We start from the raw sequence: 142,701 nt of genomic DNA on the forward strand, positions 1-142,701 counted from the left end.
TACTGTTTCCTCTGATTCATCTGTCTACTGTCCTACTCTCTAGATGTAATCCTTCCCCCAATATTCCTTAAAGAGGTCCGGCCTACCCTGGGCCCTCCATTATCAATCTCTCTCTCACCTCTGGCTGTGTTCCTGGTTTTAAGAATGCAAGCGTCCATCCTATTTTTAAAAATCCTGCCCTTGATCCAACCCAAACAAATAACTACAGACCTATTTCAAAATTACCATTCATTTAAAAAAATCTTCAAAAATCGTTGCACAGCAACTCCTTGAGGTCATTGAAGAACACAATATTTTCATCAAATTCCAATCCGGCTTTCACCACCGACATAGTACAGAAACAGCACTACTAACTAACACAAACACTACTAATGACATCCTCTTGCAGGCCGACAGTGGCAAACACTTTATCCTGGTTCTGCTTGACGTAAGTGCTGCTTTCAATACTATTGATCACTGCATCCTGGTTGAACGTCTAAATAAGTGGGTAGGTATCTCGGGCTCTGCTCTCAACTGGCTTTTGTCCTATTTGGCAAACAGGAAGTTTCAGGTCGTCATAGGCAACTTTGTGTCTGCCCTTATACTCTGTGGAGTTCCTCAGGGTTCAATACTCGGTCCCATCCTTTTATCACACTACATTTGCATCTCCCACTAATGCTATGTTGACGCATGCAGCTGTATTTTTCAGTTAAGCCACACGATCTGGGTAATATTGGTACCCTTCATGACTGCCTGGCTGCTATTAAGGAATGGATGTCACTCAACTTCCTTCAGCTAAATCCAGACAAAACCGAGGTTCTCCTTATCAGTCCTAACAAGTTTGTCTCTGATATAAAGCCCTGTATCGGCCCTCTGGCCACCGATGTTAAACCCTCCTCAAGAAACCTGGGTGTAATCTTTGACCAAAACCTGAACTTTGATCCTCACTTAAACAAGCTTGTGCAAACCTGCTTCTTCCAACTCCGGAACACTGCAAAAATTAAATCAATGCTGATCTAGAATTACTAATCCATACCCTAATTTTTTCACGTTTTCACTACTTTCCTGTCCCGTCTGGAACTTGTGCAAAATGCTGCAGCCAGGCTGCTCAACTGAGTCTATATTGCTATATACTGTATGTATGTTGTTTATTTTTTCTGTATCTATATACGGTGCTGCACTTTGTAACTTATAAAATGCTATATAAATGAAATTTTACTTACTTACTTACTATTACTAAATACTGATGTTTCTTGTTAAAAGAAATTGTCATTATAATGACATAACAGCATATCTCATTAAAGGACTAAGTGGAGTTTTTTTTTTTACATGTATTAATCGCTTTTTATTGCCAATGTGCGAACGGATTGGAACGTAACTTAAAAAATGAAACCTTCCCCTTCTTGGTTGCCCATGGAAAGCCTGTGGACTGATTTCTATGTAAAGGACTCTGGACGGTTTTTCTGCCTTTCCTCTACTCAGCACCAACAGTGTGCAACAATAGCTTAGAAATGGAGTCCGTTAATGTCAACAAATGACCGGTACCCACCCATGACAGCTACAGTAGCTTGGAAAATAGCGATGCAGGGCACTGAATTTGATGAATTTTCTGTTTATCAGACCACAAATGGCACAATGTGGAGGTGGGTATGGTTAGCTTTAAGCTGCAGAGGGAGAGGTGGGGGAGTTGCTCAGGTGAGCAGCATCAAGGAGAGATAATTGGCGCAGCTGAACCCAGTGAACTAATTATTCTCTCCTTAAAAACAGTAGCATGCTGGACTGTTCGTGGGTTCGTGGGTTCGATCCCCGGACCGGACCAACATCACACGATCTCTCTGGGTGGAGTCTGCATGTCCTCCCCGTGTTACCGTGGGTTTTCTCCGGGTTCTCCGGCTTCCTCCCACCGTCCAAAGACATGCATGTGTAGGTTAATTGATAACTCTAAATTGCCCGTATTGAATGAATGTGAGAGTGAATGGTTGTCTGTCCTTGTCTGTGTCTGTGTTAGCCCTGCGACGAGTTGGCCACTGTCCAGGGTGTACCCTGCCTAAGGCCCAAAGTCACTGGGATAGGCTCCAGTCACCCGCGACCCCTAACGGGACTAAGCGGTAGAAAATGGATGGATGGATGCTGGACTGTGGGGAGAGGCGGTTGGAGAGCGGATGGAAGAAGAACCAGAAAAGAAAGCAAAAACGACCAAAAATAAAGAACATACACTGCAACACTGGTGTCAGCGTGGTATCTCAGGGCCAAGACGAACTCTCGGTAGCACGATTACGCTACAATTTCACCCAGCATCTGGGCCAGCATCGCCACCGGCTGCATTTGCTGCGGATCCGTCATAGTACTCTCAGAGCCAAGTTACGTTGGGCGCCAATTGTAGCGTAATCGTGCTACCGAGAGTTCGTCTTGGCCCTGAGATACCACGCTGACACCAGTGTTGCAGTGTATGTTCTTTATTTTTGGTCGTTTTTGCTTTCTTTTCTGGCTCTTCTTCCATCCGCTCTCCAACCGCCTCTCCCCACAGTCCAGCATGCTACTGTTTTTAAGGAGAGAATAATTAGTTCACTGGGTTCAGCTGCGCCAATTATCTCTCCTTGATGCTGCTCACCTGAGCAACTCCCCCACCTCTCCCTCTGCAGCTTAAAGCTAACCATACCCACCTCCACACACAAGTATTAGGTTGGCAAAACAATAGAGGAGCGGAGTGTCTCAGGGGGCCTGGGTCTCACTGCTTACTGTAAACCCCCCCCAAACTTTATAATTTTATTGAAACTGGATCACATTTTACGGAAAAAAATATTGTCTGGTTTTCCCTCTGATGTCCTCCAGCTGCTCTGCCTCAACTCTCGATGATTTATGGAGTTTCCTGATGGACAGATAGCTTTACTTGTTGCTAAAGTAACCGCTAACTGCTGCTAACTCCATTAGCTAGTTAGCTCAGTTAGCCGTGCAGCTAGCGGTCCAATTAGCTGACTCTGCCCTGACTAGGAGCTCGGAACAGTGGGGGAGTGTTGGTGTTGTTTACACCGCTAGCACATGAGCTTTGGACAGCCGCAAGGAGGAGGTTTTCAGGCTCGGGGCCAGGGGGACCTAGTGAGGAAGTGCTGGCCGGAATGGGCACCAGAACTGGGGCCAGGCGTGCGGGCAATGGAACCGGGCTCAGCAGCCTCCCAGTGAACATGGCTGGACCGGGACCGAACACAGCCGAGACTGACGGAGTAACAGGATGCAAATTCCACATAGTACCTTTAAATAAGAGATGTTTGTCCTGATGACAAACCAACATACCATTAAGACAAGAAACGTTTCTTGTTTAATTACATTATCTTATTTCAAGAAACCCTCTCATTATTACACAATACCAACACATCTCATTAAATAAGAAACATTTGTCTTTGTAAAGACATACCAACTTATCTCATTAAACCAAGAAACGTTTCTCGTAAGAAAAATAAGCAGGTATGTTGTTATAACAAGAAAACAATCTGTCAACACCTAAAGACTTTTGTAGCCTCCATCAGCTGGAAATATTGACATTGACAGGTTTACATTATACTTGGGATGAGACGAAGGAAACGTACCTTTAAAGTCATTTAATAGTGTGACGGCTGTTACAGATGCATTCTTGGGATCCTTGACAAATCGCTAAGTTTGAAAACCTCCAAAAACCTTCTAAACTTATTTTTCATGTGGAAACATTCTCCATGTTTCTTCTAAGGGTAAAAGGTTTTACTAAAACTTAGTAACACCAGTAAATCCCCAAAACTAGCTCAGCTGTTCTGTTTATGTGTATTTTCTGTATTTTTAGTCACAGAGTTGTGTAAACCAGTGGTTCCCTCACAGACAGACCAGAGGTGCTGCAAGCTCTGTTGACATTTCTTTTCTTTATTTTACATTTTTAATAATAATTTTTTTTTTTAAATCAGGTGACATTTACACAAAGTAAATTTTTATATTACGGTTCCAAACATCGTGGCCTCCGGTACATGAGTTTCCCCAGACTGAAAGCTAATTGGTTTACAGCAAATGCGGCAGTGATGTCTAACGAGCTCAAATTTAGCAGTTAGCAAGGTTAATTTTTAATTATTTAGATTAAGTTCAAAACTCTATTAAACAGCTGACATCTGATTGCCGCTTTGTTTCATTTAACATCCGTTTATATTTGTCAAATGTGACAAATGACATGTGGGGGTGCATGGAGGGGTGCCGTGGTTTAACAGAATTTGGGTGTAAATCATCATCTCTGCTGTTATTGGATTGATCTGATTTGTTGGTGATTGGATCTTTATTAGTCATAAGTCCGTCAAGTTCCTGAAGTTCGCGGACGACACCACCCTCATTGGGTTCATCTCTGATGGGGATGAGTCTGCCTGGAGGTGGGAGACTGACCACTTGGTGACCTGGTGCAGTCAGAACTACCTGGAGCTCAACGCTCTAAAGACAGAAGATGGTTGTGGGTTTCAGGAAGAACCCAGCCCAGCAGAGGATGTACTTCCTGTGGCAGCTGAAGAAGTTCAACCTGCCAAACACAATGATGGTGCACTTCTACACCACCATCCTCGAGTCCATCCTCACTTCCTCTGGTACGATGCTGCCACCGCCAAGGACGAGGGCCGACTGCAGCGTATCATTCGCTCCGCAGAGAAGGTGATTGGCTGCAATCTACCTTCCCTCCAGGACCTGTACGCCTCCAGGACCCTGAGGCGAGCAGGAAAGATGGAGGCTGGCCCCTCCCATCCTGGACACAAACTGATTCAGACACTCCCCTCCGGCAGGAGGCTGCAGTCCATCAGGACCAAAACCTCACGCCACAAGAACAGTTTCTTTCCGTCTGCAGCCGGCCTCATCAACAAGGCCCAGGACCCCCACCGACACTGACTCAAATACCCACCCAACCCCCCCACTACACGTTAAATTAACGTAAAGTCTACACCTGAGTTATTGCGTTACTATCTTACAAATATTCTTTGAACTTCATACTGTGAACTTTTGCCATTCCCTGGTAAATATTTTGCATTTAAATAACAGTCATGCTATACATATTTTTTTAGAATAATTTTTTTATTGTCAATTTTCTATTTATGCTTCTTGACTTGCAGTGCTTGTTTCCTCATTCGTTATATTTTTTACTTACTGTTTATTGTTATGCACCAACGCCGACACCATACCGAAGCAAATTCCTTGTATGTGTAAAGCTACTTGGCAATAAATCTGATTCTGATTCTTCTGATTAACTCACCACCATTAAAATATTCTTTTAAAAGTTCATTATCATTCTATTTTTCCAAAACGCTGACGTGATGAGACTCGTGACCTGCAGCAGCTCTCGGTGACTCTGGAGTCCTCTGGACCAAAAGCTCAGACTGACCTGATACTTTTACAGCTAAAATACTGTGTGAAAAACTCTCAGACCAGAAACTGAGAAGTCCTAAAGTTCAGACTGACTGGTTTCTCTTAACTCAGCCAGTTAGGAGCTACTGTTAACCTCGGGATGTTTTGTGAATACGGCTCCTGCAGATCTTTGCGTGATTCGGGAGAGTTTTGGCCTATTTTAACCTGGAAACGTTTCCATGTCTCTGGTTCTATTTGTTCTATTCTGAGGGAAAAGGTCTCATCAAAACTTGAACAAAGTGAAGGCGAGTAAATATGTGAACCTTCAGGATTTGGGGCCCCTGCCTGTGACGTTTAGGCCCTGAAACTGGACTCAGATATTCTCCACAATGAATATTGAGACCTGGAAAATGGCTCAGAGGTTTTTGTCAAGGCGTCAGACTGACTTTAGTCACTGTGCGTCGTAGCACGGTGAAAAACCGTCGTACAAAAACTGTTGAACTGTTTCTCTATGGAAGACACTCAGCAGCAGCTGAACGTGGCTTGAGGTTTTATCCCATCAACCCCCTGTGGCTTCTTTGAAGAGAGGAGGGGTCTTATCTGATGGGATTCAACAACAGTCTAAAAAAAACCACGACAGTCTGTGACTTTTGAAGACGCTGCAGCGACGGATGTGACGAGGGTCACGTGACCTGATGATCAGGGCGAAGCAGAAATATGACGTCATGCAAACTTAAAGGATTTTTATTTCAGCTGCATTCACAAATAATAAGAGTTCACCTCAGAGATTTAAAAAAATAGCATTTATGTGTTTCTTAAATGGTCATAATAAAGATTTACTGACATTTACTCATGTGAACAGATGTTTCATGTGAATTTTAACAGCATCAAGAAACATAAATAACTTAAAGGGACCCAAAAATCAAAAATACATATTTTCCCTCTCACCTGTAGAGCTGTTTATCCATCTGGATTGTTTTGGTGCGAGTTGCCGAGTTTTGGACATATCGGCCGCAGAGATGTCTGCATGTTTTGAATATAATGGGACTATATGGCACTCGGCTTGTGGAGCTCAAAGCGGCAAAAAAACTACATTTGAAAAACTCTTTCCAGAAATCAGGACCCGGTTACTCAAGATAATCCACAGGTTTGTTGTGAGCAGTTTCTCTCCATTGTTCCCACATGAAACTGCTCACAACAAATCTCCAAAACTCGGCACACGCAGGTGTTGTTATTTTTGTTGTTACCTGGTGTAATCTTACACGATGAAGACCCGCCAGCCGACGAGGGTTTGTACATTTGGATCACAGAAATGAAATTTAAACCCAATCAAATTTTATGACTTGCTAAATCTCTGAAGGTCTGCTGGGACATTGAGAAGGCTGGTGTTTGGATTATAACACTTACTAACTGTAATTTTCTTTAAGGACAAAGGAGATAGTGGTTATCAGGGAAGACGCCAGTGGAGAGAAGAGTCCACATCTCATGGTGCTTTCACCTCAAACCTGTTTGGTTCAGTTAAAACAAACTCTGGCGCGGACTAAGCAACCGGGCCGAGACGGTTTGTGATCTGAAAACTAAACTAACCAACCGCAGGATTTTCTCATGGTAGATGTGATTTTAGCAGGAACTCAAAAGCTGAATAACAAATAAATCCATCTGATGATGGAGAAGAGACCCGTGTAGGCGACGTATAGCCGACATTTACGCAAGCGTCCAGTAACAGTGTGTCCGGGTCTGCGTTTGAACATAGCGACCACACGGTTACTTCCTCCCTCCCATAACATGTTTCTGTCTGTCCGTCGCTGTCCGTCATAAAACCGTCCAATCACTGACTCCACGTTTACTGCTCTTGGATGGTTTGTAAAAAGTAGATGTGACCATGATCCGGATCAGACTGCAGGTTTGAGACCTGGGTGCACGTCCTGTCAGCACTACAGCTGTGGCTGGGATCTGGAGGTAACCTTTCGTTCCTGCCCACCAATCAGAGTTCTGCTCAGCAGCAGAGGACTGTTCACTCAGACCGACGGGACGCGTCTGCCGCCCCGCGAGCTCGATCCCTCGTCCTGTAACAGACGTTCAGAGCTGCTCAGTGGCTGAAACGTCGGCGTTATTAGAGACGACAACCCAGGACCGTAACACACAGGCGGAAACTAAGTACATTTCCTCAAGTACTGTACTTGTGGGCTGCTGCGGCTTAGTGGTAGAGCGGGTCGTCCACTGCTCGGAAGGTCGGCAGTTCGATCCCGGCACGTCCAAGTCTCTTTGGACAGGATACTGAACCTGAGGGCTGTGCCTTCGGTGTGTGAATGACTGGCTTCTTTGGACTGATGAGCAGTTAGCACCAGTGCGTGACTGATACGTCGCTCTGAGGAGAAAGGTACGAAGAGGAGATACTTGGCTACATTTCAGGGGAAATATTTAAATTTCTCTGCTGCTTTAGTTACTTACAGCCCGACAGTCGGTCATCAGGGCTAGCTGTATCAGGTTTTCACATCCGTCTCTGACACACTGCTAAGTTTCCTCTGCAGGACGTACTCCAGTGCGTTCGGTCAGAGAAACCGTTTCTGTTGAACCGTTTGGGGTTTTTGAGTGTTTGATTGTTCGGTGGCAGGAAGCTTTACCTTTGTTGAAGTGAAGCATCTGAATACTTCTTCCACCACTGAAAAAAGAAGGGAAATAAAAATGGACACAGTGTCAAGGGAGAACATAGTTTACGTTTATTTAAAGGCCGATTCCACCAGTTCTGAAAGTCTACAGAGAGACAGAAACAAAAAGGTCAAAGCTCAGATCTGAACCAATGCTTCCTGTCATCAGAGCTCCAGCCGCCCTGAAACCTCCCCAACATCTGACGGAGCGGAACGTCACTGACAGATCCCGGTCCATTTAGTTCTTACTCCAAAAAAAACAAAAAAAAAAAAACCAAGAAGGCAACCAGAACCAGGACCAGCTCAGATCCACGTGGTGAGCCTCAAACATGAAAACACTTTTTTCTCCTCTCTCCTTGACGCTTCTGGCCAAATTCGTCCTCACATTCATTAATATTTTATCTTTATTATTTTTCAAATACATTTTGTAAATGCAACATGAAAAGCACAATCACACGGAAAATAGACACGTCTCTTTGAAGTCTGCTTTAATAAAACGCCCTCGACGGGAAAATAAAAACAGGCTTCTTTTTTTTTCTGAATCCCTTGGAACTAAACGATGAGTTTGTTTCATTTTTAAAGGTAGAAAAACAGCTTTCTGCTGGTTTACACTGGACAGGAAGTTTCTTACAGTGCTGCAGTCTAAACCGTCACGTTGGAGCCTCCGAGCGCTCTGATTGGTCAGCTGTCACTCGCTGCTTTCTGATTGGCTCTAAAAACAACCAGGACTGACGGCATGTAAATGCTCTACAAAGGTGAAACCACAGAATAAAACCCCGAAGCTCAACTCAACCCTCCCGGCCCGTCTCCACCACAGGAACCGTTCAGGAACTCAGGAACCTTTTTAGGGAACTCAGAAACTTTACTTTTACTTCCTGGGTCCGCGTCAGACGGCCCAGGAACTATCAGGGTGCAGTTTGCTGTTCAGAGCGCTGCTGATCGCTACGTGCTAAAGCAGAAATAAACAAACTGTAAAACTAGACCAGCACTTGTCGCCTCTGCCTGTCGAGCAAACGGAGGTGAAAGAGAACTACGTCGGTCCTGAACGTTTGTTGGCTCCAGCTGCTCAAACGGGAAAACTTTGTCATAAATGACAATAAACTGAATATTTTCAAGTTTGTGATGGTTGATCAGACAAAACAAGCAATTTGAAGACTTTATACATTTTTTTTTTTTTTTTTTTTTTTTTTTAGACAAAATGATTAGAGCGGCAAGTCGATTATCAACAATTTTGCTGATTGATTAACTGTTTAGGATATTTTTCAAGCAAAAACGCACAGGTTCTATCATCTGGTTTTCTTTTCTCCTGTGATAGTAAACTGAATCTCTTTGGCTTTTGGACTCCTGATCAGACAAAAAAAACAAGCATTTTATAAACCAAAGTATTAAATCAATCACTCAAGAAAATAACCGTTAGCTGCAGGCAGCCCTGAACAACAAGGATCGTGCTGTCGTTTGTGAGAGAATTGCAAACTGCTTTTTTCCCCCAATCCGTTACAGGATTAATCGCTTAGTTTTCATGTGGAGAAAATGCAAATGTTAGCGCACAAAAAAAGGTGCTTTTAGTTCCTGAGTTTGGTTCTTGTGGCTCCGCAGTTCCCGGGACTTTTAGGTTGAACAGGAGCTTCAGTTACAGGTTAAATAGATGCAGAGCTGCAGGGCTTCCAGACGCTACGATTCATAACAAACAGTAGTGGTTATTGAAGAAAAGATAGTGGAAAACATTCAGGCTGAGCCAACTACCTGTATACACCTGTCTGTCTGTGGCCTCGTGCTAACCTTTACAGTAGTCAGTAGTAATGGGACAGTGAGCAGGCACAGAGGAGCCGACAGAGCTGCTTAAAACTAGTAAAAAGGCAGAACATGAACATAAAGAAACAGTAAATGCAGGTTAAGTAAGCGAGCAGGGTTACATCTTTTGTTTTTTTTTCTTCATTAAGTAAAGAAATAACAGGAAGAAGAGGCCGGAGAGGAAGAGAACCCCGAAAATATTCAAGCAGGAAGCTAATAGACATACCTGTATTCACCTCAGAGGGCGTGAAGCTAAAACTGCTACGAACAAATCACAAAATACAGTTTTTTTTTTTTTGTTAATATCTGCAATCTCTTGAAGCTAACGGTAATACTATCCCTAAGTGTGACAGGGTTTTTATGTTCTTAGCCCCCCCCTCCCTTGTACTTCTTTCTTTCCTGTGAAGTTTACTGGCACCACGAAGCCGTCCCGTCGTCGGGTCTCCTCCTTCAAAAAGGTCGGGCAGCGAGCGAGCGCTCAGTCCAGGTGACGTTACACACCTGGCTTCACAAAGCAGCGTCCGGTCCTCATTCTCACACCACGGCTAAGAGACAAGGCCCGTTTAAAGTCCAACTATGGCAATATATATTTATTTATATATTTATATAGCTGTACCAACCCAAACCTCCTTTCCTTCCTTCATTCAACCACTAAGCTACAGAGAGCCTTCCTCCTCCTCCTCCTCCTCCTCCTCCTCAGTAATGAAAATGAATGAGAGATCAGAAAGTCCAGTCTATTTTGACCCCCGATGCTTCACCTGACCTCCCCCCTGAACCCGGTCACCACGCAGTCCTCGCTCTCACAACACCCCCCTCCCCCTTTCAGTCTGCGGCGGCGGAGACGCTAAAAACAGGCGCTCCGACCGGACCGAGCAAGACGTCCGGGAGGTCGGTTTATTTTTTATTCCAAAGACAGAAGAAGTTCTTCCACGTGAGAGAGGAGTTGTGGAGATGTGGCGCCTGTCCAAAACCTGGGGCGGGGCAGTGGTGGTGAGACGGGGGAGGGGGGGGTTATGTTCCTCAATGTTCAGATTTCCACGGGTTGAAGGAAACCCAGCGGTGGCGTGGCGTGTGGCACCGCGGTTGAAGAGATCCCGCACCCTCCGGTCCAGGAGGGGCGTCACCGCTCCTCGACAGCCGAGGGGGGTGGGGGGTGGTGTTTCAGCCTCGTCGGGGGGTCGTGTCGCCTCCCCAGCCTCCACCGTTTCTCACCGGTTTAATTTTCCATTTTAGTTGGAGCTCGTCTTCATCAAACTTCTGTTTTATATTTCCTCCCGTTTCTCCTGGTGGTGGTTTTGTTGATGTCCGAACACAAAGCGCCGCCCTGGCCTGCCGTTCAGTGAGGCGGGTTCATGGCGCCGTGACCTCGCTGCTGCTTCTGTTTCTGCTGCAGGAGGAGCTGCTCCAGCGCCGACGGGCCCGGCTGCATCATGGAGCTCGACCAGATCGACTGCAGAGGAGAGCGAAGTGTTAGCACGATGCTAATCCTAATATAATGTACAAACGCTAAACAACAGGCTCAAAGCGATCAAACCCAAAATCCATGATTTATTTTCAAGTAACATGCTCTCATGAAAAGAGTCTGTGGGGATGTTAGCGGACCTTGAGGCTGTCAAGCAGCACGGTGGAGGACGACTCCTCCATAGGAGACTCCTGATTGGTCCAGGAGCTGCCGGCCGGTCCGGCCTGGTGCCAGCTGGTGTCCGAACCTGCAGAGGAGGCCGCAGTCGGCAGGTAGTCCAGACCGAACCCGCTGACCGCTCCTGAAAAACAAGACACCAACCACATGTCAACATCTGGAAGCAAAGCTCACAGTGAATTTAACCCTTTGAACTCCAGGCAACTGTCACTAAAACACCAATTAATCAACCGCGAGTTCATTACGATAGTAAGTTAGAATTTGTCAAAGCAGCAGCAGCTAAAAACATCTTAACTTGACCCTCTGAACCCTCTGAACCCCCCGAACATGGTCCCTCTGAACCCCTGAACCCCTTAACACCCTCCTCCTGAACCCCTGAACCTCTGAACCTCCTGAACCCCCGAACACCCTCCCCCTGAACCCTCTGAACCCCTGAACCCCCGAACACCCTCCCTCTGAACCCCTGAACCCTCTGAACCCCTGAACCCCCAACAACCCTCCTGAACCCTGAACCCCTGAACCCCCGAACACCCTCCCTCTGAACCCCTGAACCCTCTGAACCCCCTGAACCCCCCGAACACCCTCCCTCTGAACCCCCTGAACCCTCTGAACCCCCCGAACCCCTCCCCCCTGAACCCCTGAACCCTCTGAACCCCTGAATCCCCTCCGGTTCACCCTCCCTCCCTCACCAGTCTTGTCGGCCTTCCAGCGGTCCACCACCCTGCGGTCCCGGCTGTCCGGAGTGCCTATGGGCCCAAAGTTAGAGAAAGGCATGGCTCCGTGGTTGTGTGTCGGCGGGGAGGACGGCAGGCTGCTGGGATTGGACGAGTGAGGGGACTGGCTGGCCGGGGTGGAGTGATCTGCCAATCAGAACACAGCTTCCATCAGAGCCACGTTTCACTGTTTGGTCCTGAATATAAATATGTTCCATTTACATCTTTACAGGTGTGACGTACCTGAGCTGGCAGGGAGGGAGGGGGACCAGGGAGTCCCTTCGAACAGGGAGTACAGGGACGGCTCCTGGTGCATCATGGGAGCGTCGGGCTTGGAGCTGGGCGGCAGGTTCTTGCCGTAGGCCTGACTGAAGATGCTGTTCTGGTTGTATTCCTAAATACGCAAACACATGAGGACATTACAGGTCTGATCGATCAGCTACTGATCGATCTTTGATCATAGATTAAAGAGAACTATAAAATCCATCAGACCGAGATCCTGCCCTACAGTTTATACCATCATACACGTCCCCAAACAGATATTCCTGTCTGGTTATTGAATCTATAAAAGTTTTTGGATTGTTTTCAAAGAATTTAATAAATATTTATGACGTGAATAGTAATATTTGTGAACTGATGCTGTAATTTATTTTCTTTATCTGGAGCCTGACAGACACTGAACATTAGACTAAAATCTGAATCCACAATCTGGCTCGTCTCACAAATTTTGATTCATTTTTTTAAACCTTCACAATCTTTAAAAACAACAACAACAAACACACAGAAGTCTCAGACATGAAGATGTAAACGTGTGTTTAAACACACGTTTACTGATTCAGACTGTCAAAGTCTTTGAAGAAATGTCTACTTTGCCATCTGGTGGCTGAACAATGTTACAACAAACTACAAAAACTGTTTTCATTCATAACATCAATCGGTCTCTTAAAACAGCTGCTGCAGGACTTTGTATTGAAGGCTGTCTGTATTTTATCAAATGGAAACAATATATTATTGTAATAATATTCTGCATTATCCAATTCTGAGACATTTTTGAGAAACTCTGATGTTCGGTTTCAGTATTTGGTGAACTCTCGGCAGCAGCTCATCTACGGCCCTTCGGCCCCCGCAGGTATGCGACTGCTCCTGAGATGATGGGTCTGACCTGCATGGGGAAACCAGATATGGGCAGGAGAGAAGATGACTGGCTGATGACCTCGGGGCCGCTCTCCATCCTGGTCTGGTTTGGCAGCTGCAGAGACGAAGGACAGACAGGATGAGGACCAACCGACAGCTGCTGTATGACGTCGCACGCTCACGCCTTTCACAAACACGCTGCAGAGCTGAGCTGCATGATTTATCCATTTCATCGTCTGTCCTGTACAAATAAAATCTTATCTACTAAAAAATAAATAAATAAATAAATCGAGCTACATTCAGGATTCCAGACTAACCCAAACACATCAGAGTGCATCATGGACCTGCAGCTGTTTCAAAGTAAGTTCATGTAAATCTATATTTTTAAAGCAGAAAAGGTTTCAGTCGTAGTCGTCTGGACACTGTTTTCAGAATCAAGACGTTTCGGCTCCCATCCGGAAGTCATTCTCAGTTGTGAAAATGGTCTGAAAACTCAGAAATTTAAGCTACTCTGAGTTACATAAGCCCCGCCCTCAGGGAGGAGTCTACCTGAGTATCTGTTGATTAGCTAGTTTCACCTGAAACTGACCTAATAGTTTCCATGATGGCCCAGTAATCAGTAATCAGGCCTATTGTTTTCTGGCTGCACCTCCTTCATTACTGTTAAGTACCTGATTAGCATGTGATTGGCTTGACCAAGGTGTTAATACACTGTGGTAAACTTTGGGCAGATTGAATCTCAGACCACCATTTCTGTTCAAAGAGGGGTTTTCTTTTTTCACAAAAATGGCTTCTTTGACTCCTCTTTCAAACCAACTCTTCTCTCTACTTAGAATCTGCACCTCGCTGTCTTCAAATGTGCGGTTTGTAGCTTTTAGATGCAAATGCACGGCGCTCTGCAATCCAGAGTTAGCGTGTCGTCTGTGACTACACGACTGAAACCTTTTCTACGATAGAACACTCCTGGACGAATGAGGGACTAAACCGTCTTTTAAAGCAGACCAATTTTGCAGCCACTAAACTAGGCCTTGAGGACCGCTACGGGTCGCTTTTATAAGAGGAGGATGGCATTAGAGGTCGGACCGTCCACCGACAGAAATCTCAAACAAACTGGATATATATAAGTTATAATATATTATAAGTTGATGGATCTCCAGCTACTAACCCATCATCATCTTTTAAATCTCTTCTCAGTACTTGTAATCTGATGAAAACCTTTCAGGGATCCATTTCATTTGATCTGTAGCTGTTTGAGCCTTTTGTCTGTTATGTTCTTGTGTTTCAATTCCTTTTAAATCTCCAGGTGTTGCAGGAGACATCACATCACTGTTTAAAAAAGACATTCAGCATCAGACTAAAGCCACAATCTGAGGGATTACCGGCTGTTCAACAGCCGTTTCATCTCACGCTCTGCAGAAATAAATCAGAAACTGACCCCTCCTCTGAAATGGTTTTGGCCTCTGTGTCTTTCAGCTGTCGGCATTTTTCACATCGTAGCCAAAAACAGACAGAAAGCTGTTTTCCCTGCCAAATCTTTCATGTAAAAATGTGAATTTACAGGTTAATAAAAACCCAATCATTACCTACTCGCCCTCCTGTCAGTTCAAACACCAGTGAAGCTACATATTTGACTTTCAGACACATTTCTGAGAAGGAATGAAATTTGCATTATGGGGCGAAGTATTTTTAAATATCTTGTTGGCAAATCAGTCCGCTGATTGTTGCTGGGCAACGTAATAACCCAGCCACACCATTATTACCGTACACAGCAACTAATGTCACAAGATCTGAAAGACAGCAACTCTACGACAAATGACGAGCAGAGTGTGGCTTTAGGTCCGGATGGGACAAGATGCGGGGGGGTCGGGGTGTTTTGAGGATGGGGGTGTTGGAGGCGGAAGACAGGGCTACATACAAATAGGTTTGGTCCAGGAGCAGTGCTAAGAGGACCAGCCAACGCCTGGAAGAAATCAGGAGGCTTAGTAAAGACGAGCTCCTCCTCCTCCTCAAAATCTGCTAGAGTTTTTAACAGGTCAGGAGGTAGAAGGGGCGAGCTCTTGTTGTCCTAGTGAGAGAAGAAGCAAGAAGAGGAAGAAGAAGAAGAAGGGAGAGGGGTAAAAAGAAAGAAGAGAAAAAGAAAGGCAAGCTGGTAAGACAGAGGTGGAAAGAAGGAAAGTTATGCTAAACACTACAGAAGCCTGCAAGCTAACACAGATCAGAGTTCAACATCACAGAGGACAGCAGAGATTCTGACAGCGAAATAAACAGAAACGTCACGTTGTCTTTTCTGGACAGTAAAAACAGTGTGCATCGAGAAGGCTGCAGTCGGCCGTGTGGTTCATCAGTCTGTCGACACGCTCTCACACTAACAGAGTCCGTTAAATTGTGTTTAACGTCAGTATCAACATTTACATTCCCAGAGACGTAGAGACGCCTGCTCACCACCTGACAGGCCGTTTCCACCAGACACTTTCGGCGTAGTACCCCTGAAACCCGTACCTACACATACCTAAACCCGAGATCTGGTTTGTGTTTCCACCGCAGACAGCACCATCGGGGTAGGCGGGGTTGTTACCGGGGCTGCACTTTTCCAGCAGCTGGGAAACAACAGAGACCTTTCTTGGTCTTGAGAAGCTGCAGCGTTTATTAAACCGACACACTGTACATTTACTGCCTGACTGACCGCGGACCTTTCCCTCCGCTCGCTCGCTGCGCACACACGCTTCGTGGTTGTTCACTGCAACAAGCAGACGAGCTTGGTCTGAGAAAAGGCAGCAAGTCAAAAGACAGGAGAGTCTGGGAAACAGACGACGAGGCGACGCGCTCCCATTCGCCAGTGTTTTAACGGCACCTTTTACTATCCGCTCAGCTCGCTTGGGACGGTTCTGTCGGTACCACCCACAACTTTTCAGAATGGAAACGCGAAAATAACCGTCGGAGCGCTCGGTGGAAACGAGGCTTCAGATCGACCTTGGACAGGGGTTTGACACGTTTCCATTTCGGTGTTTAAGGATCGGAGAGATCATCTTTTTCAGGAACGTTGTCTCCACTGCAGCAACACCCGCTGGTCTGACGGTTCGTCACCAGTTTGTTAAAATGGTCTAACGCGAAACCGCGCTGTAGAATCAACGTGTCGTCCATTGCTCATGCCTCTGCTGTTGAGTGACAAGCGACGACTTCAGATTTGTTGTCCGTGTAACATCACAGCTTCATTTTACGTCAGTATTTAGCCTTATTTTTCCACGTATGGTGACAAATCCAACATTTGCAGCATTTTAGGATTGCCCCTCCCCTGCAGGACGCTTGCAGTTTTACATTGACAATTTTAATTCAAACAGCTGACCAAATATTACATTCTTCCTCACATTCAAACGGTAGTTCGAACACGAAGTTGGTATTTCCGTTTTCTTCGGGCTGTGCACTGGCACCGGCGATACGATACATACAGGGGTCACGATTCAATACATTATGACATATTGCGATTTTTAAAAATCTAATTTTAGGAAAACTGTCATCGTATAACGAACAGCACTACTTGTGCAATCTGAGCAAAGGAAAGATTTGTACTTCTTCCTGTCTCAGTTTACGGCGTTACGTTAGAGCGGGAGAGAGATTACAACACTGCCACGAATCTTTGGATGTACACTACTAATTTAAAAATCCATAGTGTTTTTGCACAATAGCATAATATCTCGATACTCAAGTGTGTCGATAACGTCTTACACCCCTACTTTTTATGGATTCAGCTATCAATTTAACAAAAATTTAGAAATTTGTTTAATCAAATGTTCAATTTAGGTCCATTTCCCTCCAGAACACCAGCAGGAGTATCCACATATGTCGTTGGTTATTTGAGTATTCATGTAATAACTGTTTTGAATCAAGCATCCAACAGGTGCGGCAAAGGTCTGTGTGGTTTTCAGGAACCTTTCTGACACGTCTGCAAAAACCTTCCAACCAGAAAAAGAGACAACTAAGAGCAAAAGTGCAAGAAAAAGACGCACAGAGACAGAAAAGCAGCAGGACAGGACCACCTCCTCCTCTCCCACTGTCCCCTGAGAGCTGCTCACCTCAAACGGGGGTCCCCGGGGCCCGGCGGAGGGGTCCTGCTCAGAACAGATACCGCCCGGCGGAGGCCTCTTCATCCTGTCCGCCATCACAGCCAGACCGTCCCCTATCCGGTACGACGGCTCCCAGTAGAAGTCCTGCATCTTGACGTTGGGGTACTTGATCTTCTTGTCCATGTTGGAGAGCTGTGGCTGGCTGGGCGGCTGCAGCTGGTGCTCGTACAGTTTGAGAGGATCCTGAGCCGCCATGTAAAAGGCCTGCTGCTGCTGAGGCTGCTTCATGGACATCTGCATGGGAGAGATCTTCTGCAGAGCGGCCTGAGCCTGGTTCCACATCTGAGCCGGCTGATCCTGGACCTGCATATACTGCTGAGACCAGACACACAAGTAAACGTAAAAGTAAGACATGTTTTTCTTCTCATCAACACGTTCAGACTCAAACCATCATGAACGTCTCTGCTAACAGGTGTGTGTGAATCACAGCTGATGGATCTTCTTCCTCCATCGTTGTCCAGAAACTATTAAAACACATCTGTGAGCCGCTCTGCTGCACTGGGTGACATGTTCCTCCATCACCATGAACACACACACTGTAGTTTATTCTGCCTCCGCCCCACACACACCGTCCTGCTGCCCCAAACACTCACTACAGCACCACATGTGGATTCATTCGCCGCTGGAAATAGTCCCCAACAGACGCACTGTTTCCTCCTGTTAGTCTGATAAAAACTACAGCGAGCAGCAGTTTGAGGAAACTACTTTCAAACTATATACTATTTGTGTTTTTTAAAGATTCACGTCTTCAGCGGGAACCAATGGGCTCGCAGCTGAGAGCCGCAGACAGGAAGTCAGACAGTGCTGAGTGACGGACCGACACGTTGCTGGTTTGAGTCTGAACATGAGATTTGATGACAGTAACAAAAATAGGAAAATGGCCATGGGTTCTTCTTTCTCTGCCTGAACGCTGCTTTTCACTTCACCTTTGGCCCAGAGACGACGTCTGCAGGCCCCATCGCTTTAACTAATTAAAAACAATGAGTTCATAGTCACATTTTGTCAGAAACTGCCGTGTTTTTAATCATACTTTCAGTTTTACAGGAACCAACGGGGCGCGTTAGCCCCTTCTTTTATTAATTCCCTGAGTTTTGCCTGTCAGGCTTAACGCAGGCTGCCCCATCTCTCTAACTGGTGGACGTTATCGGCGCTGTATGCGGCGAGAGAGGAAGATCTGCAGACACTACTGACCTGCTGCAGCCCCGGGTGGTGAGGTGGACTCTTCCCCATCCCGACCTGCTGGACCGGTTTGGTGGGAGACTGCTGCTGCTGGCTCATCGCCTGCACCTGCAGCTGGACCGACTGCTGCAAGGCCTGCTGGGAGGGCGGCTGGGTCTGGGGCTGCTGACCCTGAGAGGGGCCCTGGTTCATGGGCCCCGGGCCCTGGCCTGAGGACCCCGGCCCCTGACCTGGACCAGGACCAGAGGGCCTCTGCTGACTGTAGGGAATGTGGGACGGCTTCCCGGCCTGGGTGCCGGCCTGGGCGTGGACGCCCGGCTGGAGGAAAGGTGGGACGGACACTCCAGTGGAGAAGGTGAAGCCCGGATTCACCTGAAGGCCCGGGAACCCCACCGGGGGGGGGATCACGTAGGCTGAGGGAGGGAAACCTGCAGAGGAACCAATCAGGAGCAGACTTTAAACTGACGATCAGACACAACATGAGGCCACTCGTCCCAAAACAACTCCGATATAAATGCAGTAAACATCTGACAGAATAACTCCTCCAAAGTAAGGCATTTATTCATTTATTTATTTATTTATTTATTAGGGGGCTGAGCGGTTTGGATCGACAGATTCGGATCGGACGACTGCCTCCTCGACTGATTATCATTTGAGCAAGTTAACTGGGGCGACTGAGTTAAGTCCCAAAACGTGCAGCTGTATTTCACTGTAAAAATGTTATCTTCTATATAGAAGATCTATACAGCGGGAAGACAAGTGAGAAGTGGAGACAACTTTAGAAACGTACGCAAAACGCAGCTCGTGCAGACACCTGTGTTGATTCAAGTAGAAGCGTATGCGTTTCGTCAGACACACGAGAGCCGGACAACCGAAACACGGGCCTCGTGTTGCAACTAACGACTATTTCCATCATCTATTCATCTGCAGATTATTTTATCAATTACTCGTTTTATCTACAAATGTCAGAAAATAGGGGAAAATGACTAGAGAGCCCAAGGAGGTGACTTCAGGAGTCGAAAATCTAAAGATATTCAGTAGCTGGAACAGCAATTATCTGACGTTTGTGTTTGCAAAATCACTGAAACGATAAATCAGTTATGAAAACAAGTTGCGGGTCGACTAATTGATTAAGTGACTTATGGTTGCAGTCGTGTGTACCAGGTCTGCTGGGCAGCGGTGGGAAGGCCCCGGGATGATGGATGGGGATGAACTGCGAGGAGCAGGTGGTTTGAGTTTGAGTGACAGGCGTCTTCTTCGCCTCAGACACCGGAGTCTTCCTCAGCTCCGTCTGCGCCTTCACCTGAACGAGAGAGAATAAGTCCAACATCACGATCATTAAAACATTCCCGCGAGCAGCTCCGTCGGCGACGAAGTTGCTAAAGATTGCGGTAAAACGTCTGCACCTGTTTTCCAGCATCGGCGGTTTTCTCGTGACCAGCTTTTTTCAGCTCACTCTTCCTCTTCCCGTCCCTCTTCAGCTCCCCTTTCCCAGCAGCCCCGTTGCCTTTGGTGAAGTCGCGGCGCTCCTTGCCGCTGTCTTTCAGATGATGGTTTCGCGTCGGCTCGCGGCTCTGCTCTCGGGGTTTGATGTTCTCCTTGAAGGTGACGACGGGTCGGTCGCTGCCGTCGGGCCACGAGCTCTGCGTCTTCCCAGCCGACAGCACCGACTTCAGGCCGGCGTGTCCGCCGTCGTTGGACGTCTGCTCGCCGTTGGAAGACTCCTGCAGCACCGGCGCCTCCCTCTCCTGCGGCTCCTCGATGGCCTGCTCTGGAATGTCAGTGATGAAGATGAGGAGGCCGTCCTCACTCACTCTGCACTGGATCAGCCTGCGGACGAGGCAGAGGCAATGTACTCAGGTCAGGGTGCAATTTACTAAGGTCAAACAACTGGCGGCGGCCAGTTTTGCACCTCTGGAAAATAAAGGAAACGCAGGTGGCGGTGGAGTAAACCGCCGTCAGACAGAGCGAGTGAGATCTTTCTACTCACGAGACATTTACAGAATCACAGTGAGACGCAGCGGAGTCAGCCTCTCTGCATTTGCAGTGGCTTGTAAATATTTTATAAATTGAACTGAGGCCTAAGTAAATGTTGTGGAATCAATATCTTATTGTTTCTTTTCTAAACTTGGGGAAGTCAAACAGATCTCACTGCTGGACTGAGGCGTCCTTCGGGTCTGCGACTACCATTTTTATTATCGACTAATCTGCTAATTATTCTTCTCGATTAATAGATTAATCGTTTTGTTCATAAAACGTCCCAAAAATAGTGACTAATGTCAATTCTAATTTCCCAGAATTCATGCCGACGTCCAACAGTCTGAAACAAAGATATTCAGGTTTTTTGTGACAGAAAACAGAGAAAGCAGAAAATCGTCACATTGGAAAAGCTGCAGTCAAAAAAAATTATCTTTCTCAATAGCTGCTGAATCATTTTCTGTCAATCAACTTATCGATTAACTGATCATTGATTCCGCTCTCTTCTCCTTTGCAGGTCCTACGATCTGTCGAGGAGCCGCTGCCTTTGTGAACTTCGAGCTACAAACACGCAGACTGCAGCTGCAAATTCAAAGAGAAGCTCAGAGAAGCGTTTTCTCTGTGATTCTGACCCTCGGTGTTTAGAGTAAGTTTGTCTTTTCGTTCAGTGCACGAACGCTGACAGACGCAGTCACGGAGCAGGCCAACACTCACCCCGACTGGTTGTCGGCCACCCATTTGCCCAGACTGATGAGTCTCTGGTGTCGAGTGTGGACCGGCAGGCCGTCCCTGTTCACCAGGATGCCCTGATGACCTTTAGTGAAGTCCAGGGACCTGAAACACCAACACACATCAAAACACGGAAACATTCTGACTGACCGATTCGCCGCCCCACCGCTGAAGGAAGGAGGGGAGTACCTCAGAGCGGGTCGCAGCGCCAAGAAACCCTGCAGCTCAAACTCCTCTGGCAGGGGCGTCACTGCAGGGAAAACAAACACACCTTCAGCTACACCTTGAAGACATCTGACATGGAAACACTACCGTCAGTCGCATCCTTTATACATCTACTAACAACCAACACTTTGTACTCTGACAGGAAGTTAACCAGTTACAGCTGAATGAGTAACAAATCTAATTTAACAGTTTTAAAAATATGATAATGTGGCTTTTGGACTAAACCACCGCCGCCATCCGGTAAGAGATGTGTTTGGTTGGAGCTGCGACATTGCAGTTGCCGTGACAACAGCTACACCTTCAGCGTTGTCAGTGACAACGGCTGGATTTTGCGACCGGCTGAGATCACGGAGGAGACAAAAGGTTATCTTGTCGACGATGCTGCTCAGCAGACGGACTCATTGGTCCATTTCACCGTCCGCACTCTGACACGAGACCAGCGCTTCCACATCTGTCTGCTGCAGTGTTCGGGGCTGGCAGTGACAGACTCAGTGTGAAGGAAGGACATAAAGGCTAAAAGCCATCCAACCTGCAGCGCTGCTCTGATCTGTTCTTTGACAACGCCGCATCAGCTCATAACTTAAACAGAACCATTTGTTCCTGTAATCGCTGTGCACTATTCTGTCGTATCGATCACTCAACTGAATAAAGAGCAGCTCGGTACATTAATCAATACCAGCGGGCGTCCTACCTGAGGAACAGGACACGTCGTCCTCTTTGGGACGGAAGCTGTTGAGGATGGAGACCAGCCAGGGCCAGATACTGAGAGACAGGACGAGGAAGAGGAGTTAAACTTTTACATTTACTGAACAGCTAAACAACAGTGAAGCTACTGAGCATTGATTAAAAGACAAAAGGACAGAAGACTTACTACTGCCTCTTGTCCACAGCGGCCTCGTGGAAGACGCTGGGTCTCAGTTTGAGCCAGTCCAGAGACACTTTAATGGCCGGCAGAGGACACTCCCCCATGATCTCCTCCCCTCGGTTCTTGTTGAGCAGAGCGCGGCCGCACATGACACCCAGGAAGGACACTGAGGGGACAGGAAGTCATGTCAAACACCGCGGACAACCGACCGTCAGTCAGCCCACGACACAGCAGGAACTACACCTGAGACTGTTGAGTATATATATATAAAGATTTTATGACTGTAGACTGGATTCATCTCAGCAGACCTGCAGAGACACACAGTTAAAACACATAACGGACTCGGCTGCTGTTCTCATTGTGTGGCTCAGCCCTGCGGGACGTATTCTCACTGTGGTGCGAAACGGATCACGTCACAGGAGACGTAAATGCTTTTGATGCAACAGTTTATTCATGACACGCTCTGCCTAAAACGGTCTTGAGAAGCGGTAAAGACTGTAAAGACGGCGTGGAAGCAGGTCATGCTGAAAAGGCCCGGCAGCAGCGGCATTTGAGTTCTTACTGAAGAGTCCGAGCAGCTGGAACCAGCTGATCTGCTGCTCGCTGCTGTAGCTCTGCTCGCTGCCGTCAGCTGCCAGGTCTCTGAGGTGGTGGAGCTCAAACAGGTTGATAACAGTGATGTGGACCAGCTGCTGAGAGCTGAAGGCTTTCTGCAAGATCAGCCTCTGCACACACACACACACACACACACACACACACACACACACAGGTTATCAAATAAACTTTAAAACACTTTAAATCACACTGCATGAAGGAAAAACCAGGCAGAACTGACTAAATGCTAAACTCTGGAAATTGTCTTTGTGTTTTACCTGAAACTGCTCCTCCAGTTTCTCCCTCAGACCGTCCAGTTTGTCCAGACTCTTACTCAGGTACACGTGGCCGTGAAACTTGATGAAGGCCCTGATGAAATCTGACACGCTCCACTTGGTTTTCACCTCATCGCGGCTGCGGGAACACAGAGGAAGGAAAACGGGCCTGTTTGTGGAAACGTTTAAAAACCTCCAGAGGCCTTTGTTTCTTTTCCGGCTGCCGACCAAACAAGCTGCGATTCTCTAGGAATCCCCTTCAACTCAAATCTGATTATTAGCATTAAAAGAAAACTCCAGCATTTAGCGTTGTGCTTGTTACCTCTCCAGAGCCTTGGACAGGGCCTTCTGCAGGTTGGTGGAGGCTGCTGGGAAGGGGAACTTGACTGCGATGCTGCGGCAGTAGTAGAAGATGGTGGTGAGGTGGTCTCCTTTAGACGAGGCCAGGATGGCCAGCTGGTTGTACGGCTGACCTGCGGGAGACACGGAGGAGCATCACACCACACACACACAGGGAGAAACTACAAACATGGCCGCTCTAATCTGAGTGTTGTTTTACCTGCTGGAATAGTTTAGATTTTTACTTTTGGTTTAACATTTTTAGGAAGCGAGCTAATTACATTTTAGTGAACGCGTATAATAACAAAATAAAAATGATTTCCGTTTCGTCACAGGTAAGTTTGGAGATATTAACGAGGTTGATGACAAAACATCATCAGGAGACATAAAAAATGTATTTGGACAGATCAGATTCAAAGCACGGCACGTTTATTTGTGGAACACCTTTCAACACCAAGGGCATTCAAAGTGCTGCACATACAGACAATAAGATGCTAAGATAACCGTTAGCCTAGCTTAGCACAAAGACTAGAAGTAGGTGGAAACTGCTAGCCTAAAGAAAAACGTCCCCCAGGCCGCGGTGCAGCATCAGACTCACCGTTTGATGGGACCAGCTGAGCCGCATGCCGGTAGTAGGACTCCGCCTGGCTCGTCTGGTTACGGTAACGCGCTGAAACACAGGAAACGTGGATCCAATAAAGGCCGGACACTTGAAATGTGATCTTTGAGGACCACGATTGAACAGATTTGTAGTGACATTTCATGGGGAACGTTAATGACGTCTGTTACAGTGTCTTCCTGGAAAATAAAGACCCTTTTCCTCCATTAACATGGAGTAAAAGGGCGAGTGGATTTTGTCACCTATGTCTCCGAGGTGGACGAGGCAGTGCTGGCAGATGTAGGAGCAGGAGCTGGGCTGCGGGGTGACGATGGCGCTGCCGCTGCTCTGTTTATTGCTGATGATGCCGAGCTGAGACGACTTGACGCGACACGGCAGGTCAACGTTGAACACGGTGCACAGCTCCTGCAGTAACTGGAGACAACGGGAGGTCGCAGCATTTACTCAGAGGAAGCTCTACGTTTCATACTGTGTCTCTGGGCGAGCAGCGCTGTAAGTCAACGATCGGGACTGGATTTATAGAGATAATATGGCTTTATTTAGCACTATGGTGTATCGGGTCATGTATTTGCAACAGACAGCTTCTGAATTGATTACTTCATCACGGTACACCACCTCTTCTCCTGGACAGTCACCAGCTGCTGACAGGGAAAGCATACTTTGATTTTGTTTCATACCAAGAGAAAAAGGACAGGAATCACGATAAGGATTCAAAAAGGATCAAACTAAACTCACTAACACCACCAAACCTTTGCTGAGGCCCACCTGGATCTTACCTGTGTGTAGAAACCACTGGCTGCTTCCAGAAACAGCGACAAGTTGGCCTGGACGTCGCTGCGGTTGGGGTTGGCTCGGTTCTTGGCCTGGCTCTGCAGTGTGGTGATCTGGTTCTTAAAAGCATGGTTCCACCTGCAGGCAGACAGAAACCAACATGGCTCGCATCTAATTCCACACAGCTTTCTTATCAAAGTGACTTTAGTTCTTCCAGCTCTGGCAGCGATGCGAGTGCTGGGATGCGGGCGGAGCAGCTTACAGGTCTTGCTCCACCTTCTTGTCCAGAGCGTACTCCAGGTCAGTCACCAGCATCTTCTGGTACAGATCCTGCAGGGCCTGCCGAGACGTCCACACCTCTGCCGCCCCCAGCTTCGAGTCTAACACGCGGAGAGGAAACAGACGTAAATCAGCTGCAGGTGTGCGGTGGAGAGCATGATGGGAAAACCGTGACCTCAGGGCTGAGTGCTGAACGCATTTCCATCAACTCCAAAACTGTTGAGTAGTGAAGGTTCGCAACAAATGTCTGGTATATATAATAATCTAGTTGACTTATTGTTTGATCCCATAGTTCCTGATTTAAATGATGTTTTTGCCCGTTTTAGACAAAGTCTGCTTGTGGTTAGAAAACATTTAACATCTGAGAAGTTGGACTTTTTAGTAATGTATCTAAAAAGTACTTTTACTGTCAACACACGTATCATATCAGCACTGGCATCTAATTTTAAACTACTGAATTTAACTGATAGTTATTGTCTTTAACGCGGCTTTAACGTATGTCTTTATAACACCGACGCCCCGCTCGGCTTCACGGAGACTTTCAGCCCGCTGTTCACCTGCTGCCGTCCTGGTTCGCTCTCGGCGCTCAGAGCGTCGCTTCCAGAGAAGAAGGAGCTGCGAAAAGCCTCTGAACTCGAGCTGATATGTTCAAGTTGTGTTCGCATCTTGTTTCTGCTGAGAACAAATGACTGAAATACTGAAAAGGGTGAAGCCAGAGCTTATTACGCCTACATTTAGGAACAACGTCTGGGCAAACGGACAACAAGCAGCTACAGTTTAGGATTAGTCTGAATTATTAGCTGACCACAGCACAACTCACCACACCCTTAAATTATGTATCACGGCAGCTTATTGTCTAATTTACGACCAACAGCCCAAACACAAAACTCAGTGACGTGAAAAGCAGAAACGCAGAGAAACTGGAACCAATACTTGAATAACGGATTAACAAAACTGTCGATGAATTATTGTATTAAGAAAGTTGGATAATAATTTGCGTCAGGTGCCGCAGGATCTGCACGACAGCAACGGTGATTTTTCTCCTCTCACGGAACATATGGAATTTGCTGTTTTAATTGATCTGTACTCCTGAACCCGATCGAGTCATGCGACTATAATCTCCAGTCAACGACCACAAAAACATCCACAAGCAACAAATGTACCGAGCATTGGGGAAGTTTGAGGACTGAGACCGACATCAAAGAGGTGGCCGCCTCCTGTTGAGACTGGAGATCCGTTTGATCAGGATCAGGTGCGTCAGAGAGTCCTCCAGGAACAAACCGTCACCGAGCGGTCCGGCCTGCAGGCTCAAAGCCTCCTGCACCAGACGCTCTGGCAGGTATCCAGACACCTGGAGCCGCTGGTAAAAGCAGGTGAAGTGGGCCCAACAGAGCGGTCGGTGGGAGAACGAATCGATCCACAAAACACTGACTGCTGCGTAGCAGGAGGAGCCACCAGCCCTGACAGAAGCGACGCTTTACCAACAAATTCATCAGAATGCAAAACAGTTGAACTAATTATTAATTTAACTCTTTGCAATCAAACTTCCAGATTAGGAAAACGGCTGCTTATCATCTGAAACCCTTTTTCTTACTGGAGCAAAGCAGATGCCTGGCTTTTTACGTCGCCTCGGCCCGTTCTAACGCTTATTTTCCTTATCAATTAATCTTTTTATTTTATTTATTTATTTATAAAAATCATCAATTAATCTGCTGGTTATTTTCTTGATCAATTGTTTAGTCAATAATATGTCAGAAAATAATGAAAAGGTCGCTTCAATGAGACGTTTTCATACGTCTTGTTTTGTCCAACCAGCAGTTTGAAAAATTATTTTTTTTTTTAATTATTAATCAACTAATTGATTAATCAGCTAGTTGTGGAAGCTCTAACGTTGCCTATAAAACCACGTATATAATGTGTGTCATTTCGTCTCGTGTTACTCGTGTCCGGATACACAGCCTGTTTTTCCTTCACGTGGCGTTTCGCCTGGCGAAGAGCTTGGCGGTCGAAACGTTGCATCAACTGCAAATTTTGGGGACTTGAAACTTTAATTTTCCTTTTTCCTCACGTCCCAGGCTTTCTCCAGCAAATCAGCCTCGTATGTGAACGTGTATAAAATATATCCGTTTCTATTTTTATCTGACTAAACAATATAATGCAGAAGACAAATGGACAAATCTGCTTTTCTTCTTCCAGACTTCTTGGACAAACCTGATTTGCAAAAATACCAGTTCTCAACTGGGCGCATTTTCTTCGTGATGTATTCAAACTGTGTCAACCTGAGCGCCAGCTTCACTCAGTAACAGAGCCAGGACGACGTAAACAAGACGGAGAGTCGGAACCAAGCGTTTGGTACCAACTTTCAATACCTGACAGGTTTCCACGGTCGGTGCTGTGAGTAAAAACCAGTCACTACTCAACAAGCATCTCCACTCAGCCCCGATGAGGATTTACAGCTCTGGAGTCAAGACACAAAACGTTGCCTGCATGTGAATAACAAAGCAGCCCTGCAGGTGTGCAGGTGCGGCCTGGTGCAGGTACACTGACTGAGGAAAGGGGTTGAGGTGATGGTGCAGACCTACCTGTCATGTCAGCCTTCAGGGCCTCTGCCTGTCTGCTCGGATGTAAACAGAGAGGAGTGTTAGACAGGTCCGTCAGAGACACACACACACACACACACACACACACACACACACACACAGCATGGCAACACTTACACACTAATAACACAGTAACAATCAGCACTTGTTTATTATACACCATCCACAGATGACTAGCCGAGCTAACAGCTAACGGCAGAGACAGACATCACTTGCGTCTCCATCCGCTCATTTAAAACATTTAACAGCTCGTATCAAATGTCTCCAGGAGGGCACGGTGGTGATCTCGGGCTCAGACTACTCCCCGGATCCAAAAATGCGACGAAATATACAAACTTACAAACAACAAGCCTTCGTTACAAACCCGTCGGCTAGCTAACGTCCGGCACTAACCACCCGCTGCTAATTCACTCCTCCACAGTTAAATTACGGAAACACATGACCGAATGAATTAAAACCGGGGACTGAAGATGACAGAGGCTGGTGCTAATTAACCCAAAAATCACATTTAATATGCAACAGCGTCGGTTCGCTGATGCTAACCTGACATACGCAGAAATACGCTAGCAAGCTAAAGCTAACTAGCAATAACACACTGTCTGTCTGTGGCGGGTGAACGCACATTTAGCCTTAAATTCACACCAGCGGCGGACAGACGTTACATCTATCTATAACTACGCCAACGTGTATCAAACATTGCAGATATCTGACTAAATTTGAGTGAGGTGACGGCAGGCGGTAGCATCGATTGTTTGTTGATATGTGAAGCTAGCTAGCGCCAACATTTAGCTAAGGGGGTGGTCCCCCGAAACCAGCTAGCTTTAGCGTTAGCAACCGAACAAAACAATTCACCTGTTGGATTAAAATGACCGTTTCTGACAACACCTGTACCACCGAGGGAACCGACGGAGGCTACCGCACCGAGCTTACCGTAGATATTGTGCGCAGAGGTTCATCCTGCCGGATCGCCAGTCTTTCAGACAACGACTGGTCCAGAAGCTAACGCTCCTCCCGGCGCCATATTGTTCCTGTCTGACCCGCACAGGGCCTGAGGGCTGGGGGCGGGGCCTGATGGCCGAGGGGGCGGGGCCGGATGGCGGCGGGGCCTGAGGGCTGGGGGCGGGGCCTGAGGGCTGGAGGGGCAATACTGATGGTTGGAATATTAGGATTATTATGATTTTATTAATATTAGGAATATTAAGAATGACAAAAATGAAATGGAAAAAAAATGACTCGTTTAAAATATTTGGACTTACCTCATAATAATAATAATAACTCTGCAGTGGTGGAAAGTAGCCAACAATAAATGCATTTACACAAGTACAATGTTGGATAGCTGCAGTTACTTTGCAGATTCAGACGAATAACACGCAGTAATAAATAAATGTATTACAATAGGTTTAGATAAGATATGACTTTATTGATCATCATTAAAATGAGCTCCACCTTCACCAGCTGCCACATTAAAGGGACGAACACATGAATGCATCAGTAATATAATATATATTATTCTGCATGATGAGGGCTTTCACTTCTGGTACTGTGAGTACGTTCTGATGCTGATGTTTTTGTACTAAGTAAAAGTTTGAATACAGGACTTGTAACAGAGTATTTATGCACAAGGGCGTTACTACTTTGACTTAAGTTAAGGATCTGAGTGCTTCTTCCAGCTCCGAGTACCTGTCAGTGTTAAAACCTACTAACACTTCTATTTAATAATTATCTCGTCATGACCGTGAGCTACTGTGAGCATTATTATTGTTTTACTTCTGGCTTTCCGTTTGTGTTTCGGCTTCCGCTGTCTTTTATTTCCATTTGACTTAGAGTAGCTTACGTCGCAGAGCAACAGTCAAGCCGTAATAGTGTAATACACAGGTGAGACCAACAAGCAGCTTATTCTCGTAGAGATCAGGACGTGGGGACACTTCAGGGTCTTCTGGTCTTATTATCTGCGTCTTTTACAGGAGGGTTCCCATCTCCTGCACTTCAGAGAGACTTCGACAGAAAAACACACCGAGAAGAAGAAGAAGAAGAAGAAGAAGAAGTCGTGTACACCGGGCCGGCGGATCGAAGGGCGAGCTGACGCGTCTCATTGTGTATTCTGCTGTTTTCACTGGACCAACACGGGGTTTTCTCAGTTGCTAAAAACTTTTCAATTTCTGAAACCATTAAACACAAAACCTCATCTTCAAGCACTGTTTACAGAACCTCTGACGCCTCTCGCTAAACGAAACTCTCGCCTCAAAACCAAAATCAAAGCTCTGCTCTCAAATCCTAAACAGAGTGATCAGACCGCTGCACGCCATCACGCAGTCAGTGAACAACAGAAAGCACACCGTTCAAAACGTCAGGGAGAAGCACATTTTTCATCTCTAAACAGATGTGATATTTCTGCGTCGTCGTCTTGTGATGAACGGAAACGTGTTCTGGCAGAGCAGCTCGGAAGCGACTGCTCCGCTCTGCAGTTTGTTCTTCCTCCTCCCTGTTTTTCCAGTCCTGTGACGCTGCGATGAACCTGCAACCAGTCAAACCTACCGAGCCGTCAGTGCGGCGAACAGATGGAGAGCGCGATGTTCAGGGCCGTGCAGTTTGTTCATTGTACAGTAACAACGCTGACAGGGACAGAAGTCAGAGGAGTGAACGTGATCAGTGCGCTTCTCCGTGTCTTTGGGCTCACACTGGGTTGCACTCTAAGTTCCCTCGTTGTCGGTCCAGACAAGAACACGGTCTACGACTGCCGCTCGACTTTCATCAGATATTTCCACTCTTCCTCTTCCTCCTCGTCGCCCTCGCCCTCGTCCTCTCACATGGTTTCTTCTTCTTCCTCCTTCCCACCTCCAGCAACCTGTCGGCTCTCTGAACGGCTCGTTCTGGCCGTCACGCCGTCTGAACCAGGTCCCGCCGGTTTGCTGAAGGGCCTCAGTGAGATCTGCAGACTGTGTTTTGCCGTGTGAGATGGTTTAAGGTATCGACGAGCTGAAGGAGGTCGGGCAGCTGAGAACTGCGTTCAGCCAGTGGGGGTTTAGCGTTTTAGCAACTGAGAAAAACTGTAATAAAGTAAAATAATGAATCTAATCTCCGATTTTCTTTTCCAAACAGTAGAGTAATATGTTGTGAGCACATGCCATACCTAACTAAAAGTGTTAGAATGATTGTATTGTTTTCAATACTTCATTTATTTCTTTTTCCTCTCTGAAGTGCTTTTGTGTTAATCACCATTTGCTTGTCTGAAGTCCGGTCCAGGTCCCGCAGGTGGGGGCCGTCATGAACCGCTGTGCCGTCTTCGTCGTTCCTCTTCGTTAAATGTAATCAGAAAACACGACTGTGAGAAACACGCAGCATCATGCAGAGCAGCATCTGGCAGCTGCACCCCAACCCAGCAGAGTCAGGTCTGATTCGGATCGTCTGGTTTGCATATGACTAACAGATGTGATCCCTGTGGCGGCCCCCCCACCCTGCGTCTTATCTGCCGTCTTTTGGTCTGTCTAGTAACATGTTTATGTCTTTCTGTCTTCGTTCGGCTTTGCTGTCCATGTTTTTGGCCGTATGTCTATAAATACCTTTAATAAAAGTAATCATTCGAGCCGTATTACGGGGCCCCCGCTGACCACCACCCAGTTTTTCTAGAATAATAACAATGATAAAGTTTATTTTCCAAACAGAGAGATTACGAGGTGCTTCACAAGGGGAAAAAACATACAACACACATGTTGCGTATGTATTTCATAAAGCGACCTGCATTCACACAGAAATGTTGTGTTTTTCAGTCTCAGTTCGTCGTTCTCTGTCAGCAAAAGCTGGGGCCCCTCTGGTCTGACAGGTTCCTGAGCTGTGGGGGCCCCAGACTGTGTGCAGGTTTCTGAGCACACAGTGCTGTAAAGGTACCGAGTGTCAGACGGGAGCTGCTGCGGTCTGCAGTCTGCAGGAGCAGAGCCGGCGTTTCGTGGGACTCTGACTGGAGAAGGACGCTGCTCTGAACGCTGGTAAGGGCGGCATCCACACGTGCAGACGTCCTGCAGCGCGGCGCTGCGGGGCCCCGTAAGCTGGTCGAACCCTTTCATTTGGGAACACGCAACACGTAAACACAAAACTGAAATCATGAGATCTTAAAACTACATTTCGACACAGTGACTCCTTCCAGGGCGGAGCCTCGGCACCAGGCGGAGCAGCGCCTCGTCAGCTGGGACTGTGCTGTATATCATCAAACACATTTTACACATCTGGAGCTTTCGGGGCCCCTGGAGTCCTGCAGTCGGTAGCTTATTAGTGGAATAATTATGGAACCAAGAAGTGGCTTAAAGCACTGACTGCTAAATGAATTGTTATTTGCACATACATACAGTAAGACTGCAGGAACAGAGGAAGGAGTACTTGAAGTTGGAAGCAGTAAAAAAGTCGCAGAGTTCCTCAAATATTGTACAAATGTTTTAGGTTCTTGTACTTTATTGGAACATTTCCATTTCCTTTGCAGATCACAAAACATCCAGCCAGTTTCTAAAACAGGATGCGCTGTTAAACATTAAACTGCGCAGCAGCATGCAAAGTGCTTAAGATCAGTCAGTCATCTACGAGTACTTTTACTTCTGACACTTTCAGCTCATTTTGCTGATGATTGTTTAAAGTGAGTGACTGTAATGGAGTGGTGTCACTCTGCGGTGCACTTTCACTTCTTCCTCGTGCCCAGCAGACTGTGTTTAATCTCCGAATGATTGATCAGGACAGGAAGTGGCTGATTCCTGTGAATACTTCATTAGTCACGTGACTTTCGGCTTCACAAAAACAATCAAAAAGTCCCAAAGTGTGAGGTTGTAATGTAAAGTTCTCAGCCAGGAACCATCCAGTCCCTGGAACCATCTCAGCCCCGCATCATGTTCTGGACATGATGTGTGAGCGCTTCAGCGGAAGACTCATCCCCCCACAATGCACCACAGAGCGCCACAGGAAGTCATTCCTGCCTGTGGCCATCAGACTCTTTAACTCCTCCCTCTAAGTGTCAGTCTGTGTGACCCGAAGTCACTAAACTGGACATTGATCATTAACATCTCTGCAATGCTTGAAATAATTGTGCAATATTCTGTGTACTACTCCCGTGCAATATTTAGTTTTCCTGTTAGTTTTTCCTATTTATTGATATTGATATTATTCATACCTCCATTACTGCTGTGCAATATCTTAATAATCTCAATAAGCTGCACTGAACTCGACAGTACATGCACCTCTGCTTATTACTTATATTATTACATTGTATTATTATACTGTATTATCATCATCAACCAGTAAACCCACTTGGTACTCTCACACTTATTTTATCTTATACTTATACCCACCTGGTACTCAATTTATTTTCTGACCTGTTTTATAGTGTTTATAGTGTATCATATCGTTTGCTGGTACTTCCTCCTGTGTGCACTGACGTAAAGGCGAGCTGCTGTAACAAAGAGTTTCCCTTCAGGATCAATAAAGGATTTCTGATTCTGATTCTGAGTGATGTGTGTGTGTGTGTGTGTGTGTGTGTGTGTGTGTGTGTGTGTGTGTGTGTGTGTGTGTGTGTGTGTGTGTGTGTGTGTGATGTGTGTGTGATGTGTGTGTGTGTGTGTGTGTGTGTGTGTGTGTGTGTGTGTGATGTGTGTGTGTGTGTGTGTGTGTGTGTGACACAGCAGCCACACCTGGAGTCATGATGAGGCCCGGTGAGCTCTCGCGCTCGGGCTGCTGTGTGAGTGTCTCTTTAACAGACTGACGCTGCTTCCTGCCGCAGACACACCAACCTCGCCTCTCTCTCTGCGGCGGCTGCCTTCTACAAGCCCCCACAGAACCACACAGGACCGGGACCGGACCGGACCGGGACACAGGGACGCAGAAGAAAACAGAGACCTACAGAAACCATGACAGAAACCTCTAAAACCCACGTCATCCTGCTGTCCTGCGGCAGCTTCAACCCCGTCACCAAGGGACACATCCATATGTTCGGTAAGTAGGGGCGGGGGCGCGGGGCCGTGCGGTATTAACAGATAAACATCACCCGAAACCTCCCAAACAGAAGCGTTAGGCTGCATATCTGAATCTGAGCTAAAAATCAGGAAAATATGACTGAGGTTTGGTGCGCGGCGGCTGGTCGCTGTCCAGCAGGGTGGTGCTGAAATGGCCGACGGCTGCTCCTGCGGAGGAACACGCAGAGAAAACAGAGTTAGCGCAACATCAGCCCAGCTCGTCCGCGCGTGAGCCCGTTTTCAGGCGGAAAACGGAGAAATGTTCCGCGTTAACCCTCCGCAGGCCTCGCGCGGCGTGTGGCGCAGCCCAGAAACGCCGGACCCCCCCCCCCCGGGGGATTCACCGCGTACCGGAGCCATGATGCGAGGCTGATGAGAGGAAGCGAAACCGCAGCTGATTGGCTATTCAGACTGTTTACAGTGAACTCTAGCTGGCATCATTCTCTATGTCGCATTCAGTTGCTTTCTCCATTAACGGTGATGTAATTCTGCAGTATTAAGGGGATTATTAATAACAGATTTGGTAGATTATACCTCTTCATTTCAATCTCGAGCTTCTGGGTCACTTTTAAGCGGGTTTACCCTTTAAAAGCCCTTTAAATGGTGGAGATAATCCAGTAAGAACCCTTTAATGTAGGCCTATTATAATCCATTCATTTCTCCAGTAATTATAACCAATTTCTGACGTGAACCCCAATTGAAACATCGAGGTGTTAATTAATTAATTAATTAAGGGCTGTCTGTAATGTTACTTTGTACATTTTAAGGAGTTTCTACCCCTTAAAAACCCCTGAAAGTCATCGTCCCTTCGTTGTGATCGGGTACGATGGGTTTCTTCTTTGTTCTTCCGAGCTGAGACGAGTTACAAAAAGAACTTTATTGGGAACTGAGGAGGGAAAAATACAAATAGATAACAGAACGTAATAATTCAACTCAAACAATATAATAATATGTAAAGTAAATGGAATTTAAAATGAGAGTGTAATATCGATAAACACCACCAACGTCAGAAAACCACGTTTATACGAACTGTTTTCACACGTGGTGCGAACGCGACTGAATCTGTAGCAGGCAGCGGCACACAGCGCCCCCCAGTGGAGACGGCAGCTGGAGTCCTGATCCAGGGCCGGGCCCGCTTCATCACGGACGCAGTACACAGTACACACTATAGTACGCAGTACACACTATAGTACGCACTACAGTACGCAGTACACACTATAGTACGCACTACAGTACGCAGTACACACTATAGTACGCACTACAGTACGCAGTACACACTATAGTACGCACTACAGTACGCAGTACACACTATAGTACGCAGTACACACTATAGTACGCACTACAGTACGCAGTACACACTATAGTACGCACTACAGTACGCAGTACACACTATAGTACAGTACGCAGTACACACTATAGTACACACTATAGTACGCAGTACAGTACGCAGTACAGTACGCAGTACACAGTACACACTATAGTACGCAGTACACACTATAGTACGCAGTACAGTACGCAGTACACAGTACACACTATAGTACACAGTACACACTATAGTACACAGTACAGTACGCAGTACAGTACGCAGTACACACTATAGTACGCACTACAGTACGCAGTACACACTACAGTACGCAGTACACACTATAGTACGCACTACAGTACGCAGTACACACTATAGTACGCAGTACAGTATGCAGTACACACTATAGTACGCAGTACAGTACGCAGTACACACTATAGTACACAGTACACACTATAGTACACACTATAGTATGCAGTACAGTACGCAGTACAGTACGCAGTACACAGTACACACTATAGTACGCAGTACAGTACGCAGTACACACTATAGTACGCAGTACACACTATAGTACACAGTACAGTACACAGTACAGTACGCAGTACAGTACGCAGTACAGTACGCAGTACACAGTATAGTACGCAGTACACAGTATAGTACACAGTACAGTACGCAGTACACACTATAGTACGCAGTACACAGTACACACTATAGTACGCAGTACACAGTATAGTACACAGTACAGTACGCAGTACTAGTAATAGTGAACTATTAAAACTCTGCTGAAGACAAAATGAACGATGACATCATGTTTCTGTCATTAAAAGCTGATTGTAGAAGACAGTCAAGGAACAGCCGCCATGTTTTTCCAGATCAGAAGCAAAGACCAATGACAGGCCAGCTAGCGGTGTGTCGTCCAATCAGGTGTTGGGGGGGGAGGGTTCACGTCGGAGTGAGTCACGTGTCGGCAGCGTCTCCGGCTGACTCATCGCGACCGTTCAGGGCGGAGCAAACGTCTTTATTCCAGGCGGACGCAGACGCGTTTGAAGCTCTTCCAAACAAACAGCGACGTCACTTTGGGCTCACCTCCGAGCCTGGACGCCGTTTTGGGATGAATTCAACTATAAAAGGGTTTTTCCCCATTTCCCGAGCTTTCCTCTTCCTCTTCCTCTTCGATGTGAACGTTTGGGCTGATGGTGCAGCAGCACGGCAGCCATGTTCCCACCATGACCTACTTCCTCCATCTCTTTGTCCTCGGGGGACGTCGTCGCATGCAGCCTTTCAGAAGAAAGCCACAAAAACAGCCGACGTGATTCGTCTTTTATGTAAATCTTGATTCGTGAGAGACTTAAAGCACAAAGTAAAACGCTAAAATCAGTAAATTAAAGCTGCACGAGTTCACATGTTTCTACTGACAGATCTTGTGTCTGTAGCGATGAACTCTGTGCATAAAACAAGTCAGTTTCAGCCCTTAATACTGAATTATTAACACGTTGTTTTACTTTCTCTCTCCTGTCTTGCTTTTGTCTTTTCGGGAGCCTGAACTCGTTATTTTTTTATTTTTTTAAAGAGACATGTTTCAGCCTGTATTTCACGTGAGCAAAAAGGTGTTTTGTCATAAAACGCGTTTAATATTTCTCCAAGTTTAAGTATAAACAGTCAGATCAGGTTTACATAAACAACTGTTCCTGGATCAGATTAAACTGGATCAAAACAAGGAGAGAGGCTCTTCTGAGAAACACACACAACTTTCACATTTTATGTTAAATTCAACACATTTTGTCTCTTTGGGACAAACTTTTTTTTTTTTTTTTTATTGTGAAGGTGTGTTTCCTGTGAGCTCTCTGATTGGATGAATACTGCTGCAACCAGTGATTATTATTATTATTATTATTATTTCAGTTGTTTTAATAGAATAAAGGTTTTATACAAACATGACTTCATACTGATCTCTATAGTTTAACTATTACAGTGAGTAGACTCATTTACATACTTAACGGTGTCTTTTCGTCTAATTCAGCGAATATCTCCTCGCGGTCCGCTAAGCTAACCCGCTAGCTGTCCGTTTTAGTGTGAGCGCTGAAACAACTCCGATGTTTGTACTCAGCCCCGGCTCTGTAAACGGGAAACTAATAAAGAGGCTCAGACCGAGCCGCACAGCACTGTTCCAGCCGTGATTTGTGTGTCAGGTGATGTTAAACGACTTGCCCGCGGACATTCAGCTGACTCTCTAGTTTAAGATCTGCTGCTGTTGTGATGTTAGCTGTAGCAGCAGGAGAGTTGTGAGCGTCGCTGTCTGGAGCTGCTGTGCTGCTCTGGGAAACCGTCTCGTCCTCTCTGGCTGTTAGCTTCGCAGCAGCAGCAGCAGCAGCAGCTGTAGCAACAGTCTGCTAACCCACAACCTAGCAACCTAGCTAAGCTAACCCCCAACCTAGCTAACGTTAGTTACATTACTTGCTGAGTTGTTGTTTGCTCTGTATCGTGGTATTTGTCGTGGTGTTGGATTTCTCCAGAATCGCACACCGCACCTTTAAGAACACAAAACTTCCATTAAAAAAAGACACAATTCAGCTTCACAGCAGCAGAACACACTCACACTTTGATGGAGGTGAAGTGAAACCTGGAAACAGGAATGAGTCCAGATGCTGTTGGGACATGAAAGCGTCTGAGCCTGAACAGACTGAAGGTTCGGTTAGCATGACAGCTTATAGGTGAGCAACGTTAGCCTGTTTAAAATCATCCTCTCGCACTCTGTTTAATTCTTCTTCAGTAAAACTCTTGAGTCGAATGGAGTCCAACGCAATATAGATTTTACTGTAATATCAAAACAAAGTACACGGAAACCGAGTTGGTTCATGAAGCAACTGAACAGGCTCAGTCGTGCATTCACTTACATTTTAAAAACATGCTCCTCCTGGCGGGTCGTTCCCTATTGGTCCACAATCAAAACACATAAATCATTGATAGTCTCTGATTGGTTATGAATTATTGTGCTGTTACGCTTTTACCCGCACGAGGGCGCCATTACACAAGGAAACCTCTGATTAAAGACACGAAAACATGATTACCTCGACTGTCCTCGAATACGTTGGGTAAAGATAAGGACGAGGTCCTTTATGAGAAACTAAAACAGGAGGATCCGGGCAGAGAGTCACGACTCCTGGGAAGAGAACGTCTTTTCTGTTTCTTTGATTAAAATGAAGCACATCATAACTCTGTTAAACAGGCTGAATAATAACTGAGCAGATCGGTCATAAAAACAACAGTAGATCACAGGAAAGGAACTTTATTATTAAACCTTTAGCGATGTAAGCGGTAGGTTTACTGTAGCTACGTCATTCAACCATTTCATCTAATAATCTCGTTGTTCTACAGATTTCTGTTGTCCAAATGACTCATTCTGAGCTGTAATTAAACACTTTTGTATCCTGTCGCCATATTGTGACAGACTATCGATAAAATATTTACATTAATATTGTGATGATGAATGATTTCAACCATATTGCTCAAGTCGACACACAAGATAACACATGCAAGAGAATAAAAGATATAAATGACAGACTTTTACTTAATCTACTTCCTACAGTCACTTAATACATTGAGAATTGTTTATATAGCTGTTAAGTTGATTCATTCTGCATTTCAGTTATGAATTAATAAAACTAAACGTGAAAAATAAAAAGATCATTTAATTTAGATCTTAAAAAGATTAAAAATGAGTGTAAATTCTTTGAAGGTGAAACTAGAAAGAGTCTTTAACATCAAATATTCAGTGAGCCCAGCTGATGGATCCAGTTCACCAGGTGAGTAACATCCAGCTGTGATTAACACGTAGAAACTGAACATGTGCAACACTTCCTGGGTGCAGTTCCTCGCTGTCTGTTCAGATATGGCTGTTGGTTTAAACTTTAACGAGCAGTAAATAAAGTTGAACGGTGAAAGGCCTCTCAAAGAAACACAAACTTAATTCAGTTCAGTTTTCAGTTTAGTTGTTAAAATACTCCAGCTGGATCGGCTGCTGACGCACCACCTGAGTCAGCAACTCGGTGGTTTTAGGATTCCCAGCAAAGTCCGATGATCTGTGTTCGTCCGTTTCTTCGTCTCTTGTTTGAACAGCTTTGATTTGCTCTCAATGAAACGTTTCTGCGCTCTGAGACTTCTACTGAAGAAAGATGACAGGAAGTGCTTTTTGTCCCAGATGTTTTCTCGTTATTTGGTGTTATACTGTAAACGTCAACAACATCACCATGACAACCAACAACATCATCAGGACGACAGTCACATGTTCCTCAAAGAGCATCATCATCGTCGTCATCATCGTCATCTAGTTCAGGTGTTCCACAGTCACAGAGACCTTCACAGGTAAAACCTTCAGTGGGAGATTATCCCCAGTGTAAATGTATGGAAACAGTCTGTCAGTGAAAGTGTGTGTGAAGGTGTGTATGTGTGTGTTAGTATCAGGATCAGAGAACGACAGCGTTCCTCTGTTCCAGTCCAGATTCACTCTGATCCTCTTAGGCTTCTTCTGCACTCGGAGATCAGTGGGTAGAGCTGGTGGTGACAGTGCTGAGTATTCACCTTCATAGAAATCTATTGTCCATAATCCAGACTGTATTTCTGCCTTCCTCTGGACAGACTCTTCTGACACACCCAGAAACCAGTCTGTACTGTCTCCAACCTCGATCTCCCAGCTGTGAGTCCCTGAGTTGAAGCCCTCAGAGCCCAGGACAGACCAGTAATAATCAAACCTCTCTGGATTGTCAGGAAGCTGCTGCTCCTCTCCTCCTCTCACACTGGTCAGATCTTCAGACAGGATGAGTCCTGGATGAGCAGTGTTTGGGTCCAGGATCACAGGAGTGTAGGAGACCATGTCCTTCATCTTGTTCCAGATGTTGAAGGTCAGGTTGCCCAGGTGTTTGGCCGGGTCTATCAGAGCTCCTGAGGGCAGCTGTGGATCCTCCAGCAGGGGGCGCTGCTGGACTCTTTCCACTGCAGCCTTGTAGTTGAGCAGGAATGAGACGTCTTCAGCTCTCAGCTGCTCCTCTGTGGCTCTGACTGTGTCTGAAAGAGCTGCTATCTCTCTGCTCAGAGCCTCCATCTTCTCCTTCAGCATCTGACTCTTCTGCTCCTCTTCCTCCCTCAGTGCAGCCATCCTGGCCTCCTCTTCCTCCTCTAGAAACTGGTGAAGCTTCTTAAACTGCTCCTTAATCTGCCTCTCTGTGTGTCGGGCCTGGACCTCCAGGTGTTCGAACTTCACTTTAACTTGTTCAGAAACCTGTAACTTCTTCTTTAAGGGCTCCAGAGTTTCCTGAAGTTCCTTCTTGTGTTGTCGTGCAGCTTCATTGATGGGTCTGAATCTGTGGTCGCTGTGTTTTTCTGAATCTCTGCAGATGTGACACACTGGCTGCTGATCGTCCAGACAGAAGAGTTTGAGTTTCTCAGAGTGCAGACTGCAGAGAGCCTCTGAAGCTCTCTGATCTCTCTCCTCTCTGAACGTCTCACACAGGTTCTTTAACACCAAATTAGGAGGTAGTCCTTCCTTTGAAGGTCTTCTCTTACAAAGTGGACACTCTTGAGTTTCCTTCTCTGTCCACCAGCTCTGCAGACAGACTTTACAGAAGCTGTGGCAACATGACAGGATGACAGGATCTTTAAAGATGTCATGGCAGACAGGACAGCAGAGATCCTCCTCTAACCTGGAAGCCATTTAGTCTCCGAGTGAAGCTGAACTCGCAGCAGGCAGACGGCTCAGACAGGAGTCAGTCACTCCCTCCGTTAGTGACGTCCCTGAAAGTTACTTACACTTTGAGTCTTTGTTCTTGTAAAACTCTTGGTTCAGTTTGTGGATTCAGCTGCAGGTTGAAGTGGTCATACTCCAGTATTCCCTCCTGTAGCTGTCCTCTCTCAGTGGAAGTGGTGGTTTTGGTCTGAAGGTGAGTCTTGTCGTCTGTCTCTCTGTGTGTGTCTCGTCTCAGTGAAGCAGAAGAAGAAACAGTTTCCTGGTTTGTGTCAGATGAGTGGCGGAACACACAGGACTGGACACGCTCTTGTTTTTCTACCCGCAGTAACAATAAAATCTACCAATAAAACCTTCGTGGTTAGTAGAAACACTGCATCACTTCCTGCAGTACTAACTGCTGAAACAGCTCAGTATACTCTTCAGTAAACAGTGTGTATTTCATAGCAGCAGTGACAGTTGGGGGGGGGGGTATGAGTTAGTCAAAATCGAGAGTTTAAAGCAACGAACATGTAGTCGGGTTCATGGTAGGATTGTGAGTGTCTTTGTGAATTACAGGATCATTGTAACTTTTCAGGCCTCTAAAAAGGATTTAAACAACAGATGTGAACAAAACTCACTGGTCACAAATAGTCATCTCTTTGTTATAAAGCGTCTCGAGCCAAAATTTGGAGCCGCTAATTTTTTTTCTGCTTTTAATTCAGGTTTCTGTTCAGCTGATGTTCTAATATTTGTACCTTTTAAATTAGTCGCTTCTTTTAAAAGACTTGATAAAAGTTCTCCGGTTGCTTCTTGTTTTTGTTGTTCATCGTGCTCAGATGGCAAAGTAAATTCCATCTTTACCACTTCAATTAAAAAAAACGATAAAGCTGGACATGTGCGGAGCCGGAGACCTCGGGCAGACTGCCCGGGGACTGGACATGTGCGAAGCTGATCTCCTGAGGTCTGTGATGACGATTGACACCATCTGGAGGCCTGGTGGAATTCTTGTGGCACAGGAGGAAGGTCACAGGAGCCCGGCGGCGAACACGAAACCCCCCTGGAGGCCAGCGGCGAAGGCGGGACCCCTCTGGAGGCTGGCGGCAAAGGCGGGACCCCTCTGGAGGCCTGAGAACCAGATCAGGGCCCAGCAATGGGACAGCAGGACAGGAAGCCGGTGATGGAGAGACTGGTAGACGAGCTGGCAGAACCAGTGATGTCTGGGAACCCGGAGCCTGCCACTCCGGCAGAGAAGGAGGATACTGCTGCGATCCAGCAGATGGTTCTGCGGCATGCTTTGGTCCAACCGGGGCAGGAGACCGTTGCGATCCAGCGGCGACTAGGGATGGCTGCTGCTGCGATCCAACCGGGAAAGGAGACGACTGCGATCCAGCGGCGGCAAGGGATTGGTGCTGCTGCGATCCAGCTGTGACTGGAGGCCGCCGTGGCGCTGGGACTGGAGGCGGCAGTGGAGCAGGCGAGCAGCTGGGCAGCGGGGCAGGCGAGCAGCTGGGCAGCTTGTCCGCGGTGCAGGCGAGCAACTGTGGCAGCCATACTTCCTCCTGAAACATTTCTCAGAAGGTGCCAAGAAAGCAACAGACTGAGCTGCCTCCTGGCTTGCAGGCTGAGATGCTGACTGGAGACCAGCAGGCCGGGGTGCAGGTTGATGACTGGCAGGCTGGGAGTCGAGGTAGGGCTGCAAATCCCTCCTTATGCTGGAGATTACCGCAGGGTTCTCTACCAGAATGGGGAGAGTTGCAAGCCTGGGTCTGGATAGTATGGTCCTCTCCATTAAGGAGTATACAAAATGCCTGCGTTGGATATCCATCGAGCCCTGAATGGAGAGGCTGAAAGTCTGTATGGTGGAGAGTACTTCCTTTAACTCCCCCATGAGAGAGTCGACTTCTGCAGGGTCCATGACTGGTTGGATCATTCTGTCGTATGTGCTGTGTAGTGGTATGTGGACCCAAAAGCAGATGAACAGGAAGCGGTATCAGGGTCAAGTAGCCAGATGACTACAGCGTTTATTGTGTGCTGATATGCAGGCAAGAACCGGTAGGCAGACAGGTAATGAACAGATAGGTTACTGGCTGGCAGTGGTGGAAGCAGGGGAGTGAGTCCAAGGTGGCAAACAGTTCACAAGGGAGCAGGCGAAATACAAAAACTCCAGGATCCAGCCAAGGTCCAAGGGAGACAAATAATCCAACAAACAGAACTCACGGTAAAACTGCAGCGGAATTGGGCACAGGAACCAGGTACCACAAAAGGTGCACCAAAATGGTGACACACACACAAAGGTCAGGAACACTCACCAGACAGGAACCAAACTCAATACAGGAATCACTCAGGTCAGGAATCACTCAGGTCAGGTATAACACCAGACAGGAACAACACCATGTGTAACAACGATGATCCAACACTGAACAAAGAAAGAGACCCAGACTAAATCCCCTAGGGGAGGTGAGACAACGAGACACAGGTGCAAACAATCAAGGAAGGACCAACAATCAAAACTGGAGGGAAAACAAAGACAGGAAGTAAAAACCACAAGAAACACCAGGGAAGGAATACACTACAAAATAAAACAGGAAGTGACAACACCTAAACTACCACAACAGCAGCTGCTTTGTTTAGTAAAGTATTTAGTTACTGAAGACAGAGTGCGATTCTATTTCAATTGTAGAAGTCCAAAACCTGAAAACAAAATCTTTAATCTGTGCACATAAACCACTAAAATGTAAACATTTAATTTAACTCTCTGAATTATATTTCAGGTACTCCTTTAATTGTACCTTAACTTTTCAGGGATTCAGCTCAAATGTGGAGTTAATTGATTGATAAATGAATACATTATGATATATGAAGGGATTCTTAATGGAAAATAAATACACCAAACAGCATCCCTGAATTTCCACTAATTATTAAGTTAAGTTCTAAATTAACGGATGGATTTCGTTGCATTTGGTCTTTTTCTTCTTTTTCTTAAACCGTGCAGATAATGTATTAAAAGTACCTTCAAATCAGGACCTATTCCTGATTTTCTTGTGTTTTGGGCAGGTCCTGGATCAGTGGAGAGCTTACATGATGCAGTTAAAGCACTGACGCTCCACACCAACGTGTAAATATGTATTTTATTTGTTGCTTCTTGCAAACGTAAAATGTCATTTCATTCGATTGAAAACCCAGTTGAGTTGTTTCTTCTGAGTTTAATGAGGTTATAAAGGGCGTTTGTCATCGTTCTCCACCAACCTCGTTATTTAGTGAATAATCTGAGTCATTAGCTGAGCTCAGTGAAGCAACAGGAACAGGAAACAGTCTTCTTTTCACTCAGATACAACGAAGACCTAAAATCATTACGATCCGACTCAGACTTGGCGTCCTTTAATTGGTGTAATGTTTCGGTGCTGAACTGCTGTGTTGAGCCATCACAGCTCTACTAACAACAGTTTGTTATTTTCTGTCTCAGAAACGTTCAGATTCCTGACGCTCGCAGTAACACACTGAAACTTTGCCAAGAAGTCAAACAAAAACTCTCCATCAATCACATTCGAGCCCAAAGAGCTTGTTGGCGTCACTGTCGCCACAGTAACAAACTGTTGTGTGACAGAAGTTCATTGGGAATGCAGATGAAGCCTGGAGCAGAGTTTTCAAAATAAAAGTCAGCAGCTACGAGTCAAAAAGCTGCTGAACTGTCCATCGTTCGCTCATAGTCCTTGTTCTAATCTGAGCAGGCCTGAAGACAAAACTGAGGGTTTACCATTCAGATCCAGTCTGAACTGCTTCATTTTGCTCCAAATGAGAGAATTAAAGACTTAAAGAAGTCTAACAATAATCTACAGAGGAAACAGTGAGCAGGTGGAGCTAGTTTAACTGTTTTATATACAGTTTGCTAGTTTTGTCCAGTGGTTCCCAACCTAGGGGTCGGACCCCTCCAAAGGGTCAGCAGATAAATCTGAGAGGTCGTGAGATGATTAATGGGAGAGGAAAGAAGAAGAAACAAAGTTCTGATACACAAATCTGTTTTCAGTTTTTGGACTTTTCTCTAATCTCTGATTTTTATATTGGATCATTTGACCTCTTTGGGCCTTAAACTGTTGTTGAAATGAAACCATGTGAGAAGTTCAGAGGGGACTCAGAGACATCGGAAACGTGATAACGGTCCTCAACCAGTCACAGCTTTTTGTCACAAGTCAGGTTGGACGGTTGGGAACAAGTGGTTTAATCTTTAACAATGTGTTGTATTTTATAAATTTATCACATGTTTTTTTATGTGAAATCTTAATCTGTAAAGTAACTAGTAACTAAAGTTGAGTAAAAAGTACAACATTTACCTCTGAACAGTTGAGTAGAACTATAAAGTATCATAAAATGTAAATACTCAAGTAAAGTACAAGTACCTAAAAATGGTACTTCAGTACAGTACTTGAGTAAATGTACTCGGTTACTTTCCACCACTGCTGTTGTGTTTTGGTTTGGCAGCTCTGGGTTCAGACAGCTAGTGAGGATTCTGCGTTACCTTCATGTTGTGTTTCACATTTTCATCCCCAGACTTTGTCTGTGTTTGTGTGTTTGCAGAAAAAGCCAGAGAATATCTGCACAAAACAGGTCGTTTCATCGTGATTGGAGGAATCATCTCACCGGTGCACGACTCCTATGGGAAACCTGTAAGTTACATCAAAAGTGAAAAAATCACCTCTCAAACACGACAAAGATGTCTCGTTTATTTTCCACCATGTGAGTCAGAGTAAACCTGTGTTCAGATGCTGAACACACCACAGACCACAGATGACATATGTACCAGCAGATAAATGCAGCCTGAGTGCGGCTGCACATCTCTGCTGGGGTTTTCCGCTCAGCTTCCTGCTAAAATTAATAAAGCTCTTGTCCTACTTTTGCTCTGCCTCTGTAGAAACACACAACATGAATAATAGAAGCTACAGAAACACAGTTTCACCCACATCAGGAATCTTTGCTCATTTCAAATGATGATGCAGCCGATGGTTTATTAAAGGTGGCGATTATTCACATGAATTATTACCTCGTTAATATGACAAGTATCATCAGACCTGATGCAAACAGGTGCCTCACCAACCTGACAGTCATCACAGACATGACTTCTTGGGTTCATACTGGATGTGATGGATTAACAGCAGCTTTTAATAGTTCTTATACGTGTATACTTACTATATACTATATACTGTATGTACTTATTTACCTGCATAACTACTTACCTACAGAACCAACCATAGATGCTGGCCAGAGTGAAACACAGGGAAAATACACTTTACCTTTGAATAATCACTGATAAAATTAAGAGTTTATCTTAAAGTGCTGATACTGTAAATGCATCATGAAAAAAACCCAAACAAGCGTATGGCTCCTGACGTGACTGCGACACGCCATCGCTTCAGCTAAATGTTTAAGGACAGCTGCTAAACAGGAGCAGACATGACTGGCCTTAAAAAGCATATTTCCTCACTTTAAATAGTCCAAAATATCCATGAACATGAGTCGTAGTTCAATTCAGTCCCTCTGAAGACGTGAGGAGAAACATGTTCTTGAGAAATGAGGCTCCTGAACCGTCGTCTGAAGCCACATCTGTTTCTGATCCCAGCTGGATCCCAGCTGGATTGGCTCTCAGTCGGCTTTAACAGCTCGGTAGCGTCCAAATAATAATACAGGTGCACAGTTCCCACCATCGGCACAGCAGTGTTTTTCTTTATGTTTGACAAACATCTGCACATTTATTAAAAACAAGACGGTGTAGTCCCTCATTCGTCCAGGAATGTTCCATCGTAGAAAAGGTTTCAGTCGTAGTCATCTGGACACTGTTTTCAGAATCAAGACGTTTCGGCTCCCATCCGGAAGTCATTCTCAATTGTGAAAAAAATGGACTGGGAACTCAGAAATTTAAGCTAATCTGTGTTGCTTAAACCCCGCCCTCAGGAAGGAGTCTACCTGAGTTTCTGTTGTTTACCCTGCCTAGTGTCACCTGAAACGGACCTTCTTTTGTTTCCATGATGGCCCAGTAATCAGACCTATTGTTTTTTGGCTGCACCTCCCTCATCATTGTTAAGTACCTGATTAGCATATGATTGGCTTGACCATGGTGATAATACACTGTGGTAGATTGTTGGCAGGTTGAATCTCAGACCACCATTTCTGTTCAAAGAGACAGATTCACGGCTGTGCCATGGGGTCTCCAGTCTCTCCCATTGTGGCCAACCTGTACATGGAACAGTTTGAGAAGAAGGCATTGTCCTTGTTCCCGGGCACACCACCAAGTCATTGGTACCGCTACGTGGATGACACCTTTGTAAAGATCAAGAAATAAGACTTGGAAGCGCTCTCAAGCATATCAATACTGTGGACCCCAACATCAAGTTCACACGAGAGGATGCCAAAGAGAACCGCTTGGCCTTTCTTGATTGTTCTACACTCAGAGGAGAGGACGGAAAGCTCCAGATAGAAGTGTACAGGAAACCAACACATACGGATCAATACTTGCTCTATGACTCACACCATCCACTACAGCACAAGCTGGGTGTAATCCGGACATTACAACACAGAGCCCAAGAAGTGCCCACCGGCTCAGAGGGTAAGAAGAAAGAGGAAAGGCATGTCCAGAGTGAACTCTCAGCTTGTGGGAATCCTACTTGGGCTCTCAACAAAGTTAAAAGAGCCAAAAAACAGGACAAAAGGGAAACAGAACCAAGCAGGAATGGTGTCTCCATTCCTTATGTATCTGGACTGTCTGAAAAACTACAAAGGATCTTTAGACAGCACAATGTTCCTGTTTTCTTTAAACCAGGCAACACTTTAAGACAGAAACTCGTTCATCCTAAGGACAAGATGCCCACACAAAAACAGAGCAATGTAGTTTACTCCATTCAGTGTAGTGAGGAAAACTGCAAAGAACGGTACATAGGTGAGACTAAACAGCCACTTCACAAAAGACTTTATCAGCACAGACGCCACGCTAACTCACCCAAGGAAGCCATTTTTGTGAAAAAAGAAAACCCCTCTTTGAACAGAAATGGTGGTCTGATTCAATCTGCCCAAAGTTTACCACAGTGTATTAGCACCATGGTCAAGCCAATCACATGCTAATCAGGTACTTAACAGTGATGAGGGAGGTGCAGCCAGAAAACAACAGGCCTGATTACTGATTACTGGGCCATCATGGAAACAATTAGGTCAGTTTCAGGTGAAACTAGGCAGGTAAACAGCAGACACTCAGGTAGACTCCTTCCTGAGGGCAGGTCTTAAGTAACACAGATTAGCTTAAATTTCTGAGTTCTCAAACCATTGTTCACAATTGAGAATGACTTCCGGATGGGAGCCGATTCTGAAAACAGTGTCCAGATGACTACGATTGAAACCTTTTCTACAATTAATTAAAAACCTGTGTCCGGTATTTATACTGAGCTCAGATCAGTCGAACCACATGTGAAAATGGACTTCGCTGCTCAGACACTGAATACACATGAACCATTTCTAATGTGATTTTTAAATGGAATAATCATATGCATCTGCATTTATTGATATTCTGTTTGTAAATGTATTATTTAAAAACACAGGTTATGATTAGAATATTTTATAATGTTTTGTAGAAATGATTTATTAGCTCAAACGTTTTAGACAAAGTGTAAATGATGTAGATCTCAAGTTAAGCTATATTTCCACCTGACATACAGAGATTTTTGATGAATGAAAATGACAATTCAAATGTGTTTCTTGCTGAAAGACAACAGGCTCTCCTCCTCTCACTGAATGTAGTCATGACCTTCAGTTAACACAGATCCACTATTTTCAACTCAATGGTGAATCTGAAAACAAATCACCCCGAAAACTCTGCCTTGAGTTGGTTCTGTTGTTTGTCCACTTCGGTATCAAACTGCAGTGACGTTGTGATGTAGAATCAGATCAGTCTGATCAGCTGCAGCGTCCAATCACAGACTTCTAATTGCATTTCTAATAAAGAGGTGTGTCGTTCTGATAAGAGACGTCAGTGAAGTGAACGTCCTTCATGGAGTAAGAGAAGTGGCATGTGGTTTACAGTAATGGCAGACAGTGTAGAAGCACTGGTGGCACCATGTGGTAACGAGTGTTTGCTTCCTCCACTGCTGCTGTACAATCTCTGATTGTGTGTCTGTGGACTGACTGTATAACTGTGTGTGTGCAGGGTTTAGTGCCCAGCAGACATCGTCTCACCATGTGTCAGATGGCTGTTCAGTCGTCTGATTGGATCAGGTGAGGCAGCTTTTATCTCTCTCTATGTGACCTCACATGTTACATTAGGAGATTTTTAGATAGCAGTCTAAAACCACCTTTACCTCCGACACGTGTGCTGCATTTGAACCCAGAGCGTGTTGGAAATCAGTAGTTTGTCTGTGTGGTTTGGTGCAGGGTGGACCCCTGGGAGTGTTACCAGGACACCTGGCAGACCACCTGCAGCGTGCTGGAGCATCATCGTGACCTGATGAAGGTGAGGAGAGATTTATCATTATTATATATTTGATTTGATTTATTTCTCTCTGTCAACTCATTCTGAAAAAGTCAATCACGAGACATTTGCACAGTTGCAGTTGAGCTCAGAATCAGAATCAGAAATACTTTATTGGGGAAACTCTTTTGTTACAGCAGCTCACTGTCACGTCAGTGCACACAGGAATAGAAGTACTAAGTAAAAAATATAATACACTATAATACAGGCAAGATAAATTAAGTACAAAGTGGGTTTACCGGTTGATGATAAGTATGTACGGTATAATAATGCAATGTAATAATATAAGTAATAAGTAATAGTGCATGAACTGTCAAGTTAAGTGAAGCTTATTAAGATGATTATGAGATGGAGGATATTGCACAGCAGTAATAGAAGTATGAATAAATAGGGAATTTTAAACTGAAAACAGAGTATATTGCACCGGAGTGTTAAACACAGAATATTGCACAATAATTTCAAGTATTGCAGAGATGTTAATGATCAACGTCCAGTTTAGTGACTTATTGTTGTGAGGGGGTGAATCTTTCTGACCGTGAGGAACTTTTTTACTGGATGATTCAAACACAAACTGGGATTCATACATTTGCCAATAACAGCACATAAAAACAAAGTCAAATAAAAAAAAATTTGTTTTAAAGAAGTTAATGGGAGAGGGAGATTCCTAGTTACAAGGGAAATTTGAATTTAGTATTTGGATGTTTTTATCATATAAAAATGTTGTAAAAGTTGTTCATCACTTACAATTGAACATAAAGTTTGAATAACATATTTTATATTCCGCGACTATCCCTGTAGGGGCTTGGAACATGTCTGGTGAGATTTAGAGTGACCTTAACTTTACATACTTTTATTACATTTTTAATGTCACTGTAATATTTTTTAATATTTGTGAAGTAAATTATGATATTTCTGTCATTAGTATTGTACTTTTACCTCATAACTTAATCTTTGTCTTAATCTTAGTTTTTAACCACCGTGAAACGAGAGACCTCGATCTGGCACCGTTTGAACCTGTTAGCATCAGCAATGCTTATGTGCAGCAGTTACCATGGAAACAGTAATCATGTTCCCTATATTCCCACCTCTGTGTGTTATTGGGAGTGTTCACAGTTTGTCACATCTCCATTAAAATGCTGCAGTTTTTGGAGAGCAAGTGTTGATAAAGATGTTTTTGTTCCTCAGAGAGTCACCGGCTGTATTCTGTCCAACGTCAACACGCCATCAACAACTCCTGTGATTGGTCAGCCACAGAACCAGACTCCACCCATCTACCAGAACCACAACAGCATGAATCACAAGCCCACAGCCAGTGAGTCATGTACCTCCATATTCATCATTTATCCATCCATCAGTAAGGGCTCAAGATAAACGAGCAGTTAGGGATTAAATCCTCTGGATTAAACTCAAAACACGTCAATACTCACACAGAGGCAGTATTGGAGGAAGTATTCAGATCTGTTACTGCAGTAAAAGCACTAACACACACTGTAAAACACTCTGCTGCAGTAAAAGTGTGAGAGTGTAATCAGGAAAAAGCCCTTAAAGCATTAAAGCAGTGCAGCGTCCCTGTGGCTGCTGTGCTGTTATATATTCTATCATCAGGTTATTATTCCTCGTGCATTAATGTAAAGCAGGATGTTGCTGCTGCAGCTGGTGGAGCTGGAGCTCATGTTGAACCGGTTTGTATCGGACTGCAGCTGATGATGCTTTTCTCCATTGATCGATCGATCGTTCGGTTTGGAAAACTTGTGAAAATAGTGAGAAACGGCGTCACGACGACCCAGAGCCCAAAGTGACGCCTTCACCGTGTCGTCGTGTCTGACCGACAGTCCAAAGCTCAACATTATTAACAAAACATTACAGTTATTACAGTCATTCAGAGGAAAAGCAGCAAATCTGCACATCTGAGAAGCTGCAGCCAGGAAATGTTTAACTGGCAATTCATTTTCTGCCAATCGATTAATTATTTCAGCTGGACATGAAAATTTTCATATGTTTCGTGTGCAAAAATCTTAATTTGTAAAGTAACTAAAGCTGTCAAATCATTGTAGTGAAGTAAAAAGTCCAATATTTCCCTCTGAAATGTAGCGGAGCAGAAGTATAAAGTGAGATTAAAATACTCAAGTAAAGTACAAGTACCTGAAATTTGTACTTAAGTTCAGTACTTGAGTAAATGTACTTTGTTCCATTCCACCACTGCACAAAGGACAGGAAACTGTTGTCTTTTAATATGTAGCTTCAGATTCTTAACGAGATGATGACGCTGTTCACTGACTTACTGCACAAAATGTTCATACGTGTTAATGCGATCTGTGCGTCTAAACTTTCCTTACTCTTCTTTCTTTCTCTGCTCAGTCAAACTGTGGGGGAAGGTCAGTGAGAGTCTGGGGAAGATCTGCTGCGTCCGCCCTCACATGGAGCGCTTCACCTTCGTCGGTAAGTAGACACGACGTAAGTAGAAATGACAAGGATAGAGAAATGTACACATTTCATCATACTGACCAATTTTATACCAACCTTTTAAAGCCGCGTTAATTGATTTTTTTGACCACACACAATACTACATGTTAGCAACCAGCTGCCTACTTCCACATCCAGCAGACACAGAGCAACATTAGCAACACATTGACATTGTCAATAATTACTTGGAGTTCCTCATGGTTCTATTCTTGGTCCTTTATATTTTAAATTTGGTTAATGTCGCATTATTCTTTTTTTTGTCCACTTGGGGGCAGCACAAAAAGCTATAAACACAACATCTGACATATTATCAGCTTATACTTATGCTTATACTCCAGACCCAACATACATGCACTGAACATATATTGAATTACATGTGTATTTTGTTTCAATGTGGCAGATGAAAATGCCAACCTGGGGACTGCGATAAGATACGAGGAGATCGGTGAGTCGTCTCTTTAGTATCTGAACCTGAACAGACTCCTGTGTTGTGTCCTCTGGTTTTCCTCCCTGCTGTGTCTGAACTCCATCTGGTTTGTTTGTATCCAGTAAACATGTTGTTTACTGAGGACGTGTCTCTTTCCTCCTGCCTGTTTGTCGTCTGTAGAGTTACGCATCTTGCTCCTGTGTGGCAGTGATCTCCTGGAGTCCTTCTGCATCCCTGGCCTGTGGAAGGACAGTGATGTAAGCACACTGTAGCCCCGCCCCCATCCACCATGTAGCCACACCCCTTAGCTCTTTCCTCTGAACTCTATCGTAATAACCGACAGGTCATTTCGATGTTGTTGACAAAGGAAACATCTGCAAAAAGAAAGCGTCATCACATGTAGCATGCAACGCTATTCTTCTCTCACACTGCCAACAAGCAAACCATCATGCTAATGTGAATGCTAGCTGTTAGCAAGAGACAATGAAGGAATTCAAGGGTTCGAATTATATAACTGATAGAACTAGTTTAATAAAAAGGCACAATTTACTAATTTGAGGGAACGATTTAACAAAAATGTTACCCCAATATCTGCCAGGCATCGTACTCACGTCAGCACCAACAGGACACAAATGCTAAAGTTCAAATGCAGTTTTTAGCTGACGATAACACATCACAGGTGCTATACATGTGAAATGCCAACCAATTCTGACTAGTGACAAAATACCTTGAGTGACCCTGAAATTAATCTTGGGGATCAGAACATCCCCTGTAGTTCCAGATTGGCCACCAAGGACTAATTTTCCTGAGAAGCGGAAGCAACCCTTCCTCTGTCAACAGTAAAGGTGTGTTCAGACTGAATGCAAAGTGATTTTTAGAGGCTGTGCGATTGCATATAAAGCCAATGTAAAGACGCAAGTGGATGCAAATAGATGCAAAGTCAACCTGGGTGGCACAAATTGAGGCAAGATGTGTCTGCGAGAGTTAAAGTTTTTTCGACTGGAGCAAAAACTTTGTGCTTATCTCGGGGTTTTATGATTTTAATTAATAACTAATAACAAAAAGAGCTGGAGTCCCTTGGGAGTTTTGAGATCAGTCGTGGAACGTTGCTAGCGAGCCACATCTACTGTTTGTACAGTCGATACATTGGCTGTTTGGTGTATAAGCACAGACTGCAAAAACACTCCAGCTGTCACATTTGTATTTATAGCATGAGGTGGATAATTGCTTCACGTTCAGTCTGAACAAACCTTAAGGTGCACTGCAGTAGTAAAATGGAAGGTTCCACCATTTTTGCAAAGTTCCTGTGAGTATTTAAATTGTCTCTAAAGTTTCACTGACTTGACATGTACAAAAGGGTAGAGTTTGGGTTATTCATGATTTAATTGCTGAAATAAATTGAATTTCTTGTAGAGCGTTCAACCAAATGCAAGTTAGTTACATGCAAATGCAGTTAACTCGCTTGTTTGCTAACCAAGGGCACGTATTTGTACTAGTGTATAATATCCTTCTCCATTTTGGACTCTCTGGTTGTCTTTATTCCCGCAAAGGTAAACTCTGTCAAGATGGTTTCTAATTTATCAACAGTGATAATTAGCGTGTCCAAGTTGACCAAAGTTGAACTGTACCACAGAAATATACTTTTCCTCAGCGAGTAAATCCACTGATCATGGAGAGTCCATGAGATGGACTGATTGGGTCCAAAATTAGTCATAAATGCTTGTGTGACTGGGGAACCTTAAAGCCACAGTTACCACCTTCTGACTGTTGTGTAGCGCACCCTGAGGAGCGACTGAAGGTTGTGTTCCTGTGGTTTCAGATGGAGGTGATCGTGGGGGATTTTGGGATCGTGGTGGTTCCTCGTGATGGAGCCGACACAGAGAAGATCATGAATCACTCCTCCATTCTCCGCAAGTACAAGGTCAGAGCAAAATATCGCTGTTCACACCTGGTTCCTCGCGCTCTGACATAAATATTTACACTGTATGGAAGAGAAATGTCCTCCTTCATTGTCTCGTCTGATCTCTGGGTGTTGTTCTTGGTTTCAGGACAACATCATCGTGGTGAAAGATGCCATGAGTCACCCAATGTCTATCGTCAGCTCAACCAAGAGCAGGTGGGGATTAAACTTAAGCTTTGACGTTGTTACTGTTAGGTATTCGTGCACATAAAGTCCATTAAACAAATATACATTTTACACAATCGCAGGCTACTGTGTTTTTCCCTCTGGTCTGTTTGAGAGCACAAAAGTTGGGAATAATGCAACTTCACACATCAAACCACAAAGAATTTACCAGCATATATGCCTTTACATTTCGAGAAACAGAGTCAGATGATTCAGATGGGTTTCAGTTTAATCTCTGTGTGTCCAATACAGAGAAGTCCAGGGCGTGGTTAGCCTAGCTTAGCACAAAAACTGGAAGCAGATTGAAACTGCTAGCATAGCTCCATCAAAAGAGAAAAAAATCCACCTTCCAACAACTCCAAGTCTGTCTGATTTGCATGTTGTTTTTTGTTTGCTTACCAGCTAGTCAGCCTTCATCCTGTCGTCTGCTGGTTTAGTTGACAGTAGAGTTAGAACAGAGCTCAAACCAACAACCTTGCTATGAGTTCAAGATTTTAGAGATGCTGTGTGCAATCACTGCTCCCAGCAGTTGTTGGCCAACAAATAGCTCAAGCGCTAACTACTGCTAAAACCACAATGATTCCTTTTAACATTTCTATCTATTTGTTCAATAAACAACATTCAACATGTAAATCAGACAAACTTGAAGTTGTTGGAAGGTGGATGAGTTCTCTTTTGGAAGAGCTACGCTAGCAGTTTACCCCTGCTTCCAGTCTTTGTGCTAAGCTAGGCTAAACATGTCCTGGACTTGTCTCTGTACTGGAGTCACAGAGATGAAACTGATATCCACCTGAAACATCTGACTCTGGGTAAAGCCCTGGTCATACCAAAATATAGTGAAAGCTTGGTGACGTAGTGACTTGGAGGGCTAGTAGGTGAACTACTGCAGCTGGCAAGCTATTGCTAACAAGCAAGACACCTTGGATAATGCTAGCACTAATCAGTCACAGAAGTTCCACAAGCTTCCTGGCTCGCTGGTTTATACTCCGGCAGAGCAGGATTATATAAAAATGGATGGTGACACACAGCTAATAAGCTGCAATAACTTCCTCAGTTTTGGCCTCTCTGGCTCTCCGTACCGTCAAAGTTCAGCACAGTCAAGATGGTTGCTGTTCAACAACAGTGCTTATTCAAGTGTCAAAGTTCACCAAAGTTGAACTCGACACAAAAGATTCGTACAGATTTACTTCACCCCCACAATCAGATCAACTGATTGTGCCCATTTCATTGAAATTAATTTATTTCACACAGAAAGTTCTCTGTTTTAAATGCTGGTGTTACTGGGCCATTAGACAAAAGAAAAGGGTTTCATAAAAGACCGTGTATCTCCAAATTTGGTTACGTTTTCCTTTATGGGCCCATTGGGTTGCATTGCCGCTGCCACAAAGCTGACAACAAGGTTGTATTTCTTGGCTCTAGTGAAGCGAACGAGTTGGCTCCTTTAAGTGAGCGATGGGAGTTTTGTTACATAACTAGGATAGTTATTCTTGACCCCACTTTTTAACCATCAATATGACAGAATATTTCTATGTATTGCAGATGAAGAATCTTGCATATTTATGTCTTGCAACAAATAAGAAAGTAACTTAGGCGGTGGCACTAAATGAAGAGCCGTTTGAAAGAGCCGGCCCTCGGAAAGGAACGGAGCCATAAGGTCAAAGAGCCGTAATTCCCATCACAACTTGGCTCATGAAAAGTTGATGTTTTGGAGATACGTGGTTGTTATAGGACAACGATGAAGAGTTTAGTAGATTAAATATAGAATGTACAAACTGAATTAATGTCCCCCCCTCCATCAGACTGGCCCTCCAGCACGGTGACGGCCATGTTGTGGACTACCTGAGTCAGCCCGTCATCGACTACATCCTGCAGAGTCAGCTGTACATCAACGCCTCAGGATAGAGACAACGACCTGCCTGCATGAGAACAGGGAGAGTGGAGGGGGGGGGGCCCTACCTGACAACCACCATCATCTATATAACTATTGCCCCCTCCCAAAAAAACGTCCTTTTCTGTCTTGTGTCAAACATATACTCTTCTTTGAGCTGTCGCTTTCCAACGGGAGCATTAGAGTCCTCCTTCTGTCTGTGTCATGTGACTTTACCATCGGGCAGGGGTGGGGGTGGGGGGTTATTTTGGGATGAGATAGGGGGTGTTGGAGAGGAGGTATGGAGGTAATCCCTAAGGGCTGCAGAGCTGTCATTGATGTATTTTTCCACTGCAGTGGTGACGGCAGTGTTTTCTCACTCTGTTTGTTATCTGTCTTTATTAAAGTTTGGGGGTGCATGACACACAGCCAGGCATGCTCAGTGTACCAATGGCAGATGGGAAAAACATTTCTTCTGTATCAGGGTGGCATTTAGCTGAAAGGCGACAGGGTTTTTGGGCCTCATGCAAGAACCACTCGTACGAACAGATTCGTTGTTACGTATGAGTTACTTAAGAAAACAAATTCCCCAATTTTCTCATATTTATAATTTTCTTTTTGGTATGTATGAAATAAACAAGGGGTCCTTTCTCAAACTTGTTTGACGTAAGAATTATTATTCCTTAATCTCAGATAATTTGGAGTTTAATTGTACCAAAATCAACTAAAACTAAAATATAAAATAATCAAACAAATAAAAATGTAAAACTAAATGTAAAATTGCTAATATTCTGTTCAATGTCATGTGTCTTGTTCGCTAAGCTCCGCCATTTTAGTTACCGTACGCCTGTCAAGCATTGTATTTTTTAGCACATAATGTATTCAATGATAACAGTTGCAGACCATTGAAATCTACAGTAATTCTTGAAACAGTGGGTCCTTGATTTCAGATAGAAGTAGACAAAAGCAGCTCCTCATTTTAATCGCCGTCTGACGATGAAATAACAACTGTTGTCAGCAGAACTTATTACCTGTAACTAGCTAGCTAATTAAGCTAATGTTCACTCCACGAGTTGATTGAAAACTCTGTCTCCAGCTGAGTTTTTAATGTTTGTTGCTGACTTGTTTTTATTGAGAACCCTGCAAAAGTTTTTAAAATATGATGGCTACATACGCGATATCATGCTAACAGGCTGAGGCTAAAGCTAACAGGTCCCCAGACATTGAAATAAAGGAGCAGTATTGTTCTTGTGTTGCAAAGTAAAGATAGTTAGTTATATATTAATATAACATATAATATTAGTGTAGTATGAGAAGATAGAATTTAAGTTATTTCATTCTAACAGAATGCAATACTATAGAAAAACATGCTTCAACAAGCAACAAAGATTTATGCTTTATTGTTTGTATTTTTGACCTCCTTCTATTGGAAAGCTTGGCTTTAGAGATTTATTGTTTATCGTTGTTTGGGTTCCCCTAAAACCACTACTGACACTGCTACATATAAAAACTTTGGAAACAACTAGTAAAGTTGGACCTTGTGTGTCAAACTGCTAAAGCTCCACACTGTGAAGTTCGTATATTTACTCTTCGGTGACATTTGTGTGAATAAAACTAAAAAGTTTTCACTAAAGCTGAAACATTTCATGGATCTTTGCTTCATTCGTCTTCCCATTGACTTCGTATGCAATCGCGCTGCCTCTAAAATCCACTTTGCGTTCTGTCTGAACGCAAAGTAATAATAATAATGCACAAATGTTCTTGCATGAGGCCCGCTGTCTTCTGCAACGTTGGAAGGAAATCTAACTTGCAGATCATCTCGGCTGTGCTGGAGTTCTGCAACAAGTACGCTCAGCTACCGTCTGAGGTCCTGCGGTAGCTGCAGCTGAAACTGTACATAGTGCCACATCAGTCCGAGTTCAGGTCAACAGTTTAACCTCTGAGCTAAATCACAGCTAAAGGTATATTAACCTGCAGGTAACCATAGCAACAGTACTGATGCTTCTGATACTACCCTAACTGTGGGTTAAACATGGCGGAGGACAGAATGGACTCCCAGGTGTCCGTTATGGGGATCCTGAAAATCATTTGACATATTGATGATGATGATGATGATGGAAACTTTTCTAAAACATATCCTCAGCAGCAGTGTTGTTGTGGAGTGAAAACGGTTGCTTTTTTCTTCTTCATGTGGTCCTGTTAGCTCTTCTTAGACTGCATGCTTAGACAGTTTGGTTCTGGCATGAATGTTTATCACTTGGTAGAATATGATCTGTAGTGAATGTGTTTGCAAAAAAGAAACAACACAAAAAGTATATACATATATACATATATATATATATATATATATATATATATATATATATATATATACTTATAGAGTGGGGATCTTCATCACCCACGTCTGTCCATTTTCTATTCACTCTGTAAATGTACTGAAGACGCCTCATCAATGTGAAATGTACATTTGTTTGCAATTATTTGTACATTTATTCATGTTCCCTGTGTGTGTGTGTGTGTGTGTGTGTGTGTGTGTGTGTGTGTGTGTGTGTGTGACTTTTCTGTTGCTCTGACTTCTTTTGATTGTAAACTGTGATGCACTCTTAAAAATTATGTGTGATTTTCAATGTGTGTGCGTCTGGTTTGGGGTTTCTCAGCACGACGTGTGTTTACAGACCAGGACGGACATGTAGTGCAATGTTATCGATAGTTTAACAACATTTATATAACTGACAACTCTAACTCATCTCAGAAGAAAGATGGATATAAAGACAGAAACTAAACTGAAAGTGAATTTGACAAATCTTTAATTTATTTATGAATTTTCATGTTCAACGAGCGTTTTTTTAAAATAATTTCAAAGTCTGGTTACATGAAGCAACTTAGACCCTTATTGATAAAACAATACTAACTCATCAGTCGTCCAATCCAGAAGACAGTCGACTGTAGGTGAATCTGAGACTCAAAGACGGATCTTCAGATTGAGCTTTATAATAACTACAGGCTGTTCAACGCTGACTCTGTTCTGCGTGTTCGTCGTAATCTGCCAGTTTCATATTAGAGATATTTACGTTACGTCTCAACACTGTGTACTTTATGTCTGACAGGAGATCGAAGTATCGACTTTGAACACAGCAGCAGTAAGAGTGTCGGTGGGATGATTGACAGGCAGGCAGCTCCGCTTTCCTGACTTTTGACTTTTCAGAAGCTGACTTCATCATTCCTGCATGTCCCAGGACTCAACAGTTAACTCTTGCCATTCCAATACCACAATAAAGTTTATTCTGTAGTAAGATATGACCCCATGCTTTTTATGTGAGGGGTGGGGTGGGAAAACTACGGGGAGCTGGAGGGGACACGTTATGCATCCTCATTTTAGTTGTTGAAAATAATTTACTGATGGAAACTTCTGAGATGGGACCTTCTGATTATTAAGAAGAAGAATTGGTAGATTTGTCAATACTGAAAATAAAGGTTATTTGCAACTGTAACGACAACAACCTTAAACTTCTATCTCTAAGCTCGCTGTCATAAAAATGGAGATGCTCTTAACATTTCTAGTTTTATTTCATAATTCCGAACTTTTCATCTATTTGTTTTTGGGGCTTTTTGTGGTAGGATTTGGCTTCCATGACCTCAGCAAGTGCTTCTTATAGAAATGTCAAATACATAAATATTATCAAAGTGATGAATAATGAGACTAAAACCGTAAAAAACTGTGAAAAAAGTGCAGCAGGTTTTATTTAAATGCAGTTGCAATACATATAAATATTTCTGCTCGTCTGCCACATGAATGACTTTTGACAACAGAACAAATAAAAACACTGAATTTAAACATATTTAAAAACTGATGTACTGAATGGACAGTTATAAATAAAATACTTTTACATTGACACATTACATCATATTATCAGAAATATAAACACACCATTTCATATACACAGTGTCCATCCAGTCATCAGGTCAATGTTAGATATGGCTTCTAAATAAGATCCTTATTTTTGATGTTTATTAAAGAAAAGTCAGTAGTTGTTATGTGCAATAATGCAAAACAAAACAAACATTTGCAGGTCAAACATTCTGTAGTTTCTGTGTTTCTTATTTTAATGTTAATTTAAAATCTGTTGACGTCTAAAATACAATGAGCCGAAACGTAGCTTCCCTTGAACGACGGACTTTGGCTGACACACGTCGTCCATATTTGTTTGGGTTTTGACGTGAACCGTATTTTCAAGTCAGAAACTGATATTTACGGTTACTCCCACATGACCTGAACGCAGCATGAGTATCAGTGAGTTTTTGGTGAATTGACCCAGAAGGTGATGAGATCATCAGACAACACCGACCAGGTAACTCCGCTGCTCCATCATGTCGCGACCCCTCATTTATCTTCCGCGCCCGTCGAGGTCGGGATACATACATATATCATACACATGACGTTGTCTGGGGAACAACATTTTCTTTCAGAGGAAAAGAGCTGAAAAATTGGGTCTGAATGTTAGTGAGCTTTTCTCAAATGAAAAAATACTAGACATTGTTAAGCGGGAAACTGGAAACTGTGTGCTAAAGCTGAAAGTCTTTCAGTTTTAGCACTTTACAAACACTCTTCTAGAAAGATGCTATAAATGAAGCTTTCAAGCTAAGAAGACATGTTTTTTCATAATAATAAATCATTGTGATCATACGTTTAACAACAGGCCAATCACTCTTTTTTTAAATTACTTGATGAAACAAAATCATTTCTGCACCACCCGTTGTTTTATAAGAGTAGGTAGATTATTGTTTAAATGGTAGGTATCTTATTGTGGATCAGGACTCTGTGAGACCAGAACTTGGCGGCAGGTACTGTTATGTGTCTCCTGGCGGTCCTCAGGGCTCCTCGATGGGCGGGCTGTTGAAGCAGCCTTTGGGGATGGCATTCAGGATGTCCTCCAGGTTAGCGATGTCTCCCAGGATGGTGTCGATGTCCAGGTTGATGGCGGTCAGACGGCGCCGCTGGGCGGCCTCCTGCTCCTCCATGTCCCTGAACCGTGGCCTCAGACGCTCCTCCACGTCTCTCTGAGCGCCCGCCAGAGAGTCCTCCAGCTGCTTCAGACGCTTTTCATCCAGAACACCGGACTGGTCTGAGGAGAAGAAGAAGAAAGATGCTAAAGGCCTGTCCAGCGTGTCTCTGCAGTCTACAGGTGTGTAACACGTCCTGTCCAAATCTTTAAACCAGCATTAATTGACTTCTGGCCACATGGGGGCAGCAGAACAAGCTGGAAACACGTGTTTGTTAGGGGGTTAATAAGAGCCAGAAAACCGCAATAACGAGCCGAAAGCTAAATGCTAACATACTCTGCCTTCCACGTTGCATTTCAGTTGTTAACATAAAAACACGCTTGATTTCAACACACGAGGAGCGTCGAACCCTTCGTATAGTTCTGATCCGAGGTCATTTCCTCCGCAGTGGCAGGGACAGAAACCCTGTCATGGAGCCATTTCAACACGAGCTGTTTCTCTTGTGTCGTTCAGGCGATCTTTATCTTCTGCTCTGCTCAGTGATTTGTATTTTCAACACTCTTTCCGTAACGAATTTGATGAGCTGCTCAGTAGCTGAAATGTCCCAGAGGACGGGATGCGTCATTTACAGCCCTGCATTGTTATCTGACAGCTACAAACAGCGTTTTACATGTTCATCAATAAAGTGATCCAGAAACAAAAGAACAACAGAAGTGTTGGAAACACGGACATCTAAATAATATCTAATATTAACGATGAAACAATCAATTCAGCTGACATACTGTTTGTTTGTATCCGGTTTCACTTGTTAACAAACTGCTGCAAATACATAACACAATAAAAATAGCTACTGAAGACTTACCTGGTGTAACTACAGGGCTGTGGTGGTCAGAATAACGGGATGTTTTCTTTAGTCTTACTACAGACCCCCTGACTGTAAGACTTCTGTCTTCTGTTCAGTGATATGAAGGTGTACTTACTCGTGTTAGCCAGCAGGCTGCTGATGTCTCGTAGTGTTCGTCCCACAGCGTCTCTGGCCTGTCTGGCGTTGTTGAAAGCTGCAGCCGCTCCAGCAGCAGCCTGCAGAGGAGACATTTACATCATTGACTTTTTGTCCATCAGTTTGTGACTCTTATCCCTGACAGGGTATCTCTGTGTGGACAGTTCACCTGCTCAGCGTCAGTCTCCAGCCTCCTGGCAGCGTCCAGCTCAAAGACCAGGTCTCCAGCTGTACCGACCGCCTTCGTCCTCAGATCCTCCGCGTCTTTGTTCAGTTTGGTGGCTTCATTCACCAGACCAGCATGAGACGGCAAAGATTCAAACGTTCCCTGAAGAGTAACGACAAAACACCCAGTCAACACAGAGTGGACGTCCGACACTGGAATCAAACCAGCTTCTATGATCAGCCGACATAAACACAGATCCATACAGTGACCAGAGACGGATCCTTTAAGTTTAACCTACAAGAATATGAACTGCAAACTGTGAACAAGAAACAGTGAAGCACCTGAAACCCGGTTCAGGCAGTATCAGACCTGCGTGTGAATGTGACACTTGCGTCAGTGATGCAGCTGCATTTCATTTTTCATTTTTAAGTTTTATGTTTTACATTTTAAACTGGAGCACGTTTTTGCCAAATACTGGGTTGGAACCAGCCTTCACTCAGCTCCGAGTCTCATCATGTGTCCCCTGTCCTCCAGGACCGTTCTCCTGGTTACTAGACAGGAAGTCAGAGGTTCTAACCAGATTTAATTTGAAGAAAAAAGTGGCGGTGGGTAGTGGAGCTATTTAGAAAAGGAAAAAAATAAAACTAAATCTTAAAAAGTTTAGAATGAAAGTTCATTGTTCATCTTGGAAATAGTAATTAGAAAAAACAACTCAACTTGGTTAAAAGCTCTAGAAAAAGATAGTAAGTGGACCTTGAGTTGGGATTGTTTTCTCAAGAATGAACTTTGATGCTTAACTTTTAAAGCTGAGCTCATGTCAACGAATCCGTCTCCACTGACAACTGTGCAAACTGCTTCCACTAATGAAAGCTCCAGAAAAAGCTAGTAAGTGGCTCTTGAGATGAAAACCTTCCCGTAACAACTTGTGTACTTCTGCTTGAGTATTAAATATCAACTGTAGGTTGATGTGACACAATAACGTTTAGTTTTTATAACTTTACTTTAACTAACGGGTGGTACAGGTTCCAAATATCAAACACAAAGAAAACTGCAGTTGTGTCGCTCATCATCTGAATCTGTACGTCTGCTTGTTTAATTGTTGGTTTCTTTACGTGTATTTTTAGACAGCGTTGGCATTGTTGGACAAACACACATGAAACTGATATCCATCCGTAGCCATGTGACACCGAGAGTGTTGATGATTGGTTGTTACCTCCAGACTGGTGACCAGGTTCTCCAGCTGGTTGATGGACGCCAGTGCGTTGCTGTAATCATCAGACACGTCTCCCAGGACGGACAGCGTCTCAGCGTTGTCGCCAACAGCCTGCTGGATGATGGCGTTGATGCCGGGAAGACGCTTGATGGCGGCGTCAGCCAGAGCTTTGCTGCTGTCGATCTGCTGGTCGAACCCTGCGGAGGAAGACGAGGAGTCACATTCAGTCTGTTTAAAAGAAAAAACAAAGACACTGTCTCTTCAGTCAGTCAGTCAGTCAGTCTACCTTTCAGGGAGTTCAGGGCGCTGTCCAGCTCATTGCTGTTGCTGTTGATGCGTTGCAGAGCGTCCTCGGTGACGCCCTTGGCGACGTTGACTCTGTTCACCAGCTTGTCGTAATCCTGCAGAGAAGAACCACATGGAGATCAACATACAACCCGACTAATGGACCTCTGCACATGTTAAAAAGTTCTATAGTTTTATTATACGTCTGTGTTTTTACTTCTACGGGATGATTTTCATTCTTCCTGTGTGTTTACGATTGTGCCATTTTGCTGCGTTGCTGGCTTTTTTCTGTTTATTGTTCATCATATGGTTGGACAGCTGGTGCCCAATCAGAGCGAAATTCATCTGCATGTTCTGTTTGTTGAAGTAGAGACTGCTTGCGGGAACTAGTTGGTGCTAATGTGGCTGCAAAGCTAATAGCTAACAGGCTAGCTAGCAGGTAACATATTGGCTAGTCAGCCAAAATAGCTCACCAAGGTAGCTGACTTGCTATAATTAGCAAGCTATCTAGCTTAGTCGCGAACTAGACAATAAGTTAAAATCGTTCATTCAAGGGGGCAAATGAAGATAATCCGGTGGGACAGCTTCCTACAGAAAGTGAACGGTGCAACACTTGCTTCAGCTTCTTGCAGTGTGGAAAACGTGTTCAAGTCATTTACTTAAGTAAAAGTAGCAAAACCACAGTATAAAAATACTCCAGTGCAAGTAAAAGGCCTGCATTCAAAATGTCATTTAACGTATCAAAAGTCCTCATAACGCAGAGGGGCTACTGTCAGTGTTACACTATGATATTATTAGATCATTATTATTGATGTATTAATATGTAAGCTGTACTTTAATGTTGTCGTAGCTGAAGATGCAGCTACTTTTAAATACTTCATATACTTTTAGTAGTTTAATCTGGATCATATTTAAACTCTTCATTTTGTTTTGTTGTAAAACCTGAATCTGCAAAGTAACTAGTAACTACAGCTCTTGAATAAATCTAGTGAAGTGAAAAGTACAGTGTTTCCCTCTGAGGAGAAGTAGAAAGTAGCGTAAAATGGAAATACTCAAGTAAAGTACAAGCACCTCAAAATTGGACTTAAGTACAGTACTTGAGTAAATGGACAGTTTGCTATCAGTCAACAGCACAAATTTGTGTCAAAGTTCAAGAAAGATGAACGCAAAAAGCAGAAGCACCGTTTTGACTTCCACTCACTGAGCACACAGGTATTTCTCAGTTTTAAGGTACATTTTGGTCACTTGGGTCAAAGAATGCAACTGCAAGAAACGGGACTGTGTCGTACATGTATAGAGTACTGCCCCCGCCCAGGTGTTGGTGTTGCCGTTGCCCAACAGGTGAACTCTCCAAAAGGCACAAATCTACATTTTCTTGAGAGCATTGTTTTTGTCTTTGTAGCACTTCTCTGTTACAAACAAAGCAGCTGGATGTGTGAAATTTGGATTCACATAATCTGTCAGTACCTGTTTGGCGGCCGTGCCCTTGGCCAGCAGGTCCCCAGTGGCGGCCATGTCTCGCTGCACGCCATCCTGCAGCGCCTCGTAGCCTGAAATGTCCTCGTCCACCGCCTCCTTCAGACCGCCCAACCTGGAAACCATGGCGTCCACCTCCTCCTAAGCATGATGGGAGAACACAGGGGGTCAGGACTCCTTGTTTTTCTAAAAGGTGAACTACACGTTTTGACCTCTAACAGTAGCAGTTACCTTCAGGGACGATGGGATATCGCGCTCCATCCTGGTGATGTCTTTCAGCATGCCATCCGCCATCTTGCTCTCGTCTCTGGCCTCACTGCTGAGCCGGGTCGCCTGGTTCTCCAAACCCTTCACCTGGGCGGAAGTCTGTTCGTACCTGAACACACACGGACATCATTAGTTTAGAGGATCAACACAAATCGTCCCACTGGTCCACTAAGAATGGGAGGCTCTGGACTACCTTTCCCCTCTGTTTGGTTTATGGAATGGCTCTAAATACTACAGTACCCATGAGCCTCAGCGGCCATTACAATAGATAAGTTCTGGCTACAGTCAGGATCAAAACACTGCACCAGCTGCTGAATTAATCCAAAACTGATCCAAAATCTCTTAATTTATCCAACGAGTTGTACGAAGATCAGCCTGTAACTTCCCTCTGCTTTTAAGGCCCGGTCACGCCAGCATTAAAATACTTCTTCCACCACTGTTAGCATGTTATCGCTAACTACAGTAGTTCACCAACAAGCCATGCCAGTAGATTCTACACCACCAAGCCACCAGCACCTCCTGTTTTGCAAAGACGCCACTTTCTGGTCTATCCAGGACTTTAGTGGTGGAGTACATTTAAAGTACTGAACCAAAGTACAATTTTGTGGTACTTGTAGTATTTCCATTGTATGCCACTTTACACTTCTACTCCACTACATTTCAGAGGCACATATTGTGCTTTTTACTTCACTATATTTATTTGATATAACTAATAGTTATTTTGCAGATTCAGATTATTATTACAAAATATAAATCAACTACTAAATTATGATTAGCAGTATACAAAGTAGTTGAAATGAGCTCCACCAGCTGCAGCATTAAGTGATGAACAAATTAATGCATTATATCATATATATTATTCTGCATGATGAGTACTTTTACTTTTGGCACTTTAAGTACATTTTGATGCTGATATTTTTGTACTTTTACTCAAGTAAAGTTTGAATGCAGGAGTATTTCTACACTGTGGTGTTACTACTTTTACTTAAAGATCTGAGTGCTTCTGCCACTGCTGTTGTTTCGCAGAGAAGCTCAGACTGACAGAAGTGACTCACGTGGTTTTCAGATCTCCGATCAGCTCTCTGACTTTGTTCTCTTTGTTCATGAGAGTTCGGACCAGAGCCAGACTCTTCTCCGAGTCACGCAGAGCGTCGGTGGCGCTTCGGCCCACAGCGCCTGCCTCCGTCTGATGGCTGCGGGACGGACGGAGAGGAATTAGTGGCGTCAGTGAAGACACAAACATCTATCGTGGTGTAAGTGACCTCTTGTCAATTTATCAACATGAACATGATGGACTTACGTCTGAGCCAGACTGGTGGCTGTCTGCACCAAAGAAGAGAGGAAGTCTGAACCCAGCGGAGCATCTCCAAGAGGAAACTCCTGACAGGAAGGAAGAGATGATCATTATCATCATCATCATCAGATCATCTAAAAATCACAGTCCCAGTTATCACCACCAGCTGCCTGACCACACCTTTCTTCTGACTGTTTTAAAGGACCTAATCGCATCTGTTTCAGATCCACTTCCTTCATTCCACTGACAGGACAAACTCTCGCTCCATCAGCTGAGAATATGAAAAGCTTCAGTGTGAACTTGGTTATTGATTATGCCTAATATATTTCATGAAGGCAGCAGGGCATTTATTAGTCGGCATTACTGCATGACAAATAAAAGCAGCATGTAGTTATCCTGAGCATTAGTTCATTATATGTAATTCTAATTAATAACACTGGTAGGTTTAGTGACTTTTCAGTGAAGTTAACATACTTGTATATTATTTCCAACATCACTATAATATTTTAAAAATATTCCTCTAATATTTCTGTGGCATCAGTTTTGTATTTAAACCTCATGATTTTATCCACATTTTAACTCATCATAGTCCCATGTGTTCTGTTGGAGCTGCTCTTTATAACAGTATAATAGCAGTGGTGGGAAGTAACTAAGCACTCGTGTACTGTTCTTTTGAGGTATTCATCAGGATCGACACATTCAGCGTGGCAACGTGGATCAGAGCAAATGGGAGAATCACCAGTTTGCCACCTAGAAGAAACTTGAAGCCAAAATCTAAACGCTGATGGTGTGATTGGGAAAGTGGTCAGTATTTGTAGTCAATGGGAACGTATTGAAAACCTGCTCCTTTAAATTCTGACTGTGTTTACATCATTCTACACTCCAGTTAATGTCTCTGTGTGTCAAGTCTTACAGCTGATCCGAGGTCAGTCTTGGCCTTGTCCACTTTGCGTTTCATCTCCTCTATCAGAGTCTGAACCTCCTCCACCTTCGTCTTGTACGTCCGCTGTCGTTGTCTGATGCTGTACGCTGAGTCAGCGATGTTTTCGATGTCCTGTCCGTCTTCCAGCTGACTCCTGCTGATAGACGACAGACGACCCTGCAGGCTCTTCTCCAAACCTATTGGACACAGAAGGTATGATGTCACCACTTATGAGATGTGTACTAGTGAAACATGCTCCACAACTTCTTTTGTCTCTGTAGCAGCAGTTCCTCTGATGTCCACTAGGTGATGCTAGAAAACACACAACTTCTCTCCAAAAACACGGTCAGCACACTTTTTACTCAGCAGCTTCAGCTCTCAGCTCCTTCGCCTGATGTCAGTCTCAGAGATCATTTTGAAAACGACTGCTGCATAAAGAAAGCATCATGGCTTAAACAGACGCATTCCCATTTTCTGGCTGCAGTAGTTGATAAAGAGATAACTCGTGGATGATGTAAATGAAGTCATGTCTTACCTGCGAGCAGCTCGGTGTCGCCCTGCAGGTCGTTCACCTGCTCCTCTATATATCTCAGAGCAGCCTCCATCTCAGCCTTGCTGACTGGTTTCAAACCTCCGTCCATGTGTGAGAACAGAGTCTTCAGCTCCTTCAGTTTGGCAGCGTAAGCCTCCATCTGAATCACAGAGTTCAAGAAACTCATTGTCTTGTTTCCAACTCGCTGCCATCAGTGTGTGAGTGTGTGTGAATGAGACGCAAATGTAAAGTGCTTTGGATAAAAGCTCTATATAAACCATTTACAGTGTTGTTATTACTGATGGAAATGATGGACAAAACTGCCAAAACAAGACCCAAGGTGTAATAAACCAGAATCGTCCCAGAATTTAGATACACTTTCTCCCTCAGGTATAATGTTTGCCATCTTAGCTTAGCATGTTAGCATGCTAACATTTGCTAATCACCAGTAAACACAGAGTGCAGCTGAGGCTGATGGGAGCGCCATCAGCTCTGCAGGTGTTTGGTCATAAACCAAAGTGTCGGACACGTTAACATGTCGACCTGATGGTGGCGCTAGATGGAAAGTCAGAGGATCAGCAGAGTTATTACAGTTCGTCCCGAGTGGCGTGGCTAAAAAATAAACTGAGCTTAAGTTGTAATAAATCAAATTACCCTTTAAATATGGGTTTGTTTCATCAAACTTAAACTCAAACTCATACAAATCAGCAGGACAGGAAGCAGAGTTTTCGCAGCTGTACCTTTGACTTGATGGGGCCGAAACAGGCGGGACAGTCGGAGTGTTGGCACCTCAGCCCCTCGAAGCCCGGTCTGCACCGACAGCGGCCCAAATCATCACACTGTCCAGACTCGGAGCCCTGAGGGTCGCAGTCACACGCTGGCCCGCAAAACAAGAGAGGCAACAACTTCACCATCACAGAGTTCAGCTGGCTCAGCGTCGGGCTGAGGCTTCAGGTTTCACAGGCCACTGAGCAGTTTCTTAACAGTGGTCATACGACAACACGTGAACATACTTCATATGAGCAAGGACACGGTGAGTCCATTTATTAAAGTCTGACTGATGTCATTTTAAGTTGGAGTTCGACAGTAAAATGACGAAGGCAGGTTTGGAGGCAGCGATTTAGATTTCCGGATGTCAGATTTAGCTAGAATAAAGAGCTTTTATTATTAGCTTAAATGATGTAAGAAATCTGCAAGATTTCTAGATCTGCAACTAACAATTTTGTTTGTCATTAATCAATTGGTAATTTTTTTAAATGATCAATTTTTTTTGTCTGTGAAACGTCAAAAAATAATTACTTGATACTCGAATGATTTTTAGTTCCCAGTTTCTAAAGTGGTGTTTTTAAACCAACAACAGACAAGCCAAATGGTTTTAATTACAATATAAACTCGGACTGGAGAAGCTTTCACTCGATCATCATTAAAAGATGAACTGATCGTGATTACTTCTTGTTAAACAGCGTTCTTACGTTTGCAGGCGTCGGAGGCTCGACTGTGGTAGAAGCCTCGCACGCAGGCCTCGCAGCTCCGTCCCTTCGTGTTGTTCAGACACTTCAGACATTCGCCGCTGCTGCGATCGCAGCTTCCCGCCACTCTGACATCAATGTGGCCGTTACATTGGCAGGGCCTGCAGGGTCGCTGCACACCGGCGCCCCCTGCAGGGGCGCCATAAAACCCCTCCTGACAGACATCACAGCGAGGACCTGAGGGGACAGACAGACCAGTGTTATCGTATTGTTGAGACTTTGATATCAACAATGAGGATATTTTGGATACCTTTTCCAAGACCTAAAACAAATGATTTAAAATATACAATTCATAATTTATACAGAGCTTCCTCAGACCGGAAGCTTTTACCAAACTCAAATCCATTCAAACATATATAAGTTAATATATGTGAGTCTTTTTTCTGGAAATCCCTTCAGAACAGCAGAAAGTGTTTTTAAACAACCCTCTGGGGTTTTGATCTTCATTTCCTGTGAAGTAAATGTTAGAATTATACGTACGAATTGTGGAAGTGATGATCCAACAGGCAGAGACATTGCTGGAACAATCCGATCATTTGGGTTGTATCAGAATATCATCATAATGAAACTGATTTCTAATCTCATATGACCTAACCTAGTGATTGTACTGAATGAGATGTAATAATCCTGAGACCTACCTGTGGTTCCGGTTGGACAGGGGTCACATCGGGGCTCCAGCGAACCGGCAGCCAGCGAGCAGGACAGTCCGTCCGCACAGGGACACTTCACACAGGTACGAGGCTGCCAGGGGTCACGGTAAAAGCCCTCAGAGCAGCTCTGCTCTCCGGGCGTCTCATCGGCAGAGTAACAGTCTCCGGTCTGCGGGTCGCAGCTGCCTCCTCTGCAGCTGCAGGGTTCGCAGGGGCTGAAGGCTCCGTCTGCAGGGATCCTGCGTCTGAAACCAGCTGAGCATCGCTCGCAGAACTCGCCCTCGTATCCCGGCGGGCAGTCGCAGGTCTGAACCCAGGTGGCCGAGACACTGTCTCCGCGCCGCGGCTGCGCCGACACCAGCTGCACGTTGTCAAGGTAACCACGTCCTGAAAAAGACAACAGGTCAATCAATCAAGATCATCCTCCACATATTCAGCAGCAAACCTTTTGCAAAATCCATGTGTGAGCTGTGTCAAAAAGAAGCAGCTGAAGGAATATGAATTCTAGAAAGAGTAGGAGCGTCTCCGATAGAAAGAGAGGAAGCAAGAGAAGGAAGGAAACAACTGAAGATCACCATTTTCGCCAAATGTTGCCCGGATCTTGATGGCGGTGAGGTTCTGGAGAAGCGTCTGGAACTGGAGGGTGGAGAGCTGAGGCCTCCACCTGCTGCCAAGCTGCTCGTCCATTCTGTTCATCAGACACAAGAAGGAAATTCACACTTTACAACTTCAACTGAGACATTGCTCTTCTTGGATCAGTCCTTCCCTGAGACACTCAGGTGGAACCCTTCAGACCGGGATCTTTATCTACTGCAGTTAAAGCAACTCGTTCTTGTTTACTGTAAATTTCCTCAGTTTCCCACAAGTTGGTACTTGTTTGTTTTGTTTTATTATTTTGATTTCTAAATTGTATTTTCACCATTGTGTCCAATAATTAATTGTGTCATGCTTCTTTTTTCATGGCTGGTTCCTTTGCCCTATTTTTATTGATATTTTTAGGGGTCTAAGCTCTAACAGTGCCCCAACTGTTTTCGCTCAGATTTTTATATTATTATTGTGTTTATTATTATTTATTCTTTCATCAAATTTCAGCTAAAATCTGTTCTAAGGTGCAAATGGGAAATTTCCAAGGTAGGTACTGCAGGAAGAAGTCTCACCAACCACAAACAATAACCCATGGAAACCGGATGGAAACCGGATGGAAACCGGATGGAAACCAGATGGAAACCGAATGGAAACCAGATGGAAACCGGATGGAAACCGGATGGAAACCAGATGGAAACCGGATGGAAACCAGATGGAAACCGGATGGAAACCGGATGGAAACCAGATGGAAACCAGATGGAAACCGGATCTTCCATGCCCAAATTGTTGTGCAAGTCTGACATTGGTGGAGCTATGAAATAAGTTCACCAATATATTGTTCAAATCACTAGACTTTGGTATGCAGACCCAGTATGTCCTCCAGAATTGTCTTACAAAATGTGGTGAAATCTGATGATTTTCAGGGATTTTTTTCCAAATTTATTATATATCATCAGTAGCATTTCCATCGTCTCATGCAACCATCTAGTGCCCTGTCAGAGAATAGGCTCTGACAGGGCACCATGGTGTCTCAGCCTGCTGAAAAGTGAAACGAAAAGCATGACAAACCACCTGATGAAGCCCTTTTTAGCAATACTCTTGGCATCGGCCTTTCCTCGAGTCGATGCACCATTGCCTCGGGTGCTTGGACCTGCGAATACCTGCCTGCATTTTTAGTCGTCAGTGTGACTAAAAACGAGTCTTGCCGCACCCAAAGTTAAATTATTTATGGAGCAAACATTGGGTTTCCATCCAGCTTCTTCAGCTTCACTCCTGCAGTAAATCCCATGTAAGTTAAATCGAGCCAGCAGTCTCAGCGCTGCAGATTCTTTCTGCGGGAGAAGGTTTGTTTCTACTTGCTTTGGTTACATCAGCAGGATTCCTCGACTCTGACAAACAGGAATGTTCTCACAAGAAAATACATTTAAGTGGCAACAGGAATTTGGTCAAACCCTGCATATCATGTCTGAGTCTTCAGAAAGAGCTACCAGAATCCAATCCCAGACACCCTTAGATGTTTGATTTAACCAGATTGGAGTACCAGGTGGGTGGGGTTTATCACGTCAGGAGTGACGTGAGACAGACTTTGACAGAAAAATTAACGTAAGTCTCTGCAGGTTGATTTTCTGACCTGAAACTGTAGTTGATCTTCTGTCCACACGGGACGATGGATCGCAGGTCACCCAGCGAGGCGCTGACTCGTAGACCGGCACCTTCCAGAATCACGTCATTGGTGGACGGGTGTCGGACGCCGCGGTCCAGACGCAACGAGAAGGAAAAGTTCTGACCATAACTCAGCAATTGATTCCCCAGGTAAGGAGCTGTAGGAGGGGAGAGAAACACCTGGTCAGGAAGGAGGAGAGGAGAGGAGGAAACAAGAGGAGAGGAGAGGAGAAGAGGAGGCGAAAGGGTGAAAGGAAAGGTAAGGAAATTAGAAGTATAGGCAAAGAAAGGAGGAGAGGAGACAATGAAAGACAGAAAGGAAAGAAGGAGGAGGAGACATGATGGAGAGAAGATGAGGAGGAAGGAGGAAAGGTGAGAAAAGAAGGAGATGTGAGGAGAGGAATCAAGAGGGGAGATAAAGGGGGAAAGGAAAGGGAGACATGGAGACGTGGAGAGGGGGTGAGGAGGAAAGGGAAAAAATAAATTATGGTAAGGAAAGGAAAGAAGAGAGGACAGGAGAGAAGGAGAAAGGGGGGGAAGGGTAGGAAGGAGCAGATGATATAAGGAGTTTGTTCTCACCTGGGGCGTACAGGTAAACCGGCAGGCTGTTTTTGGAGATCACCTCCAGGTCCTGGTGTTTTGGCGACCAGCGAAAGTGAACGTCGTCAGGGGTGACGCCCTGCGCTGTCGCCGTCTTCCAACCTTCCGGACCTGAAAACACAACACAGTCAGTCACTTCAAACAATATCACACCTGGTGTTCTCTGGAGCTTTTATTTTGAAATTGAACCCACAATCCACTGTTAACTACTGATATTGTGGGGGGTCTTTTATTGTGAAGTGGAAAGGTGAAAGCTTACCTTCGGCGAAGGTGGAGGTGATGTTGTGGACGGAGTAATCGGATTGGGCGGAACACCGGCTGCTGTGGCCGTAACAGAAACACAGCAGAGTCGAACTCCCAGAATCCTCTCTGGGCTGACGTCTGAAAAACACAACGAGCGACAGGAAGTTAGAGTTAAAAAAACCCAGAGGAAGAATAATAATAAAGATACTTTTTGTGTTTGCTGAAAAGTTGCAGTTGAACCTTAAAATGTTGATTCTTTGGTGCTTTTGAAATGTATTTTTGTGGGAGTAGCACTGAAAGGAGTTAAAGTGGCAGTTTTAAACAGAAGCACTGAGAGAAATTTGAGTCCTTTTAAATTCTAGCACTGAAAGGAGTTGAAGTGGCAGTTTTAAACAGAAGCTAGAATAATTTAGGTGGCAGATGAAATTCAAGCAGTGAAAAAGTATTGAAGAGACAGTTGGGATGCAAGCTCTAAAAGGAGTGAGTTGGTGTCAGCTAAGTGAAAGTGCTGATAGGAGTTGAAGTGAAAGCACTAAAAGGAGCAAAGAAGAGTTGGTTGAGGTGTAAGTACTGAAATAAATTTAAGTGGCAATTACAAATTAAGCAGTGAAAGGAGTTGAAATGTCAGTTGATGCGAAAGCACTGAAAAGAGTTGAAGTGTCAGTTGAAGTTAACGTGATGAAAGGAGTTGAAGTTGAAGTCGTTTAAGTGCATTAATTAAAGAGATGCTGATGTGAGATTATTTTAAGGAATCTGTGTTTCTTCACCTTTGCGAGCAGCCGTTCGGTCCAATCGGTCCGTCTGGGCAGCGGTCGCATTTTTCTCCTGTGACGCCTTCTTTACAGGTGCAGCGCCCCCTGCTGTCACATGTGGCACTGACAGAACCTGGAGGAAAGCAATAAGTTGAGACGTCCAGCATTAGTAATAAAACTGAACAGTTTATCTTTTTTAAAAACATTGTGAGTGTCTTAAGGAAAGGTATGTGCTGTGGTTTCTCACCTGTGGGGTTGCAGAGGCAGGGTGCGCAGCTTAGCCCCGCCCCCTCCAGGTAGAAGCCGTCCTTGCAGCGCTCACAGTGGCGGCCCTCAGTGTTTCCCTGACAGTCGACACAGTGCAGGCCCTGGGCGTCCCGAAGGCAGTACCGAGATCTCCCATTGCAGTCGCAACGCAATGTTGCTGCAGGAGGAGACAGGGGGTTGAAGTCCATTTCATTTTGTTCATTTTCAATTTTATTTATATCATTTATCGTTCATTGTTGCAGAAACTGAAATCTAGACTCATTAGTCTCATTAAGATGTTGTTTTGGATTGGTCGTTGTTGTTTTTATGGTTTTAGACAGCTATTGAGTTATTTTAAGTTGCCATTTAGGTTGTTTTCAGTATCTTTTTTAATTATAAATTATTATTATTCATTATCTTATGAACGCATTTCTGTTTAATTCAGATTTTGTGACATAGTTTGTGTCATCTGTCTTATGTTGTTTCTCTGTAACTTATTACTGCTGCCTATTATTTATTTATGTACTTAACCGATCGTCTTTTGAATGTCCTGCTCTGTTGTAGCTTGCTTAATTTTTTAATTTAGCCCTTACACTTTACAGTATAAACTCTGATTTTAGGTAAATACTATGGCTATATAGTTATAGTTGTATAATGTTAAAATGCTAGCATTGGTATTGGTATACACACAATACGTGTACAACGTATTAGCTAAATGCTGGACTGAACAAACAACATACTGATGGCTAAAACTTTTGTCATGGCGCTAGAGGAAAGGTCATGGGGTTAATGCAATCTAAAAAGTTCATCAACTGGAGAGCAGGAATGAGATCTGGACATTTTATGGAAGTCCAGTTGTTCGTTTTCTTGACATTTCGTGGACCAAATTGTTGGTTGAGGGAAATTTTGTGCTATTGATGGTGCTAGTGGAAAAGCTGAAATCGTTGGGGGTCGATGGATATTGACACCAAATGAAATAACAATCTGTCAAATAGATTATGATACATCTCGCGTGTGCATGACTCTCAGGCCGAATGGAAAGGAAAAACACATGCAGTCTCCCAAATGGAAGCGGTTCATCCTCTGGGGAGCATAAGTGTAAATATTTCTTGTGTACAAATGTAAATTTTGTCCTGATGGTGGCGCTAGACGAAAGGTCATGGGGTTCATCCTCTGGGGAACAGGAATGAGAATGGAAACTGCCCATTAAATTTTTACTTGTGTACAAGTTCATTAGAAAAGTAGAAATTTTACACTGATGACGGTGTTAGAGAAAACGTCAGAAACGTCATTGAAATCTTTAATAATCACCCTCTGGGGAGCAGGAATATCTGTAGTAAATTTAATTTAAATCCGACCAGTAGTTGCTGCAAGTGTTAAACAGACTGACCGTGGATACAAAATCAGAGTTTCTCTTTCTCAGAAATAGCCCACTGAGCTTTAACCTGACCGACAAGAGCATTAGAAATGTTTACAGAGTGTGAAGCGCCTCGTATGTTCTGTGGTTTGTTTATAAATCCCAGAGAGAGCTGCGCCTCCCAGCCTGAAGCCCTGCAAACAAATCCTCATAGTCCACAGAGTCCCACCCAAACCAGCCAACGCCTCGTATGAGGAAACAACACAGCTGTCTGTCTGCAGCAAGCTCAGCGATCATCAAACACCAAGAGATCTGATAAGACTTTTCCAGCAGTGACACATCCGCTGCATTAACGCTTCATTTCTGTTCAAGCTTCAAATTCTGAGTTTCAACAGGCTGCTGCTTATTTCTGCTGTTGGGAAAGAGGGGAAATTTCATACCCATAAACAGTATTTAGTGGTAAAGTGATGTAATGACAGGTAGTGCAAAATGAGAGTTTGATTTAAAAATTAATCAGCAATCAGCCTGAATCGACCTCCGCACTGCAGAGCCAGTCTGATGGAGGCAAACATCTTTTGTAATACATTCATTTTAGATAAAGTGGCACAACAGCAATGAATTTTCTAACAAATCAGGTGGTGTAGGAAGCTAATGACTACATCTGTGGCTCATGAGCAATGAGTTGGTGCTAGCCAGCCAAAATAGTTTACATAAGCAAGCTAGGTTGCTAACTGGACAATAAGTTCATTCAAAAGATATATTTGCACAATTTCAGTCGATACCTTTCTCACAACTGATTGCAAACCATGTCTCATTTGTTTTGTGGAGTAGTTAATACTCCAGCAGAGCACACAGCTAATAGGATAGCTTCCTCCATTTTTCAAAATGGAGGAAGCTATCCTATCAGCTACTGATGGTTGCAACTGATCAGTGGCACAAATTCCTGTGTCAGTTCACCAAGTTGAACTCTACATAAAAACTCACAGATTTACTTTTCCTCTGCAAGCAAATCACTGACTGCAATGCTATATAATGGCGTCATGTTGTTCCAATCATTCTTTTATAAATGCTGGTTTGACCGAGCTCAGGTGTTTCAGATAGATATCAGTCTCACTTCTGTGTGTCTCCGACCGGGACATCTTTAGCCTAGCTTAGCACAAAGACTGGAAGCAGGGGGAAACTGTTAGCCTAGCTCCACCAAAAGAGAAAAAGTGATAAATTCGTTTTCAGTGACAATAATCACAAAGAAAACTCCTGCTGGGACAGACTTTCGCTGGTAATGAGCTAACATGTGTTAGCTAGGGAGCTAATGTTAGCTTTTCGTTCTTAAAGTTTTGAATTTAGAGTATCTAATGTAATAATGTATCTAATGATGATAACCTCCTAGCTTAGCACAAAGGCTGGAAGCTGTCTGGGTTTCCTATTTTAATGGGGTTTTGTTGGCAATAAGAAACATGTGATTAACACCGTCCTTATCCTTAAACAGAACGTCTTTCAAAATGTAAACGTTTTTATCCCGATGTAATAAAATACACGGGACTTTTAAAGGACTGTTGTACACTTTGGTGTTGTTCATTTTTCCAAAGTAAACGATTTGGATACTCTGTGTGACAGTGATTTATTTCTCCACCAGACTAATGTAAGCGTTCAGAGGGAGGGTGAGGCGAGTTAAAGGTGCGTCTGTTTGTTCTTTTGTCTGTCCGTCGGGACGAGGTTAACCTCAGCTCACTCAGCGGCTGATTCGAAGATTCATGTAGCGACAGCAGACTCTAACAGCTCGGTCACTGCGGTTCAGAGTGCATCAGTGAATGATACACCGTGAGTCACTCTGAGATAAAAGTTAATGTTCATCTAAACGCCGCCGGCAGCGATGAGCTCAGCTTTTACAGGACTGCTGCCGACACGTGTCTGTCTGAGAGGATTCCTGCAGAAACGGTGCGTGACAATAAAAACAATACAACTCAGGAGGGAACGGGAAACATGTGAGGAGCAGTTTCACAACTCAGAACATACATAACAAAGTCACATCCACGTCATGTGAAATAAACTTTAAAAAGGGGCAAACAGTGTCCGAATGTGGGGACAGGTTTGATCTGAATGTTACGCCGGAGGCCTCGGCCCCTCTCCAACAGCTCAGACTCATGCTGACGCTGTTTTATCACCTTAATACTTCAGGAGATGTCCCACTTTTATGAGAATTACTTATAGAAACCTGTTTTTGAACTGATTTTGTCTTGTTACTGCTAGAGAAAATAACACTAATGATGTACTTGACAGTTTGCGTTTCTGTTGTTGTTGAATTTTATACCAGTTTGTTCAGAAGAGGTCTAACAGGGTAAGTCTGTTACTGACTTTTAGGCAAAGAAGTGGAATACACATTTGGTCTTTCACAGCCTATATAAAATAATAAACAGGAAATATTTCTTTATTTGGAGTAATAACGATGTTTTATGGTTATTTCTGTCATATATGAGATCTTTTAAAAAAACGATATGTTTGGAAAGTTAAAGGATTTTGATCTTGTAAGTGCTAAAAAACCAACTCTCGACCTTGGAAACAGTAGTTTAAAAGAAATCCACTTACTAGCTTTTAGCCAGAGCTTTCTACCACGTGTGATGAGGCACGACGCGGTTAAAAGTTCTATAAAAAGCCATTAATTGATCCTCGAGTTAAGATTTTTTGATCAAACTAAAAACACGACTTTTTACGGTATTCTGCCGCCATTTTCAATATTTTATTAAATATTGCAACGTATCAGTCCTGAGATAATCCTCATCATATTTCATATGCAGGATGAGCAGGTTAACATGCAGGTCAACATGTGGATTCTGTTGTTTCCTGACATATATGTTCTAACATTTACAGTAATTCATTGAATCTTCTTATCACCGAAACAGAAATGTTTAATTCAGTCTCAGTAACGTCAGTCGTCTGTACTGGGCCTGAGGGGGGGGGGGTTCAGGTCTCACCCGCAGGTAAGGGGAGGGCGGCCTCACCCACGGGTGCCTCCCTTTTCTCTTTTGTCTCATGTATGAAAGCATATTTCCACTAGTAAGAAAAAACAGAAAAATAAAACAGAACTCTTGTTTAGACTTGCCTTCATGTAATTTTTTACATTTTTTTTACTCTTCTAAGTATTTTGTGTCTTATATAAAATAGTGCTTTTTTAACAGACATAAATACACTCACTCACTCACGGTGAATTGCAATCCCATAATTTCGACCTAAAACGTCATAATTTTGATTTAATGTTTCAACGTTTTGAACTTAAAACGTTAATAATTTTGACCTTTGACTTACTATTGTATTCGTTTGACTTACAATCTCGTTTTTTGTTCACACTCTTGAGTTAGTGTGTCTTTGTGTTGTTGTTAATAGAAATGATCCGTTATCTGAACCACAGAGAAGAAACAGCTGATGTGGCTTCACACATACTGGTTCAGAGGAACATAATGTTCCTTTCTAACTCTTATTTACGTGTCATCAGTATATTTGTTCTTCTGTCCGGTTCCTGTTAAACCTCTCTGCTCCGTTTCTTGTGCTGCTACATTTCCCTTCCTTAAGATTTGTCTTATCGACTCTTATCTTATCACAGCGCAGACTTTTCAAATCAGTCTAAACTTCAAGCTGCAGCACCGAGTAGACGTTACAGTGCCTTCAAGTCTCTACAGGTTGGTTTTCGACATGTCAATAAAATTAAGAAAAACTGCTCAGAAGGCAGGAAAAACATGAAAAGATTCAAACAGCTGTATTTGCACTTCCTGTTATCATCATTCAACTGACTGTATGAACTCTTAGCTATATTCAGCTGTTCACAAAGGCTTCTCTTCACACTGTACACAGTTACATTACTGACACATCAGAGCTGAATCCACTCATATTGTACATTTAGTTTGTTGATATTTCCAAATGATTTCGTTTGGTGGAACATCATTAAGTAAAATACTAATTTCAGCAGAAACACAAGCATCCGTCTGTATGTAGAGTTTCTGAGTGCAGAGAAACAACCGGACGCAAAGAGTTAAAAATGCTTTTAAGTCTTAAACTTAAACAGATATGAAGACAGGGGAACTTAGAGTTACTCTCTCACTCTTTAATCATAATATAATACGTTGATGGAGGAAGTTAGGGTGTATAATTATGTGATTGTGCTCTCTAGTGAGATCTGAGACAGTAAAACAGTCCAAAGCCTAAAATGCTGGTTTCATTTTTAAACCACAGCAGAAATAAAGCTGTTTTCTGTGATTCAGCTGTGGGATTTGTCTGAAACTATGAGCTCAGGTGACAAAGTTAAGCTGAGCTGATATTCTGCTGGCCGTGAGGATGAAGGTGTAAAGGTGGCAGCGGATGAGCGTTTAAAGATGCTGAGCGGAGGGTCGGGTACTTACAGTGGTGTGTGTAAGTCGCCTGGACGGCACAAACTGCAGCCAGAACCGCGCAGAGTGAAATCCAGCTGCTGCTGCTGCTGCTCTTCATGTTGTGTGAATCCTAAAATCAGATCGGTGTCAAATCTCCTCACAGCTGCAGAGAGAAACTCTTCCAGCTCCTCAAAGCGTCTGCTTTTAACTCCTCTCCTGCTGCAGGTCTGCACACGCTGCACATACTCACATGTGATTCACAGAGTACACACACGCACACACACACGCACACACGCACGCACACACACACACACACACACACACACACACACACACACACACAGTCAGAGGATATGACGGCTGCAGTGTGTCAGTCGGTGTGTGTGCTGGGACAGTCTGGGGCGTTGTTCTGGACGTGTACTGGGGCTCTTCAACACCGTATTTACATATTTATGACACAAAGACGTTTCACAAGACAGAAATTTTTTAAAAAACCGAATCCTTGTGGACGTGAAGTGAATGAATGCTCTGTTCCAGAAATGGAAAATATTACGATTCAGCATCTGATTTCGGCTGATGTCTGGGTGCTGCCGAATATAGTTCGGATTTAACAGAATGAATGGCTCCAATAAAACACCATGATATATCATGAAGCCCTGCAGGGCGTTATTAGTCTACATGTGGAGTTATAAAGCATTAAACGCTGTCATGAAGGGTGCTGAGATGCATTGCTTGAATGGCTGGGAGCCAAACTGAAGAGTTAAAAGAGTTATGGAGCAGCAGGAGGACGAAGATAACCAACACACATTTCTAAAAAATAACATGCAGGCATTGCAACTGTATAAAAGCGTTAACGTATGAAATAAATACAAGAAAAATAAAGAAATCCATTAATAAAATAGAGAAATTAAATGATAAATAGTGCTGTGTAAGCACTGAAAGTAGTTGAAGCGTACATTAAGTGGAGTTGGTCTTTTAAATCACTTCTCAAAACTTCTTTTAAAAAAAAGCTTTTTATTAATGCTGACACGCTGTTTTATTAACAGCATGTCTTATCTGCTTTATTATTGTTGTTGTTTTCATCTCGTATTGTTTTATTCCATTTTATTTTTGTATTATTTTAACTTGTCTGATTTTATTTGCCTCGCTGCCTCCCGAAATGTTTTAACCCTGGTTCAACCAGGCCGTCCTCATCATCACGCTCTCTAAAGTATTATCAGAAGTATCAAAATAGCTTAATATTATCAGTATTTATATAAGGAATCCACATAATTCACCTCATTACCACAGACTGAGGTCTGTTTGTGCACAGATTAAAACAAACGAGATGTTAATCAGTAAGCTTTAGCGGTGAACTTTGGACTGGGCCAGGCTAGCTGTTTCCCCCCGTTTCCAGTCTTTATGCTAAGCTAAGCTAACCACGTCCTGACAACGCAGACGAGAGATTGAAATCCATCCGAACTCTCAGAAACTTCTTTCGCAGTTGGCGAAACAATCTCAACTCAAGGTCCACTTTCTGGCTCGTTCTGAAGCTTTCGACCGCGCGCCCCAGGGTCTTCATCAGCAGCGTCAGGAGTGAACTGGGGTCGGTCGACGAGAAGGAACATATAGAATAGAACTCCTTCAACGTTTCTCATGGCTGTTCAACAGCTACGAGCTCCATTTGAACTATTAGTTCGTTTTATTTGGACGTACGTGTTCGACAAGGTTCGGCCCGCGGGTCCAGCTGTCTGGACTCGCGCAGGTCGACGGGGCTGTTTGTTTGTCTCCCGCACGTCTCGTGTGTTTTTCTTCTTGCTGCTGTGGATTGTTTCCATTTGTAAACTGTATCCTGAGGCTGAGGTTATGACAGAGCAGCCAGACACGCCCTGAACCTCAGACACACACACACACACTCACAGTTACTCACACATACACACATTATGATCCATCACACACACCCTGCCAATACCTGGTTACACACACAAACACTTTCCCCACCGCTAATCTGCACAAATACACTGCCTGCAGGCCTTAATATACACACACACACACACACAGCCGCGCCCGACTTGTTCCTGTTACCTTGTCAACACCACACCCTGAACACACACACACACACACACACACGTTATCAGCACCTGGCTGGATCTTACCTGCATTTCCCAACTGTGAGCTCACCTTTTAGCCGCTGTAGCTGTGTGACCGAGCTGTGTACGCACTGCGAGTACAGCTTTCAGAGACTCCTACTTCACTCGTGTGTTTACATCTCAGAGGGAAATGCTGCGCTTTTACTCCATTTACCCGACAGTTATAGTTAGTGGTTGTCTTGCAGGTGAAGGTTTTACATAAACAGAAGAGTCAGAAGCAGGTTTGTTGCCATGTAGGTTTTCACGCTTAAGGAATTTGCCTTGGTGTTGTTGTTGTTGTTCACGGCCCCAATAAACATAGCAAGAGAAAAAACAAGTACAGCAAAAGTCATGAATATAAAACAGTTGCAATTTGCAATAAAAAAATATTTTTTTTAATAAAAGTTTTAAAATGAAAACATCTGTACGGTGTTTAGAACGAAGAGGATGGAGTGTGCAAAATACTGACTGAGGAATGTGCGTTTGTTCACAGTGTGAAGAAAACACCAAACCAACACCGGCGGCAGCCCTCCATCTTCGAGTCTCACATGATAAGAACGTTTATAAAGCGGGCTAGAAAGCATTGTTTAAGATTAAGCTAGGAGATCCCAACTTTTCCGGCTTGTGAGGCCCCTCGTCGTGGAGTCGGGGCCCCTCGTCTGGGAATCTCCCCTCTGCGACTCATGGTTCAGGAAATACATGATAATCTAATTGATTAAAGAAGCTAACTCCGGTTTAACACAAACAAATGGTCTCTCAATACAAAAAAAAAGTTCAGTGGAAAAACACATAGTATAAAAATGGAGAGAACACATTGATTGTGTCAGTAAATACGTATAATGGTATAAGAGGTATTTTATTTAAGCTCTTTTATAGACGAACACTATGAGAACCTTACTTCTCATATTGCAGCACAGTTTGTCAGAAGTGCTTCTCACTCTCATCCCTTCATCCCCTCATCCCCTTCATCCCCTCATCCCCTTCATCCATTCATCCCCTCGCCCCCTCATCCCCTCATCCCTTCATCTTCTCATCTCCTCACCCCTTCATCCCCTCATCCCCTCATCCCTTCATCTTCTCATCTCCTCACCCCTTCATCCCTTCATCTCCTCACCCCTTCATCCCTTCATCCCCTCATCCCCTCATCCCTTCATCTTCTCATCTCCTCACCCCTTCATCCCCTCATCTCCTCATCCCTTCATCCCCTTCATCCATTCATCCCCTCACCCCTTCATCCCCTCATCTCCTCATCCCCTCATCCATTCATCCCCTCATCCCCTCATCCCTTCATCTTCTCATCTCCTCATCCCTTCATCCCCTCATCTCCTCATCCCCTCATCCCCTTCATCCATTCATCCCTTCACCCCTTCATCTCCTCATCCCCTCACCCCTTACCCCCTCACCCCTCATCCCCTCACCCCTTCATCCCCTCATCAATTCATCCCGTCACCCCCTTCATCCCTTCATCCCTTCATCCCTTCATCCCTCTACCCTCACCCCCTCATCCATTCATCCCCTTCATCCCCTCACCCCCTCATCCCCTCATCCCTTCATCCCCTCATCAATTCATCCCCTCACCCCCTTCATCCCTTCATCCCTTCATCCCTTCATCCTCTACCCTCACCCCTCATCCCTTCATCCCCATCCCTTCATCCCGTCACCCCCTCATCCCCTCACCACCTCACCCCCTCACCCCCTCATCCCCTCATCAATTCATCCCCTCACGCCCTTCATCCATTCATCCCCTTCATCCCCTCACCCCCTCATCCCCTGATCCCTTCATCCCCTCACCCCCTTCATCAATTCATCCCCTTCATCCCTTCATCCCCTCATCAATTCATCCCCTCACCCCCTTCATCCCTTCATCCCCTCATCCGTTCATCCCCTCATCCCCTTCATCCCTTCATCCCTCTACCCTCACCCCTCATCCCCTCATCAATTCATCCCCTCACCCCTTCATCCCCTCATCCCTTCATCCCCTCATTCCTCCCTCCTCCATCCATAAAACACAATATAATTATTCTAATCAAGAGGGTAACTATTTCAGAAACTCTTACAGGTATTCTGATGACAAGTAGTAATGTGGCAGCAATCACATTAATAAAAAACTAAATTTGAATTCAGATTCATGCAGCGGGACTTTGACTCCCATTAATCAGCTCTTTGGAGGGGCCCGGCCCCTAGGTTGGGAACCTAAACTAGCTAACTGCGTATAAAGCAGTAAAAACTAGCTCCACCTCAAGCAGCTACAACAGTAAAACGCTAACATATCAGTCTGAGGCTTCTGTAGTTAGAAAGAGAAGTGGTTCACAACAAAACTACAAATGTGTTTTTACACTAAAGCTGTGTTGATACCTGCCGGCTTCCATACAATTTATAATTATATTTCTATAAATGGTCTCCTTAGAGAGTCAGTCAGGAAAATACATCATCACACGATTCACTTTCTACTACAAACGGATGCAGAACCATTAAAGGAGTTCATTTGTTTCCGGGTTTTTTGGGCTTGTTTTAAAAAAGGAAGTCGCTTGTCGCATTTTTTTTTTTTTAACCTTTATGGTCGTGGTTTTTAAATTGCAATCAGCATCGTTACAGGCTTTTTTTAATTTCCTGGCTGTGCAGACTAGATGTAATCAGATTACATCTCGCTTTGTGAGTAATCCAACAATCACATATTCTGTCAACGTAAAGTGTAATTATTACTGGATAATGCTTCCAAGTCGTCAGCATCGCCCTAAAATACAAGAGTAACCCAACAAAGCTGATATAAATAAAATCTGTTGCTGCTTTTCAAACTTTTGAGTGGTTTGATTTTAACATGCTGCTCATTTCCTGTTTACACTGAGGCTGTAACCGGAAGTATTAATACTGGGCTTGATTGTCTCGCGAGAGTTGGCAACGCTGGACGAGTTTTAAAAGCATCTTTGAAAACACGGAGGTTTTAGTTAAAGACAGCAAACTATCGGTGTCTGGAGGAATTATTGACTGTACTGCTGACCTGCCTGCGGGTAATAAGGCTACTCTCAATAAATCAATTTATTTACTTAATTGTGTTATTGGTTTTTGCTAATGCATCGCTAAATTCAACGCTCAAAAGCTAACGTTAGCTTAACTGTTAGTACAAAACAAAGGTTCACTCATCGTTTCAGCTGTTGTTAACGTTACCCAGCTAAGCTTAAAGTCATACGTGTGTAAAGTAAGAGTAATTACAGAAAATTCTTGAAAGTAAGGGGCTCCTGAGTGTGTTAAAGACGTAACGTTAGCATAACGCTTATAACTGATTTCGTGTTACAGTCGGAAGGTAACGTTAGCGTGAGGTGTTAGCTAGCCCGAGTTTGGCTTGCTAACGAAGCTAAACCGGTGTGTATGCTAACGCTAGCTGCCTGCGTCAGTTCTGCAGTGAATGGCGAAAACACGAAGTTCCAAGGAACCCAATATTGCCCCCGAATTAAACTTAAGCTTCATATAAACATTTCCGGCTCCACGGTTTCAAATTGTTCGTCTAGAACTGCAAGCCGAACTCCATTGGAAAACCTCGCAAATTAAAGCGAGTATCATCATCTACGACGACGTACGACCTTCTACAAATCTGCAGGGTCTACTGCTGAAATACCGTCATGTTGTGTGCTCTTTCGGTCATCGTTTCTATCCCGAATCCGATAGAAGCTCTGATTTATTCATAAAAAATATTTAGTCACGACATTACAGTCGAGTATGTTTCTTAAGTTAGCAAAGCAGACAATGCACACATTTATGGATGGAGTTTGGTTGTGACATTTTTGTGATTTGTTTCTCCAAAGTCTGGCAGTGAACAGTGATTTTCTTGGTAGTCATTCTCAGGGAACTCAAGACCAGCTGATATTTACAGTAAATGCTTAGCTTTGGTGTTAGATAACATTAGCTAAGCTGCCATCATTGGTCACATTTTACCCTGACAGGCTTCTGTATTCAGAATCAGCTTTATGTGTACACATACAAGGAGTGTGACTCCAGTTTTAAGTTGCTGTCAGTGTGCTTACACACAGCAGGCCCAACACATTTAGTCACTGAAACAGCACGGTTACCAAAACACTGGACAGTTAATATAATGACACCAATGGCATCGGTTTTGATCCCAAAAAGAGTAGTGGCGTTAACTTTGAAGAAGTTTGCTAGTTAACTGACAGGAGTGTTTCCTTTCCCAGATTAAAGGGTCTACAGAGGAGGACAGTCCCTCGCCTGTCAGTCCACCATGGCGGACATCAAGAACTTCCTGTATGCCTGGTGTGGCAAAAAGAAGCTGACTCCCAACTACGACATCCGAGCTGCAGGGAACAAAAACAGGCAGAAGTTCATGTGCGAGGTGAGTTTTCTGTCTGCGCTGACTGTCGTGTTCTGTTCAGTTCATGCAGTTTAACACAGAGGTAAAAGTGTGCTCGGTGGACTTGGCTGCCTCTCTCCAGCCTGTTTTCTAACCCTAAACTCTCCTCCGTGCAGGTCCGCGTCGACGGCTTCAACTACACTGGGATGGGCAACTCCACCAACAAGAGGGACGCTCAGACCAACGCCGCCAGGGACTTTGTCAACTACCTGGTCCGGATCGGGGAAATGAGCGCAGCAGAGGTCCCGGCTCTGGGGGTCAGCACGCTCCTCCTGTTGTTCCCTAAATGACGAGATAAACACTGATTTTAATGCTTTTTATTATTAGGTCTCAAAACTCTACAGAAACTAGGACATTGGAACAGAAAACACCTTGAGTAACAAGGAGAGGGGTTCGGAGGTTTTAACACCCACCCTGCTCTTGGTCGTGGTCCACATAAATGAAAACACATGGGATGTTTGTTATTGTTAGACCCTTTGAAGGTTTTAAGGATTTGTGCCGTAGTTGGACGGCTCTGACAGGGAGACATCTTATGTTTACACCGAATACCTGCGTTATTCTTAAAACGACCACAGAGACCATCTCCGTTACGAGCCTGATGCTTCGTAAACGAGGCCATTGATTGAAGCTGAATCTGAGTCGTGTGTCACCAGGCGAGTGCTCCGGACGGCGACCAACCTGATGGAGGAAGAGGAGGAGGAGGAGATGGTGGCTTCGGAAACCTGCCTTCCAGCGGTCCTCTGCCACCCCACCTTGTAGTCAAAGTTGAGCAAGGTATTCTTATCTCTCTAACAGAGTCTACAGGTCCTCCATTGGCAGTGAGGGGGGTTTGCTGGGGGAACTTCCACGTGTTTTCCAGTTTATCCCTGTATTGTATTCTGGCAGCTGCGATGGCGTTACTTAAAGCTTCATCTGCGCGTCTGTAGCGGCTACATCGTAGCTGCCGCGCGGCACCTCAAACGTGCGGCTTCGGGTTTCTACAGAGACGACACGGGAGCGAGAGCCGCGATTGGCCGGCGAGTTAAAGAAGCACTCGGTAATGTGCCGCTTTTCGGCAACGCACTTCTGACAAAGACGTCTCCACTGCAAAACCTTCTGCTCACCGCGACCCTCGCTCTCTGTCACAGGGGGAGAAATGAATGCGAAGACAGCAACTGCAAAACAAAGCCGACCTTCCCACCGTCGCTCTGCATCGAGAAGTGAACGCAGTGGCTGCGGGTGAATATAATGAAAGCCCGGGCTGATACGTCTGTCAGGCGTCGCGGTGGAGAAATCTAAAAATCCGAGCCCACGTCGCAGGTATCTACGGTCGGACTCCCGTTAACCCCTCGCGTCAGGTTTGAATCCGGCTTGAGTTGCGGCGGGATCTCTTGTAGGCCTCCTCGTTCTGCTCCGTGAGTCACGTGGCACACGTCTCTGTTAATCCAGGGTTCTGATTGGGGCTGGGAGCACACGGTCTGCGTCACCCCTGTGACGTAGACTGGCATTCTGTGGACCAGCATGCTCTACTTCCTAGACCAGAATCTACAGACCTGTACGCTCCTTTGGTCTTGGTGGGACTCTGGTCCAGGATCTTGTTTTCCCTGGTTGGGCAGGAGACATGGAAAAAGTAAAAAAAAATAAATAAACAAAATGAACTGTGTTTGTCTGTTGTTGTCTGAAGAGGGCAGCAGCGCCGGGCCGGTACCGGGAGTGACTGGACTCGGTTACTCAGGAGGAGGAGGAGGAGGAGGAGGAGGAGGAGCTCAGTGGGACCGAGGAGCCAACCTGAAGGAGTACTACGCCAGGAGAGACGAACAGGAAGCGCAGGCGGTACGATACTTCCTGTTTATTTCATCCCATCTGACAAAATAGAAAACATTTGGTGGAAAAAGCGAGTCAGTCTCGGTGCGCCGCCTGACTAATTTCTATTTTTCGATGTATTTCTAGAGAGAAACACCGAAATTAATCCAATCTCATCCCTGTAGACTCTGGAGTCGGAGGAGGTGGACCTGAACGCTAATCTCCATGGTAACTGGACGCTGGAGAACGCCAAGGCCCGTCTGAACCAGTTCTTCCAGAAGGAGAAAACCAGCGCTGAGTATAAATACAGCCAAGTGGGACCGGACCACAACAGGTCTGGATCAGAAAACTCCGGCGCTTTTAGACCAGCAGCACATTTCAAACCAAATCCAGTTGGTTGCTGATTGTTAGATTTTGGTCAGCAGAGTCCGGTGGTTTGTTATTTTAATGATTGATTAATCATTGATTATTGTGTTTCCTATGAAACTATGAATTATTATATATATATATATATATATATATATATATATATATATATATGTCAGAAATGATATATAAAATGTCAGAAATGCCCTTCAAAGTTCCCAGAATCTAAAGTGACTTCTAAAGACTGTTCAGGTTACAGCGATCGTGGAAAATAGAAACGTTGCCGTTTTACTGGAAGAATGAACGATTGCTACTGATTATCAAAGCTGTCAGAGATGAATTGTGAAGTCATCTGAGCCCTGTGTGAAACCAGCCGGTGTTCAGATGTTGGTCCGGATGTTCCTGTATGTTTTTCTGCTGGACTGCTGTAAACCCAGAGACCTCCGGAGTGTGTCGGCTACACCAGAGAGATCTCGCTGTTTGATTATTCCACATCTAACAAACCCGATGTCGCACCCGGTACTGTTTACACTGTCTAAACCAGACTGAAACCAGAGCCGAGAGCGGGCCGAGAGGTTCCACGCAGCAGCTAAATCCTGCTTAAAAAGGAGTTGTTTCTGTTTTGTTATTTGCAGATTTCATCTGGAATAAAGTTTAAAACAGTGTCACTAGCTAGCAGGCACTAAGAGCGTAAACCTTTATCGATACTCAACATTCAGAGTTAGATTCATGTTTTGCCGCCACGGGTTTCTGTTGAGTTTTGAAATAAGATACTAAGTGTGCGCTCAGGTGTCGTAATAATTCCCGTAACTATAATCGACGGAGCCCAGGAAGTCTCGGGGGAATAAATGCAGCACATATTCGTGTTTTCAAATGAGTCATTTTTGCAAACGCATTAAATTGTGTTTTTGACAAAAACACTCTGTGAAACTGGCAGATTATTAACACATTAATGCCCCTCTAGACTGATGCGTGCAATCTAGAAAAAGGTCAGATGAGAACAACGAGAGACGGCGTTTGCGGAAATCATTAAAATTGTGCGTCTTTTGTGACATCAGAGATACCGGGCCTCCTCCGTGAAACGGTCAGGGCCGTTTGGTTTGTGGCGAGTTGGAGGACGTGACGCGACAGATAAAAAAACAAACAAAAAAAACAGCTGAGTAAATAAAAACATCGCAGCAGAAAAAGATGACGGTCAAATCTAAGAGAAAGTGATCGATGGACGTTCAGACGAGGGCGACCTCTGCCAGGTTTTGGCTGTCGGCCGTCCCGTCCTGGTGAAGTGGGCGGGTTTTGAAGTGAGTTTCCTGCCCCGTCGGGGAACACGAAGGTGACGCCAGAACTCGCAGCCATACTGAAGGAAGACATGGGACAGCGTTTAGGTGCACTAAAGCTGTCCCATGGGTGCAGCTGGGGGCTCAGTGAGTCTGGTTGTGATTTCTGGTGTCGCTGTTCACCGCAGGGCAGAGAGCAGCCGGGAGATACCAGAGTCAAAGCTGCCGATTGGTGTTTTTTAATTCCAAGTCTGGCAGAAAAACATACAGGCTTCCTCCTGAGAAGACTCCAGGTGAGTTTATCACTTCACGTGAAGCTTTGCTCTTGACTTATTTCTGTGTGTTTTTTTTATTTTTATTTTGAAAAACCCAGAGGAAGTGAAGCTGTGATGTTTGTGTCTGCAGGAGCTTCATGGCGGAGATGCAGCTGTTTGTGAAACAGCTCGGCAGAAGTAAGAGACTCGCAGATGTTTCCTTTTTCTTTTCGTAGCTGATGTTTAGTAAAGTATTTTCAAAACCTTACAGCAGCTACGATCTCGGCCATGACGGCTCAGTGTGTGACTGTTAGGGTCAGTACTGTACTTAAGAATTTGAGGTACTTGTACTTTAACTTGAGTATTTTAATCTCACTTTATACTTGTGTGCTCCGCTACACTTATCTGACAGACTAAGATTTTACATACTAAACATTGGATCGTGTTTTATTAGTTCATCGTATGTTTTGTGCGTAAAATACATTAAACTACCCGGCAGAATATAAAGTAGTTCACATCAGCTCCACCCGACAGCTACAGCAGTAAAATGCTAATTACACACGAATGCATCAGCAATGATAATACAATGTATAATAGTAAAACACTTTTAGCATTATGAGTACTTTTGATTCTTTAAGTACATTTTGCTGACTTACGGACTTGTACTTAAATCATAATTTCAGTGCAGGACTTTTACTAATATTTGATGATAATAATAATAATACTTATAGAGCACTTATCAAAACAAAGTGCTTCACAACAAGAGAAACTAAACACCACAGTGAAAGATGAAATATAAATAAATAAAATACATAAAAGCAGTAAAATAAACAGTTCAGGTAAAATCAGGATCTGCTTTCTGATAAAAATGTGTTTTGAGACGAGACTTAAACGAAGACTCTGACTCAGACAGCCTGATGTCTTCGGGCAGGTTGTTCCAGAGCCTCGGGGCCCTGATGGCCAAAGCTCTGTCCCCCTTAGTTTCCATCCTGGACTCAGGAACAGACAGGAGACCCCTGCCCGAAGATCTCAGACTACGTGAAGGTTCATAAGGGATTACAAGGTCTAAAATACAGTCTGGAGCCATGAAGAGCCTTAAAAGTAATCAACAAGATCTTAAAATCAGTCCTGAAACCAACAGGGAGCCGATGTAAAGAGGCTGAACCAGGTGTGATGCGGTCCAACCTCTGGGTCCTGGTCTGAGTCCTGTACAGTCTGCAGTCTGTCAGAGTGTTTAGATTAAGACGAGTGAACAGGCTGTTACAGTAATTGAGGCGTGAGGAGATAAAAACATGCACAGTTTCTGCTTCACTAAGATTTAAAATAGATCAGATTTTTGCAAAGTTTCTGAGGTGATAGAAACATGATTGGACAAGCTTAGTGATAAACTGCTATCAACCAGGACACCGTGGTTTCCTGCAACAGGCTTGACATGTTGCGACAGGTCACCAGTAGATGGCAGTGTTTGTTTAATGATGTGTTGGGGCCCAATAACAAGGATTTCAGTTTTATTTGAGTTGAGCTGAAGAAACTGTATCTAATGCTACTTTTACTTAAGTAAAGTGTCTGAATACTTCGTCCACGGCTGCTGCGAGCTGAGTTTTCAAACCTGAACAGTGAGCTGAAACAGCTGAGGAACAACATCAGCAAGTGTATTTGTGATACATGAAAATCTCTGAAGTTTGACTTACACAGTTTTTACGTGCTTTTTAGCCCAGATAAGAAATTTTACCTTTTTTAAGTTGAACTCCAGTGATTTTCCACCTCAGCGTGGGTTTCCAGGGGTTTCCAGGGGTTTCAGGGGTTTCCAGGTGTTTCCAGGTGTTGGAGTCCTGCTGCACATGTTTTAAAAGTCGTATGAAGCCTTCAGTGTCTCGCAGGGAGCTGTGTGAAGTATTTTATTTGTGTTGTTTGCTAGCCAGCGGTCTTCTTATTTTGCGCCTGGTGCTGGCCCGTTTATACGTTTCTTGCTGTATTCGCGCCGCCAAGTGTCGGCCAGTGACAGCGTGAAACTGTCTGCAGCGGTCGCCGGCACGCTCGCGCACGTTTGTTGAGAGCGAAATACAAAACAAAGCGAGGAGCTGCTCATCGTAACGTTATTTAAGTTCCCGTACAGAAGTCGTACTGTTTTCTACTGAAGGTTGATCTGACTTGTAAAATAAAACTAGTGGATACAAATCATCAGCGTAAATCACTCTGAGTAACTTATCGTGTTCGTAGAAACAGCTGTTTGTGATCTGGTGTTTCTTCACGTGTGTAGTTTACGTGAGGTCGAAGGTCACGGCGGTTTGTGCTCCGTCTGCTCTGCAGGGATCATGGCTCGAGAGCACGGCTCCAACAAGAAGCTGGCGGCTCAGTCGTGCGCTCTGTCTCTGATCCGACAGCTGTACCACCTGGGAGTCATCGAGGCGTACTCGGGAGTCACCAAGAAGAAGGAGGGAGAAACTGTACGCCAGCAGGAGATCTGTAGCAGCTTTTTAAACATTAAACTGAGTTACTGCCGCACAAGCGGGATGTTTGAGTTTCACTCTGCGTTCTCGTGTGTTTCCTGTCCAGCTGGAGGTGTTCGAGGTCAACGTGACTCCAGACCTGCAGCAGCAGCTGGCCGGCGTCGTCCAGGAGCTCGGAGTCCACGTCCCGCCACCCGTGAGTCTCCGAGACTGATCAGTGTGTTGATCCGTCTCGTGGCTGGCTCTCATCAGGGCTGAGCTACATCTGACGTAAACCATCTCTGACCTGGACTCTGACTTTAATGTCGGGTGTATAACTTGGTTCATCTCGTCCCGTCCAGCCCGAAGACCCCAGCAGCTCGGTGTCTCTGGTCCAGGGGAAGATGGCGACGTTTGAGCCGTCGCAGCGTCAAACCGGAGCCGGGGTCGTCCCCTGGTCGCCTCCACAGGTCAACTGGAACCCGTGGACCAGCAGCAACATCGACGAGGGACCGCTGGCCTTCGTGAGTCTTTGTTCTTTAGCTTAAACACTGCAGAGGCTGTGAGATTTTGATGTTTATTGGCAGATCTTCAGTATTCCACTAATCAATCATTACAGGTGGTTTACCTGCAGATGGGCTCCCAACACCGTTGATCCGGGACAGACCGGCAGGTGTTTTGTGACGTTTGTGATGACGTTTCACGTGTAATGAAAACCCACTTCGGTTTTGTAAGTTTTTTTTTTTTGAGTGTAGCGCTGATGAACGCTGTTCTCCCACAATGCACTGCACAAAGGAAGTGGAGCAGCTGGTGGTGATGAGACAGCTTCAGAAAAACAAAAGTATTAAATCTTAAAGATATTTTCCTCTCTGTTTGAAATGTGAAGTCGCCGTTTGACATCTGACATCACACGTGGTATAACTTCCTGTTAATATAAACCAGGTGAGCCTGTTTCTGTTTGTATGCTACCTGCTAAAGCAGTATGCTATGACAGTTAGTATATACTGAATAGACCTGGTATGTAGTGTGGATTTGAGACACAGCTAGGGGGCGCCGCTGTTGGCCGCTCTGCAGCGATGTCACCATGTTGTACCGAGCGAGTGTGATCTCACGAACCTGAAATATTTAGTTTGTGCCTTCTCCAGTGCACCCCGGAGCAGATCAGTGGCGACCTGCACGACGAGCTGATGTTCCAGCTGGAACATGACGACAGCCTGCAGAAGGTCAGTGTGGCGGCATTACGACCATGTCCTCCTCTCCTGCTTTATTCAGAAGTGAGCCGGAAGAGATGCAAGAGCTTTGGTGTTTCAGATCCTGACGGAGCGCGACCAGCTGCCCGTCAAACAGTTCGAGGAGGAGATCATGGAAGCTGTCGATAACAACCCCGTGGTGATCATCAGAGGGGCGACGGGCTGCGGTAAAACCACTCAGGTTCCCCAGTACATCCTGGACCGCTTCGTCAAAGCACGCAGGGCGTCCGACTGCAACGTCGTCGTCACCCAGGTAACGCTCAGCATCCGGCTCCCAGAGCTGCCTCTTTCTGTGCGTGTGCAGTGATGGAAAGCAGCGACGCACCGAAGGAAATGTGCTGAAGCTCAAATCACAGCAGAGCCGAACTTTAACATTTGATTTTTAACTAGAAAATACGACGTGGTGAGAAATCACCATGCAACGTGTGAATCTTCTCTGACTGAAACTTCCTGCTTGTCGCATGAAGTAAACAAGTAAAATAAAAATGTAATTTTAAAATGGGATTTCTGTCAGATCTCTTCTGAGTCTGATGCTAATTTAGAGAGAACCAAAGTGACAGCTTGTTATCAGATTTCCTTACAAACAGCTGAAAAACAAGCTGAATGTTGAACGGGAGAATATACACAGTGTGGGGACAAATAACTTTAGCTACTAAAGAGGACGTTTTCAAGGAAAATCAACATACAAGATGTTAAAGATACACTTGTTTTATTATTGTGCTTTCAAATCCAACACAAAGTGTTTGCTCACGTCTTCTAAGCAGCTCTGAAACTTTAGGTTTTGGTTCAGCTTTAAAGAAACCGTGGCGTCTTTAAGTTGTGACCTCAGACCGTGAGATTACTGTCTTCCTCTCTCCAGCCCAGAAGGATCAGCGCTGTGTCGGTGGCCGAGCGAGTCGCCTACGAGAGAGGAGAGGATCTTGGGAAAAGCTGTGGCTACAGCGTCCGTTTCGAGTCCATCCTCCCTCGACCCCACGCCAGCGTCCTGTTCTGCACCGTCGGTACGTAAACTGACTTTAGCACCGATTTCCGCTAGACGTGACGTTTCATTCACGTTGTTCCGTCACCGGCTGTGTTCACTCAGTGCTGTTACAGAAAGGAGGCGGGCTAGCTAACATTAGCTTTCTTTCTTTTCAGACAAGCCACTGATACCGGTCGCCTCTGAGCCGTATCGATACCGGTCGTCTCTGAGCCGTATCGATACCGGTCGCCTCTGAGCCGTATCGATACCGATCGTCTCTGAGCCGTATCGATACCGGTCGTCTCTGAGCCGTATCGATACCGGTCGTCTCTGAGCCGTATCGATACCGGTCGTCTCTGAGCCGATCGATACGATACCGGTCGCCTCTGAGCCGTGATCGATGCCGATACCGTCTCTGAGCCCGTGATCGATACCGGGTCGCCTCTGAGCCGTATCGATACCGGTCGTCTCTGAGCCGTATCGATACCGGTCGTCTCTGAGCCGTATCGATACCGATCGTTGTTGTTGTTTTATAGCAGCTGGTATCGCAGCATTTTAAAAATCAAGCACATGAATACCTTGAAAATAGCACCTTTTTTTTTTAACAAATGCTTAAAAAGTCGTTGAAATTCAAATGAACCACATGACGCTGTCTCATAATTTGACCAGAGTTTTATTCAAGTCATTCTAATTAAATCGCTCAGACTCGTCACCGGCTCTCCCCCTCCTTTCTTCCTCGCCTCGATGAGCTCGTTACAGAAAACTAAATCTGCCAGGGAAGGGTAGATTGAATCCAGCGTGGCTGGAAATGGAGCTTTTCTTCACTCTGCTTGGTTTTGTGCATACCAGTGTTGAAGAAAACCACAACACGTTCGTGTTTAAAGATCAGTGCAGGTATCATCATGTGTTTACAGGTAACGATAAAGAGGATCGCTGCAGTCTGTTTCGCTGGACAGACTTCAGTGATTCAGAAAGCTCTGCAGTGTTTTCTCGAGTTTTCCGGGACAGCTCGTAGCGAAAAGGACGCGACTGTTTCCACCCGAGATCCCAAATATTGCAGTCAGAGATACGTTTGTATCAGCCGTCCAAAAATACCTGACTGTTTTTGGCAAGTAGAGCTCCAACAGTCGGATCCTTTAGTACTGCGCCAGTCACAGATCAGCATCGGGAAACATTCGACTGGGTTTGACTGGAGAAATGTACTCGATGGATTTTAACTTTACAGCCACGCTGAGCAGGTTTACGTCATTGTTTTCCAAACGCTCAGTTTTCCCTATTAACACTAAAACACAAGGCCACCATTTTCATTTTAGTTTTCCCTCTAAGAAGCGTTTTTGGTTTACTGATGCAGGATGTTGATGTGAGTGCGTTTTTTGTGTTTCAGGTGTTTTGCTGCGGAAGCTTGAAGCGGGAATCCGAGGCATCAGTCACGTCATCGTCGATGAGATCCACGAGAGAGACATCAACGTGAGTTCAGTTATTATAGCTTATACATAGATGTAGAATTATATATAGTGACGACACAATGCTTCACCTTAAAGGCTGACAAGCCGTGAAGTCAGGAACCACTGAGCGGGAGCATTTTGTAGGTTTTTCAGCGGTTCCGGTTTAAGTGAACCGTCGTTTCCTGCGTGTCTGACTCTCTGTGTGTCTGTGCAGACGGACTTCCTGATGGTGGTCCTCAGAGACGTGGTCCAGGCCTACCCACAGGTTCGCATCATCCTCATGTCGGCCACCATCGACACCTCCATGTTCCGAGAATACTTCTTTAACTGCCCCATCATCGAGGTGTTCGGTCGCACCTTCCCCGTTCAAGGTACCTCTCGCATCCCTGACCTTCTGACCTGTGTGTGTAAAGATGGCTGACAGTCAAACGCGAAGCACTGAGGGGTTTTTTGTAGTTTCTGGATCTTCTGAGGCTACATAAGGTTAGTAATGGCCTCTGATCCAGACCAGGGTTGTTTTTCTGAGTAAATCTGACAGAAGAGGCTTTACTGTGGATCTGCAACACCTCATTTAAATAGTTGGCATCAAGGTTTTGGAGTTCTGAGAAGCAGCAAGTCGCGTCATCTAAACTGCTCCTCACAGGTCGGATTTAGGAGCACAGCTCATACTGGATTTCCGAGGCCGACACTGATATTTGAGAGTTTGCAAAAATCCAGTATCGAGTGACTTCCGATATTCGCATTTTAAACAAAACGCAAGATAAAGATTCTTAAATGTGGTTCTTGAAGAATAGCGACTAAGATCTGTAGTGTTTGGGACACAAAATAAACTAAAGACATTTAGTGTTACTCGCTATCGGAACTACACGCAGATACGATCCGTCTGTAATAAAAACAAACGATATCGGCCTCCCTCTTGTCTGGTTTTCCTTCTGACAGTCTCGGCCAGTTTTCAGCGGATGTTTTCCAGACTAAGATCTCGTAGTGAAAACTAAGCTTCAGATTTGGAAGATTTCTGATCATTTTAAGTCATCGGAAGTGTATATCAACAGATTCGAGGCGTAACATTTCATCAGCGTCCAAATAAACCGAATGAACTAAAACTGAGACCACAGCAGGAATGAAGCGTTGTGGCTGCATCAGCGCTCTCAGTGCCAAACACATCTTTTGCATTCAAACACTTTTTGTTTTCTGCAGAGTATTTCCTGGAAGATTGCATCCAGATGACCAACTTCGTCCCTCCACCAATGGACCGCAAGAAGAAAGAAAAAGACGAGGAGGGAGGAGAGGATGATGTGAGCAGCCTTTTCTCTGATGCTGCAATTATTGTATCAGGAACTAAAAATAATGTTTCTGCAGAAAACACAAATCTAGAGTGAAAGTGATCTTGTTTTTTTCCGTCTCCGCAGACTAACTGTAATATGATCTGTGGGCCGGACTACGCGGCGGAGACGAAGCGTTCGATGGCTCAGATTAATGAGAAGGAGACGTCCTTCGAGCTGGTGGAGGCTCTTCTGAAGTACATCGAGACGCTGCAGGTGGCCGGGGCCGTGCTCATCTTCCTGCCCGGCTGGAACCTCATCTGCTCCATGCAGAGACACCTGGAGACCAACCCACACTTTGGTACGTCGTCACATCGCACGGAAAGGAGGGCGAGGGCATGTTACCGGAGACGGACGAAGACACACAACCTGTGATTTGAAAGGAAAAAAAGACGCTCTCGCCCAACACTTGAAGGGTTGGATGCTTTTTACTGAAGAAATAGTCCCATTGAAAACAGTTGGCAGTTCGTTCTGCCAACTGTTGCTGCACTTTGTATTTCTCTGAGCAGCACAAACTAGATCAATCCACCTCCATTATATTGTGATGGAGGCAGAGATCTCAGACAGATTTCTCCAAACCTGAAATAAATATATATAATATATATATATAAACCTAACTTGTGCTGAAACGTCTCTCAAACAGTGACGTTACTAAAACAAGTACAGCAAGAACGTTAAACATGAACGAACACAAAACGTGCATGAAAATAAATGAAACCTAGTGTGAATGTAGTATAAAACGTGTCTGTGGTGCAAGGTTTTTAGATGGCTTGTGTTTGTTTCCAGGAAGTAACCGGTACCGAATCCTGCCGCTCCACTCACAGATCCCCCGAGAGGAGCAGAGGAGGGTGTTTGAACCGGTTCCCGACAACATCATTAAGGTCAGAGACGCTGCAGGACGTTTTAAAAAAAACAAACAAAAACAACAGTTTCAAGGCCCACAGGGGTTAAACTCATTCACACAGAGGACGACATCCACTCCTTTTACATGCACTGTTGACAAAATGACCCTCACCCTCTGTTTTTATTAAAATAACAGTACATTTTTACTCATTTTTCAAATTTGCGCATAAAAACTTCTTCTTCTCCTCTCGGCTGTTCCCTTTCAGGGGTCGCCACAGCGAATCATGTGCCTCCATCTAACCCTGTCCTCTGCGTCCTCTTCACTCACACCAGTTAGCTTCATGTCCTCTCTCACTACATCCATAAACCTCCTCTCTGGTCTTCCTCTAGACCTCCTGCCTGGCAGCTCCAACCTCAGCATCCTTCTACCAATATATTCACAGTCTCTCCTCTGAACACGTCCAAACCACCTCGATCTGTCCTCTCTGACTTTATCTCCAAAACATCTAACACGAGCTGTCCCTCTGATGTCCTCGTTCCTGATCCTGTCCGTCCTCGTCTCTCCCAAAGAGAACCTCAGCATCTTCAGCTCTGCTGCCTCCAGCTCTGCCTCTTGTCTTTTCTTCAGTGCCACTGTCTCTAAGCTGTCCAACATCGCTGGTCTCACCACCGTCTCCAACACCTTTCCTTTCATTCTTGCTGAGACTCTTTTATCACACAAACTAGCGAGAGGAAATCCATCTCTCACGGCTCTTTGGGAAGTTTTCATGTTTGTGTCTGTGTCGACTTCGTGGTGTGTAGTTTAGTGTGGGATGCGAGGAGCCCTCCAAAAGACAAATATTCTGCCCCCAGACTGTTTTAAATCAATATACTGCGTACCTTTTTTTAGTGTTTAAAACCAACGCACGTTCTTTCAGATTTGCGTCACATTAATCGCTTGATAAGTAACAAAGTGCTGTACAGAAACGTCAGGATCTGTTACGTTACATGTCAGTTTCCTTCAATAGTGCCGCTCAGCTGGGCTCCAGTTGGAAGAGGACATTTGTGCTAATGTTATTTATCGATTCACTGGTGAGAATGTGTTTAATGTGACATTGCAGGTGATTCTGTCCACCAACATCGCGGAGACGAGCATCACCATCAACGACGTCGTCTACGTCGTCGACTCCTGCAAGTGAGTGTGTCCGACTGTCGGAGCTGCAGTTTCTAGTCCGGTTCAAAGATCAGACTGTTCTGACTGTCTGTTTGGGGTCCTGACAGGCAGAAGGTGAAGCTCTTCACCTCCCACAACAACATGACCAACTACGCCACCGTCTGGGCCTCCAAGACCAACCTGGAGCAGAGGAAAGGCCGGGCCGGCAGAGTCCGACCCGGATTCTGCTTCCACCTCTGCAGCCGCGCTCGATTCGAGAGGTGCGACCCGCTAATACCTCCCGACGCCTCCTCGGCTCCGCATCAGCCCGCGTTAGTTTCCGTCAGGTTGTGATCACAGGTGTGTGTGTGTGTGTGTGTGTGTGTGTGTGTGTGTGTGTGTGTGTTGCGTCTCTGCAGGCTGGAGACTCACATGACTCCGGAGATCTTCAGGACTCCGCTGCATGAAGTGGCTCTGAGCATCAAACTGCTGAGACTCGGGGCCATCGGACACTTCCTGTCCAAAGCCATCGAGCCGCCGCCGCTGGACGCCGTCATCGAGGCCGAACACACTCTGAAAGGTACAAAACACACACTAAGGTGACAGCTGCTGCCCTTTACTGCCTCGTTTTCTTGTCTCTTTAGGAGTCTGGAGTCGTGTCTGTAGCTCTTCCTGTCAGGCCACGTACTGCCCCGACAACCTCCACCAATCACAGGGGCGGGGCAGGGCAGGCTGTATGTAGCCTGACAGTCAAAGTCTGGGTCAAAACGCTCAGCGACTCACTTGCTGCTGCTCAGAAAGCTGCTGTTGTGAGCTCATGGTAATAATTTAAGCGATGTTTAGAGATTTTAGTGAAAACATCACACCGAAACTGGAAAAATGTCCCCAGTGGAAATGAAACTCTTGACATCCCGTTTTGATGTCAAAAATAATGACTTTCAAAATCAGTAATATTGTTATTATCCCTAACAGGAAAATAAATATCAGAAATGTTCTGGGTGTTTGTTTGCTCGCTTGTTCAACACGCTGAGGTTTGATGGTAAAATATTAACATTTTGACTCCTGGAGCAAAATGCTAGTTCCCAACAGGAAGTGATGTTTTTATCACTTTGTTTGTTCTTTTCACAGCGTTGTTATGGTTCTGCACGAGTTTCTCCATCTGCTGAGATCTGAAGCACCAAAGTTGTGCTCTCAGCTTGACAGGTGACGGTTTAATGTGGATAACTAAGTGTGTGTGTGTTTTCAGAGCTGGATGCTCTGGACGTTAACGATGAGCTGACTCCTCTGGGACGGATTCTGGCTCGGCTGCCCATCGAACCTCGGCTGGGGAAGATGATGATCATGGGCTGCATCTTCCAGTCAGTTCCTCCTCCTTCACTTCCCCGTGCAGATGAGTCACCTGACAGCCCGTTTCCTCTCCGACTTGAATCAAATGTATCTCCCCGTGTCTCCCTCTAGTGTTGGAGACGCGATGTGCACGATCTCGGCCGCCTCCTGTTTCCAGGAGCCTTTCATCAGTGAGGGGAAACGCCTCGGCTTTGTGCACAGGAACTTTTCCGGCAGCCGGTTCTCTGACCACGTGGCTCTGCTGTCCGTCTTCCAGGCCTGGGACGACGTCAGGTCGGTCTGAGTGCTCGCAGGGGAGGGAGGGCGTACGGGTAGAGGCTGTTAGGGGCTTACAGGTGTCAGAAGCATGGTATTTAAGTCCAGATACTTGTGATCCTCAATTAATATTTTGATAATGTCGTAATGTTTTCGCTGTGGCTTTGGTTGGTTTACTTTTAACAGATTGCCAACTTCAGATCAGAAGCATGAATTTCATGTATTTAAGCCCATTTCTGGTATTTTGGTATATATTTGATATATTTATCAGATTTGATTTGACTCCCAAATATGTGTCCAATGTTTAGGTAAATGTTTGAACAACATTAACCTTCTCAGAGTAGAAAGTTCATTAACCCCGTGTTGTTGCGGCGCTCAGGATTAACGGTGAGGAGGCAGAAAATCGTTTCTGTGAACACAAGCGTCTCAACATGTCGACTCTGAGGATGACCTGGGAGGCCAAAGTCCAGCTGAAGGAGATCCTGATCAACGCTGGATTCCCCGAAGGTACCTGAACGCACCTCAGTTTTACCCCGAGGGCGAGGATACCGATAAACTGCCTGTTTTTTATTATTAGAGAAATGTTGCAACTGATTCTGAACTGTCGGTTATCATCGTCTCTGTTCAGAGAGTCTGCTGACTCAGACGTTCAACACGGTCGGACCGGACAACAACCTGGACCTGGTGGTTTCTCTGCTGACCTTCGGCTCGTACCCCAACGTCTGCTACCACAAAGAGAAGAGGAAGATCCTGACCACCGAGGGACGCAACGCCCTCATCCACAAGTCCTCCGTCAACTGCCCCTTCAGCAGCCACGACATGACCTACCCCTCCCCGTTCTTCGTCTTCAGCGAGAAGGTAGACGTCACAGACTCGGTCCTCACAGCTGACCGTCTTTAACACTCTGAGCTTTTATAGTTTTCGCTGAATGTGATACGTAGTTGAAGCGCTTTGAGTGGACTAGAAAGGCGCTGTACAAATACAGTCCGTTTACCGTCTTTGACGTAGCAGTTGGTTGTTTCCTTCAATAATTCTTTAAGTGATAATTCTGTTCTCTTTGTTCGACCTTCAAAAATGACAAGAATGACCATATTTTCTTCGTTATTGCAGCTTTGAGTCATGAAAAAGTTGTGGAAACTGACAAAACTAAGCAGCATTTCCTGGAAAATAAACAAAGAGTGACTTGAATAAAGGGTCCAGGTGTTGTGGGGAAATGGCTTGTTGAAAAGTGTGTTGCTAAGAGAACTGAAACAGTTGTGTGTGTGTGTGTGTGATTGCTGTTTGTGTCTCAGATCCGAACCAGAGCGATCTCGGCTAAAGGGATGACTCTGGTCAGTCCTCTGCAGCTGCTGCTGTTCGCCTGCAAGAAGATCAGCTCCAACGGAGACATCGTGGAGCTCGACGACTGGTGAGAAGACACGCGGCCGTCGTCCGACGTAGGGCTGCGACTATCGATTATTCACACGATCGATTCATCTGCTTATTTTCTTAACGTCAGAGAACTCTGAAAAATGCCGTCGCAGTATCCTGAAGCCCGAAGTGATGATGTCAGGCGTCTTGTTTTATCCGACCAACAGAAACTAAAGAAACTAATGTAGTTTACTGCCCAGAAGCAACGTATTGTCAACGGTTCGTATGATTTCTTACGAAGTTATGCGCAATTTTTTTCCGTGCGTAATCGCGGTTTGGGTTAAAATAAGTAAGTTCACATGACTTAACTTAGCGTACATAACTTAACATTAACAAGTCAACGTTGACTTTTGTTTTCACGCGGGAAACACGAACCCCGGTCTCCTGTCATCCCACCCATCCATCCAGCCGTCCACTAGCGCTGCAACGATTAATCAATTTTTTTTAAAACTTCTCTGATTCCAGCTTCTTAAATGTGAATATTTTGTAGTTTCTTTACTCCTCTATGACCGTAAACTGAACATCTTTTGAAACGCTGGACATTTTCTGCCATTTTCTGGACCAAACAACAATAATATATAATTGACAGATTAATCGACAGTGAAAATAATCATTGGTTGCAGCCCTACCGTCCGCCTCCAAAAGCGGACTCTGTCGCTCTTTATTAGGGATGAGCGAGTGCGCCATTATTTGTATCTGTTGAACCAACTAAATGATCTGTACTCGGAGCGGGCGGGGCTTAACCCGGAAGCGGGCGGGGCTAACAGGAAGTTTAAGCCTGAAATTGATATGGGTCGATCAGAAGTTGCTGTATTTATTAGAAAACTATTTACAGAGCAGCCTCAGAAGTGAGCGTCAGAGCAACGTGTTTGATCACAAGAGGAAGAGAGCTATTGACAGAAGTCTTTTTTTCTTCATTTATTAAAAGTTGCTAAAATTACAAATATTGACACATTTTACTCTGATGATACTAGACGGTGTCGTCCCTCATTCGTCCAGGAGTGTTCGATCGTAGAAAAGGTTTCAGTCGTAGTCGTCTGGACGCTGTTTTCAGAATCAAGATGTTTCGGCTCCCATCCGGAAGTCATTCTCAATTGTGAAAATGGTCTGAAAACTCAGAAATTTAAGCTACTCTGTGTTGCTTAAGCCCCGCCCTCAGGGAGGAGTCTACCTGAGTATCTGTTGATTAGCTAGTTTCACCTGAAACTGACCTAGTTTGTTTCCATGATGGCCCAGTAATCCGTAATCAGGCCTATTGTTTTCTGGCTGCACCTCCCTCATCACTGTTAAGTACCTGATTAGCATGTGATTGGCTTGACCACGGTGTTAATACACTGTGGTAAACGGTTGGCAAGTTGAATCTCAGACCATTGATTGACGAGCATTGATAGCGATGCAATAACTACTTTTTACCCGCTTTTAGTTTTTCTCTCAAATAGTAACTGTTGGAAACGCAGCTCAGTGTTTCTTTCTTCACGTGACGCAGAATAATGATTTCTAGCTCGTTGTAGATTTTCCTCTCGGAGTAGATACATGAAAGCGTTTAAAAATGATCATCATCAGGACAGACCAACGTACAGGTTAGGGCCGACTGTCCCGCAGGAAACGAGTGCTGACCTTTTGACATTAATGCGTGCAGGATCAAACTGAGGATCCCTCACGAGGTGGCGGGCGGTATCGTGGCTCTGCGGGCCGGACTGGAGGCTCTGGTGGTGGAAGTGACCAAAGACCCAGAATACATCAGACAGATGGATCAAAGCAACGAGCGGCTCCTGAACCTCATCAGACACGTCTCCAAACCGTCAGCTGCTGGACTCAACATGATGGCCAACAACCAGAGGTACACACACACACACACACACACACACACACACACACACACACACACACAGTCGACAAACGGAGGTACACACACATTCAGCAAATATCTCCTCACACTCCAGCCATGATTTGTGTGTCAGGTGACGTTAAACGACCTGCCCACGGACATTCAGCTGACTTTCTAGTTTGCCAAGATGCTGTTGTTGTGATGTTAGCTGTAGCAGCAGGAGAGTTGTGAGCGTCGCTGTCTGGAGCTGCTGTGCTGCTCTGGGAAACCGTCTCGTCCTCTCTGGATGTTAGCTTCACAGCAGCAGCTGTAGCGACAGTTTGCTAACCCGCAGCCTAGCTAAGCTAACCTGCAACCTAGCTAAGCTAACCCGCAACCTAGCCCGCAACCTAGCTAAGCTAACCCACAACCTAGCTAACGTTAGTTACATTGCCTGCTGTGTCGTTGTTCGCTCTGTATCGTGGTGTTTGTCGTGGTGTTGGATTTCTCCAGAATCGCACACTCCACCTTAACGTTACCAGTGTGAACATTTGCATATAGAGATGTTTGCCACATTAGTTAGTTAGTTAGCTAAAAATTAAATTAAACCGTTATCATTGCCCTTAATTGCCTCGTCAACTCCGACGGTGGAAAAGTTTGCTTGTCACAAAATAAATCTCACACACACTCGCGGCTGTCATTCTTAAAGTCCCGGCACTAATAAAATGGGGTGTCGCACCGCTTTCCAGTTCCACAAACAGTGAACATGAGCTTTAACTATGATTCTCCTCCGCCGGCTCTCTGCACAGGATGGGAGACGGGCCCCGACCTCCGAAGATGGGACGCTTCGATGGAGGAGGAGGAGGCTACCGAGGAGGAGGATATGGAGGAGGAGGAGGAGGCTACCGAGGAGGAGGTGGATACGGAGGAGGAGGAGGAGGCTACCGAGGAGGAGGAGGAGGAGGAGGATACAGGGGCGGTGGGGGTTACAGAGGAGGAGGTGGATATGGAGGAGGAGGAGGATACAGAGGAGGAGGAGGAGGTTATAGAGGTGGGGGGCTACAGAGGAGGTGGAGGAGGAGGATATCGAGGAGGAGGTGGAGGAGGAGGAGGAGGAGGGTACCGAGGAGGTTATTAACATCAGAGTCAATCAGATTTTTAGTTTTGGGAGTAAAAACGTTTGTAATCAGGTTGTTAAAGAGTCCGAAAGATAAAAAAGCTTCAGAGTGAGAATCAGTTGTGTCGCTGTAGATGTTCAGAAACCCCCCAACACACTCCACGTGTTGTTTCAGCAGTTACACTGTGCACCTGTTTGGTTACAGGTGAGTCTGGTCGGTGTCACTTTGCTGAGTTGCGTTTATTTGTGTTGATTATTTGCACCCGCTGTCAACATCCCCAATAAATCTTTCATATTTCCAGCTGATCTCTCAAACTGTTTCGTATCAGAACGAGTCAGAAATGACTGAAAATAAGCCTCCGCCCTAAAACAGCTCTGACATTAGTGTTTTGTTTTGGCTTTTTCATGTTTTTTCTGTTCACCCTTCAGTTATCTTTTCTGTACGTTTCCCCCACAATATTTTATTCACATTTTAAACTCCATGAAAAACAGCCTTATACGTTCATATGAAAATAAAACGCAACATAAGATTGCTGCTTTGACAAAACACAACTCAAAACAAGAAAGCTCCTCTGGTTTTAATGAATGGTAATCTATTCAAAATGGAGCATATTAAAGAAAAATAATAATCCGACAAGCTCGGAACCTGCAGGATCCACAAAAATTAGTCATTCGCTCGATCATCTGTTAATTTCTGTGCGTTTTAATGGCTGTCAATGTTGTTTCAAAGCTGCTTTTTTAAAAATGTTTCTGGTCCAGAAGCATTCCAGTTTAAATAAGCCAAGTGTACAAATACTGGAATCTGCCAATAAAGTTCCACGTTTTGAATCCCCCCAGCTGTCCTCAACAGTGGAGAGAAGTACTGAGATCTGTACTTAATACCAGAAGTAATACTACAGTGTAAAAATGGAGGAATTCGTTGGCTATATGTTGTTGTCGTGTACTTCTTTGATCTTATTGGTGATACAGAATTGATATGGTAATAATAAAAATGTGCCCAAAATCTTTTGCTCGAGGAGTATTTTCCTTATTTACAGAATGTATTATGTGTATGTTTGTTGCATTTAGCTTTGATAATGTCATCAGAAGGGCTTCTGTCCTCAGTGAAGATGACTTTTCGTTAGATGGAATAGACGATGAGGAGTAGCTTTCATAGCGATTGAATTCTCTGCTTGTTCCAGGAAAAGATTTAACGAGAAGGAATCGTTCCTAACTGAACAATGAACCGTTGGCACCTCGCCCTGCTATCACCCAAAGTACACAGTCAGTGGTGCAAAAGTAATTACGTACATTTACTCAAGTACTTCTACTTTACTTAAGTATTTCCATTTTATGCCGCTTCATAGCTCCGCTACAGCTTTTTACTGCGCTACGTTTGTCTGACGGCTTCAGTTACTTTACAGATCACAGTGTTTCATCCCCTTCCTGTCCAGTGAAAACCTCGTATCTCCAGGTGTTTGTGACGAGCTGAAGGATGAAGAGTTTCCTTCATGTGCTGAGAAAACTCTCCTCCTCCTGAAGCTGAATAAACTCTTTAACCCCCCCTCAGATCAGCTGGAGAACGCATCGTCACAGAGCTGAAAACAGGCTGTTTCTCTGAGCTCAGGAAGACTTTTTAGAGATACGTGGTTCTCACAGGACAGCGACGCTGCAAACACGTTATGATCTTATAGACCATGATGCATTGCTGCAGGTTAAACTGCCCAACAGTATATAAAGCAGTTAAAATGAGCTCAGCCTGAAACATCTGCAGCAGTAAAATGCAACACACACATGAATGCAGCAGGAATATGAATCCAGAAACATCAGATATAATACCGCATTCTGCTTTGTGACAGAATCAACAGGCAGATGTCAGACTGTTGCCTTCAGGGACCACTGAGACATTAAAGTGTACAAGCAGCACAGAGACACCTGCCTGCTGGATTCAGACTTTCCAACCCAGGATCGTCCGGCTGTGAGGCGACAGAGCCGAACACTGAACCAACACGACAGCCTCGTTCTGAAGTTTCATCTCCATGAAAATCAATGAAATGACCTCAAGTCCATCTGTTGTCTCGTGTGTGTCAGGACGCAACTAAACTTCTTCACACCCAAACTCCACCAAATGAATTCAGACTATTTTTCCACTTTTTTTAAGTCTGTGTAATAAATCCTCTTTACTGACTAAGTGCACAAACAAAATGTTGGCTGTAAAAAGCAACAAGTGATAGAAAACTCTGCTCATTTCTCTGTGACGGCTGTTTCAGTGAGGAAAGTTGAAAGGACAGAGACCGACTGACAAACGCTCTTCTGCTCTAAACATGAACACTGCACTTTGTGGTGTTTCAGGAGGAAAACTGCCTCAGTTATACTCTCATAACATTTTCTCCATCAGCTTTGTATGAGACCCTGGAATGAAGACAAGAAGAAAACACTTTGTTCACGTTTGTTTATTCATCATGTAAACCTTCAGTTCGTTCACACATCCCATCAGTAAAGTCTGTTCAGTGACTCTTGTTCAGTGATTTCATGTACAGATTCACTTCATCCACACAATCACTCTGTTTGACCAGAATCTCAGCTGTGTAGAAGAAGATAATCAATGATCTGCTTGTTGATTATGATCATTCCAGGTTTATAATACCTCATAGTTTGTACATCGCTTTGATCGACAACATCTGGTCTGCCAAACAAACAAATGTAAATGTAATTATAGATTTCTTTACAAATGAATGAAAACAAAATATCTCTGATAAAGGAAGGTCCGGTGCTTTCTCTCTTTAGACCCATGCAGTGGAAGAGAAACAACAACAGACAAACACATCAATACAAATATTCAACCAACATTTAGAGCACAGAGAAGTTTCCATCTTCATGCAGAGAAATGTCAGTTCAGCTCAGCCAAAGTCATCCTGAGCAGTGACAGCCTCCATGGCTAAACAGACAGGAAGGAGCGCCACCTAAAGAAACTCAAACATTTACAGAACCGCTAATGAGAAGGTGTCACAGGACCACCCATAATGTTTGATTGACAGCTGATCTCTGTGCAGTGAAGAAATGCCACAACAATCAGCGCTCAGCAGCAAACAGGAAGACAAAATAAGTTTAAGAGTTAAAACACAGAATTTAACCCACTGTCCCTTAAATGACTTCTGACTATTTGAGTTTACAGCAGTGACTCCAGAAAAATGAACCAGCAGTGGTTCCAGAAAATAAAAGCAAAAGTCCAGCATAGAGAGGCTGAGTGAATGTGGTCTGGACTCTGTGGAGGAGAGTCATGGTTTCAGAGATGCTGTAGAAGGACAGAATACCTGCCCTGTGATCCAGGTACACTCCTACTCTGGAGGACCGAGGACCTGAGACGGGAGTTTGGACATTGTTGTACCAAAAGTTATAACTGTTGTTGTCACAATATAACGCCCAAGATTTGTCATTTCGTCCAAATTCACATTCCTCCCAGCTCCCTGCTCTGCTGATATTCTTGTATGCGACTGCTACAGAAACTCTTCCCCTCTCCCTCCCCTCTCCACTCCACCTCCCAGTAACAACGTCCAGTCAGACTCTCTCTACTCAGGACCTGCAAACATCCAGTGAATCTGTCTGGGTGACTAGAATAAGACTGAGCTTCTCCCATTAATGTTGCCTTTCTGTTCCCTTCAGATAATAACAGATGTGTGTTTGCTGTGTTTGGATCCAGTGTGATTTCATGTGAATATTTTAAGAATCCAGCTCTGGTCTTGGGCTCTGCTTGTGGCAGTAAAACATCCACTTCAGTCACCGTCAGTGAGATGTTTGTCCATTTCTCACTCAGAACGTCCTGTAGTTTATCTCTGACCTCTGACACAGCCGCTGTCACATCCTCAAAGTAGCTCAGAGGACGGATATCGATGCTGGATGAGTCTGTAGACTCCCTGAGTCGTGACAGTGACGGGTAGCTGTGTAGAAACTGGGTGTGATCCTCTGTGCGTGAGAGCTGCTCCAGCTCAGCGTCTTTCCTCTTCAGCTCAGTGATCTCCTGCTCCAGCTTCTCCTGAAGCTCTTTGGCTCGACTCACTTCAGTTTCCTGCTGGGATCTGACCTGCTGCTTCACATCAGAGCTTCTTTTCTCCATGAGACGGATCAGCTCAGTGAAGATCTTCTCACTGTCCTCCACTGCTTTATCAGCAGAGCGATTGATCGCCTCCACCTCCTGCTGAAGCAGCTTCACATCTTCCTGTCTGTCCTGGATTCTCTGCTGGATGTTTTGTCGACTCACCTCGAGCTCTCTCTGCCTCTCAGTCCTTTCTGCTGCAGCTGAGACTGTGTCGTGGCCTTTATGTTCATCCACAGAGCAGAGATAACAGATACACTGCTGGTCAGTGCGGCAGAACATCTTCATCACCTCATCATGACGAGAGCAGATGTTCTCCTGGAGCTTCTTGGAGGGGTCCACCAGCTTGTGTTTCTTAAAGGCAGGTGATTCATAATGAGGCTGGAGGTGTTTGTCACAGTAAGAGGCCAGACAGACCAGGCAGGACTTGAGGGCTTTCAGTTTTCTCCCAGTGCAGACATCACAGGCCACATCTTCAGGTCCAGCATAGCAGTGATCAGCAGGAGCAGCTTGGAGTCCGGTCTTCTTCAGTTCCTCCACTAAAGCTGCTAACATGGTGTTTTTCAGCAGGACAGGCCTCGGTATAAAGGTCTGCCTGCACTGAGGGCAGCTGTGGATGTTCTTCTGATCCTCTTCATCCCAGATGGGTTTTAATACAGTTCATGCAGTAGCTGTGTCCACAGGGAATAGCCACCGGATCCTTCAGTAGATCCAGACAGATCGAACAAGAGAAGGTTTCCCGGTCCAGCTGAACTCCTTTCTGCGCCATTTCACCTCTCAGTGGCAACGACTGTCTGAGTTTCACTTTCTGAGAACTGAAAGGAGTTTGAGCTCTGATCTAAACAGCATGTGTTTGTGCAGTGAATGGGGCCTGTCAGCTCCTGCTCTTCACCACATGTTGGCTACACCCATCTTCAAACTGTAGATCTGAAGGGGAGGGAACAAGCAAATATGTGGGCAGAGTGGAGCTCGCTGTGTTTGGAGCAGGAAGAAGAGGGAGGGGTCATCAAGCTTTGACTCATTCCAGGAAGAGGAGCAGCGCTGTGAATCTGAACTTTGTTTCCTCATTTCCACTGAAGCCTCGGTTAAAACCTGCTCCCCGTTTGAAAACATTTCAGTTTTTAGCTGTAAAATCCTTCTTCTCCTCAGGCTTCGGTGATGGCTCCATGTTTCTCCAACTCTTCCTCAAATTCTGCTCAGTTTTCTTTTACTGGTTAAAAACCAGCTGACTGACAATAATCAAAGGAAACTGTCAGAAAATACTTAAACTGCTGTATAATCATTTTCTCACGTATTTAATGATCGGCTTTGAAGCATTTGTGACAAAACAGTTGAATTTCAGAAGATCATCCGGAGCCAAACCAGCATTTCAAGCTTCAGATGGGTTAAACAAATATCATCAAACAAGTTATTTGTTGCAGCTGTGAATCCAGAAGGACACGACTGAACCAGATCAGCTGCTTCTGCAGTTCATTTGTTGATTCATATGAATTGATGAATCTGTAGAGTTGATGGACTTTTGTTTGTTTGCATTTGATGAATATCTTTAGTCTTTTCACAGCTAATCAACAGAGATCACACTCCAACTTTTTACTTTCATCATTACCTTAAAACGATTAAAGCTTTACTGATAGTTGTAAAGAAAAGTGTTGATATTAAAGTATCACCCTGAAATCAAATCTTCCTCAGACACACCGTGGTCGACCTGAACTTCAGCAGGTGGAAGCAGGAAGTCAGATGAGTCCAAAAGAAACCAGAAGACTTTTGTAAAACATGGCTGATTTGAAGTGGAAATAAAGGAGGGCCAACTAAAGTAAAAGCTGCAGTCAGTGAGAATCAGAAGCCAAACGACCTCTAATAAAGGCAATAATTTCAGCTTTTTTATTTGAAATGATGCAATCCTAGAATGTGAGTAAAAGGTGAGGAGTCAGAGACGAGGACTCGAAACTCAGGTGCATCACAAGGTGCCATTTTATCACCTTTGTTATTTTCTGTGTAAACCAATGAGTTTAAAATCCAAGACTCACACTTTGACACCATTTACCACGATGCATGACACAGTGCACTTTTACTGTAAAGGGTTTTATCAGCCTAAAAACACGCTCTGAACTAAAACTGTAGGCAAAGTGAGTTGAGGAGCTTTAACCTCCTCTACATCCCTGGTTAGCAGGATGAAGGCGCCCTCTTGTGTTGTGCGTCAGTTTTCACATTTCAGCTGTTAACCTGCTGTGATGTTCACTGCAGGAAGACGTGTAAAAACTTCACTGAGCCTTTGGCAGCTTCAAGCGACATCAGTAAAGAGACATTTCAATATGTGTGATATCACACTATGTCACACCCTGTAACACTGATGCTGCATTCAGGTCCCGTGGGAAAGATGGTAGAGAAGAGTTTCCACTTTACAAATATTATTCCCATCAGCTCTCAGGTTGTAAATGGTATTTGGGAATGTGAGATTTGAGGCTGCAGGTTCTCACATTCTGATGAAACAACATGGAAATACTTGTAACCAAATGTAAAGAATCATATATTCATTTCCTGATTTCATGACTGGACCTGATAAAGGCGGCACATTTTCCATCTGTTGCTGGAGTTAAAATATTTCACTTGTTGTAAAAGCTGAGTCACTCACTGTGGCACTCTCTATCCCTGTGGGAGTCGAAATAGAAATCTGTATGTATGTTTGGATCTATGATGAATTTAGATCTTATTGTAATTTTGAACTTGTATTTGTAGTAACTGCGTTAGTTGTATTAGTGTTTGTGTCTACCTGCCCAGGGACGGCAGATGGAAATGAGCTAGCAGCTAAATCTGCTACAACACGTCTCTTCTCCTCGTGTGAGATGAATGTTTTTTGTACCTGGTCCCTGACAAATAAATGTAATAAACTAAAGGCCCAAACACTCCTGACTACATATAACCTGCAACTATATTCATATTAACAGTATAACTGAATAATCATGTGTGTGTTCCTCATCAGATCATAGCTGAACATTTCTGCCTGTTTTCCTGTTGTCTTTGCATCCATCACAGATTGTACCATTACATTTAATGCGTACAAGTACATTTACTCAAGTACTGTGCTTAAGTACAAATTCAAGGTACTTGTACTTTAATAAGTATAACTTCATACTTCTACTCCCTACTTCTCAGAGGCATATATTGTACTTTTTACTGCACTATGTTTGTCTGACAGCTTTAGTTACTTCACAGATCACAGTGTTTCATCCCCTTCCTGTCCAGTGAAAACCACGTATCTCCAGATGTTTGTGATGAACTGAACGATGAAGTGTTTCCTTTATGTGCTGAGAAAACTCTCCTCCTTCTGAATCTGAATAAACTCTTTAAAACCACTGAATAAAGCAGTTTCACGTTAAAAATCAGTTTGCGACGCTGTTTGGCGGACACATGCTGCGAGCCGGGTGCCACTAAAGTTTGCTCAGCTTGTTTCTCTGATAACTGAAGATCCAGACGTCCGATAACTAAAATTCTTCATTTGGTTAAAATATATAGTTTAAAATGACCAAGATAAAAAAAGTGTATCTGTAGCGTGTATGAGCAACCATGAGTCCCCTGGCTCTGGAAACACACTCGGATGCTTACAGGTAACGTTCTTTATTTATTTGTAATACACACAATGTCTCGTCATAAACCAAGCCACTTCACCCGGCTGCACCTCTTTTGCTGCCCAGCTCCGGCGCTGGTTCAGCGGCTTCCTTCTCCGTGCTCCTCTCACCAGGAGACCAGCCGCTCTGTCGGCTGACGCCCCTGCTCGCTGTGTGTGTCAGTTTTTTCCTCTCCAGGTCCAGCATGCTACTGAGTATTTGGGGAGAGGATGATTAGTCAATCGGTTTCAGGTGTGACAATTACTTCTCCCTGGTGCTGCTCACCTGAGCCACTTGCCCACCTCAGGGGCATCGGATAGGCATCAAACAGTGAAACACATCATTTACCTTGCGGTGGTCCACACAGAACCGTATGGTCCCATCCTTCTTGCTTACAAGGACGATGGGGCTACACCATCACCCCGACCTCCAGCATGGCCTTCTTCCTGAACCGTTTTCCATTTGTGTTCAGGCAACCGGTAGGGCCGTGAACTCCCAGGTGAGTTTCAATGTGATGCTCTATGAGGTTTGTGCGACCTGGCGGTGGGGGGGGAACACATCGGCAAACTGCCGCTGCAACTCTGCCACGTCTGTTCTCTGGGACGGCGTGAGATGGTTGTTAACGGGAAGCGAGGCAGACCTGGCCGATTTTGAAACCTCTGTCCCCAACTCATCTCTCTCACTCACCGTCGTCACCAAAGCAACAGGCTCCGCCTCTCTACATGACTTCAGGAGGTTCAGATGGTAAATCTGTGTTGCCCCTCCCCTGTCTGACCGCACAACCTCATAGTCCACGTCGCCCACTGGCCGCGTGACCACAACGGATCCTAGCCACCTGGCAAGTAATTTGGAGCTGGAAGAAGCGAGTAATACAAGCACTTTCTCTCCCGGCGTGAACTGTCTCAATCTAGCCCCTCTGTCATACAGGTGTTGTTGATGTTGTATTCCTGAGCCTGGAGCAAATTCTCCCGGGACAACTGCCCTAACGTGTGGAGTTTTGCTCTCAGGTCCAGGACGTGCTGAACTTAGTTTTTACTGGGGCTCGGACCCTCCTCCCAGTTTTCTCTAACCAGGTCCAGAACCCCCCGTGGTTTTCTGCCAAATAGCAGCTCAAAGGGAGAAAATCCCGTGGAGGCCTGGGGTACCTCCCGCACTGCAAACAACAGAGGATATAGCCACCTATCCCAATTGCGCTCGTCCTCGTGTACAAATTTACGGATCATGGACTTCAAAGTTTTGTTCAGGTGCTCGATGAGCCCGTCGGTCTGAGGGTGGTATACACTGGTCCGAATTGACTTGATGCGCAATAATCCGTAAAGTTCTCTCAGTGTGCGTGACTTGAATGAGGTGTCCTGGTTAGTCATGATCTCTTTCGTGATCCCAACTCGGGAGATGACCTGAAACAGTGCCTGTGCCATGCTCGTCACAGAGCATCTCTTGTGGAGGCGCCGGCAGTTCCCCCTCCCCATCTGCAGCGTTGGACGACCTCATGTCACCGCTGAGCACAGCACATACGTCCCATGTCCCTGACGGTTGTGAACGCACCCCCGCATAGTGCCTCACTAACCTGTCAAAACAAATCCAATCAGTACCCAAAATCAGGGCTTGCACCAGGCAGGAGCTAACCACCGCCCTCTATTGGCCAGCCACCACTGTTGAACTCACTGTTATGCATGAATGGTTATGATTATTGACAAGTTAGTAGGCTACTTAGCATTAATAACTTAGAGACTACTCACCGATTTAGACCATTTCTCTCACAAGAATTTAATGAAGGAACCAAACCTATAAAAATTAAACTGCTGTGTTGTCTAAGTGGAATTAATATTATACTAGTGGTATATAGTAGGCCTAGGCTATAGTCTATTATTATATGAAATTATATGAATATACTAACATATTATTATTAATATATTAATACTATACTACTAACATTATACTATTACATTTTACTAAAGTTATTGTTATAAATATTGTTCAGTAATCTTGTTTAAGTGTGGCTTGGGTTGTGTCGGTGGGGGTGTTTCCTGGCCCAGTCTGAGTCAAAAAGGCCATTTTTCATTTCCCAGTCCAGCCCTGGTGCTGTTGGTGTTTTCGTCTTTGACCCTTTCATAGTGTTTTCAGTTCATGAAAATTACTTGTAACACTTTGGTCGCCTAAAAATGTCTTGCTCAGCGTTCACTTGTACTAAAAGACACTCTAGGAGTCGGCTGTTCATTTTTCCCGGTGAGTACATTTTGTTTTAGCCTTTTTTTCGCTAGTCAAAATTAGCATCCTAATTAATATCACAGTTAACGTGAATTACGGATTCACCTTGCCAACCAGGCTAGTGCTAGCGTTAGCTGAAAACTTGTTTGTTATGCTCCCCAGCTCCAGCCCCTCTTCCAAATATGGTCACTTCCTGTCACTAGTTAAAAAAAACAAAATGCCGACTGCCAAAATGCCAAACTCGTGGCTTCAAAACGTTAGTCCACAAACCAAAGGGTGACGTCACTGTGACTACTTCCACTTCTTTTATACAGTCTAGGATTTGGAGCAAGAAAATACTGTACGTCCATGGTCTGGTGGAAGAAATGTACATTCAAACGAAAAGCAGCAAATCTTCACATCTGAGAAGCTGGAACCAGGAAATGTTTTTACATGAAAAATTACTTCAACCATCAAAATAGTTGTCAATTAATTAACTGTTGAATTGTTTCAGCTGTACTTTTCGTACAGTTTCGTATGTTTCGTGTGAAAAAATCTTAATTTGTAAAGTAACTTTTAACTAAAGCTGTCAGATAATTGCAGTGAAGTAAAAAGTACAATATTTCCCTCTGAAATGTAGCGAAGTAGAAGTACAAATACCGCAAATTTGTACTTGAGTAAATGTACTTAGTTACATTCCACCACTGCAAATCGATAAACACTTGAGCTGCAGAGGAACTCAAATCTTCTCAAACTGAGCAAATGAAGTTCAACAGAAGACTCTAATGATGGCAGCTGCATGCTATCAGGTGCAGGCTGACAGGTGTGGTGCTGGAACATTAGCTGTTTTCCCCAAAAGATCAGGGTGAAAAAAAAAGGCGACTGCTCACATTCACTGTCTGACCTGCGTTGTTTCTTTTCATCACTTCTCACAGCTCGTACTGTCTGTTGCATCAGAGTCGTTCATTCTGTTTTTCTTCCTCGCTGTCAGTTACCTTCCATTCAAGCTCAACTTCAGCTGTATTTGTCGTTTTAACCAAAAGAATGCAGCTCAATAAAATGTCGATTCTCACAGGAACGACGCAAAAACAGGCTTAATGCAGGGAGTTCATGCAGAGCACGTGTGCAATGAAAACATTAATACTCGCTGAGTGTACTGATGGTGTTTCACAAGAAGCAGTACTGCAGTATGTTGCCATGTCAGTTCTGTATGTTGTAACGAAGGTTTCACACAGCAGAGGCTGATTGTAGTGAAGGTAAATATTAAAAAGTGAGCAGAAGTTATTCAGTGTAGACTGTCCTCTGTCATTAAAATAAGAAACAGCAGGAGGAGCCAGACACACACTCAGACAGCAGTTAAACACCATCACTGCTGTTATTATTGAACCAGGTCAGTGAACGCACCATGGCCTCTTTGAGCGAGGACTTGATCCCGTCTCTGTGTTGATCTGGTCCACGTGGATCCTCCAGTCCTGCAGACCAGAGACCGGTCAAACACAACTTAAACAGCAGCAACACAACAGAGAGCATGCTGGGAAACTACAGCAACTTAAATCCTTCAAACTGCATGTTTCATACTGAGCTTCATTGTATTTATTTGTACGATGTTCTTTCGTTTTACTGCCCATTTGGTCGACACTTAGACTTAAAACCACATAATATTTCTCATTATTACTGTAATAATAATTATCTGCAGTAATACAGTCGTTGTAGTAATGGTAGAAGAAGTGGACGTTTTCACAGCTGATTTATAAGACAACATTTTATTTTGTGACAGAATCAACAGACAGACGTCAGCCTGTTGCCTTCAGGGACCACTGAGACATTAAAGTGTACAAGCAGCACAGAGACACCTGCCTGCTGGATTCAGACTTTCCAACCCAGGATCGTCCGGCTGTGAGGCGACAGAGCCGAACACTGAACCAACACAACGGCCTCGTTCTGAAGTTTCATCTCCATGAAAATCAATGAAATGACCTCAAGTCCATCTGTTGTCTCGTGTGTGTCAGGACGCCACTAAACTTCTTCACACCCAAACTCCACCAAATGAATTCGGACTATTTTTCCACTTTTTTAACTCTGTGTAATAAATCCTCTTTACTGACTAAGTGCACAAACACAATGTTGGCTGTAAAAAGCAACAAGTGATAGGAAACTCTGCTCATTTCTCTGTGATGAAGCTGTTTCAGTGAGGAAAGCTGAAAGCACAGAGACCAACTGACAAACGCTCTTCTGCTCTAAACATGAACACTGCACTTTGTGGTGTTTCAGGAGGGAAACTGCCTCAGTTCGACTCATATTAGTGTCACATTTTCTCCATCAGCTTTTAATGAGACCCTGGAATGAAGACAAGAAGAAAACACTTTGTTCACGTTTGTTTATTCATCATGTAAACCTTCAGTTCGTTCACACATCCCATCAGTAAAGTCAGTTCAGTGACTCTTGTTCAGTGATTTCATGTACAGATTCACTTCATCCACACAATCACTTTGTTTGACCAGAATCTCAGCTGCGTAGAAGAAGATAATCAATGATCTGTTTGATTATGATAATTACAGGTTTATGATACCTCATAGTTTGTACGTCGCTTTGATCAATAACATCTGGTCTGCCAAACAAATTAATGTAAATGTAATTATAGATTTCTTTACAAATAGATGAAAACAAAATATCTCCGATAAAGGAAGGTCTGGTGCTTTCTCTCTTTAGACCCATGCAGTGGAAGAGAAACAACAACAGACAAACACATCAATACAAATATTCAGCCAACATTTAGAGCACAGAGAAGTTTCCATCTTCATGCAGAGAAATGTCAGTTCAGCTCAGCCAAAGTCATCCTGAGCAGTGACAGCCTCCATGGCTAAACAGACAGGAAGGAGCGCCACCTAAAGAAACTCAAACAATTACAGAACCGCTAATGAGAAGGTGTCACAGGACCACCCATAATGTTTGATTGACAGCTGATCTCTGTGCAGTGAAGAAATGCCACAACAATCAGCGCTCAGCAGCAAACATGAAGACAAAATAAGTTTAAGAGTTAAAACACAGAATTTAACCCACTGTCCCTTAAATGACTTCTGACTATTTCAGTTTACAGAACTCAGCAGTGACTCCAGAATAGAAAAACCTAAGTCCAGCATAGAGAGGCTGAGTGAATGTGGTCTGGACTCTGTGGAGGAGAGTCATGGTTTCAGAGATGCTGTAGAAGGACAGAATACCTGCCCTGTGATCCAGGTACACTCCTACTCTGGAGGACCGAGGACCTGAGACGGGAGTTTGGACATTGTTGTACCAAAAGTTATAAATGTTGTCGTCACAATATAACGCCCAAGATTTGTCATTTCGTCCAAATCCACATTCAGTCGAGCTCCCTGCTCTGCTGATATTCTTGTATGTGACTGCTACATAAACTCCCCCTCTCCACTCCACCTCCCAGTAACAACGTCCATTCAGACTCTCTCTACTCAGGACCTGAAAACATCTAGTGAATCTGTCTGGGTGACTAGAATAAGACTGAACTTCTCCCATTGTTGCTTTTCTCTTCCCTTCAGATAATAATAGAAGTGTGTGAGCTGTGTTTGGATCCAGTGTGATTTCACATGAATATCTTAATACTCCAGCTCTGGTCTTGGGCTCTGCTTGTGACAGTAAAACATCCACTTCAGTCACCGTCAGTGAGATGTTTGTCCATTTCTCACTCAGAACGTCCTGTAGTTTATCTCTGACCTCTGACACAGCCGCTGTCACATCCTCAAAGTAGCTCAGAGGACGGATATCGATGCTGGATGAGTCTGTAGACTCCCTGAGTCGTGACAGTGATGGGTAGCTGTGTAGAAACTGGTTGTGATCCTCTGTGCGTGAGAGCTGCTCCAGCTCAGCGTCTTTCCTCTTCAGCTCAGTGATCTCCTGCTCCAGCTTCTCCTGAAGCTCTTTGGCTCGACTCACTTCCGTTTCCTGCTGGGATCTGACCTGCTGCTTCACATCAGAGCTTCTTTTCTCCATGAGACGGATCAGCTCAGTGAAGATCTTCTCACTGTCCCTCACTGCTTTATCAGCTGAGCGATTGATCGCCTCCACCTCCTGCTGAAGCAGCTTCACATCTTTCTGTCTGTCCTGGATTCTCTGCTGGATGTTTTGTCGACTCACCTCGAGCTCTCTCTGCCTCTCAGTCCTTTCTGCTGCAGCTGAGACAGTGACGTGGTCTTTATGTTCATCCACAGAGCAGAGATAACAGATACACTGCTGGTCAGTACGGCAGAACATCTTCATCACCTCATCATGACGAGAGCAGATGTTCTCCTGGAGCTTCTTGGAGGGGTCCACCAGCTTGTGTTTCTTAAAGGCAGGTGATTCGTAATGAGGCTGGAGGTGTTTGTCACAGTAAGAGGCCAGACAGACCAGACAGGACTTGAGGGCTTTCAGTTTTCTCCCAGTGCAGAAATCACAGGCCACATCTTCAGGTCCAGCATAGCACTGATCAGCAGGAGCAGCTTGGAGTCCGGTCTTCTTCAGTTCCTCCACTAAAGCTGCTAACATGGTGTTTTTCAGCAGGACAGGCCTCGGTGTGAAGGTCTGCCTGCACTGTGGGCAGCTGTGGATGTTCTTCTCATCCTCTTCATCCCAGAAGCTTTTAATACAGTTCATGCAGTAGCTGTGTCCACAGGGAATAGCCACCGGATCCTTCAGTAGATCCAGACAGATCGAACAAGAGAAGGTTTCCCGGTCCAGCTGAACTCCTTTCTGCGCCATTTCACCTCTCAGTGGCAACGACTGTCTGAGTTTCACTTTCTGAGAACTGAAAGGAGTTTGAGCTCTGATCCAAACAGCATGTGTTTGTGCAGTGAATGGAGTCTGTCAGCTCCTGCACTTCACCACATGTTGGCTACACCCATCTTCAAACTGTAGTTCTGAAGGGGAGGGAACAAGCAAATATGTGGGCCGAGTGGAGCTTGCTGTGTTTGAGAGCAGGGAGAAGAAGGAGGGGTCATCAAGCGCTGACTCATTCCAGGAAGAGGAGCAGCGCTGTGAATCTGAACTTTGTTTCCTCTGAAGCCTCGGTTAAAACCTGCTCCCCGTTTGAAAACATTTCAGTTTTTAGCTGTAAAATCCTTCTTCTCCTCAGGCTTCGGTGATGGCTCCATGTTTCTCCAACTCTTCCTCAAATTCTGCTCAGTTTTCTTTTACTGGTTAAAAACCAGCTGAATGACAATAATCAAAGTAAACTGTCAGAAAATACTTAAACTGCTGTATAATCATTTTCTCACGTATTTAATGATCGGCTTTGAAGCATTTGTGACAAAACAGTTGAATTTCAGAAGATCATCCGGAGCCAAACCAGCATTTTAAGCTTCAGATGGGTTTAAACAAATATCATCAAACAAGTTATTTGTTGCAGCTGTGAATCCAGAAGGACACGACTGAACCAGATCAGCTGCTTCTGCAGTTCATTTGTTGATTCATATGAATTGATGAATCTGTAGAGTTGATGGACTTTGGTTTGTTTGCATTTGATGAATATCTTTAGTCCTTTCACAGCTAATCAACAGAGAACACACTCAAACTTTTTACTTTCATCATTACCTTAAAACGATTAAAGCTTTACTGATAGTTGTAAAGAAAAGTGCTGATATTAAAGTATCACCCTGAAACCAAATCTTCCTCAGACACACTGTGGTCGACCTGAACTTCAGCAGATGGAAGCAGGAAGTCAGATGAGTCTGAAAGAAACCAGAAGACTTTTGTAAAACATGGCTGATTTGGAAATAAAGGAGGGCCAACTAAAGTAAAAGCTGCAGTCAGTGAGAATCAGAAGCTAAACGACCTCTAATAAAGGCAATAATTTCAGCTTTTTTATTTGAAATGATGCAATCCTAGAATGTGTGTAAAAGTTGAGGAGTCAGAGATGAGGACTCGAAACTCAGCTGCATCACAAGGTGCCATTTTATCACCTTTGTTATTTTCTGCGTAAACCAATGAGTTTAAAATCCAAGACTCACACTTTGACACCATTTACCACGATGCATGACACAGTGCACTTTTACTGTAAAGGGTTTTATCAGCCTAAAAACACGCTCTGAACTAAAACTGTAGGCAAAGTGAGATGAGGAGCTTTAACCTCCTCTACATCCCTGGTTAGCAGGATGAAGGCGCCCTCTTGTGTTTTCCGTCAGTTTTCACATTTCAGCTGTTAACCTGCTGTGATGTTCACTGCAGGAAGACATGTAAAAACTTCACTGAGCCTTTGGCAGCTTCGAGCGACATCAGTAAAGAGACATTTAAATATGTGTGATATCACACTATGTCACACCCTGTAACACTGATATTGTATTCGGGTCACATGGGAAAGATGGGAGAGAAGAGTTTCCACTTTACAAATATTATTCCCATCAGCTCTCAGGTTGTAAATGGTATTTGGGAATGTGAGATTTGAGGCTGCAGGTTCTCACATTCTGATGAAACAACATGGAAATACTTGTAACCAAATGTAAAGAATCATATATTAATTTCCTGATTTCATGACTGGACCTGATATAGGCGGCACATTTTCCACCTGTTGCTGGAGTTCAAATATTTCACTTGTTGTAAAAGCTGAGTCGCTCACTGTGGCACTCTCTATCCCTGTGGGAGTCGAAATAGAAATCTATATGTATGTTTGGATCTATGATGAATGTAGATCTTATTGTAATTTTGAACTTGTATGTGTAGTAACTGCGTTAGTTGTATTAGTGTTTGTGTCTACCTGCCCAGGGACGGCAGATGGAAATGAGCTAGCAGCTAAATCTGCTACAACACGTCTCTTCTCCTCGTGTGAGATGAATGTTTTTTGTACCCGGTCCCTGACAAATAAATGTAATAAACTAAAGGCCCAAACACTCCTGACTACATATAACCTGCAACTATATTCATATTAACAGTATAACTGAATAATCATGTGTGTGTGTTCCTCATCAGATCATAGCTGAACATTTCTGCCTGTTTTCCTGTTGTCTTTGCATCCATCACAGATTGTACCATTACATTTATTGCGTACAAGTACATTTACTTTGTCTGACAGCTTTCGTTAGTTTACAGATTACAGTTCTTCATCCCCTTCCTGTCCAGTTAAAACCACGTATCTCCAGATGTTAATTCAACACTGCTAGCAAAAGCTAACGTTATGTTCAGGTGCCATCAGAACAACCCCAACATCAGCAATACAAGTGGAAATGGGAGAAATGCCACTGGAATTAAGGAGAATACAGCTATCTTTAAACTACTGGGTTAATTTAAAAGGACATAATGAAGATCATCCAACGTTAGATGCACTTAAACCCTGTTGGGAAAAGGAGAGAAACAAAACGTTTTGGATGGACAATTGAGCAGAAAGCAGAAGTGAAATAAACATTAGTCCAACGCTCCCAGTAATACATCCTTGGATACTCCCTGACCCGACTGTAGATCTCACATTACTCTGCAAAAAAAAACAAAGATGAGGAGCTTATTTTACATCCATATATATATATATAAACTTTGTCCTTCACCCTCCACGGGTGGTCTCATCCTTCGAGCTCGGGTCCTCTACCAGAGGCCTGGGAGCTTGAGGGTTCTGCGCAGTATCTTTGCTGTTCCCAGTACTGCACTCTTCTGGACCGAGATGTCTGGGGGTCTTCCAGGGATCTGCTGTAGCCACTCCTCCAGTTTGGGGGTCACTGCCCCGAGTGCTCCGATGACCACGGGCACCACTGTTGCCTTCACCTTCCAGGCCTTCTCCAGCTCTTCTCTGAGCCCTTGGTACTTCTCTAGTTTCTCATGTTCCTTTTTCCTGATGTTGCCATTATGTTATGTTATGTGCTGGATTGTCTCCTTCAATCCAGCCCGCTTGGGCATCTTGATATCAGCCACTCTGTTCCCCATTGCCTGAGACATTCCCTGAGCACGTCATCCGTTGGGGCCTTATCTTGGATGTACTTGTGGATCTTGGATGTTTCATCCTGGATAGTGGCTCTCACACTCACTAGTCCACGGCCACCTTCCTTACGGCTAGCGTACAGTCTCAGGGTGCTGGATTTGGGATGGAACCCTCCATGCATGGTGAGGAGCTTTCGCGTCTTAACGTCTGTGGTCTGTATCTCTTCCTTTGGCCACCTTATTATTCCTGCAGGGTATCTGATCACTGGCAGGGCGTAGCTGTTTATTGCCTGGGCCTTGTTCTTGCCATTGAGCTGACTTCTCAGGACTTGCCTTACTCGTTGGAGGTATTTGGCCGTTGCCGTCTTCCTTGTTGCCTCTTTGAGGTTGCCATTTGCCTGTGGTATTCCAAGGTACTTATAGCCATCCTCAATGTCTGCTATTGTTCCTTCTGGGAGTGAGACCCCTTCTGTGTGGACTACCTTCCCTCTCTTTGTCACCATTCGACTGCACTTCTCAAGCCCGAATGACATCCCAATGTCAGAGCTGTAGATCCTGGTGGTGTGGATCAGTGAGTCGATGTCCCGCTCGCAGCGTATAGCTTGATGTCATCTGATGTCATATATATATATATATATATATATATATATATATATATATATATATATATATATATATATATATATATATATATATATAAACTATATATATATATATATATATATATAAACTATATATATATATATATATAGTTACTATATATATATGGATGTAAAATAAGCTCCTCATCTTTGTTTTTTTTGCAGAGTAATGTGAGATCTACAGTCGGGTCAGGGAGTATCCAAGGATGTATTACCGGGAGCGTTGGACTAATGTTCCAGATTTCAACATTAAAATTGGCAAACGAATCAGTACCACTACAGCTTTTTACTGCGCTACATTTGTCTGATGGCTTCAGTTACGTTTCAGATCACAGTTTTTCATCCCCTTCCTGTCCAGTGAAAACCATGTATCTCCAGATGTTTGTGATGAGCTGAAGGATGAAGAGTTTCCTTTATGTGCTGAGAAAACTCTCCTCCTCCTGAAGCTGAATAAACTCTTTAACCCCCCCTCGGATCAGCTGGAAAACGCATCGTCACAGAGCTGAAAACAGGCTGTTTCTCTGAGCTCAGGAAGACTTTTTAGAGATACGTGGTTCTCACAGGACAGCGGTGCTACAAACACGTGATGATCTTATAGACCATGATGCATTGCTTTAGATTAAACTACCCAACAGTATATAAAGCAGTTAAAATGAGCTCAGCCTGAAACATCTGCAGCAGTAAATTGCAACACACACATGAATGCAGCAGGAATATGAATCCAGAAACATCAGATATAATAAAACACTGACAGGAGCATTTTACTGCACAGTGAGGACTTTTACTGTTAGCTGATAATACTTATATACTTTTACTTAAGTGTGTCAGGGTACAGCTGTACCATTCCTAGTGTCCCCTGTTGGTTCCCCTGTTTGTCTGTATGTGTGTGTGGGTGTGTGTGCTGGTGGGGCGTGGCCTCCGGTGAACTTCCAATCAGAGACTGACAAACCGGCAAAACCACAGAATAAAGCAGGTTCACATTCAAAATCAGAGCGAGCCGGGTGCCACTAAAGTTTGCTCAGCCTGTTTCTGTGATGCCTAAAATTCTTCATCTGGTTAAAGTATATAGTTAAAAATGAAGTGTATCGTAAAAAATGTGGCTTAAAACTGGACAAAAAGTCAATTTATAACAGCTTCTGGCAGATAACCACAACGCTGTGTTTCATTAGTCGTTTAACCTTCCCAACGCTGACTTGCCCTCAGGGGGAATCCCCGTCGCCATGACAAGTGTCGTTAAATTTGTCTGAAAAACCTAAGTGAACTTGGTGAGATCGACCCTCGGAGGGCTGAGCGAGGGTCAATCCAGACGTGTATCTCACCCACAATGCATTGCAGTTCTGCATTTGGTGCAAGCAGCAACCTCCAGGGCTGAAAAATAAGGCCAACACTAAAGTGCCAAAACCTGCAGTTCCTCGAATGGCCACTTGAGGCTGGCTCCAAAACTGAGTCAACCCACTTTGATTACGCACCAGTGTGGCTGACTGGCCCAGGACAGTTCAGGGGTATTACATCGGTCAGCCTCTCTCTCCCAGCCAATTACTTTTGGTCCAGTTGATTCTAACTTTACCTGGGCCCCGCCCCTTTCCCATCTCTGCTATGGGGTGACATCACATGGATATCTAGGAGTGGAGCAAGACGGACAAATGCAAAGAGAGAAAATGTAAAGGTGGAGCTGAAAAGCTGAGAGAGAAGAGGTTGAAGTCCCTTGAGGCTGATGCAGCCAAATGTTTTAAAATAACAAATTATTCATTTGGCGCCGTTACCTGTCAATCATCTCACCCGAGTGAGTCCGAAGGCAGCAGAGAGAGCAGCCCAGTGAGCCCAGTGAGCCCAGTTCAGCTGTTAGTCAAGGTTCTGCAGCTGAAGCCGTAAGACAGAAGACAACAGGGATAAGATAAGCAGGGTTTGGGTTTGGCTAGCTGGCTATTTAGCTATATCAGGTGACTTTGGTTGAAACATAATGTCGATGCGCTCATCAATATCACTTTTGACAGGTTGAACTCTAGTGGTGGCTGGTAGAAAATTTTCTAGGTAGGGCTGTGCCACATCCAATCAATTTCAGCAAACATCCCAGAATGAGTTAATGCAAAAAAGTTAGTCTATCAAAAATGAATTCTTTCTTTGCAGTTAAATATTTAATAATTATTTAATATGCAACATAAAATAAAGCAGTAAGTAATGCCTTGAGAAACACATTGTCACAGCCTGTCATGTCCTCACCAGCCCGTAATCACCCACACCTGCTCCTAATTACACTCCTGCACTCAATCAGCCCCAATCACACCCAGGATAAAACCACTGCACTCTCCACACTCAGTGTCCGATCTCGTTTGTGTTTAGGACTCCTTATACCCGGTAACTACGGTGGTTTTTTTTTTCTAATCGTTCCAGTGTTTCTCCATTCCTCCTTTGTCTCTCCAGTCTCCTGTGGCTTCCCTCCGGTGACTTCCCCAGATCCACTCTACCTATCTCCACACTCTCCACTGCTGGCTGTCGTCTGAATAAAGACATTCCCTTCCATCTCGGTGTTCCCTGCCTGTTAGTCCGTGACATACATCAGTGCATCATACCTTGGTCACCCACACAGGCGAATTCAGTATAATATAAAACATGTAATAGAAAATGTTTGTTTCTTGAGATGCCCCTATGGACCTTGTTTTGTTGGGGAAACCAACAGGGAGGTGAAGATCAGGAGAAGTAAACATGAAGTGCAGTTAGTGGCGTTAAGTTGCTATAAGCATGGGGGTCAGGTGCTCTGAGGTGTAGAGATGGTAAACTCCAGCAAACTTCCGCTTCAAGACTCTCTCACAAGTAAATTAAATTAAATTATACTCAAAATAAATTGTGGGGTCCCTGATAACCAAAACAAAACAGTTAACAGAAGGAAATACCCAAAATAACAACATGAACAATCTTAAATATATGTAAATATAAATTGACGTCTCACACATGGAATAATTTGAGATTTGTTTTAAAATGTCAACCATGCACATCGCACAAAAACACACACTGGGGCTGAACATGAACAAATGTACACTGCAGTCAGAGTTTGAGTTTGACTACATTTGCTTGATATCTGGTTATTCACTGTCCATTTGAAGCGCTGTAGCGATGGTGTCGGCGGTTGGTAATGAACTTGAAAAACCGCTGTCGGTTGTTACTGTTAACATTGATGTAGCTCAGCACAAGCACCAGCTGGCAGTGGGTGGAAATGTCAGTCGTCTCTTCTGCTTGAATGGCGATATAATCAGCGCTCTTTACTTCCTCCAGAATGTAATCCTTCAGCACTGACAGCACGCGTCCAACAGCTCGGTTTGTACTATCTTTGACTGCCTTTAAAACAGTAAGTTAGCTGTTAGGTGCTGCTCCAGCACACTGTCTAGGAGGCAACAAAATCCACCAGTCCCCTGAAAATGCCAGGGTTGTCCGAGGAGTCAGTCTCGTCATGCCCACGCAAGGCAGACTCAAAAGCTCCACAAAACTTCACACAACCGATTAGTTTGGATAAAATGTGCCTGTTTTTATCCACCTCCTCATTGTGTTTCCTCACCGCGATCCTGTGGCCGCCGTCCAGCTGCGTAGCGACGTTCACTCTGCCTAATATGGCTAACGTTAACGTTAGCTTGGCGGAATTATCATGAGTACCCTGGTGTTCTCATGTTTCCTTACTTTCTCAGACAGGTGCTTCATATCTCTCACTCCCGTACCTGTCCATGCTGGATCTGTCCACGTTGTTTTAAAAAGCATGCGCGGGAAGCAAAATAAGGCGTGAGTAGGACCGCATCCAGCTAGCCAGGCCTTTCTGGTGTACCAGCTACGAGAGAAGCCTCGCACACGCTGCTCCCCTTTCTCGCTAACTTGCTGTCTGACTGCGAGGTCAGGTTGATCTGAGCCCAGCTCTTTCACCTGTCGTTTCTCCGCCAAAGTTCTCCTCTCATGTGGATACTGGAGGAGAGATTTTACCGAGTTAGGCTTGGGTCTTGGAGGAGTAACTTAGTGGTCGCTAAGTAAATTGGATCTCTTAAAAGAGATCCAACCAATGGCTACAAGAAGGTTATAGACTGTCTACAGAAGCTTGAGAAGGAGGAGGTGATAGACAGGCCTCTGTACTACAGACTATACCCTGGGGAAGCCATTCCTTGCATCTATGGCCTTCCCAAAATTCACAAAGAGAATGTTCCACTCAGACCCATCGTGTGCAGCACAGATTCCATCACATACAACATAGCCAAACATTTGACTACAATCTTGGCTCCGCTGGTGGGGAACACAGTACATCATGTGGAAAACACACTGAAATTTGTGGATAAAGTGAAACATCTTCAGTTGGACCCAGATGACGTTATGGTTTCTTATGATGTTGTGTCCTTGTTCACTTGCATCCCGACCTCAGAAGCAGTGACAGCGGTGAGGAGAAGACTGTAGGAGGGTTCCACCTTGCAGCAAAGGACCAAGCTTACACCTGAACACATATGCAAACTATTAGACATCTGTCTCAACACAACCTACTTCCAATTCCGGGGACACTTATACAGACAGATTCACGGCTGTGCCACGGGCTCTCCGGTCTCTCCCATTGTGGCCAACCTGTACATGGAACAGTTTGAGAAGAAGGCATTATCCTCGTTCCCGGGCACACCACCAAGTCATTGGTACCGCTACGTGGATGACACCTTTGTGAAAATCAAGAAACAAGACTTGGAAGCGTTTTCAGAGCATATCAATACTGTGGACCCCAACATCAAGTTCACGCGTGAGGACGCCAAAGAGAACCTCTTGGCCTTGATTGTTCTACACTCAGAGGAGAGGACGGAAAGCTCCAGATAGAAGTGTACAGGAAACCAACACATACGGATCAATACTTGCTCTTTGAATCACACCATCCTTTACAGCACAAGCTGGGTGTAATCCGGACATTACAACATAGAGCCCAAGAAGTGCCCACCGGCTCAGAGGGTAAGAAGAAAGAGGAAAGGCATGTCCAGAAGGCACTCTCAGCCTGTGGTTATCCTACTTGGGCTATCAACAAAGTTAAAAGAGCCAAAAAACAGGACAAAAGTGTAACAGAACCGAGAAGGAACGTGGTCTCCATTCCTTATGTATCTGGACTGTCTGAAAAACTACAAAGGATCTTTAGACAGCACGATGTTCCTGTTTTCTTTAAACCAGGCAACACTTTAAGACAGAAACTCGTTCACCCTAAGGACAAGTTACCCACACAGAAACAGAGCAATGTAGTCTACTCCATTCAGTGCAGTGAGGGAAACTGCAAAGAACGGTACATAGGTGAGACCAAACACTTCACAAAAGACTTTATCAGCACAGATGACACGCTAACTCAGGATTACAGAGCGCCGTGCATTTGCATCTAAAAGCTACAAACCACACATTTGAAGACAGCAAGGTGAAGATTCTAAGTAGAGAGAAGAGTTGGTTTGAACGGGGTGTCAAGGAAGCCATTTTTGTGAAAAAAGAGAACCCCTCTTTGAACAGAAATGGTGGTCTGAGATTCAATCTGCCCAAAGTTTACCACAGTGTATTAGCACCTTGGTCACGCCAATCACATGCTAATCAGGTACTTAACAGCGATGAGGGAGGTGCAGCCAGAAAACAATAGGCCTGATTACTGATTACTGGGCCATCATGGAAACTATTAGGTCAGTTTCAGGTGAAACTAGCTATTAACAGATACTCAGGCAGATTCCTTCCTGAGGGCGGGGCTTATGTAACGCAGTAGCTTAAATTTCTGAGTTCCCGTCCCATTTTTTCACAATTGAGAATGACTTCCGGATGGGAGCCGAAACGTCTTGATTCTGAAAACAGCGTCCAGACGACTACGACTGAAACCTTTTTTTATTCTTATTAGTACTAGTAGTAATGGGTTTTTTGTGGCTCAAGGAGGGCGGCACCCTAGCGCCCTCTATTGGCCAGACGCCACTGTTGAACTCGTTGTTATGCATGAATGGTTATGATTATTGACAAGTTAGTAGGCTACTTAGCATTAACAAATTAGAGACTACTCACCGATTTAGACCATTTCTCTCACAAGGATTTAATGAAGGAACCAAACCTATAAAAAATAAACTGCTGTATTGTCCAATTGGGGGTTGGGGTGTTTCCCAGCCCAGTCAAAAAGGCCATTTTTCATTCCCAGTCCAGCCCTGGTGCTGTTGGTGTTTTCGTCTAAGAACTTTGACCCTTTCACAGTTTTTTCAGTTCATGAAAGTTGCTTGTAACACTTTGGTTGCCTAAAAATGTCTTGCTCAGCGTTCACTTGTACTAAAAGACACTCTAGGAGTCGGCTGTTCTTTTTTTGTGGTGAGTACATTTTGTTTTAAGCCTTTTTTTTGCTAGCCAAAATTAGCATCCCAATTAATATCACAGTTAACGTGAATTACGGATTCACCTTGCCAACCAGGCTAGCGCTAGCGTTAGCTAAAAACTTGGTGTTTGTTATACTCCCCAGCTCCAGCCCCTCTTCCAAATATGGTTACTTCCTGTCACTGGTTACAAAAAAACAAAATGCTGACTGCCAAAATGCCAAACTCGTGGCTTCAAAACGTTAGTCCACAAACCAATGTGTGACGTCACTGTGACTACTTCCACTTCTTTTATACAGTCTAGGATTTGGTGCAAGAAAATAATGTACGTCCATGGTCAGGTGGAAGAAATGTACATTCAAACGAAAAGCAGCAAATCTTCACATCTGAGAAGCTGGAACCAGGAAATGTTTTTACATGAAAAATTACTTCAACCATCAAAATAGTTGTCAATTAATTAACTGTTGAATTGTTTCAGCTGTACTTTTCGTACAGTTTCGTATGTTTCGTGTGAAAAAATCTTAATTTGTAAAGTAACTTTTAACTAAAGCTGTCAGATAATTGCAGTGAAGTAAAAAGTACAATATTTCCCTCTGAAATGTAGCGAAGTAGAAGTACAAATACCGCAAATTTGTACTTGAGTAAATGTACTTAGTTACATTCCACCACTGCAAATCGATAAACACTTGAGCTGCAGAGGAACTCAAATCTTCTCAAACTGAGCAAATGAAGTTCAACAGAAGACTCTAATGATGGCAGCTGCATGGTATCAGGTGCAGGCTGACAGGTGTGGTGCTGGAACATCAGCTGTTTCCCCCAAAAGATCAGGGTGAAGGCAAACGAAGCGACTGTGCACATTCACTGTCTCACCTGCGTTATTTCTTTTCATCACTTCTCACAGCTCGTACTGTCTGTTGCATCAGAGTCGTTCATTCTGTTTTTCTTCCTCGCTGTCAGTTACCTTCCATTCAAGCTCAACTTCAGCTGTATTTGTCGTTTTAACCAAAAGAATGCAGCTCAATAAAATGTCGATTCTCACAGGAACGACGCAAAAACAGGCTTAATGCAGGGAGTTCATGCAGAGCACGTGTGCAATGAAAACATTAATACTCGATGCAGTGTACTGATGGTGTTTCACAAGAAGCAGTACTGCAGTATGTTGCCATGTCAGTTCTGTATGTTGTAACGAAGGTTTCACACAGCAGAGGCTCATTGTAGTGAAGGTAAATATTAAAAAGTGAGCAGAAGTTATTCAGTGTAGACTGTCCTCTGTCATTAAAATAAGAAACAGCAGGAGGAGCCAGACACACACACAGACAGCAGTTAAACACCATCACTGCTGTTATTATTGAACCAGGTCAGTGAACGCACCATGGCCTCTTTGAGAGGGGACTTGATCCCATCTCTGTGTTGATGCATCTGGTCCACGTCGATCCTCCAGTCCTGCAGACCAGCACGCAGACCAGAGACCGGTCAAACACAACTTAAACAGCAGACACAACAGAGAGCATGCTGGGAAACTGCAGCAAATTAAATCCTTCAAACTGCATGTTTCATACTGAGCTTCATTGTATTTATTTGTACGATGTTCTTTCGTTTTACTCCCCACTTGGTCTACACTTAGACATAAAACCTGGCAGACACATAATATTTCTCATTATTACTGTAATAAAGATTATCTGCAGTAGTACAGCTGTTGTAGTAATGGTAGTAGCAGTGGAAGTTTTCACAGCTGATTTATAAGACAACATTTTATTTTGTGACAGAATCAACAGGCAGATGTCAGACTGTTGCCTTCAGGGACCACTGAGACATTAAAGTGTACAAGCAGCACAGAGACACCTGCCTGCTGGATTCAGACTTTCCAACCCAGGATCGTCCGGCTGTGAGGCGACAGAGCCGAACACTGAACCAACACGACAGCCTCGTTCTGAAGTTTCATCTCCATGAAAATCAATGAAATGACCTCAAGTCCATCTGTTGTCTCGTGTGTGTCAGGACGCCACTAAACTTCTTCACACCCAAACTCCACCAAATGTATTCCGACTATTTTTCCACTTTTTTAAGTCTGTGTAATAAATCCTCTTTACTGACTAAGTGCACAAACAAAATGTTGGCTGTAAAAAGCAACAAGTGATAGGAAACTCTGCTCATTTCTCTGTGACGAAGCTGTTTCAGTGAGGAAAGCTGAAAGCACAGAGACCGACTGACAAACGCTCTTCTGCTCTAAACATGAACACTGCACTTTGTGGTGTTTCAGGAGGGAAACTGCCTCAGTTCGACTCATATTAGTGTCACATTTTCTCCATCAGCTTTGAATGAGACCCTGGATTGAAGACAAGAAGAAAACACTTTGTTCACGTTTGTTTATTCATCATGTAAACCTTCAGTTCGTTCACACATCCCATCAGTAAAGTCTGTTCAGTGACTCTTGTTCAGTGATTTCATGTACAGATTCACTTCATCCACACAATCACTGTGTTTGACCAGAATCTCAGCTGTGTAGAAGAAGATAATCAATGATCTGTTTGTTTATTATGATCATTACAAAATAAGTTTAAGAGTTAAAACTCAGAATTTAACCCACTGTCCCTTAAATGACTTCTGACTATTTCAGTTTACAGAACTCAGCAGTGGCTCCAAAATAGAAAGGACAAAGTCCAGCATAGAGAGGCTGAGTGAATGTGGTCTGGACTCTGTGGAGGAGAGTCATGGTTTCAGAGATGCTGTAGAAGGACAGAATACCTGCCCTGTGATCCAGGTACACTCCTACTCTGGAGGACCGAGGACCTGAGACGGGAGTTTGGACATTGTTGTACCAAAAGTTATAACTGTTGTTGTCACAATATAACGCCCAAGATTTGTCATTTCGTCCAAATGCACATTCCGTCGAGCTCCCGGCTCTGCTGATATTCTTGTATGCGACTGCAACAGAAACTCCTCCCCCTCCTCCTCCCCCTCTCCACTCCACCTCCCAGTAACAACGTCCAGTCAGACTCTCTCTACTCAGGACCTGCCACCATCCAGTGAATCTGTCTGGGTGACTGGAATAAGACTGATCTCTCATTAATGTTGCTTTTCTGTTCCCTTCAGATAATAACATCTTTGTGTGAGCTGTGTTTTGATCCAGTGTGATTTCACGTGAATATTTTAAGACTCCAGCTCTGGTCTTGGGCTCTGGTTGTGACAGTAAAACATCCACTTCAGTCCCTGTCAGTGAGATGTTTGTCCATTTCTCACTCAGAACGTCCTGTAGTTTATCTCTGACCTCTGACACAGCCGCTGTCACATCCTCAAAGTAGCTCAGAGGACGGATATCGATGCTGGATGAGTCTGTAGACTCCCTGAGTCGTGACAGTGACGGGTAGCTGTGTAGAAACTGGTTGTGATCCTCTGTGCGTGAGAGCTGCTCCAGCTCAGCGTCTTTCCTCTTCAGCTCAGTGATCTCCTGCTCCATCTTCTCCTGAAGCTCTTTGGCTCGACTCACTTCAGTTTCCTGCTGGGATCTGACCTGCTGCTTCACATCAGAGCTTCTTTTCTCCATGAGACGGATCAGCTCAGTGAAGATCTTCTCACTGTCCTCCACTGCTTTATCAGCAAAGCGATTGATCGCCTCCACCTCCTGCTGAAGCAGCTTCACATCTTCCTGTCTGTCCTGGATTCTCTGCTGGATGTTTTGTCGACTCACCTCGAGCTCTCTCTGCCTCTCAGTCCTTTCTGCTGCAGCTGAGACTGTGTCGTGGCCTTTATGTTCATCCACAGAGCAGAGATAACAAATACACTGCTGGTCAGTACGGCAGAACATCTTCATCACCTCATCATGACGAGAGCAGATGTTCTCCTGGAGCTTCTTGGAGGGGTCCACCAGCTCGTGTTTCTTAAAGGCAGGTGATTCGTAATGAGGCTGGAGGTGTTTGTCACAGTAAGAGGCCAGACAGACCAGGCAGGACTTGAGGGCTTTCAGTTTTCTCCCAGTGCAGAATTCACAGGCCACATCTTCAGGTCCAGCATAGCAGTGATCAGCAGGAGCAGCTTGGAGTCCAGTCTTCTTCAGTTCCTCCACTAAAGCTGCTAACATGGTGTTTTTCAGCAGGACAGGCCTCGGTATAAAGGTCTGCCTGCACTGAGGGCAGCTGTGGATGTTCTTCTCATCCTCTTCATCCCAGAAGCTTTTAATACAATTCATGCAGTAGCTGTGTCCACAGGGAATAGCCACCGGATCCTTCAGTAGATCCAGACAGATCGAACAAGAGAAGGTTTCCCAGTCCAGCTGAACTCCTTTCTCCGCCATTTCACCTCTCAGTGGCAACGGCTGTCTGAGTTTCACTTTCTGAGAACTGAAAGGAGTTTGAGCTCTGATCCAAACAGCATGTGAATGGGGCCTGTCAGCTCCTGCACTTCACCACATGTTGGCTACACCCATCTTCAATCTGTAGATCTGAAGGGGAGGGAACAAGCAAATATGTGGGCAGAGTGGAGCTCGCTGTGTTTGAGAGCAGGAAGAAGAGGGAGGGGTTATCAAGCTCTGACTCATCCCAGGAAGAGGAGCAGCGCTGTGAATCTGAACGTTGTTTCCTCATTTCCACTGAAGCCTCGGTTAAAACCTGCTCCCCGTTTGAAAACATTTCAGTTTTTAGCTGTAAAATCCTTCTTCTCCTCAGGCTTTGGTGATGGCTCCATGTTTCTCCAACTCTTCCTCAAATTCTGCTCAGTTTTCTTTTACTGGTTAAAAACCAGCTGACTGACAATAATCAAAGGAAACTGTCAGAAAATACTTAAACTGCTGTATAATCATTTTCTCACGTATTTAATGATCGGCTTTGAAGCATTTGTGACAAAACTGTTGAACTTCAGAAGATCATCCGGAGCCAAACCAGCATTTCAAGCTTCAGATGGGTTTAAACAAATATCATCAAACAAGTTATTTGTTGCAGCTGTGAATCCAGAAGGACACGACTGAACCAGATCAGCTGCTTCTGCAGTTGCATTTGTTGATTCATATGAATTGATGAATCTGTAGAGTTGATGGACTTTTGTTTGTTTGCATTTGATGAATATCTTTAGTCTTTTCACAGCTAATCAACAGAGATCACACTCCAACTTTTTACTTTCATCATTACCTTAAAACGATTAAAGCTTTACTGATAGTTGTAAAGAAAAGTGTTGATAAATAAAGTATCGCCCTGAAATCAAATCTTCCTCAGACACACCGTGGTCGACCTGAACTTCAGCAGGTGGAAGCAGGAAGTCAGATGAGTCCAAAGGAAACCAGAAGACTTTTGTAAAACATGGCTGATTTGAAGTGGAAATAAAGGAGGGCCAACTAAAGTAAAAGCTGCAGTCAGTGAGAATCAGAAGCCAAACGACCACTAATAAAGGCAATAATTTCAGCTTTTTTATTTGAAATGATGCAATCCTAGAATGTGTGTAAAAGGTGAGGAGTCAGAGACGAGGATTCGAAACTCAGGTGCATCACAAGGTGCCATTTTATCACCTTTGTTATTTTCTGTGTAAACCAATGAGTTTAAAATCCAAGACTCACACTTTGACACCATTTACCACGATGCATGACACAGTGCACTTTTACTGTAAAGGGTTTTATCAGCCTAAAAACACGCTCTGAACTAAAACTGTAGGCAAAGTGAGTTGAGGAGCTTTAACCTCCTCTACATCCCTGTTTAGCAGGATGAAGGCGCCCTCTTGTGCTGTGCGTCAGTTTTCACATTTCAGCTGTTAACCTGCTGTGATGTTCAATGCAGGAAGACGTGTAAAAACTTCAGCTTCGGCATCAGTAAAGAGACATTTCAATACGTGTGATATCACACTATGTCGCACCCTGTAACACTGATGCTGCATTCAGGTCCCATGGGAAAGATGGCAGAGAAGAGCTAATTCAACGCTAGCTATTAAAAGCTAACGTTAGCTTAACTGTTATTGCAAAACAAAGGTTCACTCATTAATGCAGCTGTTGTTAAAGTTACCTAACTAAGCTTAAAGTCATACGTGTGTGAAGTGAGAGTAATTACAGAAAATTCTTGAAAGTAAGGGGCTCCTGAGTGTATTAAAGACGTAACGTTAGCATACCGCTTATAACTGATTTCGTGTTACAGTCGGAAGGTAACGTTAGCGTGAGGTGTTAGCTAGCACGAGTTTGGCTTGCTAACGAAGCTAAACCGGTGTGTATGCTAACGCTAGCTGCCTGCGTCAGTTCTGCAGTGAATGGCGAAAACACGAAGTTCCAAGGAACCCAATATTGCCCCCGAATTAAACTTAAGCTTCATATAAACATTTCCGGCTCCACGGTTTCAAATTGTTCATCTAGAACTGCAAGCCGAACTCCATTGGAAAACCTCGCAAATTAAAGCGAGTATCATCATCTCTGACGACGTCGACCTTCTACAAATCTGCAGGGTCTACTGCTGAAATACCGTCATGTTGTGTGCTCTTTCGGTCATCGTTTCTATCCCGAATCCGATAGAAGCTCTGATTTATTCATAAAAAATATTTAGTCACGACATTACAGTCGAGTATGTTCCTTAAGTTAGCAAAGCAGACAATGCACACATTTATGGATGGAGTTTGGTTGTGACATTTTTTGTGATTTGTTTCTCCAAAGTCTGGCAGTGAACAGTGATTTTCGTCCCTTGGTAATCATTCTCAGGGAACTCAAGACCAGCTGATATTTACAGTAAATGCTTAGCTTTGGTGTTAGATAACATTAGCTAAGCTGCCATCATTGGTCACATTTTAACCTGACAGGCTTCTGTATTCAGAATCAGCTTTATGTGTACACATACAAGGAGTGTGACTCCAGTTTTAAGTTGCTGTCAGTGTGCTTACACACAGCAGGCCCAACACATTTAGTCACTGAAACAGCACGGTTACCAAAACACTGGACAGTTAATATAATGACACCAATGGCATCGGTTTTGATCCCAAAAAGAGTAGTGGCGTTAACTTTGAAGAAGTTTGCTAGTTAACTGACAGGAGTTACTTTACAGATCACAGTGTTTCATCCCCTTCCTGTCCAGTGGAAACCTCGTATCTCAAGGTGTTTGTGATGAGCTGAAGGATGAAGAGTTTCCTTCATGTGCTGAGGAAACTCCTCCTCCTCCTGAAGCTGAATAAACTCTTTAACCCCCCCTCGGATCAGCTGGAAAACGCATCGTCACAGAGCTGAAAACAGGCTGTTTCTCTGAGCTCAGGAAGACTTTTTAGAGATACGTGGTTCTCACAGGGCAGCGACGCTACAAACACCTGATGGTCTTATAGACCATGATGCATTGCTGCAGATGAAACTACCCAACAGTATATAAAGCAGTTAAAATGAGCTCAACCTGAAACATCTGCAGCAGTAAAATGCAACACACACATGAATGCAGCAGGAATATGAATCCAGAAACATCAGATATAATACCGCATTCTGCTTTGTGACAGAATCAACAGGCAGATGTCAGACTGTTGCCTTCAGGGACCACTGAGACATTAAAGTGTACAAGCAGCACAGAGACACCTGCCTGCTGGATTCAGACTTTCCAACCCAGGATCGTCCGGCTGTGAGGCGACAGAGCCGAACACTGAACCAACACGACGGCCTCGTTCTGAAGTTTCATCTCCATGAAAATCAATGAAATGACCTCAAGTCCATCTGTTGTCTCGTGTGTGTCAGGACGCCACTAAACTTCTTCACACCCAAACTCCACCAAATGAATTCGGACTATTTTTCCACTTTTTTTTAAGTCTGTGTAATAAATCCTCTTTACTGACTAAGTGCACAAACACAATGTTGGCTGTAAAAAGCAACAAGTGATAGAAAACTCTGCTCATTTCTCTGTGACGAAGCTGTTTCAGTGAGGAAAGCTGAAAGCACAGAGACCGACTGACAAACGCTCTTCTGCTCTAAACATGAACACTGCACTTTGTGGTGTTTCAGGAGGGAAACTGCCTCAGTTCGACTCATATTAGTGTCACATTTTCTCCTTCAGCTTTGAATGAGACCCTGGAATGAAGACAAGAAGAAAACACTTTGTTCACGTTTGTTTATTCATCATGTAAACCTTCAGTTCGTTCACACATCCCATCAGTAAAGTCTGTTCAGTGACTCTTGTTCAATGATTTCATGTACAGATTCACTTCATCCACACAATCACTCTGTTTGACCAGAATCTCAGCTGTGTAGAAGAAGATTATCAATGATCTGCTTGTTGATAATGATAATTACAGGTTTATAATACCTCATAGTTTGTACGTCGCTTTGATTGACAACATCTGGTCTGCCAAACAAACAAATGTAAATGTAATTATAGATTTCTTGACAAATGAATGAAAACAAAATATCTCAGATAAAGGAAGGTCTGGTGCTTTCTCTCTTTAGACCCATGCAGTGGAAGAGAAACAACAACAGACAAACACATCAATACAAATATTCAGCCAACATTTAGAGCACAGAGAAGTTTCCATCTTCATGCAGAGAAATGTCAGTTCAGCTCAGCCAAAGTCATCCTGAGCAGTGACAGCCTCCATGGCTAAACAGACAGGAAGGAGCGCCACCTAAAGAAACTCAAACATTTACAGAACCGCTAATGAGAAGGTGTCACAGGACCACCCATAATGTTTGATTGACAGCTGATCTCTGTGCAGTGAAGAAACGCCACAACAATCAGCACTCAGCAGCAAACATGAAGACAAAATAAGTTTAAGAGTTAAAACACAGAATTTAACCCACTGTCCCTTAAATGACTTCTGACTATTTCAGTTTACAGAACTCAGCAGTGTCTCCAGAAAAGAAAAACCCAAAGAACCGAAGTCCAGCATGGAGAGGCTGAGTGAATGTGGTCTGGACTCTGTGGAGGAGAGTCATGATTTCAGAGATGCTGTAGAAGGATAGAATACCTGCCCTGTGATCCAGGTACACTCCTACTCTGGAGGACCGAGGACCTGAGATGGGAGTTTGGACATTGTTGTACCAAAAGTCATAACTGTTGTTGTAACAATATAATGCCCAAGATTTGTTATTTCGTCCAAATTCACATTCATTCCTGCTCCCTGCTCTGCTGATATTCTTGTATGCGACTGCTACGGAAACTCCTCTCCCTCTCTTCTCCACCTCCCAGTAACAATGTCCAGTCAGACTCTCTCTACTCAGGACCTGCCAACATCCAGTGAATCTGTCTGGATGACTAGAATAAGACTGTTGTTCACTCATTGCTGTTGCTTTTCTGTTCCCTTCAGATAATAACAGATATGTATCTGCTGTGTTTGGATCTAGTGTGATTTCACGTGAATATTTTAAGACTCCAGCTCTGGTCTTGGGCTCTGGTTGTGGCAGTAAAACATCCACTTCAGTCACCGTCAGTGAGATGTTTGTCCATTTCTCACTCAGAACGTCCTGTAGTTTATCTCTGACCTCTGACACAGCCGCTGTCACGTCCTCAAAGTAGCTCAGAGGACGGATATCGATGCTGGATGAATCTGTAGACTCTCTGAGTCGTGACAGTGACGGGTAGCTGTGTAGAAACTGGGTGTGATCCTCTGTGCGTGAGAGCTGCTCCAGCTCAGCGTCTTTCCTCTTCAGCTCAGTGATCTCCTGCTCCAGCTTCTCCTGAAGCTCTTTGACTCGACTCACTTCAGTTTCCTGCTGGGATCTGACCTGCTGCTTCACATCAGAGCTTCTTTTCTGGATGAGACGGATCAGCTCAGTGAAGATCTTCTCACTGTTCCTCACTGCTTTATCAGCAGAGCGATTGATCGCCTCCACCTCCTGCTGAAGCAGCTTCACATCTTTCTGTCTGTCCTGGATTCTCTGCTGGATGTTTTGTCGCCTCACCTCGAGCTCTCTCTGCCTCTCAGTCCTTTCTGCTGCAGCTGAGACTGTGTCATGGCCTTTATGTTCATCCACAGAGCAGAGATAACAGATACACTGCTGGTCAGTGCGGCAGAACATCTTCATCACCTCATCATGACGAGAGCAGATGTTCTCCTGGAGCTTCTTGGAGGGGTCCACCAGCTTGTGTTTCTTAAAGGCAGGTGATTCATAATGAGGCTGGAGGTGTTTGTCACAGTAAGAGGCCAGACAGACCAGGCAGGACTTGAGGGCTTTCAGTTTTCTCCCAGTGCAGAAATCACAGGCCACATCTTCAGGTCCAGCATAGCAGTGATCAGCAGGAGCAGCTTGGAATCCGGTCTTCTTCAGTTCCTCCACTAAAGCTGCTAACATGGTGTTTTTCAGCAGGACAGGCCTCGGTATAAAGGTCTGCCTGCACTGAGGGCAGCTGTGGATGTTCTTCTGATCTTCTTCATCCCAATGGGTTTTAATACAGTTCATGCAGTAGCTGTGTCCACAGGGAATAGCCACCGGATCCTTCAGTAGATCAAGACAGATCGAACAAGAGAAGGTTTCCCGGTCCAGCTGAACTCCTTTCTGCGCCATTTCACCTCTCAGTGGCAACGGCTGTCTGAGTTTCACTTTCTGAGAACTGAAAGGAGTTTGAGCTCTGATCTAAACAACATGTGTTTGTGCAGTGAATGGGGCCTGTCAGCTCCTGCACTTCACCACATGTTGGCTACACCCATCTTCAAACTGTAGATCTGAAGGGGAGGGAACAAGTGAATATGTGGGTTGAGTGGAGCTCGCTGTGTTTGAGAGCAGGAAGAAGAGGGAGTGGTCATCAAGCTCTGACTCATTCCAGGAAGAGGAGCAGCGCTGTGAATCTGAACTTTGTTTCCTCATTTCCATTGAAACCTCAGTTAAAACCTTCTGTCAATTTGAAAACATTTCAGTTTTTAGCTGTAAAATCCTTCTTCTCCTCAGGCTTCGGTGATGGCTCCATGTTTTTCCAACTCTTCCTCAAATTCGGTTCAGTTTTCTTTTACTGGTTAAAAGCCAGCCGACTGACAATAATCAAAGGAAACTGTCAGAAAATACTTAAACTGCTGTATAATCATTTTCTCACGTATTTAATGATCGGCTTTGAAGCATTTGTGACAAAACAGTTGAATTTCAGAAGCTCATCCAGAGCCAAACCAGCATGTCAAGCTTCAGATGGGTTTAAACAAATATCATCAAACAAGTTATTTGTTGCAGCTGTTAATCCAGAAGGACAAGACTGAACCAGATGCTTCTGCAGTTCATTTGTTGATTCATATGAATTGATGAATCTGTAGAGTTGATGGACTTTTGTTTGTTTGTTTGCATTTGATGAATATCTTTAGTCCTTTCACAGCTAATCAACAGAGATCACACTCAAATGTTTAACTTTCATCATTACCTTAAAACGATTAAAGCTTTACTGATAGTTGTAAAGAAAAGTGTTTATTAAAATATCACCCTGAAATTAAATCTTCCTCAAGCACACCATGGTCGACCTGAACTTCAGCAGGTGGAAGCAGGAAGTCAGATGAGTCCAAAAGAAACCAGAAGACTTTTGTAAAACATGGTTGATTTGAAGTGGAAATAAAGGAGGGCCAACTAAAGTAAAAGCTGCAGTCAGTGAGAATCAGAAGCCAAACGACCACTAATAAAGGCAATAATTTCAGCTTTTTTATTTGAAATGATGCAATCCTAGAATGTGAGTAAAAGGTGAGGAGTCAGAGACGAGGACTCAAAACTCAGGTGCATCACAAGGTGCCATTTTATCACCTTTGTTATTTTCTGTGTAAACCAATGAGTTTAAAATCCAAGACTCACACTTTGACACCATTTACCACGATGCATGACACAGTGCACTTTTATTGTAAAGGGTTTTATCAGCCTAAAAACACGCTCTGAACTAAAACTGTAGGCAAAGTGAGTTGAGGAGCTTTAACCTCCTCTACATCCCTGGTTAGTAGGATGAAGGCGCCCTCTTGTGTTGTGCGTCAGTTTTCACATTTCAGCTGTTAACCTGCTGTGATGTTCACTGCAGGAAGACGTGTAAAAACTTCACTGTGCCTTTGGCAGCTTCAAGCGACATCAGTACAGAAACATTTCAATATGTGTGATATCACACTATGTCACACCCTGTAACACTGATGCTGCATTCAGGTCCCATGGGAAAGATGGGAGAGAAGAGCTTCCACTTTACAAATATTATTCCCATCAGCTCTCAGGTTGTAAATGGTATTTGGGAATGTGAGATTTGAGGCTGCAGGTTCTCACATTCTGATGAAACAACATGGAAATACTAATATCAAATGTAAAGAATCA

At 44.4% G+C, this 142,701-nt stretch overlaps 9 protein-coding genes and 1 pseudogene across 14 annotated transcripts in view; 2 read left to right on the top strand and 8 right to left on the bottom strand.

Moving 5' to 3' along the window:
• Positions 1–8,010: 8,010 nt before the first annotated feature.
• Positions 8,011–28,882, bottom strand: smg7 (SMG7 nonsense mediated mRNA decay factor). Of its 6 annotated transcripts, none has more exons than XM_044219544.1 (23): positions 28,742–28,881; positions 27,794–27,825; positions 25,195–25,312; positions 24,938–25,070; positions 24,404–24,575; positions 24,141–24,212; positions 23,526–23,676; positions 23,207–23,342; positions 22,897–23,059; positions 22,341–22,500; positions 22,161–22,231; positions 21,434–21,494; positions 21,230–21,349; positions 19,945–20,368; positions 19,700–19,841; positions 18,551–18,966; positions 17,309–17,671; positions 15,154–15,303; positions 13,267–13,353; positions 12,348–12,498; positions 12,081–12,251; positions 11,355–11,515; positions 8,011–11,202 (listed from the first exon to the last, which is right to left on the bottom strand). In XM_044219544.1, exons 1-23 carry the CDS (start codon positions 28,765–28,767, stop codon positions 11,089–11,091), a joined length of 3,594 nt encoding a protein of 1,197 aa, XP_044075479.1. In that variant the 5' UTR covers positions 28,768–28,881; the 3' UTR covers positions 8,011–11,088. The 6 variants fall into 6 exon arrangements, with proteins under 6 accessions (XP_044075479.1, XP_044075478.1, XP_044075476.1 ...); XM_044219543.1 differs by having other exon boundaries at positions 17,309–17,674; XM_044219541.1 differs by having other exon boundaries at positions 17,309–17,674; positions 21,230–21,494; positions 28,742–28,882.
• Positions 28,883–33,491: 4,609 nt separating this feature from the next.
• On the top strand, positions 33,492–59,498 carry nmnat2 (nicotinamide nucleotide adenylyltransferase 2). Its single transcript, XM_044219643.1, has 11 exons — positions 33,492–33,778; positions 45,393–45,481; positions 49,003–49,070; positions 49,227–49,305; positions 50,509–50,635; positions 51,682–51,762; positions 52,187–52,231; positions 52,394–52,470; positions 54,033–54,134; positions 54,262–54,329; positions 56,138–59,498. Exons 1-11 carry the CDS (start codon positions 33,694–33,696, stop codon positions 56,238–56,240), a joined length of 924 nt encoding a protein of 307 aa, XP_044075578.1. The 5' UTR covers positions 33,492–33,693; the 3' UTR covers positions 56,241–59,498.
• On the bottom strand, positions 38,372–41,008 carry LOC122886859 (E3 ubiquitin-protein ligase TRIM39-like). Its single transcript, XM_044219626.1, has one exon. The coding sequence runs from the start codon at positions 40,806–40,808 to the stop codon at positions 39,426–39,428; it is 1,383 nt and encodes a 460-aa protein (XP_044075561.1). The 5' UTR covers positions 40,809–41,008; the 3' UTR covers positions 38,372–39,425.
• A 421-nt stretch (positions 59,499–59,919) lies between the features above and the next one.
• On the bottom strand, positions 59,920–80,583 carry lamc2 (laminin, gamma 2). Its single transcript, XM_044219548.1, has 21 exons — positions 80,374–80,583; positions 74,630–74,806; positions 74,398–74,515; positions 73,647–73,768; positions 73,367–73,498; positions 72,756–72,945; positions 71,116–71,228; positions 70,529–70,927; positions 69,834–70,067; positions 69,102–69,238; positions 68,365–68,521; positions 67,821–68,026; positions 66,914–66,993; positions 66,669–66,806; positions 65,578–65,722; positions 65,338–65,487; positions 63,872–63,986; positions 63,586–63,782; positions 62,376–62,534; positions 62,187–62,286; positions 59,920–61,328 (listed from the first exon to the last, which is right to left on the bottom strand). The coding sequence occupies exons 1-21, from the start codon at positions 80,459–80,461 to the stop codon at positions 61,075–61,077; spliced, it is 3,411 nt and encodes a 1,136-aa protein (XP_044075483.1). The 5' UTR covers positions 80,462–80,583; the 3' UTR covers positions 59,920–61,074.
• Positions 80,584–85,311: 4,728 nt separating this feature from the next.
• On the top strand, positions 85,312–106,808 carry dhx9 (DEAH (Asp-Glu-Ala-His) box helicase 9). Its single transcript, XM_044219540.1, is given in 29 exon segments — positions 85,312–85,459; positions 86,636–86,793; positions 86,928–87,068; positions 87,465–87,585; positions 88,475–88,623; positions 88,779–88,927; positions 90,639–90,685; positions 92,798–92,934; positions 93,044–93,133; positions 93,279–93,440; positions 94,062–94,139; positions 94,228–94,419; positions 95,026–95,167; positions 96,512–96,594; positions 96,787–96,943; positions 97,770–97,867; positions 97,982–98,195; positions 98,681–98,775; positions 99,838–99,911; positions 99,998–100,150; positions 100,289–100,449; positions 101,116–101,227; positions 101,328–101,489; positions 101,851–101,978; positions 102,100–102,329; positions 102,764–102,879; positions 104,521–104,721; positions 105,498–105,740; positions 105,742–106,808. Coding segments are annotated over 28 exon segments (3,831 nt in total). The 5' UTR covers positions 85,312–85,459; positions 86,636–86,682; the 3' UTR covers positions 105,827–106,808.
• A 2,273-nt stretch (positions 106,809–109,081) lies between these two features.
• Positions 109,082–110,743, bottom strand: LOC122886852 (annotated as a pseudogene).
• A 7,289-nt stretch (positions 110,744–118,032) lies between these two features.
• Positions 118,033–120,541, bottom strand: LOC122886962 (tripartite motif-containing protein 16-like). Its single transcript, XM_044219737.1, has one exon. The coding sequence runs from the start codon at positions 120,416–120,418 to the stop codon at positions 118,751–118,753; it is 1,668 nt and encodes a 555-aa protein (XP_044075672.1). The 5' UTR covers positions 120,419–120,541; the 3' UTR covers positions 118,033–118,750.
• Positions 120,542–132,875: 12,334 nt separating this feature from the next.
• LOC122886959 (tripartite motif-containing protein 16-like) lies at positions 132,876–134,875 on the bottom strand. The gene has a single exon (XM_044219734.1). It carries the CDS (start codon positions 134,806–134,808, stop codon positions 133,126–133,128), a length of 1,683 nt encoding a protein of 560 aa, XP_044075669.1. The 5' UTR covers positions 134,809–134,875; the 3' UTR covers positions 132,876–133,125.
• A 3,666-nt stretch (positions 134,876–138,541) lies between these two features.
• Positions 138,542–141,106, bottom strand: LOC122886958 (tripartite motif-containing protein 16-like). The gene has a single exon (XM_044219733.1). It carries the CDS (start codon positions 140,944–140,946, stop codon positions 139,264–139,266), a length of 1,683 nt encoding a protein of 560 aa, XP_044075668.1. The 5' UTR covers positions 140,947–141,106; the 3' UTR covers positions 138,542–139,263.
• LOC122886956 (tripartite motif-containing protein 16-like) overlaps positions 138,542–142,701 on the bottom strand; it is a 20,561-nt gene continuing 16,401 nt past the window's right edge. Inside the window, exon 2 of the mRNA XM_044219731.1 lies at positions 138,542–139,238. The gene's annotated coding sequence lies outside the window, so the exon portion shown is untranslated. The remainder of the gene's footprint in view (positions 139,239–142,701) is intronic.

The sequence above is a fragment of the Siniperca chuatsi genome, linkage group LG13, assembly GCF_020085105.1.
Source record: "Siniperca chuatsi isolate FFG_IHB_CAS linkage group LG13, ASM2008510v1, whole genome shotgun sequence".
NCBI lineage: Eukaryota > Metazoa > Chordata > Actinopteri > Centrarchiformes > Sinipercidae > Siniperca > Siniperca chuatsi.

Bases quoted from the DNA above. Each gene is read 5' to 3' on its own strand.
- smg7 (XM_044219541.1), bottom strand. From the start codon at position 28,767: ATGAACCTCTGCGCACAATATCTACG. The intron at 23,343-23,525 runs GTAACAAGCACA...GTGTTCCCGCAG, and splicing joins CTGTCCAAGGCTCTGGAGAG to CCGCGATGAGGTGAAAACCA. The intron at 18,967-19,699 runs GTACACACGACT...GTTCCTCTGCAG, and splicing joins ACCGCTGCCCAGCAGACCTG to GTTTCCCTCCCTCAGCCTAC.
- nmnat2 (XM_044219643.1), top strand. From the start codon at position 33,694: ATGACAGAAACCTCTAAAACCCACGTCATCCTGCTGTCCTGCGGCAGC. The intron at 52,232-52,393 runs GTGAGTCGTCTC...TGTCGTCTGTAG, and splicing joins GATAAGATACGAGGAGATCG to AGTTACGCATCTTGCTCCTG. The intron at 52,471-54,032 runs GTAAGCACACTG...CTGTGGTTTCAG, and splicing joins GCCTGTGGAAGGACAGTGAT to ATGGAGGTGATCGTGGGGGA.
- LOC122886958 (XM_044219733.1), bottom strand. From the start codon at position 140,946: ATGGCGCAGAAAGGAGTTCAGCTGGACCGGGAAACCTTCTCTTGTTCG.
- LOC122886859 (XM_044219626.1), bottom strand. From the start codon at position 40,808: ATGGCTTCCAGGTTAGAGGAGGATCTCTGCTGTCCTGTCTGCCATGAC.
- LOC122886959 (XM_044219734.1), bottom strand. From the start codon at position 134,808: ATGGCGGAGAAAGGAGTTCAGCTGGACTGGGAAACCTTCTCTTGTTCG.
- lamc2 (XM_044219548.1), bottom strand. From the start codon at position 80,461: ATGAAGAGCAGCAGCAGCAGCAGCTGGATTTCACTCTGCGCGGTTCTG. The intron at 69,239-69,833 runs GTAAGAACGCTG...TTTGCGGGCCAG, and splicing joins AGCCTCCGACGCCTGCAAAC to CGTGTGACTGCGACCCTCAG. The intron at 63,987-65,337 runs GTACTGACAGAT...TCTTCTCTGCAG, and splicing joins AGGGCACGGCCGCCAAACAG to GATTACGACAAGCTGGTGAA.
- LOC122886962 (XM_044219737.1), bottom strand. From the start codon at position 120,418: ATGGCGCAGAAAGGAGTTCAGCTGGACCGGGAAACCTTCTCTTGTTCG.